This window comes from Vipera ursinii, assembly GCF_947247035.1.
Source record: "Vipera ursinii genome assembly, chromosome: 1".
Classification (NCBI taxonomy): domain Eukaryota; kingdom Metazoa; phylum Chordata; class Lepidosauria; order Squamata; family Viperidae; genus Vipera; species Vipera ursinii.
In genome coordinates, this window is record NC_139512.1 from 294,397,354 (window position 1) to 294,541,532 (window position 144,179).

General features: G+C 39.8%; 5 protein-coding genes across 14 annotated transcripts in view; 2 read left to right on the plus strand and 3 right to left on the minus strand.

Moving 5' to 3' along the window:
• Positions 1 to 3,550: 3,550 nt before the first annotated feature.
• Positions 3,551 to 66,104, plus strand: TJAP1 (tight junction associated protein 1). Of its 3 annotated transcripts, XM_083357432.1 has the most exons (10): positions 3,551 to 3,926; positions 36,194 to 36,231; positions 38,298 to 38,386; positions 47,217 to 47,375; positions 50,582 to 50,610; positions 54,737 to 54,898; positions 56,165 to 56,231; positions 59,502 to 59,609; positions 60,753 to 60,836; positions 64,411 to 66,104. In XM_083357432.1, the coding sequence occupies exons 4-10, from the start codon at positions 47,250 to 47,252 to the stop codon at positions 65,722 to 65,724; spliced, it is 1,890 nt and encodes a 629-aa protein (XP_083213558.1). In that variant the 5' UTR covers positions 3,551 to 3,926; positions 36,194 to 36,231; positions 38,298 to 38,386; positions 47,217 to 47,249; the 3' UTR covers positions 65,725 to 66,104. The 3 variants fall into 3 exon arrangements, with proteins under 3 accessions (XP_083213558.1, XP_083213559.1, XP_083213557.1); XM_083357433.1 differs by lacking the exon at positions 36,194 to 36,231; XM_083357431.1 differs by lacking the exons at positions 3,551 to 3,926; positions 36,194 to 36,231; positions 38,298 to 38,386 and adding an exon at positions 40,429 to 40,518.
• A 6,046-nt stretch (positions 66,105 to 72,150) lies between these two features.
• Positions 72,151 to 83,563, minus strand: LRRC73 (leucine rich repeat containing 73). 2 transcript variants are annotated; one of them, XM_083350119.1, is made up of 6 exons: positions 82,700 to 83,563; positions 80,458 to 80,618; positions 79,468 to 79,590; positions 77,033 to 77,133; positions 75,827 to 76,010; positions 72,151 to 72,774 (listed from the first exon to the last, which is right to left on the minus strand). In XM_083350119.1, the coding sequence occupies exons 1-6, from the start codon at positions 82,969 to 82,971 to the stop codon at positions 72,704 to 72,706; spliced, it is 912 nt and encodes a 303-aa protein (XP_083206245.1). In that variant the 5' UTR covers positions 82,972 to 83,563; the 3' UTR covers positions 72,151 to 72,703. The 2 variants fall into 2 exon arrangements, with proteins under 2 accessions (XP_083206245.1, XP_083206246.1); XM_083350120.1 differs by lacking the exon at positions 72,151 to 72,774 and adding an exon at positions 75,193 to 75,340.
• A 14,069-nt stretch (positions 83,564 to 97,632) lies between these two features.
• Positions 97,633 to 112,086, minus strand: YIPF3 (Yip1 domain family member 3). Of its 2 annotated transcripts, none has more exons than XM_083350118.1 (9): positions 111,623 to 112,086; positions 107,031 to 107,231; positions 106,266 to 106,372; positions 105,369 to 105,414; positions 104,622 to 104,711; positions 104,256 to 104,387; positions 102,180 to 102,293; positions 100,946 to 101,069; positions 97,633 to 98,082 (listed from the first exon to the last, which is right to left on the minus strand). In XM_083350118.1, exons 1-9 carry the CDS (start codon positions 111,716 to 111,718, stop codon positions 97,958 to 97,960), a joined length of 1,035 nt encoding a protein of 344 aa, XP_083206244.1. In that variant the 5' UTR covers positions 111,719 to 112,086; the 3' UTR covers positions 97,633 to 97,957. The 2 variants fall into 2 exon arrangements, with proteins under 2 accessions (XP_083206244.1, XP_083206243.1); XM_083350117.1 differs by having other exon boundaries at positions 104,622 to 104,714; positions 111,623 to 112,080.
• Positions 112,087 to 112,221: 135 nt separating this feature from the next.
• POLR1C (RNA polymerase I and III subunit C) lies at positions 112,222 to 119,336 on the plus strand. 2 transcript variants are annotated; one of them, XM_083349616.1, is made up of 9 exons: positions 112,222 to 112,344; positions 112,944 to 113,015; positions 113,617 to 113,724; positions 114,451 to 114,583; positions 114,689 to 114,805; positions 115,128 to 115,277; positions 116,084 to 116,233; positions 116,782 to 116,898; positions 118,757 to 119,336. In XM_083349616.1, exons 1-9 carry the CDS (start codon positions 112,276 to 112,278, stop codon positions 118,873 to 118,875), a joined length of 1,035 nt encoding a protein of 344 aa, XP_083205742.1. In that variant the 5' UTR covers positions 112,222 to 112,275; the 3' UTR covers positions 118,876 to 119,336. The 2 variants fall into 2 exon arrangements, with proteins under 2 accessions (XP_083205742.1, XP_083205743.1); XM_083349617.1 differs by having other exon boundaries at positions 114,692 to 114,805.
• A 171-nt stretch (positions 119,337 to 119,507) lies between these two features.
• The window catches only part of XPO5 (exportin 5), a 47,551-nt gene continuing 22,879 nt past the window's right edge, over positions 119,508 to 144,179 (minus strand). For 3 of the 5 annotated variants that reach the window (XM_083349108.1, XM_083349110.1, XM_083349107.1), the window contains 14 exons: positions 143,701 to 143,800; positions 142,454 to 142,635; positions 135,590 to 135,690; positions 134,432 to 134,528; positions 133,667 to 133,803; positions 132,347 to 132,444; positions 130,912 to 130,958; positions 129,949 to 130,043; positions 129,063 to 129,125; positions 128,453 to 128,535; positions 123,113 to 123,220; positions 122,829 to 122,969; positions 122,459 to 122,623; positions 119,508 to 121,942 (listed from right to left, as the gene is read on the minus strand). In XM_083349108.1, coding sequence (XP_083205234.1) covers positions 121,802 to 121,942; positions 122,459 to 122,623; positions 122,829 to 122,969; positions 123,113 to 123,220; positions 128,453 to 128,535; positions 129,063 to 129,125; positions 129,949 to 130,043; positions 130,912 to 130,958; positions 132,347 to 132,444; positions 133,667 to 133,803; positions 134,432 to 134,528; positions 135,590 to 135,690; positions 142,454 to 142,635; positions 143,701 to 143,800 — 1,558 coding nt within the window. In that variant the 3' untranslated portion in view covers positions 119,508 to 121,801. Of the gene's footprint in view, positions 121,943 to 122,458; positions 122,624 to 122,828; positions 122,970 to 123,112; positions 123,221 to 128,452; positions 128,536 to 129,058; positions 129,126 to 129,948; positions 130,044 to 130,911; positions 130,959 to 132,346; positions 132,445 to 133,666; positions 133,804 to 134,431; positions 134,529 to 135,589; positions 135,691 to 142,453; positions 142,636 to 143,700; positions 143,801 to 144,179 lie in introns of those variants that run through there. The other 2 variants (XM_083349109.1, XR_014490779.1) reach the window with 2 other exon arrangements.

Genomic DNA, 144,179 nt, shown 5'->3' on the forward strand with positions numbered 1-144,179 from the left:
TCCTTCTTTTCTCTAGACTAGCCATATCCAATTCCTGCAAGAGTTCTTCATATACTTTAGTCTCCAGGTCATTTTAGTTGCTCTTCTCTGCACATTTTCCAAAGTTTTAACATATTTTTTGTAATGTGTTAACCAAAATTGGATGCAGTATTCCAGGTGTGGTCTTACTAAGGTTTTATAAGGAGCTTCTTGGAGTTTGAGTTAAGACATCCCCCAAGCTGACACAACTTGTTTCTAATAATTCTGCTAATGATTCCTAATTGGCTAGACGAATTCATGATGTCCACATCCTGGTTTTTTAGAAAAATATGTATCTGGAAATTAGTCTCTTTAATTTTAATGAAAAATGCACCTGCCTTTTATGAACATTTTCTTAAAGCTTGTACCATTTTTGTACACTTTGCTTAACCAGGGTTTATTAACTAAGCCACAATTGAATAAACTCACACAACAGAACGACTATACACCCTTCATTATATAGGATAGACCTTTATTTTAGAAAGCTTTATTTTCTATTTTAGAAAGCTAAATCTTTTAGGGGTTCTTTAAGTTTTACCATAAAAATGGTATAATACATTCTTTTGTATTCCTATGAAAAAATATGGCAGTTGAATTGTTTTTTTTAAATAAATTTACATATACTTTTTAATTTTATATAATTATATCAGAATATGCATTTTTGCAATTTTCTTATTTGTAAAGCAAAAGCATAAATTTCTGGACTGGGAGGCTTGTTCAGGATCACTCACTCATTTATTTATTTATTTATTTTAATTCCATTTATATCCCGCCCTTCTCCGAAGACTCAGGGCGGCTTACAAACTTAGCAGTAGCCTTCATTCTATGTATATGCCTGCTTATTAGGGCTTTCACACAACCCCCAAGCGGCATTATTACAAAGTCAGCTTAATTGCCCCCAACAATCTGGGTCCTCATTTTACCCACCTCGGAAGGATGGAAGGCTGAGTCAACCTTGAGCCTGGTGGGATGCAAACCTGCACTAATTGCAGGCAGCTGGTGTTACTTAAGGAGGCATTAGCCCACTGCTCCACTCATGCCTTGGTCACTTCCAGTTTGGACTACTCCAACACCCCCTACATGGGACTACCTTGAAGACTGCCCAAAATTATAACTGGTCCAGAATGTAATGGCATGCACAGTGATGGGTGCTCCTATATTTACCCACATTACACCTAGTTGTGCAAGCTGTACTGGCTCCCAGTTTCCTTCTGGGTGAAATTCAAGGTGCTGGATATTATTTTTAAAGTCCTATATGGCACTGGACCAGACTATCTGTGGAATCATATCTCCCTAAGCACATTTGCTGGTCCTACCAGTTCAGATAGGGTGGGCACACTCCTTGTCCCTCCCCTTAAACATTGTCATCTTATGGGAATTAGGAAGTGTTCTTTTTCCATGGCAGCCCCCCTACCTTTTTAGCTTTCTGAAAAAACACTTGACATGGCTTTCTCCCCCAAGCCCTGGGATAAGGTGAAATTGATAGAGGACTTAGTGGTGAACTGTATTTGAAAATTTAATGATTGTGCCAGGTTAATATTTGATTTTAATATTTTTATTGTTTAATCTTTGGTTGTAAGCCAACCAGAGTTTGCTACAGTATGTGCAACACCATAAGCCAAACAAAAAACATTATAGCTTTGAGCAGAGGTCAAACTCCTCCAAATAACTATCTTTGGGTCACAACAATACTTGGTAAGTGCTGAAGTTGCTTCCTATGAAACTAGGGCACTGTTCACCATGACAAAAAGGTTGGGCCACAGGAGGTATTCCAGAGGAATGGTACGGCTGCAGTGTTACCTGACAAATTCAGGGCCTCTTTAGTTGGATCAGGCATTTAATATCTCAATGCCTTTCACACTGAACCATACACCTATCCAACCTTGCATGTAGTGGTAGGGGTTGCTGCTGAGGCAGTGCTGGTTTTGTAGGCAAAGGAAATGTGTGGCTTGGCTAGAGGAAACAGGTTGGGCCTACTTGAGGAAAGGAAGATGGCCAAAGAGGAAGACTGTCTGAATGCTGCTCTGCTGGGTAAAAGAGGGATGAACTTTGCAGGGAAGGGGACAGAAGGGGAAATGACTCAGAAAAAGCCAAAAGAGATCTTTCTGTTCAGCAAGGAGAGAGCAGAAAGCAAGATTTGGCCAGCTAGCTCTTAATAATACAGGCCTGCTATCTCATACCAACCTAGATACAGTATGATATTGAAGAAATATTACTATGAACCCAGTGATAAAACCAAATATTGTTCCTTTTGTTATTAACAAAGGAAATGGGGTGTTCTGTAGTTCTGTTTTGGAACTCTGTAGTTCTGTTTGGAACTCTGTTTCACATTACATTACAATATTTTAATGTAATACACTATGTTTAATAGCATACTTGGGTAATCCAGGTTTTTGACTTACTATGATATTTTGCATCAAGATATGCAAAGATTTCTGTGTTGGGTGAACTACTCTTGACAATTTCAATTTGAAATCTCTGGCCTATGAATACAGTCCTGAGATATTTGTTCCTAACCAGAACAAAGCCAAAAAGATAGCATGTTATCTCCCTACCAATTCCATCCTTTTGTATTTGTATCAACTTGTTCATAAGTCCAAAAGGGCAATAGATTGCACTATAATGGTACAATGCATCTTTCATCATCTCTCCCCACCCCAACACGATTTTGCCTTTATAAGGGTCTGGATGTGTATTTTGCCAAATGGTAATATTTTATACACTTTTGAACATTGGTGTTAGGGAAAGTCCACCAAGAATACAATAATAAAGCCGATTATTTAACAAATCAGTCCAGAGTTCTCAGTTAAAGCATAAATGAGCAGGTTCAAATTTTGGGGACATTATGCAAAGGCTGTTTTCTGGATAAATCTGTATTGCTGGAAAAGGTAAAGTAAAGCAAAGTAAAGTAAACAAGATAAGCAGCGAAAAGTGGATGGATTCAGTTAATAAAGCCACTGGGTGATAGATTTGAAGTGCCATTTTGGGACAGGTTATCCTTGGGATAATATGCAATTGCTAAAAGCTGACCTCAGTTTGATGGCACATAATCAATGCTTTATCCATGTGAAAAAGTGGGCTTCAGTATGGTTATCTTTTAAAGTCACCAGGCCTCCCCCCCCTCCAGCAACACACCCACCACTAAGTTTGTCGCCTTCTGCGGAAAACTCACTTCCTTCGGCAACGAGTGCCTGCGGGTTTGAGAAACTCACTACTTTAAAACGTTTTAATAGTGCATCCCAGATAGGCCACGTTTTATTGCAAACGGAGTACAAGGGGTTGCAGTTTCTGGCTCCAGCCCTCCTCGCGTTCCAAAGGAAGCCCCTTTCCATCCCTCGAGACTTTCCTTCGGGATGAAGACCACGCGGCAGAAGGGCAGCCCAGACACCGCAGAGACGCCTAAGGACCACCTCGCGTCCCTCACACCTCCCCCCCCCGCCCTCCGGTTTTCCAAAATGCCATGGCAACCCTCCCGACGCCAGAGCAGCCTCCTCCTCCTCCCTCTCGCTTTCTCCGGCTCTTTTTGGTGATGATGCAACCACGCCGCTACGTGGGGATTCCGCCGGATTATCCGGCGTGCCCCGCGGCAAAATGGCGGCCTGAGCTGAGCGGGAGGGTCCGGGCCGAGAGGGGCAGCGGGCGGTGGGGTGGGAGGGGGGAAAAAAAAGCAAAAGTTTGCCGGAGATTTGAAATGCTACGGCTCGAGCCGGAGCGACGAAGCGGGAATCCGGTCCTCCAGCTCGACTGGGAGCGGGCAGGAGCCTCCCCGTCGCCCAGAGGACGAGCGAGCGAGTGAGCGAGCAACAAACTCCTGAGAGTTAGACGAACTGCGTGGGTCTTCGCTGCTCGTCGCCCAGAGCTTGCTCGGAGGCTGCTCACCCTCGCCTCGGGAGCCTGATCCCGTGGAGGTAATAGTCATCTCTACCCCTCGGAGCTGCCTGCTAATGAACCGCCCGGGTGGGAGTGGAAAGGGGCGGGAACTAGCGCTGTCTCGCCTTCGCCTCCCGGTCCCGGAGACGGTCTGGCTTTGTGGCTGTAACCGCAGGCTGCAGCTGAAGTTCGCCCTCCCAGGCAAGGTACCATCCCGAAGCAGCCTGTGCTCAAATATAGCCCACACGGGGATCGGGGTGGGTGGGTGGGAGGGAACTTACGTAGCCCAATCTCTGGGGTGGACTTCGTGCAATTCCGCCCACCCGTTCAGACTTGGCGCCAGCGCCTGCCTTTGCTCCCGTGTCTTCCTGCGAGCGAGTGGCGGGGCGGGTGGTTTCTGCGGGAATTGGTTGGCTTTGTGAATCGCGAGGGCAGTTGGGGTCAGGTACGATAAGGAGAACGGTATTCTCTTCCGCCGAGAACGAGCGGTGCATTGCGATGCAGGTTCAATATGGAGAAGGCTGTTTAGAGAAGGGGTAATTGGTAGAGAAAGGAGCAAGGGTCCTGCCACGGTGATGTTTTAATTTGGCTGGAAATCCTCGCTTGGTTATCTTTAACGCCGATATGTCGAAGTGTAGAGGATGTTTTTACAAATTGCGTTTACGTTCTGTCAAACTTCCAAGACGCTTAAAATCGCATGCCTCCTTTTCTCCATTATTTATTTGTAGCAGTCCTCAAGGTAGATTGGGCGAGAAGGAGCAACTGATACAAAATCTTTCAGTGAATTTTGTAGCTTAGATTAATTTGAGCTATAATTTCCCAGGATTAAGCTAGTAATTGAACTGTGTGTTGTGTAGAAATACTGTGTACGTGCATACCCTTAGCAAACTTGAAACATCTGAGTCAATATATTGATTCAATATTTTCATCTCTGGATCCTTTGGATTCTCTCCAGTGCCAGTGTAGTTGTGTTATGCAAGAATATGATTTGTTATATTGCAGCTTAGTGTGCTGTGCAAACTCAAGAACTGGAGTAACTTTTCTGGTTCAGTTTATGAACTGATCATATGAACCCATGTAATTGGGTTTATTCAATGAAAACTGATTCATTTAAACATGGATTCTGAATATAGATTTTGTCTCACCAAAAATAAAATCGTTTATTCCCTTTTGTGAAGGGAATAAAGACATAGAATAAAAGCTGCATTTGCCCAACACGTCTATTCATGGGTTACAGTGTTTATATATATATATATATATATATATATATATATATATATATATATATATATATATATATATATATATATTATTAAAAAGTTTTAGCATACAATTTTTCTTTAAAAATCCCCCCTCCCCCTCCCTTCTCCCTCCCCCCCTACCTCTCCCCCCTCCCCCCCTCCCCCCCCCACTTCCCAGAGCTAAATACAAGGTATATATAAAAAAAACAATCATAAACAACCATATACTAACAACTATAAACTCTAAAATCCATCACTCTCTAGCTTATATAGGATAAAACAAACCTTAGTAATATTAAATATATATAAAGAAACTAAAATAGAAAAAGAAAAAAAAGAAAGAAGACTTATTCAAATGCTACATGAAACTTCCAAAACACGCAATAGAAAATATACATGCTGGTTTCAAACATGATGTGACTACGTACAAGGAGATCCTAAGCTTGGAAAGAAATGTCTGGTGTTTGAAATCATATAGCCTCTTGCGAGAAGAGGAGGTTGTTCAAAATTGGTTTCAATATACTCAGTTACGGGCCAGGTGGAAAGAAGACCAGAAAAATGGTTTTACAATGACTGATGAAAATTTGATAAAGCAAATTAGAAATCAGGGACCAGCACATATTAAACGGATATATCTTGCATTGATAGAGATTGATTCAGAAACAGAACTTGTTAAGGATTGTATGATAAAATGGGCCCAAAACATTCAGGAAGTTATCACAATGGACACGTGGGAAAAGATTTGGGTGAGGAACGTAAAATTTACACAAGCTCAAAATCTAAGAGAGAATTTTTACAAAATGTTTTATAGATGGCATTTAGATCCTAAAAAGCTTGCAAGTATGTATCCGAATTATCAGCCTAAATGTTGGAGGTGCGGTGATGAAGACGCAACATATTTTCACATATGGTGGACTTGTAAAAAGGTTAAGGCTTTTTGGATAAAAGTCTGGTGGAACATGCAGAAGATTTTTAAACAGAGGATAAAGTTTTGTCCGCAACTTTTTTTGTTGGGAATAATTACAGATGTTACAGTTGTGGACACCAAGTTGATGTTGAATTTAATTACGGCAGCAAGACTTTTGATAGGTCAGTATTGGAAGAAAGAGGAACTGCCGACCATAGAAGAGTGGACTTTAAAGGTTTCCGACCTGGCAGAGATGGCGAAGATTTCGGCCTATTTGAAAGATCACTCGCAAGAACGCTATATTATGGAATGGAGAAAATGGATTGAGTTTATCCAGAACAAGTATAGGGTTACAGTGTTTATATTATCTAGGTTTACACTATGGACTGAAACCAGATAGCTACATTTTAGTCTAGTGTGTCCAATTTGGTAGTTTATATTCAGAGTGTCATGTTGACGCACATGATTCAATAAACCAGTGTTTACTTTATTAACATGAGTTAGCATAGCAATAGTGATAGCACATATATTGCTTCATAGTGCTTTACAACACTCTAAGTGGTTTACAGTGTCAGCATATTGTCTCCAACAATATGGAAGGATGGAAGGCTGAATCAACTTTCAGTCAGTCAGGATCGAACTCCTGGCAGTAGGCAGAATTACCCTGAATTACTGTATTCTAACCACTGCACCACTATGGCTCCATATTGTGCAACTATGCCAAACACATGTATTGTCGAAATAAATAAGCCTCGCAATAAAATTGAATCAAAAATAGTGTGGAATGTGGTGTGAAGTAAAATGATGCTATAACTGGATATGGGAATATGCTTCTGAATTAACTGAAAAACCAACTCCTTTTAATTCAGAAAATAATTTATCTGCCAACATGCTGGAAATAGCCTATTCCTCTAAATGCACTCCTTTGTTTATAATTTGAAATTTAGATTCAACTTTTCTATTTATCTGCACATTATTTATCATATTTAGTTTGTCATGCATGATTTATTATTTTGCAGGATGGTTTTCTGTATATTAATGGAAAGTTAAGACTTAGGAAACTTTGATCCTGTTATTCTCACTGGCTTGCTATTTTTAAAAATATATTTTTGAATGAATTATGGAACACAAAGTTAAGAAAATGTTTTGCCTCAGTTATAAGTGATACATTATTTAAATTGCTTGTTTAAAGAAAAACTTAATATGTATAACTAATTTATACATACCCTTAGAATCTGAATTCACACAGCATATCAAAAGATGTTTGGTGTGCTATGCTGTGAGTATATTCAGACATGGATATCATATTTGAACAAACAATGGCTTACTATGCTTACGGGGCCTAGAGAGCTGCTGGAGGTCCAGCCGATCCGAATCCGACCGGTTGCAGTTAAGAACCTATATTAGGTCTTATCTCGCAGCGATGAGGGCAGCGAGGTGCAATTACTTCTCTGCCCTCATCGCGTCCGCAGATAATCGCCCGGCCGCCCTGTTTAGGGTGACTCGCTCCCTCCTTAATCAGGAGGTGAGGGAGGATCCCTTGCAGGGTCGTGCCGAGGAGTTTGGTCAACATCTGTCGGATAAAATCGCTCGGATTCGGACCGGTTTGGACTCCAGCTGGGCAGAGTCTGACGATCAGGACACGGGCGGTCTTGTCAATGTTATCTGGGAGGAGTTTGATTCTGTGACCCCTGATGAAGTGGACAGGATTATGGGGAGGTTGAGCTCCACCACATGTTTATTGGATCTGTGCCCTTCCTGGCTGGTTTATGCAGCTAGGGAGAGGACCCGAGGCTGGTTCCAGGCGGTGATATCTGCTTCTTTGAGTGAGGGTAATTTCCCCACCGTCTTGAAGGAGGCGGTGGTGAGACCTCTCCTCAAGAAGCCTGCCTTGGACCCAGCTGTCTTGAACAACTTTCGTCCAGTCTCCAACCTTCGCTTTCTTGCGAAGGTTGTTGAGAGTGTGGTGGCGCATCAGCTCCCTCTGGTCCTGAATGAAGCGGATTATCTGGACCCGTACCAATCGGGTTTCAGGCCCGGGTACAGCACGGAGACGGCATTGGTCGCTCTGGTGAATGATCTCTGGAGGGCCCGGGATAGGGGATATTCCTCTGTCCTAGTCCTATTAGACCTCTCAGCGGCTTTCGATACCATCGACCATGGTATCCTGCTGCGGCGTCTCAGGGGATTGGGAGTGGGAGGCACAGTTCTTCGGTGGTTCTCCTCCTATCTCCTGGGACGTTCGCAGTCGGTGTTGGCAGGGGGGCAGAGATCGGCCCCTAGTTCTCTCGTTTGTGGAGTTCCTCAGGGTTCGGTTCTCTCGCCTCTCCTGTTCAACATCTACATGAAACTGCTGGGTGAGATCATTCATGGTTTTGGAGTTGGGTATCATCAATATGCTGATGATACCCAACTTTTCATTTCGACCCCAAATCACCCCAGTGATGCCCTCGCTGTGATGTCCCGTTGCCTGGAGGCGGTTCGGGTCTGGATGGGGAGGAACAGACTTCAACTCAACCCTGACAAGACTGAGTGGCTGTACATTCCGGCATCCCGGGACATTCAAAATGTTCCATCACTTTCTATGGGGGGGTGAGTCTTTACCCCCCGTAGATAGGGCTCGCAACTTGGGAGTCCTCCTAGATGCACGGCTTACCTTAGAAGATCATGTAGTAGCCGTGACTAGGGGGGCTTTCGCACAGGTTCGCCTGGTGCGGCAGTTGCGGCCCTATCTAGACCGGGATGCCCTGTGTACGGTCACTCATGTGCTCGTGACCTCTCGTCTTGACTATTGCAATGCTCTCTACATGGGGCTTCCCTTGAAGACCACTCGGAGGCTCCAACTGGTACAGAATGCGGCCGCGAGAGTTGTCTTGGGAGTTTCCCGGTACTCCCATGTTACACCTTTGCTCCGCGAGCTGCATTGGTTACCAGTTGTCTTCCGGGTGAGGTTCAAGGTCTTAGTGATGGTTTTTAAGTCCTTACATGGCATGGGTCCGGAATACCTCGGGGACCACCTGCTGGCGGCGTCGACTCCCCTCCGCCCCGTGCGTTCCCACAGAGAGGGCCTCCTCAGGGTGCCTCCAGTCAGAGAATGTTGGCTGGTGGCCCCCAGGGGGAGGGCCTTCTCTATGGGCGCTCCGGCTTTGTGGAATCAGCTGCCGGTTGAGCTCCGGATGGCACCGGATCTCCGCTCCTTCCGGCGCGGGTTAAAGACCCATTTATTTGAACAAGCTGGCCTGGCCTGATGGGGAATTACTTAGGGTTTTAATACTTATATATATTTTTTATTGTTTTTATTGTGGGCAATAATTTAATTCTTTTTTAACTTTTGTATTTTTGTAGTTTTAAGATATGCCCTGTTCACTGCCCTGAGTCCTTCGGGAGAAGGGCGGTATAAAAATTTAATTAAATAAATAAATAAATAAATATTATTACATAGGAAATAGATTTCTTTCCACAAATAATTAATACTATACTACACAAATACTGTACTATATAAACATTCAGAAAGGAGCTTTATATAAAACTTATGTTACTTTTATTTTAATTATTTGATATTGTACTTTTTCTTGTGATAAACATGCAAAGAGAATTTAATATCCTTTCTATTTTCTAAGAAATGCCATTCTTAATGAGCAAAGCGTCACTTGGAACGGTTTGAAAAGGTAGGAGTTAACATAGTCCGAATAATCTGAAGAGGGATTAGATCAGAACCAGTCTATCTTTTGCCAAGATTAAAAAGCACCAATAGTTGGGGATGTCTACTTTCAGCCAAGATGGAAAGGCCACATAGAGGCAGCAGTAGATATGGTTGTCCAAGTCTAGAACAGATGCATCTAAATTGTAGAAAATGAGAAAGTGCCTTTCTGCTTTTTGTTTGTTTGTGCAGAAGCAATTCCATGCTTATAAATTGCATAGTATTTGGAGATGAACTGCATTGCAACTGCAGTGGGTTGAGAATACGAATAAGGGATTTGTGAACATGGGGCATAGATTTATTTCTGAGGCAGAATTAAGGGATCAGTTCCTTAAACAGATATAATCTATTTCCAAAGACCAGCATCAGGAATTTAATCTTGATGTTGATGGATTGAAAAACAATGATGCTTTACATAGTTTCAGCTGAAAATCACAGTATGAGTTAAAAATTAATTGTAGCTTTGTTGGCCACCAGAAACTAAATCTACAGAGGTCAATTTATTTTAGGCCAAATGAAATGTTACAAAACTATTGCTACTTTGCAAGTTTCCCCATTGAACAAAATGGTTAGGAAGAAAGAGGGGAACAGGAGAGGGAAAAATGTAATCAGTATAAGAGCCATATCTATACTAGATTACATTGTCCCATGAAATCATTTTATCCCTTTTCCTTCCCTTTGTTTCCCCAACTATTTGTTTTCATAAAGAGATATAGCAACTCAGAATCTTGCATCAACTTTGTAAAATTCAGCTGGCTTTATGAACTGTGAATTGCTACATTTTAGCATCTATTAATTATAAATTATACTATGGTTGGTTGGAATGAGGAGATGCTTGATTCTTCATGTATCAGATACTATGAATGATACTTAGCTTAGAAATATATAGCAGTAATTATGAATATAATTATTTGGAATTAATGTAATCCAAATAAAAAGATGAAATTGTGAATGCTGTCTTAACCAATATGTTGTGAATAAAATAGCTGGCAAGGGAAGTTGTTGATTGAAGATATGAAAGGGGAAAAAGTCATATGAGGTTTAACTGATAGGCAAAAAAATAAATAAATCTTGGTTTCATTACTGAGAGGAAATGAGAAAAGCTTATTTAGAGTTGTGGTTTTCAATATTGCATATTTATCTTTTGAGAGAGATAAATTGTTATACAGATAATACCGGCACATGAAAGATGCACCTTTCGTGGTAGTAAAGTAATCTTAGATGTGGTGATTGAGATGTTCATGTTCAGTTGAATGTTATTTCTGCTTTGCTTGAAAACAGCCCATGTAATGCAGATAATTTCTTAATCTGAATATTTTATATGGTTCTGTTGTGAGAGCCAGTTTGGTGTAAGGCATCAGGCCAGAAACTTAGAGACTGAGTTCCAGTCCCACCTTAGCTGGTTGACTTTGTACCAGTCCTTGTCTCTCAGCCCTAGGAAATAGGCAATGACAACAACCTGCCAAGAAAACTGTAGGAACTTCCATAGGTAGTGGAGTACTTGGTGTTCTCTGAACTTGGTTATGAATGTTGTGTTACCAGAGTGCTTCTAGCACATCTTCAGTGCTAAAAGAGGTAGGATTTGCTCTCTATTTGTATAAAGTAGTTTACTTGTTATACAAGAAAAGGGGTTTTTCCCCTTGGTAGTTCTTTGATTAGGGTATTGTTTATTGCATCTTTTGTCTGGTGTAAATCTTGGTGTTAATCCCTGCTTATCTGGGTGTTGATTGTTGGTGAGGAGGTGTTCATTTTGTTTCCTTTTTAACTTTTTAAGGCTTCTTTTGGATGGTGTGTAAATGTTCTTTATCTCTATGTGCTTGTTGCTGGTTCATTTGTTGGAATGCCAAGCTTACAGGAATTCCCTAGTGTTCTTGGATTTTACTTGCTCTAGATCAGGGGTGTCAAACTGGCGGCCCGCAGGCTGGATGCGTCATGCACAGGCCATGCCCACCCCAGCTCTGCAAAGGCAAAAAATGTTACGACACATCACATGATGCAGTTGAGTTTGACACCCGTGCTCTAGATGCTCAGTGTCCCAGTTGAAACTGTGGTTGAGTCTGTCTGTGTGTTGTGAGATTAAGAGGTGTTTTATTATGTTTTCTGACTACTAGTTGGTGTTCATAGTGGCGTTCTGCTAGTCTTCTACCTGTTTGGCCTACATGGTAGCTGTTACAGCCTTTTTACGCTATATGTTGTAAATTATTCCTGATTTTGGTTTTTTGTTTTTTTGGCTCCTGGGACTTCTGGTTTATTTAAGATGTTTTGGAGGGCTTTGGTTATGTTTTAATAAACTGATATTATGTATTCAAATGAACAGAATATTGAAAAAAGAATCATTGGAATCCTTTCCCTATGTCCTTTAATGTGACCCAATAAACAAACACTGTAAATTATATTTTGTTATTTATTATTTTCTATATTCATAATTTTCTCCAAGCCTTTTGTATTCAATTTGAGATCACAATTTTTGACCATGGCAATTGGTATTTGAGAGTATTTCTTTTGGATCTGGGAAAAAAATCACATTTTTCTATCACTTTTTTGTTATGTTTTATTTTAAAAAAATATTATAATCCATTGCATAAAAAATTCTAAATTTTACCTTTTATTGGAGTGGCCAAGTTTCACAATACAGGATATGGATATTGGCACAATATCGCTTATTCCCTCATTTTACAGACTGTTGTATGCCGTTGATATGCTAGTCCTTTTGTTTCACGCTTTGTATTTCTGTAGGAATTTGTCATACAAATTCAGAGCCTAAATTTGCCTCTTCTCTTTAAGCAGAACTTGGCATTACTTTATCTCCATAGTTAACAAAAGTAAGCTATTGCAATGACAGTTTTCTAGAAAGGTCATTTTCATAGAGGCTGAAGTGGTCTCCTAATAAAGTAACTCAAATAAGAAATCTCTATAGAGCATAGGTCTATTTTTGCCTTTTTTCCTTTCTTCTTCTGGGAAGGTAGTACAGTGCTCTCTATTTTAACTTTACTTTACTAAGGATTGTTTTCCATCACAGAAAAATTGAGAATACTTGTACAATTGACCTACAAACAGGTCCTCTATAGAGAAATTAACTGTAGAAATGTATTGCAACTTGCCCAGTAAGAGGTAATATATCTTGCAAAATAATGCTTTCAAGCAGCTTTCTTTTAACCTCTTTAATGATGAATGGTACTATAAAAAAATCTGTCTTCCATTATAATGCCATCTATGTATTACCGGTATATATATGTTTCTCTCACTATTCATATGCTCTCTTATTTATGTTCCCTTTTGGCTTGTATTATTTGTCACCACCTATTCTTTCCACCTGCTCTTTTTTAAGACTCAAACCATTTTTGTTCTGTGCCTGTTCAGATAATCTATTCTATGGCTGGTTTGCATATGATACTCTGAAAATATTTTACATGCAAAGAAGAGGACAGCTTTGAGTGAATATAATTGTTTAATGGTGTGTAGATATTAAAAGATAAGCTGCTTGGTTGACAGAAAATTCTGTTAATTGCCAAGGTGTTATTTCAAGGTGTTGAGAAATAGGGAGCAGCAGATGCCCCAAGAGCCTCTTGTTTAATGTGTTTCCTCAACCTTGGTTTAGATGGGTTGATTAGGAAGTCTCATAAACCTCAGATTTTTCCTGACTGAAATGAATTTTGCTGTCATATTGTTCATTCTGATCAATATTGCTTTCTCCAAACCAAATGAATACTGTAAAACATAAAAAAATTGCTTTATGATTTGTTATCCACTTCTGGTGAGGGGAGTTTTTGCAGAGGTAAAATAAGATTACAATTTAATTTTCACATAAAAGGCCACCAGATTTACTTTCAGCTTGAGATATTTAATGCTGTTGTTGCATTTGAACATTTTCTTTTCTGTATGTGCGGTGCTTGATAAGATTCAAGAGCTCAGATAGTCACAGCTTGCTGAGGTTCCACTGTTGCTGAATGAAGAGACAAAAATCACCACTTGAAAGGATTTGTGGGTTGATTTGTCAAAGTTTACTTTTTGAGTTAAGTCTGCCACTGTCAAAAAGTTGTGGGGATGGGTCTCCATGAGGTGGTAAATTCACTCTTCAGAGGTGAAGTAATTTTACCTGTGTTGAGTAAAGCAAACATGTTCCCCATCTTTAAGAAGCCATCAAGCCCATTTCTCTACTTGGAGGCTGTCCAGGTTCAAGCAGTAAGGAAATTCTTTTACTTACTCCCAAAGCACAGAAGCATGTGGAATTTGATCTTTCCATCCATCACTCCACGTTGCAGGCTTGAGTGAACTTTAGTTGGCATTTATCTTGAAACTGTGCTGTCTTGGGGGCTGAGAAAGTCAGAAGTGTGTACTAGTTTGATATAATTCTTCTTTGTCTAATTTATACTAAAATAAATGCCCTAATTATGATTTAAAGGCCGTTACATTTCTACTGTGGAAAGGTAGCGGGGGTGTTGGGACAAAAGAAGATAACAAAGAAGGAACTCTGGTAAGTATGTAATTGAATAAAATAAGCATTATAGCAGAAGGAAAAAATGAAGCTGGCAGTGAAACAGCTATCCCCTTAATTACTATTTTGAATCAGAAAATGTCCAGTGTTTGTTCAAAGGTTGCAACCATTTTGTTGCATGTCTAGTTTAAGGACCTGAAGGATGTATATTCTTGCTCTTAGACTTTATAGCAAATGCATGATTTTTTTAATGTATTCTTTTACTGCTTTTTAAAATAATGACCAAAACCATGAAAAAACATCAAAACATATAAAAAGCATGAAAGTTTTATATGTATGTGTATTAGAAACTTATAGGTACTTGAATAATAATGCAATTAGATAATTATAAATAGAATTGTAACTATTCATTTTGAAATAATATACCTTTCTTTTTTGTGGTATTTTTTATTTTTACTTTTTTATTTTCTTGTTTTATTTCATCAAGGTTATGGACATTTCAGGACATATTTATGCAGTGAGTTCAGGGTACCTAAAGTTCTTGAAATCACAACTTGAAGCAGGGATAGGGAAGGTGCTTTATCATTTTTCTGCAGCCACCAAAACGTTGATGGCAAACATGGGAAATTGAGCTACAAAAATATGGTTTAGGCTTTTTTTAAAAATCATTCTGAAATTCTTGGATTTTGAAGGGAGCTAGAGGGGAGCTGATTATGAATATGGAAAGGTACTGAATTTGTAGGAAGTTACTTGGCCATGCATTTGCTTACCTGGGTCAAAGGGAAACAATTAATGGGTCGTTCAGTAACCCAATAACCTACATGGAATACTGCATCCAGTTTTGGTCACCAGGATATAAAAAAGATGTTGAGACTCTAGAACAGTGGCCCCCAACCTTTTGGGCATCAGGGAACAGTTCCATGGAGCGAGGTTTTTCCATGGGTTGTCTGCATCCTGTGAATGGGGCTTTGCTTCTTTGTGTGGCCCAGTTTCTGGCATGCTGGGGGTTGGACCAGGGGTTGGGGACTTCTGCTTTAGAAGGAATACAGAGTACAGAGAAGAGCAACAAAGATGATTATAGGAATGGAGACCAAAACATATGATGAACGGTGGCAGGAATTGAGTATGTCTAATTTTATTTATTTATTTATTTTTTATTTTAATCCCATTTATATCCCGCCCTTCTCCGAAGACTCAGGGCGGCTTACAAGCTTAGCAGTAGCCTTCATTCTATATATATGCCTGCTTATTAGGGCTTTCATACACCCCCCAAGCGGCATTATTACAAAGTCAGCTTATTGCCCCCAACAATCTGGGTCCTCATTTTACCTACCTCAGAAGGATGGAAGGCTGAGTCAACCTTGAGCCTGGTGGGACTCGAACCTGCACTAATTGCAGGCAGCTGGTGTTACTTAAGGAGGCATTAGCCTACTGCTCCACCAAGGGAAAGAAGAACTAGGGGTGACATGATAGCAGTGTTCTAATATCCCAGAGGCTGCCATGAAGAAGAGGGAGTCCAGCTATTCTCCAAAGCACCTGAAGGCAGGACAAGAAGCAACGGATGGAAACTAATCAAGGAGAGAAGCAACCTAGAACTAAGGAGAAACTTCCTGACAGTTAGAACAATTAATCAGTGGAACGACTTGCCTCCAGAAATTTGGATGCTCCAACACTGGAGGTTTTTAAGAAGAGGTTGGGCACCATTTGTCTGAAATGGTATAGGGTTTTCTGCCTGAGCAGGGGGTTGGACTAGAAGACTTCCAAGATCCCTGTTAGCTCTGTTATTCTAGTATTCTGCCATTGTATTCATTCTAATGAACGTTTCCTTATTTCTTGTTTTCTGTAAAAAAAATATCTTTTTCTACCTTTCATTTTACATTTTATGTTTATTTGGGTTTTTTGTGTAAAAATCAACTGAAGTTTTACTCTTAAAGGCTTAGAAAGTTAAGTCCTTCATATCTAGTCCAGAATGAGAATTTGTATTTTTTGTTAATGTTAATACAAAGATTATATATTGTGCACACACAGACGTGTTTGCAATCACTTATTTTCCTGGACATATATTTGGGATATGTAATCTCCTAAGTATATATTACACATGGTTCTTTAAATTAGACTGAAGAAGAATGACCAGAGAGTAGGAAGATGTTTAACAATTGAAGATTTGTTGGTTTTAGTTTAATCTAGTTTTACCATTTAAAAATGAGCAAGGACTTGGGAAAACAAAATTAAAAAGAACTTTGTTAGGAATTGTTTATATACCAAAACAGAGTTATTCCTTTTCTGTAGAATATGAAAATTTGTACAAGTACCTAATTTTCAGGCTTCATCAAGTGCCTTTTAGGTGGAAAGGTGGGATAAATATTTGCAATAAATACATTTGCCTGAATTGGTTTAAGTAGGTGACATCAAAGAGAAGTTTGTTGAAAGGGTACAGAAGCAGTCATTGTCTTGGGGTATGACCTATAACTACAGTATTTCATTTAGTTATTAGATTACAAGTTTTTTTTATTTGACTGAGATGGTAAGTTAAGACACTGTTAATTATTACTTTAAAAATGTGATTGATAGTCATAATTTTACCTCTAGCAAAGACAATATTGTACTCTTATAATATACTAAATAGGATTTACCAGTATTTGCTCCTGAAATTGCACTGAACATACTTGGTTTGTATGTTTCTCCAGTTGTTGCTTTAACATCCTTCAGTTAGCAATAGCATTAAAACATAACGTATCATTGAATGTTACTATAACTAAATTGATGTTTCCAATAGAAGAAAATATATGTTGCTCCAGGTTGAACTGTGTGCTCTCTAGCTTGATTATTTGCTTGCAGATGTTTCATTACCCAACTAGGTAACATCAGTGCTAGTGAGTGTGAGGTTTGCTTTCTGTTTATGTACAGCAGCTTGCCCCATGTGCTTTAAAGTGTTCCTGTAAATGAACACTTAATTACTTTCCCTGATCATATTTATTTTAACACTTTATGCTAAATGTTATCAATTTGAGATCACAAATTTTTGATTATGGCAATTGATAATTTGAGAATATTTTGGAGGGGACTAGAATAAATCACACGCATAACCTCTCTATTGTTCTATTTCTTTTTTTGTTGTTTTTATTTTTTTAAAAAAACTTTAAAATATTGTTCATAACATACTAAATTTCCCCTTTTGTTGAAAAAGGGGGATAAGCATGCTTTCTTATAAGTGTGTTAGTTATTTATTTATATTTATTTGAACAAGCCGGCCTGGTCTGATGGGTTTAGGGTATTTTAACATTTTGTATTAATCTATTTAAATGGGCTATTGTATTTAATATTTCTTTTAATTTTTATATATTGCATTTTATTGTATTGCCCTGTACACCGCCCTGAGTCCTTCGGGAGAAGGGCGGTATAAAAATTAAATTATTATTATTATTATTATTATTATTATTATTATTATTATTATTATTATTATTATTATTATTATGGGAGTTTAAAGTAAGATATTGTGACTGTCTCAATTTCTTTGAATCTCTACTGTCTTGACTTATAAATTGTCCTGCGTTCAAAATACCGTAAACTACTGAACTTACTATTTAATCTCTGTCTTAGTTTGCAGTGCCTTATTTTCAAGTGATTTCAATTTGGTTTATCTTAGGACATGCATCATCAAGTCATTCTGGGAAAATGGCTTGATGGGTTTTGAAAGTGAATCCTCTGAGACTTTCTTGACATAAGATGCCAGTGAAACATTTTTATTTTGCAGCAAGACCAGTACTGGCACTCCTGAAAATTTACTTTTGGAAACCATGAGACATCTTGGAACAGTATGGTTGGAAGAATTTTTGGCTTGATCCAGCTGGAAACAGAATGTTCTGAAATTATTCAGAACAGTTTGTTCCTGGATTGATGAATTTTGCATATCCCTAAATAAATCTAATACTTCATATATAAACTTGTGTCTTAATTACTGAGATTCTGAAACATTTCTCTTTGGCTTTAGCAGTTTTTCAGCAGTTGTAACTGCCCCTCTATAATCATACCTGAACAAAGATTAGGAATGACCCTTGGTTTCATATAACCTTTCGCTCAGTGCAAAGAGAAAAGATTAAATGCTTTCATTTGTTCATTTTATCTCACAAACAAGTACAGACAAAAAGTGGATGTCAATAAATTCTTAGCATTAGTTAAAGGTACAACCTTATGTTAGATAACTCTTTTAAATATCTTGGAATAAGTATCCAAACAAAAAAGAATTTGGTAATGTAAATATTTAAACAGTTTGCCTCAGGTTATTATTGATAGAAATAGATGGTAAGTTTATTAGGGAAAAATAAATATATTCATAATGAATTCCCATGTTAATACCTTAGAGATATTTCAAGCAGGTTAAGAAATTGTTAAGAAGGTTATCTGAAGGGCAATGCTGCAGGTTTTATTTTATCTAAATGATAGTTATCCAAAACGATGGGTGTTTTAATTTTCCTCACTTTCATTTTTAACATGGAGCATATATATTGACTTCTGTCTTTCTATGGGATTCATGTAATAAAGTCTAAAAACCTAAGGGCACATCATCATCATTAGACCTGTCTTACCTTACAGCAAGGGCTTGGTTCTTGTTTTGTCAAAATTCTACTTCATTTCAAGCATTCTACTTCATTTCAAGCATCGACTTCCCTCCGCCCTGTGCGTTCCCACAGAGAGGGCCTCCTCAGGGTGCCACCGGTCAGAGAATGTCGACTGGTGGCCCCCAGGGGGAGATCCTTCTCTGTGGGCGCCCCGGAGCTATGGAACCAGCTACCGGTTGAGCTCCGGACGGCGCCCGACCTTCGCTCCTTTCGCCGCGAGCTAAAAACATACTTTTTTGAACAAGCTGGCCTGGCCTGATGAGGGGATTGGGGGGGGGTTGCTATTGTTATTTTATTAGGTTTTAAAGATGTATTTTAGTATGTGGGCATTTATTTAATCTTGTTTTAACTTTTGTAATTTGTATTTTTATTCTTGCCCTGTTCACCGCCCTGAGTCCTTCGGGAGAAGGGCGGTATAGAAATAGTATTAAATAAATAAATAAATAAATTAACCTCTGTGGTGCTTATTTGGAAATTATTGGGACAGAAGTGTAATTTGACCCTTTTATGATCAACTAGGTTAATCCCAGTCTGTGAATTGCAGGTAAAAATAATTAATAGGGTAATAGGAATGTCAATATTTTAGATAAACTAACTGCAGATTTTAAAATCATTTTAATTACTATGAGAAGAATTTGGAATGTTTAAAACCAAGGAATCTTCATATATTTAATTAAAATATCTTTTGATTTCACAAAGTTTGGCTTACATTTAGTCATTTTCCAAGGTTTGATCACCAGTTTCATTGTTCATGTATTTATTAAACAATTTATTGTAGAAATATCAATAGTGGTGGGGCTCATGCACCTGGTGAGAACTTGCCCTCCTATTGTTCTCTTTTGGTTTAATAACCATAATTAATGGTTATTTTGGAAAGTTATGTTCCCAATAATTTTGGAAAGAGTAAGGCAGTTTAAAAATGTGAACATGATTTTGAACTGTATATGAAAAAATGGAATTTATCATGTATGATTTTTATGGAATTTATAAATGTTATGAATCTGTGGGTTTATCAAGCAATAACTACATGTTCAAAACTTTGTTAATAGTTTTAAAAGACTTGCAGGTTTAATTGATCAACAGTGTAATCTAAATATTTCCCCCCCACCAATATTAGTTACTGTTGAAAAAGTTCTGATATGATTGATTGCAGTCATAGGGCCCCAGCTGATACAGTGAGTATTTTGCATCTAGTATTTACAGCTTGATTGACAACCTGTAATATAAACATTAGTCCAGACATGATCTTAAAGTGAAACTACACCCATGCGAGAAGCCAGCAGTCCTTCTGCCACGCGCCATAAATCGTTTACAGTTTGCTCATGCCAGTGCATTTGAGAAACAGCTGCACCCTGGGATTAGCAGTTTGTAGAAGGCCTCGGATGAGCTAAATAACGGCCTTCTGCTCTGGTTCTAAATGCTGGTAATGGAGAGAGTACAATGACAGAAGTATTTTCTCTGCACCAAAAAGCAGTTTAGGCAATGAGTTAGGGAATTTGCATAATATAGGATAGTAATATTGTTCCATGCTATGAGAGTAGCTTATGATCATGTTGCTTATTCTTGAATTGAGTTGGTAATCAGTATTTTACCTATGGAAGCCAGTATTCGAGTAAATGTTACATTCTAATAAATTGGGTATTAGGTGACATTTATTTAGTGATGTTTAGTATTCGTGAGCAGTGAATATATTGTCATGTGCTCCAGATATTGGGGAGGAGACTTTTATCTCATGTCTCATCTCATCAAGATTTTATCCTCAGTTTGTTAATATTTAATATTTAAATATGTCTAATTTGTTCCTTGGTGACATGCAGGGAATTGAGAACATATCGTGCCAACTGAAATATTGTAAAGAAAGATAAAACTTATATTGTGCTTGACTACCTATTTAAATTTGTGCTTGAGCAGAGATTGAATGAACTTAAAACCTACATGAGCACATTGCACAACAAGTAAAACTACTGCACGTGGTGAGATAATTTATATGGCTTATATTAAGTTTGGCTAACTGACTTACCTGCTACTGAAAAGGTATTTCACTTTTAATTATTGTGAGTGGGTGTCAGTATACTGTATGCATCCTCCAGTCAGTAGGAGGTAGACAATAGCATGTTGGCTGTCAATATAGTCTTTACATCAGGAATCATAACTTGTATAGAATAGTGTGAGCATGCTTGGGGTTACACTTTAGTTCCACACATTGAATACTGGTGAAAAAGTACTTAAGCTAAATGGTACTGTCCTTACCATTAATAGGGAATGCTGCATAAGGGATGACTGTGATTAGCTTAGTTTGCATCTAACTTACTAAAACATTTTTATTTATCAGGATTGATTGAGCAAAGCCTTGATGTGCAGTGAGGGTAAATATATATGGATCCATCTGGAGATAATCAGAGTATTTGGAGGGATTTGGCTTGCAATGTTAGAGAAGTCTAAGACCATTAATAAATGGATGAAAATGGAGAAATAGCTAAGTTACATATCTGTTAGATGAAGAGAAAGAAAAGATGTAATAGATGAGATGGCCTGCTGTTCTTGAGTGGAGTTGATGAATTCATGTGGGAATGTATATTACATTTTGAATGAAAGTGCTAAAAAGTATGTCAGAAAGCATGAATTGGGTTCATTAAGATTGATTGTGAACACATTAGGAAATAAAGAATTCAGAAACTGGCAACTGATGCCTGTAATGCTTCACTATATCACAGGCATACTAATGAAAGAACCAAAGATGAGTTTTGGGAAAAAAAATTGTACAACATTCAAAGGAAAAATTATTCTTGCGCGGGTGGATGGGTGAAACACAAGTGTACAGTTTGCTGATGTGTACAGAAAAAGTGATTGACACATTCAGAAGAAACGAAAGAATAGATTTCTTTTAGGCATAATGTTTGAATTATTATATTTTGGCTTTGGCTCCCCTTTTCTTCATGGCAATTTAAGCGGTTTGTTCTGGCTTCCAGTTTGCTTTCTTCTCTTTCTTCAGTTTTGGCCGTGTCTTTTCTGATTGATTTTTAACAACCTCACTGAATTCATCCCTTAATTCCTCAGGTTCTCTACCAGTGAGGTTCAGGACTTCAAAGTGATTCCTGATGTTCTCTTTGAAAATGCAGGTGATGTCCATGTATAGAGGTGTCATTTTGATTGTTTAAAGACAGTATTAGCTATGAACAAAATCTTTGCAGTGGCAGTAATTGATAAATTTTATTTCCATTTCCTAACCCGTACAATCCAGCTATATTTTCCTCCTTAATATCAGTATATCCTGTTTGCATTTTCCATCAATTTCAAATTGAAGTTACCGGTAATCATAAAACTCATCCATCTCTTCTTCTACATTGGTATTTGAAACATAAGCTTCAATTACCGTCATATTAAAGGGTTGTCCACGAAATCTGATTGATATTATTTGGTCATTGATTGTAGCCACGTACTGTTCTTGTTACACCATTTTAAACTATAGAAGTGACTCCATTTCTTTATTTTCATGTCCTCAGTTATAAATATGGTGATTTTCTGACTGAAAGTTTCTGATCTTAATGCATCTTAGTTTGCTGATGCTAAAATGTCAATTTTCAGTAATTTCATTTAATCTTTTGTTGTGTTGAATGTTCCTGTGGTCATGCTTCTTATCTTCCATGTTTTTTACTGTAATTAACTTTGCTTCTACAGTTTATTCCCTTTCTGGATATCCCAATGGCTTTAATTTAGCCACATCATAAAGACTTTAGTACCCTAGAGGATCCTCAATAGCGTGTTGAGTGTCATTTGACTTGTGCTGCCCATCATCAGGCATTATATTGTTAGTCATTTTATCTTTTCTACTCATGTGGTTTTCTTGGTAAAAAAAACCTGAAGTGGTTTACCATTGCCTTCTCCTAAGCAGCATGAATAGCTTTGCCATTGTCATTAAAATGATTGCCTCCAGCATTTTTCTGTATTGGTGCTGCCCAATATAGATGCCTGCTGGTTTAGCTGTGCAGCTGGGATGACCTTCATATCTTCGGTGACCCTGCTGGGAATATATAGTACTGTACTATATATACTGTTGGCATACAGTCCCAATTTTCTTTGTTCATCACTCTAGGAACACACACATATTCTGCCACAATAAGGCAGCAAAGCACAGAAATAGGTGAAAGGGGTTAGAGAAGACGTGTGCAGCAGTATGAATGGAATTAAAAGTCGTTAAAATATTTTGGGATGAAACTGAAGTGAGGAAACTCACTTCAGTGAAGTTCAATATTGAAGAGAGCAAGAGAGGTGTGCACAATGACACCTTTGTTGTTTCTTGAACTTGCAAATGAATGTATAAGGAATATTTGATTACATTTTAGGTATGTTGGCTTGGGGCATTAATTTGCTTGTGTTTTTACATTCTTTGTAACATTTCTGAGAAAGTAGTTGGTATCCAGGCGCAAAGGGCTCTGAATAAGAGAGATTATGCGGGGTCCTTTTAGTTGGGTTTTAAGCCTAGGCCTGGTATGGAGACGACATTGATGTTCTTGTAGATGATGTGTAGAGGGACCTGAAGATAGAAGGGCACTCTTCTTATCTTTTTAAATCTCTCAGAAGCATTCATAATCTTTTAGTAGAATATGTGAAGGTTGGAAATTGGGGATACCATTCTGGAGTGATTCTACGCTTTCCTGAGTGGCCGGTGCCATTTTGTGTTATTGGGAAAGTAGAAATGAAGTCATTAGGGATACTGGTGTGGACTGCATCAGGGAGAATTATTTCTCATCCTGTTTAACGTCTACTTGAAATGACTAGGCCTTTTAAAAAAACTTCTTTTAAGAAAGCATGGTTGTTAGATAATTTCTTAATGTAAATGTCAGTATCATTTGTGTTTTCATGTTATAGCTGTTTTTAGATTGTACATTGTAAGGTGCCTCAAGCTGTCGAGTTAGATGCCATACAAATGCCGTAAAATATGTCACATATTAAATAGTGACTTATTAAATCAAATACTGAAAATGATTTGGGTACATTGGCAGGATATTTATTAGACAGAGGAATATGAATGGAGAAAGTTTAAGGCATGCAAGCAAGTACTGGTAGAAGAAAAATGGGCAGTTTGTGATCTATTGTGAGGGATGAATATTTGTTGAAAGAGGTGCAAATGATTTTATAAAACCATATTTTTGCCTGCTTTGTTATACTGGAGTGCGAGCTGGGTATGTCAGGGGAAACAAAAGCAAGTTGGCCAGGCTTGGAATGGATGGTTAATAAGTACGCATAATAAAAGAAGAAGAAAATATAGATTGCATGAAGAAAGAAGTTCATTGAGATGGTTTGGTTATGTAGAAAGAATAAGTGAGGATCAAGAAGTAAAACGGATATATGAAGGAACCGTGGATGACTGAGAAAGTAATTGGTAGATGGAGTTGATGAGATTTTGAAAAAGAAAAAGGTACTTCCAAAAATAAAAGTCAACATATGAGATTTAGTAAATGCTGTTGATGATATATATATATCACTCACACACACACACACACACACACACACACACACACACACACACATATATATATATATATATATATATATATATATATATATATATATATCCCCTTCATGGATTACTGCCTTGTCGTGGTGAAGGGGCTTGCGTAATTCAATGAAGCTATGAGCTATGCCGTGCAGGGCCACCCAAGACGGACAGGTCATAGCAGAGAGTTCTGACAAAACGTGATCCACTGGAGAAGGAAATGGCAACCCACTCCAGTATCTTTGCCATGAAAACCCTATGGACAGTACCAAAAGGCAAAACGATATGACGCTGGAAGATGAGCCCCTCAGGTCGGAAGGCGTCCAATATGCTACTGGGGAAGAGCAGAGGGCTAGTACTAGTAGCGCCAGAAAGAATGAAGCGACTGGGCCAAAGCCGAAAGGACCCTCAGCTGTGGATGTGTCTGGTGGTGAAAGGAAAGTCCGATGCTGTAAATATTTTTTCTCCATAGGAACCTGGAATGTAAGATCCATGAATCAAGGAAAGCTGGACGTGGTCAAACAAGAGATGACAAGACTGAACATTGACATCTTAGGTATCAGCGAACTAAAATGGACAGGAATGGGTGAATTTAATTCAGATGACCATCAGGTATACTACTGTGGGCAAGAATCCTTCAGAAGAAATGGAGTAGCCTTCATAATCAATAAAAGAGTAGGAAAAGCAATACTGGGATACAATCCTCAAAATGACAGAATGATCTCAGTTCGAATCCAAGGCCAACCATTCAATATCACAGTAGTCCAAGTCTATGCCCCAACCACCAGTGCTGAAGAGGATGAAATTGACCAGTTCTATGAAGCACTACAGCACCTTATAGAACTAACACCAAAAAATGATGTTCTTATCATCATGGGGGATTGGAATGCTAAAGTAGGAAGCCAAAAGATAACTGGAATAACAGGCAAGTTTGGCCTTGGAGTGCAAAATGAAGCAGGGCACAGGCTGATAGAATTCTGTCAAGAGAATGCGATGGTCATAGCAAACACTCTTTTCCAACAACCCAAGAGACGGCTCTACACATGGACATCACCAGATGGTCAACACAGAAATCAGATTGACTATATGCTCTGCAGCCAAAGATGGAGAAGCTCTATACAGTCAGTAAAAACAAGACCAGGAGCTGACTGTGGCTCAGACCATGAGCTTCTCCGTGCAAAGTTTAGGCTTAAACTGAAGAAAGTAGGGAAAAGCACTAGGCCACTCAGGTATGAATTAAATCATATCCCTGTTGAATATACAGTAGAGGTGACAAATAGATTTAAGGAATTAGATCTGATAGACAGAGTGCCTGAAGAACTATGGACAGAGGTTCGCGACATTGTACAAGAGGTAGCAACCAAAACCATCCCAAAGAAAAAGAAATGCAAGAAAGCAAAATGGCTGTCTGAGGAAGCTTTGCAAATAGCTGAGGAAAGGAGGGAAGCAAAAGGCAAGGGAGAAAAAGAAAGATAAGCCCAATTGAATGCAGAATTCCAGAGAATAGCTAGAAGAGATAAGAATGCCTTCTTAAATGAACAGTGCAAAGAAATAGAAGAAAACAATAGAATAGGGAGGACCAGAGATCTTTTCAAGAAAATTGGAGAAATGAAGGGAACGTTTAATGCAAAAATGGGCATGATAAAGGACCAAAATGGCAGGGACCTAACAGAGGCAGAAGAGATTAAGAAGAGGTGGCAAAATTACACAGAAGAACTATACAAGAATGAGCTTAACGTCCCTGATAATCACAATGAGGTGGTCACTGACTTCGAGCCAGACATCCTAGAATGTGAAGTGAAGTGGGCCTTAGAAAAGCTGAGCAACAACAAAGCTAGTGGAAGTGACAGTATTCCAGCTGAGCTATTCAAAATCTTAAAAGACAATGCAGTAAAAGTGCTACACTCAATTTGCCAGCAAATTTGGAAAACTCAACAGTGGCCACAGGATTGGAAAAGATCAGTTTACATTCCAATTCCAAAGAAAGGCAGTGCCAAAGAATGTTCAAACTATCGCACCATTGCACTCATTTCTCATGCTAGTAAAGTCATGCTTAAAATCCTACAAGCTAGACTTCAGCAGTATGTGGATCGAGAACTACCAGAAGTACAGGCAGGATTTCGAAGAGGCAGAGGAACTAGAGATCAAATTGCCAACATACGCTGGATCATGGAGAAAGCTAGGGAGTTCCAGAAAAACATCTACTTCTGCTTCATTGACTATGCTAAAGCCTTTGATTGTGTGGATCATAACAAACTGTGGCAAGTTCTTAAAGAGATGGGAGTACCAGACCATCTTATTTGTCTCTTGAGAAACCTATATGCGGGTCAAGAAGCAACAGTGAGAACTGGACATGGAACCACTGATTGGTTCAAAATTGGGAAAGGAGTCCGGCAAGGCTGTATACTGTCGCCCTGCCTATTTAACTTATATGCAGAGCACATCATGAGAAAGGCAGGGCTAGATGAATCAAAAGTTGGAATTAAGATTGCCGGAAGAAATATCAACAACCTAAGATACGCAGATGATACCACTCTAATGGCAGAAAGTGAAGAAGAACTAAAGAGCCTCTTGTTGCAGGTGAAGAAGGAGAGTGCAAAACTTGGGTTGAAACTTAACATTAAGAAAACCAAGATCATGGCATCTGGCCCTCTCAATTCCTGGCAAATAGATGGGGAAGAAATGGAGGTAGTGACAGATTTTATTTTCCTGGGCTCCAAGATCACTGCAGATGGGGACTGTAGCCAAGAAATTAAAAGACGCTTGCTCCTGGGGAGGAAAGCCATGGCAAATCTAGACAGCACACTAAAAAGCAGAGACATCACCCTGTCAACAAAAGTGCGTATAGTCAAGGCTATGGTCTTCCCAGTTGCAATGTATGGCAGTGAAAGTTGGACCATAAGAAAGGCTGAGCGCCAAAGAATTGAGGCCTTTGAACTGTGGTGCTGGAGAAGATTCCTGCGAGTCCCTTGGACTGCAAGGCGATCAAACCGGTCAGTCCTAGAGGAGATCGATCCTGACTGCTCTTTAGAAGGCCAGATTCTGAAGCTAAAACTCAAGTACTTTGGCCACCTAATGAGAAGGAAGGACTCACTGGAGAAGAGCCTAATGCTGGGAAAGATCGAGGGCAATAGAAGAAGGGGACGACAGAGAATGAGGTGGCTGGATGGAGTCACTGAAGCAGTAGGCGTGAGCTTAAATGGACTCCAGAAGATGGTAGAGGACAGGAAGGCCTGGAGGAATGTTGTCCATAGGGTCGCGATGGGTCGGACACGACTTCGCAGCTAACAACAACAAATATATATATATATATATATATATATATATATATATATATATATATATATATATATATATATATATATATAAAGGTAAAGGTAAAGGTTCCCCCGCACATGCGTTTCCAACTCTAAGGGCCGGTGCTCATCTCCGTTTCAAAGCCGAAGAGGAGGACGTCTCCGTGGACATGTGGCCGGCATGACTAGACGCCAAAGGCACACGGAACGCTGTTACCTTCCCACCATAGTGGTCCCTATTTTTCTACTTGCATTTTTACGTGCTTTCGAACTGCTAGGTTGGCAGAAGCTGGGACGAGTAACAGGCGCTCACTCTGTTACGCGGCACTTGGGATTTGACCCACCAAACTGCCGACCTTCAGATCGACAAGCTCAGCGTCCTAACCCACTGAGCCACCACGTCCCTATATATCGCTGTGATCTATCCTCATTCTAATTTCAAGCAAGACAGAAACAATAAAGTTTTCTCCTCAATGCAACTTCACGCCCATTGAGAACAAGGCTGGGATGTAATAGTGTTCTGAAAAATGGGTCCAGCTGTTTAAAAACATAAGCATCACAGATTAGTAAACAAACCCAGAAAGCCTGTAATTAAACAAAAACCACCAAATTAAACTAATTAAAATGGAGAAAACCCAAACAATCCAATACATTTCTCTGAGCGATTAGAAAAAGAAATTTTCAAAGGCGTTTGCAGCATATACAGTAGTAAATTTGCAGTCTCCAAATAGCAAGCCCTTTCAGAGCTGTGGTGTCATTGTACAAAATATCCTGTTGTGTGTCAGTTAAATTTGCAGTTTTTACGATGGCAAGTGAGAAATGCCTCTTTACTGATCTGAATGAGTAGTTATCATGGCGTATGTTATTGTACTAATACTAATCACTTAATGTTTTCAAGTTTACATTATATAAATTATTGATTTTTAAAGTTTCTGTTTACTCTTTAGTGAAACACCGATGAGGACTAGTAACTTTTATAATAAGTGGGAAAAAGCTACATTATGCCCTGAAATGTAACAAGAATCTACATGCCGTTTGCTACCTGCCCCCAGGTTAACCTAATGACTCAGACAAGCCTTACTCTATTTGTTTAGCAGGCAAGGCATGGCTTACATGAAATAGATTTCTAACACACTCTTTCCTGCTTCTGCGTGTTTGCTGCTGTTGAAAGTGATGACATCCCGCCATATTAAAATATAGTTTGAATGTTGCATCATCTTGGTTATCTATCTGAATTAAATTAATCATATATTAGCTGAAGACTGTGATCTCCTGTTTTAATTAACAATATTTCATACGTCAGTAGCAGCATCTCTGGTTTTTTTTGTTTTAATGGGAGACAATGCTTTATCAAGCACAGCCTTTCTTAGTCTCATCGCTGCCTATTTCTTCTTGAAAAACATTCGGAGGCACTGTAAGCAATGAAGAAAGATGTGGGTGGTTTAGGAGGAAAGAAAGAAATAGCGGGCATACAATTGAATTTCGTTCTTCTTCTCTTACTTACTCTTTGCCCAGCTGTATATAGTAAGTTAGTAGTACGTGTCTCTTCTTATTCCTATGAAAGTAGACTTTGTTCTCTGGAGACTGCTAATCATGCCCCATGGGGGTGTAATCAGTTATAAGGTATTTAATATGTGCAGGTAGGAACAGGCTGCCTGGCCAGGCTGTAAGATTGCAACACTACAATTATAAAGGGCCCCTTTCCCTAGCTCTGCCCGCCCACCAGTGGCAGGATGAGGGCCATGCCCTGAGATGTTGTAAAACATACAAAGAATACATGTGGGTGGGAGCAGGTGAGCTGCAGAAACACCTCCTCTGGGTCTATTACTTTCCTGATCATCTGAATTGTGGGTGAATTGCAGCCTTCACAGTCCAGGCAGCTGAGGCTTATGAATCAGGAAGTGGATTACTGGTGGAAGGGCTTATTTATTTATTTATTTTATTTTATTAAATTTATATACCGCCCTTCTCCCGAAGGACCTTCTCCCTTTTCTTCTGGCTTGTGCTTGTAATTCGGGAGAAGCATGTTGGTATGATATGTTGCTTCTGGGTCACTTGGGAAGTGAATGTGACCATCCTACGAACTTCTTGTTCCCTGCCTTAATACAAGCACAACACTATGGTGGTGCCATAGTGTTCATGTTCTGAACCTCTTTCCCTGATAGTCCTCAAATTTTGGGGGGAAACGTGTTTTCCAGAGTGATTGCTGAAGAGTGTGAAGTAGTTGTCTTGGAATACCCAAAGTCATGAACTGATGGTGTTTACCTTGTCAGTGTGTTCCAGCCTGCTCCTACTCTTTAGGCCAGGGGTCGGCAACCTCGGCTCTTTTATGACTCGTGGACTTCAACTCCCAGAATTCCTGAGCATAGCTGGCTCAGGAATTCTGGGAGTTGAAGTCCACGAGTCATAAAAGAGCCGAGGTTGCCGACCCCTGCTTTAGGCCATTCCAGTTTAAGTTTCCACCCTGTGAAAGTAGTTGTGTCATTAATTTCCTACAGGGTCATTTCAAGTCAGTCCTGTCTTAAGTACAGGGTCTTTGATGAAAAAACAATAACCCACAATCAGTATTTCAAATCCACATGCTTAAAAATAGAACGTGTATGAGGAAAATGGTGTGTGTGTGTGTGTGTGTGTGTTTGCTGGTCAGCTTTATCTAGAGTTTGTCAGAGAGATAGGTAGTAGCTCTTTCTCAAATAAAGTTTCCTGTTTCAGTAATGCTCTTTTATTGTGTATTATTAGTGCAGCCAACATTACTCTGTGTATTGTGGACAGCTGTCTGTACTTGAAAAAATGGTAACCATTCATTTATAATGGAGTTATATGCTATTATTATATGAGGGCACTCGTGTCAAACTAATACAGTTGATTTTTTAGCCGTGCTAGTTGTCCTCCTGAAAAATAATGAAGAATATCAAAGTATTCATTTTTATAACTAGGCAAAGGACAAGGGTATTTGTGGGGACACTACTGAGACTGCCTGCCTGCTACACTAGACTAGGTAGGGTAGGCACTTTCCTGGTCTTGTCCTTTAAATGTTGCCATGTTGCCAAGGAATTGTGCTTTTTCTGTATTAGCCCTTGATTATCGAGCTCCCTTTTCCCTGGGATTCAGCCCTTTTAGCCTTCCGGAAAGCTGCAAAGGGCTGGCTTCTCCCCCAAGGCATGGGGATAAGGTAAGGTTGGAGCTCAAGAATCGTATGGATTGATGGTGTATCAGGCAGCTCATTTTCTTGTTTTTTGTTTTCTGATTTTTGGTTTTATTACCACGAGTTGCCCAGAGGCATATTTTAAAATATGGGCTATCCTATGAGTCAAATCAATCAAAGTCTGAGACACAGTAGCGCCTCACAAAAAGCTTTATAATTCAACTAGAATTTGTAACTTACATTTAGAATAATTTTATATAGAAGGGCAATGGTGATGATTCCCAGAATTAAGAGACTTCTCTTGAAAACTGTCTTGGTAAGGAATACACATGAATCAAATATTTATTGTTGTGGGCCAGGATAAGGAGAATGGGATACAGACAATTAATAAAAAAAACCTAAAGGTTATAAAAAGTATGTATGATAACAAATACACCATCATAAGGAGAGTGAGGTACACAGGATTAAACAGCATAAAAGATACATCAAAGTTTAATTTTTTAAGAAAGCTACAAGATAAAGTATATGTAAAAATAAAAGTCTAAAAAAATTGAGGTGTAGGGTTAAAAAAAGTTAGCATATGGCAAACTAAATCTGTCACAAAACAAAGCACTTTTAAATCATGAACTAAATGCTTATTAAGACTAGATTATGGGCAGGGATAGGTCAACATCCGATGAATTTTAAGTACTGCTGGACAGAACCTGGCAACATTATACCTTGTAGCCAAATTAATATCTGCAGGCTTCGAGGAGGAATAGAATTGTCCTGTGCCCTGGGCTTGCTTTACTGTATTTGTCTGTTTGTTTATATCTCACCTTTATTATATTTACAAATAACTCAAGGCAGCAAACATATCCCACACATCTTCCTCCTACTTTCCCCACAGCAGCAACCTTGTGACATAGGTTGGGCTGAGAGAGAATGACTGGATCAAAGTCACCTTCTTCTCTTCCATGGTTAAGATGGAACTTGATCTTGCGGTCTCCCACTTTCGAGGCTGGTGACTTAATCTTTAGACCAAATTGACTCCCGTGTTAGTCAAAGGGGTAATTTCTCCAGGGGTAGGGAATTTCCCTTATTGGCCCTTTAAGGACAGCTGAGGGGAGGGCATGACATCATGCCAGAATAAAGGCCCTCCAGTGGTTAGGTACTTTGAGGTTAGCTAAATTTGACATGGGGGAGACAGTGTGCCTGTTGGATTCGCTGGCAATAAATGTTGGGGACCTGGCTGGATCCATCTAGCATTCTGTGTATGCTGCATACTGTTTAATGAGTGTTTTGGCTTGATCGTATCCTATGATGAATAAGAGACCTGGGATAAGATTTCAGTTGCTGCTGCCTTGTAGACTGAAAATCATCCTTCATAGTTAATGGGGCAAGGCGAAGAGGGGGCGAAAGTTAGTTTTTTAAAACGACAGTTATTAGTAATATTCAAACTAATAATTGAATATGGTCACCCACATCCTAGCCTCCACATAGCCAATACTGGTAGTCCTCGAGTTACGAGTGTAATGGAGCCTGCCCATTCCACTCGTAACTCGAAAACTCATAGAGTGAATGTCGTACCTCGAACAAGATCACTCCCTTGCTCATTAAAACACATGTGGCTCGTTAAATGAACATGACGTATCTCAGGGTGGGGAAGGCCATGGAAGGCTTAATGATGGAACAGGCCCCCAAGGCCTCCCTGACCCACTAAGATACTGCATGCTTCCCCCTCCCTGCCGCCCCGGACTCACCTTGAAAAGATCCATCTCCTCTCTGCTGCAGTTCCCGCTGCTGCCCTGATCTGAGGCCAGTGAACGCTTCTGTGCGCCCCCCCCCACGGCCCAATCGGACCTGGAAACTGCCTCTGGAGCCCAGATCAGGCCACGGGGGGCATGGAAGCATCCTTCGGCCTGGGCTGCAGCAGCCTGGAAAAGGCCTCTGGAGCCCGGATTGGGCCGTGGGGGGTGCGGAAGCATTCCCTGGCCTCAGATCTGGGCTGCAGCGGCCTGGAAAAAGCCTCCGGAACTCCAATCTAGCCTCTGGAGGCACGTGGAAGCATTCCCCAGCTTCGTTTCCATTCTCTGTTGCAGAGAGCAGAGGCCTAAAGTACCATGAGATCACGCAAGATCAGTAGCGGGAGATCTTGCCCACTGATCTTGCATGATCTTGGGTTACTTTAAGCCTTTATTCTCTGCGAACACACCGAAAGCCTGGAGTAGCCAAGAAAGCAAAGGATCTCAATCATCGCAGGGTGAGTATTGAAAGCCTGATGCCTAGGGAGGGGAGGGAGGGAATAACCAGGGTGAATGTTGCAGAGCCATTGCAGTCGCTCATAAGGGCGAACGACTGTCATGGTGCTGCAATATTTGTAATCTTGGGACTTGTTTGTAAGCACTAGGTAAAGGTAAAGGTTCCCCCGCACATGCGTGCTAGTCGTTTCCAACTCTAGGGGCCGGTGCTCATCTCCGTTTCAAAGCCGAAGAGCCAGCGCTTGTCTGAGGACGTCTCCGTGGTCATGTGGCCAGCATGACTAGACGCCAAAGGCGCACGGAACGCTGTTACCTTCCCACCGGAGTGGTCCCTATTTTTCTACTTGCATTTTTTACGTGCTTTTGAACTGCTAGGTTGGCAGAAGCTGGGACGAGTAACAGGCGCTCACTCTGTTATGCGGCACTCGGGATTTGACCCACCAAACTGCCGACCTTCTGATCAACAAGCTCAGCATCCTAACCCACTGAGCCACCACGTCCCTTATTTGTAAGCACTAGGGGGCGCTTATTGTGTAACTTCAAACAAGCGTTAAGTGAACACTTGTAACTCGGGGTTACCTGTACTCTTAACCTTCACTATGTATACATTGTAGCATATGCCTCTATCTTGTGCGGCTGGATTGATGAAGAGTATAGACTTCATACTGTATTAAATATCTGAGATATTTGACTTTGTACTTAATGTTTCTGATAGTGATGAGCTATAAGCAGAGGAGGTATTGGATTAGTCTATATTGACTTGAGGTTGTCTTTATTTAGTAGGCAGTTGAAGTAAATGGAATTAAAAAAAATAAAAATTAATTTTTTTTAAAAAAAAGTAGAAGAAAAGAGCATATATCAGACTTGGTGAAAGCACAATTCCTAAGAATAAAAAAATATATACTGATGGCTTATTGGATTTCTCTTTCTTTGTGAATTATGTCAGTAACAAAACTTGTGAACAAAACCTGTGCTTGGGTGAAGGAAGAGAACTTCCTTCATATTCCTCAAAACAAAACTGCTCTTGGCTCAAAATGTTAAACTCCTCGGTCAGGGGTAGGCAACCTTGGCTCAGACCACGAGTCATAAAAGAGCCAAGGTTGCCTACCCCTATCCTAGGTATGTTTTTTGTTTCTTCAACTTTTTTTTCCTTGTTCCTTTTAAATTCTCCTTTCATCTCCTTTCTTTATGCCAACACAGAGGTTGTTAACTACAGTGCTTTCCCCAGTTCATGACTTGAGGAAGTGGTGGACGTCTACAGCTTGTATATTTCAAGGTGGTAGGGAGGACACGTGGGCTTGGCTGCTTGTTTTTGTTCTGTGCCTTTCGTGGAATGCAATGTGTTTGCCTTTCTTGGCCTGTGGTTTAAGCCTGCATTCCTGTGTATAGAGTCAGCATGGCGGCAGGCGGCGTGCTGTTCATGCCCTACAGCTACATGGTTTCAGCTCCACATCAAAGGTGTGTTTAGTGTGCAGCTTGTGCCATTCCTGGCCACACCTGGTGGCCTGCAGGCACGCAAGTAGGAGGGTTCAGAGATGCAATTGCAGACTACAATGTTTAAGCTCAGGATTCTCCATACTTGTGAAATCAGAGGAGTTGAATTTACGCTAAACAACCAAAACAAGTCAAATTCAACAGGAAGAAACAGTCTCTCTAAAGGCCAGGCCAATGAGCAATATCACCTAACCACCTCTAGTGAAAAAGAAATAGTGTTTTCTCTCCCTAAATAGGCTAAGATCATTTGAGGAGACTTTTCTTCCGTGCACTGGCATACTATTCGTCAAGTGCCTGCAGAGGGATTATTTGCTACATTTCTCAAAGGGTACCCTGTGCAAAATGATGTTGAAATAGGATGCATTCTGACAGTAAGAATATTTTGCATATCCAGAGAATGACTTCATTCCTTGGTTCAGATGTTTGGGTCTTGTCAGGCTACATAATATAGAACAAGATCATGACAGCCCATGGAGCTGTTTGAGGAATGTGAGAGGGAGTTGTCTTTTCCTGAAATATTATTCTCAGCTCAGTTTCCTCCATTATATTTTTTTTTGTTTTAATAGATTGATATACCAAACATGATTTACTGTATTTAAAATTAAATACAACATCTAAAATCAAAACATACATTTTAACATTTTGGAAGTGCTTGCTTTCTCTGAAATAGGTGAAAAGGCAACCAATTTCTTCTCCTTGAAAAGGTCCTTCTTGTATTTGGTATATAGACCACAGAATTGTGATCAAGATTAATAACTGCATCAAGATTTACAGAGACTGTAACCTAATCTTTTCTACTGAGATCCACCAGTGTTCATTGCACCACAGGTGAATTTAAAGTGATGGAAGTTAGGATCATTGTGCAATATAAATAGCTTGTGTGGGATTATAATGTAATTTGATATAAGAAATACCCGAAAGAATGGATCCAGGGTTTTTACTGGAGTTGTAAGACTTTGGCATATCCTTGTAGACTGTCTGTGTTTTAATGCATAATTGTGTTCTCTGTTCTCCTTGACATTCTCTGTCTTGCTTGGGATGATAATAAATTATGCAGAAACTCATGAAACCATCTTTTTAGATAGATTTATTAATAATGAGCAGCTAGGGGCTTGATCTATTTAAAACTGCCTTCAGATGTATGAAGCCATGTGACAGTAGCATTGCTTTTTTTTTTGCTAGTGCTAAAGCACCCTCTCCTGGGGAAAAAATTAATATGACACATCTATTTCATTGCCAGCACAAATTGGTTAACATGGGATCAAACTACATATTATGGGCAGTTTTATCTGCTTCTGTTTCTTTTTAAAAACTGCAAAATAGCCACTGAAGCTGCTATCAGGCCATGTAGCACCCTCCAGCTCATCATAGAAAAACAACCGTCTCTTTTTTTCTGTTTACTATTTTCTGTTTTTTATTGTGTCTCAAATACCACTTTTCATTTTAAAGAATAGTTGCTGCTTGTGATTTAAGTGGATTTTCATATGTTTGGCACAGCTGGTCCTCATTAGCTAAAAAAAATAGTTATCATAATTAAAGTTCAGTGATTGTCCAGTGCTATATTGTAGTCAAGTTCTATAGCTAGTTGTAAGTATGGCACTAGAGTGTAAGTGCCATTATTGCATCTTGGCTTATAAAATATGTCCAGTATTCACAGGGCTGATTTGAACTGCTTTATGTCAACTTTGTGCCGACTTTTATAAATAATCTACATCTTTTTTCTTCTTTTAGGCTGTGAGGTCTCTGTGTGGAGACTGCTAATAAAATCAGTAAGTACAGGCCAATTTACTTACTTAACAATTTCAGTGAATCTTAAATTTATCTGGTTGTGCTTTTTGTATATTATGCAGCATTATTATTGTCGAAATTGTCTCTGAAGAAAATTTTTCAGGAGAAGAGAACCATTTACCTAGTTTGCATATAACTGTAAAGAGGGTTTGTTTTGCCAAATTGTGTGAAAACACACACATGTTTAAAGTTTTGGGGTAGATTTGGGGGTTTAGCCATTCTGGAGATTTATTACTGATAGAGCAGTGTTTCTCAATCTTGGCAACTTTACGATATGTGTATATCAACTCCTAGAATTCCCCAGCCAGCATGCAGTCAAATGAAAGAAAATGGAATTATGGATTGCCTGGTTTTTCACTTTGTAAACTCGGAATTGAACTTTTGAGGGTTCCTTGCTCTGTCCTAGTGTTTTTTTTAACCTTAGCAACTTTAAGATATGTGGACTTCAACTGATACTTGGCAACTTACTTTATAGGAATATCTTATGATTTGAAAAAACTGTATATGTTGAACTTTTGCTTCTCAAGCTGGCCGTAATTAAATTGGGTAACATCTTTTATAAACTTCTGCTATAAAGACTGCCTCTGTTTGTAGCCGGTTAGCCAGCTGTTTAACTTCCTGTTGTTGCATGTTTTTGCCCCATTAGTTCTGCAGCAACAGGATGAACCGATTTTGGAGGCACATATGTTGTTTTTGGAAACAGTGCATGTGCTTGTGCATGTGTTCATAGCATTTATAAAGGGTTTCGGGATGGAGAGTGCTTAACAAATCTTAAAACAATAATTCTTAGGGAAATAAAATGCTTCTCAGAAATGGGAGGAACCAAGTATGGGGAAACAAAAGAGCTGCCCGGAGTCTCTTTCCATGGCAAATGGGCAGCGTATAAATTTAACAAATAAATAAACATAGGCATTTCAAAAATATTTTTTTTAAAAAAAACTTCATTTGCAAGCAGCTTTGTATAGTTTCTTTTAAATGATAAATTTAGTAACTATTCAGTAAGATTTAGGAAATTGCTGTTTGTTTATTCTCTTTTTAATAGTCTCATCTCTTTAGCTAGGCTCCCCTAGGTAACTAATTATTTAGATGTTGTGTACTGATTATTAAATATTCTGAAATGTTGTCATAATTCCCAGAAAGTAATATAATGTGGGTTAAATCTAGAAGAGAGGAAAATCTATACAGTAGAACTCAGCACTATATTAATTTATCTATTTGCAGCTAAAAGCAATTAAAGTAGTTCTTAAAATTTGGTTTTTAATCTGAAGTTTAAACTATACATTGAAGTTTACATATTTTGAAAAGGCAGCCCTCTTTACAGTATTAACTGTCTTCTGTAATTTTTAGCCTGAACTAGTTCAACTATTTGTGAAGATCAGTTACGATTTTAAGCTTTATAAACTTGTTTCTGAAATCCATTCATGTGGAAAGAATTGGTAGCCCCATCCTGAAAGTCCATGCTCATTTTATTGCAAATCAAGTTGAACTGCCATGACTGTTGCCAGAATCACGAAGTAGTAAACTGATGAAAACATTTGCATAAATGTTATTTATTTATTATTATAGATGTCCCACTCTAAAAGATTCTAGGCAGCTTACAACATCCTATATATAGCTAAAATAATTAAAACATAACCCCAAATGTATAATGTCTTGGATACAAGCAGCCATTAACGGTTAAAAAAAAAAGCTCCACTAACATACCAAACCCAAGCCTGGAAACAATGATATCTGGATGTTGTTGTCCCAAGGCTAAAATTTATTCAAGGGAAACAGCCTATAAAAGGAAGCTATGATTTTTGCCTGTAGTATGGTCATCAAGTTTTAGGTTCACCTGGAATTTTTTTAAAATAATAAAAAAATTGGATGATAATTTCAGATTTCCAATACCCTGTTGAATTGTAGCTTGCGGGTTCTGTTTACCTCTCCTTAGAAAATATGAATTAAGAGTAGTTCTAATTTCTGCATGTTATTATAATTCTTTGTGTGTCGGGCTGATTAGTAACTGATTAGTAACTCATGCAGAATTTCATTTCTCAAATTTCAGGAGCCTTCAGCCAGATGCTGTTGGATGCAGTTAGGAGACTACTTTCGAAGTCATGTGGACAAACATGTTTGGACAGGACATTACTTTAGGTCTGTAAATATCTTTCTTTTATGAGAGGCCTATTCAGGGATCTTATAACGTTTTGTACAGATCTTACAATTGTGTCCCAAAAGCTTTATTTTGGATGGGGTTGGTGAAGGTAGGACTAAAGCAAAAAATTGTTTAGTATAACAATTTAAAGGGATTAATAGAAAACATTTTAAAAAGTAATGCTAATTCCTCCTTAAGTAACACCAGCTGCCTGCAATTAGTGCAGGTTCGCATCCCACCAGGCTCAAGGTTGACTCAGCCTTCCATCCTTCCGAGGCAGGTAAAATGAAGACCCAGATTGTTGGGGGCAATAAGCTGACTTTGTAATAATGCCGCTTGGGGTGTGTGTGTGAAAGCCCTAATAAGCAGGCATATACATAGAATGAAGGCTACTGCTAAGCTTGTAAGCCGCCCTGAGTCTTCGGAGAAGGGCGGGATATAAATGGAATTAAAATAAAAAAATAAAATAATAGATATTTGAGGTTGCTAGCGAATAGAGTCTTTGGAGGTTTTTATAAATTTAAATTTAAATAATAAATAAATAAATAAATAAATATTGTTGCTATTATTGTTTTAAATTCAGTAACTTCAGAATCCTTTGCCAAGTGAGAAAAAATTGGAATTACTTAGCAAGCATTTTTTCTCATTCTTAGAATTTGTATATATTATATATTTTTCTGTATGTACGTATAACTTCCAGCCTTTGCTGCTATAACATAATGTAATCCAGAAAGAAGGAAAAGGGTTATGCAGGACTGTGGAATTTTGTTTTGTTGATCGTTGGAAATAATAACATCCTTGGGCTTTTTAGGAATTCAAACTTCAACCCTTATCTTCCATAAGATTACCCTAGGCAAGGTATTGACAAGCACATTACCACTGATTTCACAGTGCAGAGAAATTCAGCAAATAAATAAATGAGGCAATAGCAACAGTGTTACAGGGAAGCACCAGCAGTAGAGAAGAGACTAACACAATTCAATGTTTTAAAGCATTTGGGAAAATAGCAAGTCATCTGCCAGGCACTGAAATGACAGATGAAACCAGAGAAGCACCAGCAGAAAGCTCTTTCTGTGATTATTCCCTCAACCCAGAAGGGGAAAGCATGCCCACAGGGCCCCCAATTAAAATATTTTAAAATGATTAATTTTATATATATGTGTGTGTGTGTGTACTTAAGGTAACAGCCAAAAAAAGAGATAAGTTATTCTACATCAACACTTCCGTGTTTCTTATGAGAACTGATGCACAGATTCTCCTTTTCTGTTCATCAAAGGTCTGCCTAAAGATACAGTATGCATTAGAAGGGGTTTTTTTTTAATTCCCCCAAAATGTTGCTTTGAGGTTGTTGAATTATATATTGACAAAAGTAGTAACTTTCTTTCCTTTAATGCTAGGCACCATATTCTCTCAGTGCAATTCCTTAGTGGAACAATTCCCCTCATATTTCCAACAGGTAGCAGTTTTTATATGCGCTGCTCTTAGCATAAAACACACTAAGTTTATACACATTATGGAACTGTTAAAACATCAAGGGGTGGCGATAATGCTGCAATTCCCTGAACATCCTGGCCTATAATGCCTAAGGTTATATTCTGTACTTGATCCCCAGATTGCTATATTTCAGGACCCTTACGCCACATATATAAATATAAATCCCCTCTTCAGTGCAGGAGAGACATGATAGAATGTATAGTGTCATAGTAGAGGCAATATCATTGATTAATATTTTGGATTGCATATTCTTCCTGTTTTTTAATTTGGATTTATAAGGGGTGTGTGTAGAAGTATGTATTTTCCCAAGGTGAATTTAAATGTGTCTGCCCTAATTTATTTCCCATATGCTTTTACATTAAATACTATTCTGTACTGTATTTCCACTTGTATATTATATATACCAGGCCTTTAGCTCCTTTTGAAAGAAAGACACAACAAATGTCAAAGATACTTGGTATTTTATGCAAAGTTTTGTTCTGAATGATGATTTTTAAGGAAAATCCATTCATATTTCTATTGAATCAATGTATTTGTTTGTAATAGATCATTCGGTTTTACCCCACTGACAAATTTGTGATACCCATTTGAGTCATCAGAAAAGAAAGCTCTACAGATGCAATCATGTATAAGTAAGGTGAACAAATATTTTGCCCATGGGCACAAAGCCTGTAGAAAAGCCTTATAAAATGGACTGTGATTTATGACCTATTTATTTGATGGAAACAAATTGTCTTTTAAGAAGCTATTCTCAAAGAAAATTAGAGATTTTGAATTCCTTAGTTTTAATAGCTTATTGTCATTTTTAGTTTTTTTTAAAAAAAATCTAGTTTTTTTATTATTGTGGCTACATTTTTATTACTTTTTTCATTTTATTCAGGGTGTTTGACAGCATTTGAAATAAGACAACAGGTGGTGATTTAGAGGACTGTCTAATCAAGAAGTAGTGACTTATTTTTTTCTAGTTTCTTAACATTTTAATTCTTTGAATTAAATGATAATATGTTTTTGCATTTCAGATTTATTTTTTAATCAATGCATCCAAAAAATTAAAAAAGTCTTAAGTTGTGTAATGGGGCAAAATTTTTAACTTTTTCCTGTTTCTCCAGCCAAGTATTTAATTTAAAATATCCTGAGTTTTTTGTTTTTTTATATAAACCTAATTACTCATGGAAGTATCCAACATCCAACAGCTGCTCAGAATTACTTGACAGCGAGATGGGTAGCATAAATTTTATAAATAAATTTTAAAAAATTTAGAGGGATTAAAAGTCTTAAATATGAAAAGCAATTTACATGTATGGTTCATCTGTTTTTGCATTGATTATTTGTTTACCTTATTTCTTTTTATTTTCACTGCTGCTTTTATTAAACTAGCTAGTGATCCAATTGGAAGGAAAAGAATCCTGTTTTTCTATTCCCCTAAACAGACTAAATTTTTTGACGTACTGTTATTTCCCTAAACAATGACTTTTGATCTGCTTATATTTGAATTAAGAACACTCATAAAGGATTTTCAGAATGTAGCTTTTTATAGCAATAACATAAGCTTAAATAATCAAAAGCTTTGAAAGAATAGAGTATTAACAAGAGTACAAACATTTTCTTTTTACTACAAAAGAAAATTGTATTTAATGTTATTTTTGCAAAAATTGTATGATGAATCCTGACATGACCTTTATATAATTTATGACTATTCTCTTTGCTTTATAAAGTCATTTCCATTGTAGTTCAACAAGACTATTTTTTCTAGTTTAAACAAGACTGTTGACATAGATAGGCATTATACCAGGGATGGCTTTTTGGTACATCTCTGCTGAGCTGTAAAATTAATTGGCAGCATTTTGATTGGCAGATATCAAGGAGTGGCTTCAATTATTGTACAAACAATAAACAAACCTTATTTAAAAAGAGAGTAAAGGTAGCTTCTCAGTGAAATAAATTTCCTGCCAATCACATACTTTAGAATATAGGCTAGCCCTCGGGTAGGCAACTTTGGCTCTTTTATGACTCGTGGACTTCAACTCCCAGAATTCCTGAGCCAGCTGGCTCAGGAATTCTGGGAGTTGAAGTCCACGAGTCATAAAAGAACCAAGGTTGCCTACCCCTGGGCTAGCACTTCATTGATCCCAGAGATTTAAATTAGCAGAATAGGAAAATGGTGCCATGTGTTGTTATTTTGCTTAGTTTAAATACTAAGAATGAAAGTATGGCACCTTGCACGATATGATGACAGAATAACCAAGATCATGATTTTTTTCTTCTAGAACCAATTTAAGGTGCTGGTTATCACCTATAAAGCCCTACATGGCCTGGGTCCGGGGTATTTGAGGGAACACCTGCTGCCGGCATCAATTGCCCTTCGCCCAGTGCGCTCCCACAGGGAGGGTCTGCTCAGGGTCCCACCGGTAAGAGATTGCCGGCGGGTGACACCCAGGGATAGGGCCTTCTCAGTGGGGGCGCCTGCCCTCTGGAACCAGCTGCCAGTGGAGCTGAGGACTGCCCCCGACCTCCGATCATTCCGCCGGGGCCTGAAGACCTGGCTCTTTGAGCTCTCGGGCCCAGGCTGAGGAGAAATTTATTTTAATTGGGGTTTTTAATTGTACAGGGTTGGTTTAATCTTTTTTAAATTGGTTTTTTAACTTTTGTATGGTTGATTTTTAATTCCCTGTAAACCGCCCTGAGTCCTCAGGGAAAGGGCGGTATATAAATGCAATAAATAATAATAATAATAATAATAATAATAATAATAATAATAAGTTCTTTAAGTAGGATTAAAATCATTGCATTAAAGTTAAAGTTAAAAGAGAAACCAAATACCATGCCAAATGCATTGATTGACCAATCTTTGTTATTTGTACAATAAAATCCATACAACTAGCCCTACTATCAACCTGTTTTGTATATATTAAAGAAACTTCAGTGGAAACTAACTTGTTTCCCTATGATAGATAGGCTGGGAAATCCACCAGCTATTAGAAGATACTCCACTGCACAGTGTAGGTAGATATAATGGTGATAAATAATATAATGGTAATGGTAATCATCTCTTGTAGCAAAGGTTTGATAATAAACTTTAACACATTGGCTTTTGCTTGGCCTTTTCTACCACTTGCATTTGCTTTGTTTCCAGACATTTCCGTAATAGATCAAGGAGTTAATAATAATCATCATAAAATGGCTTTTGACAATGTGCTCTAAGATGTGTTAATAAACAGTTAGGAATTATTTATAGTCTATTAATCTCGAGGGCTACTCACACCATGAAGTATAGAAAATCCTGGCAGATATAAACTGAGATTTAGATAAGGAATTAACCAGGATAGCTCTTATACCTGCTTTCCTCCTCATACCTAAGATAGATATCTTGTTTCATTAAAAAAAGATAATTGAGAAAGTTTTTCTTTGCTTGTATGGAATTGCAAAATATAGCAAGTCCTTTTTTGAGCTGCTTTTTCCCCAGCTGTGCTATTGTGAGATTGTTTATTCTGTACTCATTGAGACCCAAGGAAAACACTGTAGTAAGGAAAGGGGCCAAGAAACGTGTTGGGGCAAGGCCAATAGCAGGGCATCTATAAGACTTGTTTCAGCAGCTTTCTAGGGTAGTTCAAGCCTTGCTGACTTCCTGTTCCATTAATTTTGGAGCTAGTTAGTCTTTTCAGTGTCATTTGCAAATGAACTATATTTAAGTTTGGAGCAAATGTTATTGATAAATAATGTTTTTTATAATACAAAGTATGGCAGTTCTTAGCTGTTATTTGTGCAGATTGCTTTCTAGGCTTTTGGATACACAGCAAGGAAGATGGCAAGATTGTACTTCAGAACCTCAATGTTCTTTTTTTTAAAATAAGAAATGGCATCACAGGTGGTCTTTGATGGGAGACCAGCCTTTAAAACTTGATCCATATTTTATGCAATAAAATGCTTGAACACTAGCACACTGTATAATACCCCCCCAAATCCCCCCCCCAAATTTTGAAAATGAAATCTTTACTTAGGCATCTCAGAATATAATTTTCCTTTCTCTTTTTGTTGATGTAAAGGCTTATTTTCCACTCCGGTCATATTTATGACTGGATATAGTTTGGTCTCAATCACAACTTAATTTTGTAAGATATTTCCTTATCTTCCAGTTGTAGCAAACATTAAACTTTGCAAAATGAAGGAACCCTTAGAGTCTTATTTGGATCATAGAATATTTCCAGTCATGAGTAAAGTACTTTAGATCAGAGGGTGTTCTGTTACTTCAGTGTTGGGAGTGCTTTAAAATGACAGAAGTGCAGGTTCTTCAAGCTGAAACATTTGATGTAGAGGAGGTATTCAGGATAAGCTGGTTGTCTCCCCCCCCCCAACTCTTAGATCCTTGGATTGAGTGCCTTTTTCAGACTTCAAATCAGAACCCAGATTGGTAGGTATTTCAGTATATCCATTACCTAGCTGTGAGCATTGCCTATATGTCTCATATAGCCTGAGGATTACACCTCTCTACATAAGATTCCATTTCAGTTATTTCTTCAAGGAGGCTTCATGTTGTTCCTAATATGAGGGAGATGAACCAAAGAAGCTACATTATACTAGATCACAGAATTTGTTCAGCTAACTCGGAGCCCTCTTGTCTCCAGTATTGTCTATATTAAATTTCAGCTATTCCAGTACTATATTTCCTATCATGGCAGCTGATCCTTTTAACTGGTGAGTGCATCATAGACTAAAAGTATTAGTCTTATTACTAAACCAGGATCCTTCCTACTATGCGAAATATTGACATAGAGAAAGGCTTTCTCAAGACAGACTTCAGATATCAAGAGTCATCGCTTTTGTGACTCTCATAATGGAAGTCCTTGCTAGGTTTTAGAAAAATGATAGGTATAAGACATGTTTTTTTCAATTATACTTTAAAGAGTGAATTTATAACTATTTTAATTATATGAAATTTAAATTGAAACAGGGACAGAAACAATAATATGGCTTCATTCACATTTCTATTTAATTTGGAAGAGTTGGGATGCTACACTGTGAATTTTTTTTTTTTGGAGATTTTGTGTTCCTTCCTATATCCTTTTTTACCTCTTGGTCTGCTTTAACCAAACATTGCAACATGCCAGTTCTTGAGGATTGCAAAGCCCTCATGAGTACTAGATCTTATTGCATTGTTGGCTCAAGGACATAAATTCCTTGTACAGGAGGAAATAGACAAGAAACTGCTTGTTTGCAAAGGAGATAAGCTCCTTTCTGCAAAGTGTTGTCTGATTTACTATATTTCTTTTTTTTCAGCCTCTTCTGACCTAACTGATCTTTGCTATGAGCATTCCTTGTCACTTTCTTACAATGCTTTGCGTTTATTTTGCAAGATAGGTATGTCAATCTTATTAATCATATTTATGCTATTAATTTCTATCTTAGTATGAACTGAAATAAGTGAGTTCTGCTTGCAGTTGTTATCAGTAAACAATTCTGTATTGCTTCTGGATGATAGTATACAGAATAACATCCTATGTACCCTTTAAGTGTAATATAGATAGATATATTGTAGATAGAGATAGAGATGATAGAGATAGCCAACACTTCAGAACATAGGCTTAAGTTACAGGAGGATCTGGACAGACTTGAACACTGGGCGCTATCTAACAAAATGAAATTTGCTGGTGAAAAAAGTAAGGTTCTACACTTAGGCAAGAAAAACCAAATGTACAGGTATAGTATAGGGAGTACCTTGCTCAATAGTAGTAACTATGAGAGGGATCTTGGAGTCCTAGTGGACAATCACTTAAATATGAGCCAGCAGTGTGCTGCAGCTGCCAAAAAAGCGAACACAAGTGTTAGGCTGTATTAACAGAAGGATAGAATTAAGATCACATGAAGTATTAATACCACTTTACAATGCCTTGGTAAGGCCACAGTTGGAATACTGCATCCAGTTTGGGCCACCACGATATAAAAAAGATGTTGAGACTCTAGAAAGAGTGCAGAGAAGAGCAACAAAGATGATTAGGGGACTGGAGGCTAAAACATATAAGGAACGGTTGCTGGAATTGGATATGTCTAGTTTAATGAAGAGAAGGACGAGGGGGGACATGATAGCAGTGTTCCAATATCTCAGGGGCTGCCACAAAGAAGAGGGAGTCAAGTTATTATTCAGAGCACCCGAAGGCAGGACAAGAAGCAATGGATAGAATCTAGCCAAAGAGAGAAGCAACCTAGAACTAAGGAGAAACTTCCTGACAGAACAATTAACCAGTGGAACAACCTGCCTCCAGAGGTGGTGAATGCTCCAACACTGGAAGTTTTTAAGAAGAGACTGGCCAGCCATTTGTCTGAAATGGTATAGGGTTTCCTGCCTGAGCAGGGGGTTGGACTAGAAGACCTCCAAGATCCCTTCCAATTGTTGTTGTTGTTATTATTGCTGCTACTACACCCTTGAATACTCTGGGAAGATTATCATGGCCATACTGGCTTGAAGCCAGCCTGCCTGGTTTCCAAAGGGGTTTTGGGGAAGGAATGGGGGGCCTGATTTATTATTTGTAGATGAACTGTACTTCTGTATAAGTGAAGCCTATCCTGATGTATGCTTTCTGCAATTTACATGTTTGCTATACGATAGTACTTATTTTTAGTCCATTGTATGGATGCAGAGCTAATTTTATTATACTTCTTGGTCATTACTCTGATATCTATTGTATTAATAACCAAATTCTGATTTAGAACTGCCTGCCTTTTCCATTTAGGATCTGTTTTTGGCTTTGTCCTTGGCTTTTGAGGAAGAATTAACAGTGGATGTTTCTTTGGGCTCTATGTGTCCTTCTCTCATTCAAAAATAATTTGCCTTTAATTGATTCAAGCACACAATTATTCCAGCTTGTTTTATACTTAATATCTGCAGCTTATTCTCTGTTGTCATTGTTGGCTCTGACAGCATTAGATCAATAAGCTCCTGTCTAGTTTGTCACTGTTGCCTGTAACGTTTTTGGCCTTTCCTAAAGAGTCCAATCAATATTTTGCTCCAAGGTTTGTTCTTGAATGGTATATATAATCTGGACACATGCCGTGTGTGTGTGTGTGTGTGTGTGTGTGTGTGTGTGTGTATACATCACACGCAGAGAGAGGATGAACCTGCTTTTGCTCTCACTAGCTGGACTGACACCACTGTGTTTTTTCTTCTGCTCTTTCTTTATAATGCAGTTACTATTCCCATACTCTGGTCTGCTTCTTTCCTCTGTTCTTGGATTATATGGCTATTGTGAGTCAGCAGATTTTTGAATATCTCATGAAAACCTGCAATCCACCTGGCTTTCGGGGGCATCTATGACTTTTTTTTATCATTTCTGCTGTTGGCAGGTGACCTGTGGTGAAAATCAAGCAAGAAGGACAATGACAAGCACAGTACCTTCCAAGAAGCCTTACCGTAAGGCTCCACCACAACATCGTGAGATTCATCATGAGCTGCCCATACTGTGTGATGAATATGATGGTGTCATTTTGGCAAAGCAGAATCAGGTAACTGAAATCAAGGCTGTTAAGGATCTGGTGTATCTGCAGAAGGGGTTCAGCTGTATCAGGACAGATAACCTTAAACAGCAGGTGGATGGGTATGGTGAGGTTTGCAATGTTAACTTTCCTTCCTCGTCTTTGGAGTCAAGTAGTGACAAGAAAGTAGCAGGATGCCAAGCAGAACTAAACATGAAGATTTGGAATTTATCTTCTGCCGTACTTCCCAGCTGGAAAGTAGAGAAACAGAGGATGAAGTACTCTCAGTATCCTAGCCAAAGGTGGCTCAGTAAGTTCATGAGCCAGAGTGTGGAGATGTTAATGGCTTCTGGGGATGAAGGCCAACAGCCAATCTGCTCCTTGAAAAGTAGATGTTTACAACGTTCTCTTATGTTCAAAGAACCTGCTGAGGTATTGGCACCAAGGAAATTCCATATTCCAACCACTCACCTACCTCTCAAAGGCATCTTGAAGCAGACAAAGATGCTGAATGTGCAGCCTCAAAACTTGGGAATATTCAACTCAGTAGAAACCCTGACCCAAAGCCACCAATCACAACAGTATAATGACCCTCAACCTTGCCTCAAGAGGCATGATAGGCATGCATCAGAATGCCACAATATTAGCTCTTCAGAGTCTGGCCGACAAAAAGACAAAAAAAGACAGGAGAAGCTCCAGTTCTCAAAGTTCCTGGATGAGATCACCCACAGAGTATTGAGTCCTGTCTATTTGCATTCTTGGGGTGAAGATAGTGGAGAAGAAAGAATCCAGAAGTCTCTCACAGTTTCTAAATGTTCCACACAAAAAGGGCAGAAGGAAAGCCTGCTTGAGAGCACTAAGCAGATCACTAAGAAAAGCCCTTGTCTACTTAAGAGAAGAGACGAATGGAGGCGAGAGGGCCTTGAAATCGTATTCTGCCCTAGGAAGCCTCCAGAGGAGATGGACAGGACACCTAGACAAAGGAGAAAGCTTGCTCTAGTGAGGAAGGACAGCAGAGAGAAGCTTCGGTCTGTGGAGAAACAGGTGGTGGATTTGTGTCAATATCAGTTGCAGTGCCTGGTGGAATTGAGTTTGTCAACAGTAACTTTTAAGCAACAGCATCTCCCCTCATGGAAAATATCTTAGCAGGTGGGAGGGAGGGATACAAGGCAGGACCAAAATGGATACTTGCTATGTACTTGCAATCCACCTGGCCACGTGCCAGTTTGTAGTGAGTTTACCTGGAGGAGAAAAAGAGCTCTCCTCACTTGTGTTGGAAACAGGAGAATTTATTTATTTATTTATTTATTTATTTATTTATTTTATTTTATTATTTTATTTTATTTTATTATTTTATTTTATTTTATTTTATTTTATTTTATTTTATTTTATTTTATTTTATTTTATTTTATTTTATTTTATTTTATTTTATTATTTTATTTTATTTTATTTTATTTTATTTTATTTTTATACCGCCCTTCTCCCGAAGGACTCAGGGCGGTGAACAGGGCATACATGTTAAAAGACAAAATACAAAAATTAAAAGAGATTAAACAAAATGCCCACAACTCTTACAATAGGTTAAAACACATTAAAAGTAATAAAAACCCAACCCCATCCCATCCGGCCAGGCCAGCTTGTTCGAAGAGATACGTCTTTAGATCGCGCCGGAAGGAGCGCAGGTCGGGCGCCATCCGGAGCTCAACCGGATGAATGGGTATACCACTTAGAATTTCTCTTTCTTTCAGCTTAGCTATCAACAATGTAGGTGCTTAGAAAGAGGGGATAAGTAACCAGTTTTGCACTTAAACACATACTTTGTTATAGCAATAAGCATCAGAAGGGGGCTTCTCCCTCATTCCTCAGTTGAGGATTTAATATCAAACTTTTTAGCCCTATCTCTGTGGAAAGAGATAATTATGCAATAAGGAAACTCAGCCCATTTGCTTAAATGGGAACTTTCCAGCCATTCACTTAATTTATATCCCTTTACGTTCGAATTTAGATTGCTTTGGTTTGTTTTTTTCCAAGGCATTTTTTTCATACCTTTATTGCCATGGTCTGTTTAGGACACCTCTTTTGCATTAATTTGAATAGTAACACAATAAATCCTGATGCTGTAGTTTGTTATCTGATTGCAAGATTGCAAAATGGTAGCTTAAAAGACTAAATGCATCTACTGAAATTAACTCACTTGAAAGTAAGTAAGTTTACAAAGGAAGTCCATTTGCCTTTTGAAAAAGCACCTTTTGGACGACGATTACCTGGATGACTGAGAATCTCCATAGACAAAAGGAGCAATTGGAAACCATGATAGTTAAAAGTTAGGACCGTTGAGGGTTTCTGATTCAGAGCTTTCCAAATCTGGAAAGATAATTATGAAGTAAAATTAAATAGAAATACTAAGTTATGACATTTGACCAATTGAGAAATCTGGATTCAAATTCCTATCAAACCATAACAGAGAATGAATTTAGATGGTTTCATTTCTGCTGGCCTAAAATATCTTAGTTTGTTGTGAAGACTACCCTTTCTGTAAAATGGAGTTGGTAAAGAATGTTCTAGATCTTTGATGGCAATATCATTTATCTCATTTTTTTATTGATAGGGCTGCTGGAGTAACGTAGACTGATTTATGGCAAAACATAGCATTTTGCTAACTTTCTAAAACAACATAGTGATACGTTGAATGTAGAATAGCTTGTGGTGTAGAAGGGAACAAACAAATGTGTTTTGACTGAAAGAATATGTTTGCCATAAAACAATTCCTAAATACTATTTGTATAATAACCCTTGTGATTGAGAGAACTGTTCAGAATACTTTGTGTTCTTAATTCAAACTGTCCTCTTTTCATAACCCCGGTTGTGGCCTAATGTAAGCAGTTTCTCAAAAATAATTGTGGCTTCACCAGAAATCTGGTTTTCAGATTGGTCTTGTCCTCTGGCGCCTGCTTGCACAAATCCCTGCAGTTTTCTTGGCAAGATTTCAGACGTAGTTTGCCATTGTCTGCTTCCTGGGGCTAAAGAGAGTGATTGGCCCAGCTGAGTTCTTGCCTAAGGCAGGCATAGAATGCAGAGTCTCCTGGCTTCAAGACTTGATACCTTCAACCACTACACCAAACTGGCTTTTATTTTTCCCATTTAGCATTTGCATGGTTTAGTTTGATATTCTGGTAACTAGTTCATATTTTTAATTAAACCTTGATTCTGTTTCCTTTTATTTATTTATTTTGTAGGAGCCCTTGACAGATGCAGAAAGGATAAAGTAAGTATCCTGGCCCTTTTTTTTTAATTCCATAGTTGTTTGTAGTTCTTCTGTTTCAGGTTATATTATCTGTGCTTGTTTGCTGATGTTGCGGAATAGTGTTTTCCTCTGTTAACTTTTTAATATGCTTAAAAAAGAACTAAGTCTGGCAAAAGAGATTGTTGCAGAGCTGATAACGGCTGACATGAGCTTAAACAGCCAAAGCTGCTCTTCACAGAAACCCAGCTGTAGAAGTATTAAGTGAAAACTCCAGTGTTATCTTTGTCTTACTGCTGCTGTAACAGGCTAGTTTAAGAACAATATCCATTCTTAGTTTGATCATCTATTTATGTGGCTTGAAAATAATAATAATAATAATTATTATTATTATTATTATTATTATTATTATTATTATTATTATTATTATTATTTTATTTATATACCGCCCTTCTCCCGAAGGACTCAGGGCGGTGAACAGGGCAAGCATAAAAAATACAGAGTTACAAAAGTTAAAAAGGATTAAATATATGCCCACTAAAAACAGTACGTACAAATATTAAAATAACAATAAAAAACCCCGCCCATCAGGCCAGGCCGGCTTGTTCAAATAAGAATGTCTTTAGATCGCGACGGAAGGAGCGAAGATCGGGCGCCATCCGGAGCTCATCCGGTAACCGATTCCATAGCTCCGGGGCGCCCACAGAGAAGGACCTCCCCCTGGGGGCCACCAATCGACATTCTCTGATCGGTGGCACCCTGAGGAGGCCCTCTCTGTGGGAACGCACAGGGCAAAGGGAAGTTGATGCCGGCAGCAGGTGTTCCCTAAGGTACTCCGGACCCATGCCATGTAGGGCCTTAAATACCATTACTAGTACCTTGAATCTCACCCGGAAGACAACTGGCAACCAATGCAGCTCACGGAGCAGAGGTGTGACATGGGAGTATAGGGAGACTCCCAACACAACTCTCGCGGCTGCATTCTGTACCAGTTGGAGCCTCCGAGTGGTCCTCAAGGGCAGCCCCATGTAGAGCGTGTTGCAGTAGTCTAGACGAGAGGTCACGAGCGCGTGAGTGACCGTGCATAAGTCATCCCGGTCTAGATAGGGCCACAACTGGCGCACCAGGCGCACCAGGCGAATATTATTTTATGTTGTTTTTGGAAAATTCAGTGGGTAAAATATTTGCAGATGATAAGCCTATGATGAACTACACTAACAGAATTATTGAATCCTTGAGAGGATGTCTACATGGATGTAAATGTATGGATGTGGCAACATAACCCTTATGCATCAGTATTTCCAAAGCCAATATGTGAATACTGCAACATCTTCATCTAGAAATTTATTTGATGACCTAGAAATGGATAGTTTTCTTAATACGAACATTGAAGTCAAGGTAAAAATGGGATGGTGATTTTCCTCCCTGCAACATTATTTGTTTTCCCTGGAAACACATAAATTATTGAGTGAGTTTCAACTTCCAGTGGAGGATACCTGAGCTATCTAGCCCCATCTGGCTGATGTGCTTAATCTAAAAGCTGTAAAGTAAGAAGGAGCTGCTTGCATAGGTGGGTGGCCTCCTTTTTTGAATTAAACTCCCTGTCTGCAGAATAGTAGAGAAATGATCGAGCATGGAATTTTCCTTCCCTGCCCAAAGCAAGTTGCTCACATTTGCTCATATTGGTGCCCAGAAGGGCTTGCTACCGTGGGATTCTTCATTCTGTGCATTAGATTGACCTGATCTTGCATACTGTTTTTGATCCCAATTTTATCCCCAATTTTGTTCATCTTACTTTCTGGTCTGATAACATACTAGTTATTTTGAAAAACTATCTTCAGCACTACCCAAATACCAATAGCAATAGTGCTTAGCCTTATATATCACCCCGTAGTGCTTTACAGCCCTCTCTAAGCTATTTACAGAGTCAGCATGTTGCCCCCAATAATATGGCTCCTCATTTTACCAACCTCTGAAGAATGGAAGGCTGAGTCAGTTTACCCAAAGAGCTCCTGTGGCGAATAGAACCAGTCACAAAAATCTGACTAGGAAAGCAATTACTGCAAACCATATACTTCTGTATTTTACAAGTAACATTTTAGGAATTCTCTCTCTCTCTCTCTCTCTCTCTCTCTCTCTCTCTCTCTCTCTCTCTCTCTCTCCCCCTCCCCCCTCTCTCTCTCACACACACACATCTTTAACCATCACAGACATACCAATATAGTATTATTTTAAAGACAATACTGCAATTGCTAAGCCAACCTTTTTATAAAACTAGGTCATGTAAAACAGACCTCATCTCCTTTGCAAGTCAATTATTTTAGCGGTCCATGCTGTGGATATAGCCTGCCTCGATTCCAGCAAGCCTTTTTGACAAGATTCCACGTGGCATTCTCTGTGACAAGTATTAAAGTATAATTTGGGTAGCACTGCAGTAAGAGTGGTCTACCAGATGGCCATCTGTGCTCAGGCAATCAGCATGAATGGTTCTACATCAGGTTACAAAGCAGTAATTACTGAAATCTATCTTGCAGTCAGGTATTATTCTGCATTTTTATTAGAAGTCTGGATAATGAGATTGATAGGCTGCTTACTAAATTTGTGGAGGACACAAAATTGGAAGATCTGGCTAAAATCCTGGGTGACAGAATTAAGATTGCAGTATAATTTGAACAAATTAGAAGGCTGGACTGAAAAGAAGCAAGTTGTTCTTTGAAAGGGAAAAATGTAAGTTATTATATTTAGGGAGGAAAAATGCATCATATGCCTAAAAGATGAGTGTTGCTGGCTTGAAAGCACTATAAAGGAGAATGTGTGTATTCTTTTTCAACAAGCTAACATAAGTTAGTGTGAGATAGTTGTTGGAAGAGCATTATATCAAAGATGCATGAAGCCCTTATTCCCCTCTACTACACACTGGTGAATCCACATCTGCAGTAGCATGTATGATTCTGGGACCACATTTCCAGAAAGTTATTCATAATTTAGAACAGGTTCAGAGGAGAGTGACAAAGATGTCATAGAGCAGTGATGGCGAACCTTTTAGAGACCGAGTGCCCAAACTGCAACCCAAACCCCACTTATGTAGCATCGGGTGCTGGGTAGGCGTGGCCCTTTGGGTGGGCATGGCTGCTGTGGTAACAGTGGGCATGGCTGCCGTGGTAACGGCAGACTGGGTGGGACTAAAAATCCAATTCCAACTTTGCGAGATCTTTTTTTTCTCGCAAGAAGTTGAAATTGATTGATTGAACCTTTTTTTTCCCTTGCACACGGCGGCGGAGGCCTAAAGCGAAAAGGTTTTATAAAACCCAGCTGAAGGCCTAGGACTGGAGTGATGGCGCGGGTGCCCACAGAGAGGGCTCTGCGTGCCACCTTTGGCACCCATGCCATAGGTTCGCCACCACGGTTATAGAGACTAGAGTACAGACTGAAGGAATTTTGGATGTTCAATCAGAAAGAAAAAAGACTGAAGGGAGATATTAAAAGGTGCTACAGAGAAGATAATCAGGTGATATTTTCCATTGTCATAAAAATGGGAACCAAAAATAATGGTTACAGGTTTCAGCCTCTTGAAACTTGCTTAAATATAAGCATCAACTTTTGATAGTAAGATCTGACAAACAGTGGAATATTTTTCCTATGGAGATTGTGGGTTTTCTGTCACTGGTTAGATTTTTAAGAGGATGCGGCTTCTTGAGGGTAATTAATTTAATTGCTTTTCATGCATTTTGCAGACGGTTGGAGAAGATGATCATTGGACCTTCCACTTCCATGATTCTGTGATTTTTTTCCTGGCTTACCAAATGATGGATTTTCCCCCTTTGGTTTTGAGCATCCTGTGCAGGAAAATTTGAACTTGAAGCTATCAGTTTTCTATCCGCAGGACTTGTGGATATTTTGTAGAAATGACGATGGTTTGGGTGTCTTGGGTGTGGGATATAATTAGTCAGTTCTAAGCAAATTTTCAGTTTATATAGCTTATTTGTTCTAAATTAGGTGATAATTGAAGCTACGTTTTGTGTGTTTATCTTGTTTCAACTTTCCAGATTCCAGAAATGCAATTGAACTTCGCACAGATGCACATTGATATATTGGCAGCGAAGCTTCCTGCAGTTTAATTGGAAATAAGTTGCTGATTTTTGTACCTTAGGTTGTTGCAGCGTGACAATGAGGAGCTACGTCGACGTTTGGCCTATGTCACCAACAAAATGGAAGCAATGGAGAGGGAGTTGGAGTCTGGGCAAGACTATCTAGAGATGGAATTGGGCCAAAATCGAGAAGAACTAGAAAAATTTAAAGACAAATTCCGTAGGTATGTGACTTTTAGAACATCAGGTAGTGCTTAGCTCATTCTGCAACATATTTTAACACACTGCCATTTGTAGAAATACTGCAAATGAAGTCAGGGGAACCTTTGGCTTTTCCAGTTGTAGTTCAGCTACAACTCTTTAACAGCTCCTGGCTACTGTTCTTCATAGTAGTTGTTTAACAACATCTGGAAGGCCAAAGACTTCTATATTCTCTTTAGATCATTATGTACAGGGAAATAGTTCTATATGAAATGTATGTCCTGAGGCATGCAGACACCACTTATAAAGCTGGATTTTTTTTCCCTTTAGCATTTTGGCTTGCTATTGGATAGCTTAGTGTTATGTAAGACCCATAGATTTACAGAGCTATATTGTCAGACTTTTGGTCAGACTTTTTAATACCTTGAAGACAGCCATACGGAGCCAGAAACAGAGAAGGAAATGAGCTTATATTGTGAAAGACATGCGCCCAATCAAAATGTCTCCCCATGACTCCCCAAGGTGATGGCTATATTGTCTCATTTGGCATTGAATCTTGAAATCAGTAATACCTGTTGGGATATATGACATTTTATTTGCATCTGTCTAGATCACCGTATCCTAACGTTGGCAACTTGGAGATGTGTGAACTTCCAACTCCTAGAATTCCCCTGCCAGAATTCTAGGAGTTGAAGTCCACACCTCTTCAAGCTGCCATTGTTGAGAAACACTCATCTAGAGTTTTGTTACGCCTAGGAAAGTGGTTGACATAAGTGATGTCTTATAAGGGGGAAAGGGGTCCTTTCTCATTGCCTATCAATATTTATTAGGCCTGTATACAGTAGTTTAAACCAAGCTGAGAATCCAGTTCTTAGAAAACACAGGTAAGTAATGGATCACCAGCTTAGAAATTGGGGCAATGGAGACAAATGTGGAGTTACTAATATAGCATCTTCACAGATGGGGAGAAGATGAGGTGATGAAGAGAGAAACAGATAACTGTATTCTACCATACAGAATTGGGAGTTTTCTCTGAAAGCTTTATCGTAGTATGACTTTTGACCATCTTCTCTTATCAAGCTTGTTCTCTTCCACCCACCCAATTCATACACCCTCCCTTCAATTTTGTACCTCCTTTCTCAAGCTATCTGCCGATTAATGCAGAAGGAGATGAAATACCTAAGCGTGGCAAAGTTTAAGGCATGCTGTAAACACAATACCATGCCACAGTCCATTGTATCATATCTGGTGGGCCTATTCAGTAACATGAGTGCTCTTTTATATCTCAGATTGCAAAATAGTTACACAGCTTCACAAAGAACAAATCAGGATTTGGAGGAGAAGCTGCATGCCCTGGTAAGTGATTGTATGTAACGAGTAGAATGGGCAGGTCTAACTGTTTTAAAGATCCTAAAGGGTACTAGTATTGTACGGTAATATCAAAATGCAGTGAATCAAGATTCGGAGTAGAATTTCAGTCTAGATTTGATGAAAACGGGCATTGCTTCCAAGTCTTGTGTTTTGTATTTTGGGTTCTCCTGTAACACAGCTATTTGTAGTTTGTCTTGCAGCTTTTTAAAAGAGTTTTGGAGTCATTATGTGCTGCTTATTGCAGAATCTGGGTGGGATGGCTTTGTTATGAATTGTGGGGTGTCAAAAGAGTGGAGCCAACATTTGTATATTGTGTGCATTCATAACACTCATGGCTTTTTTTCTCTCCTCTCTCTCTCTCTCTCTCTCTCTCTCTCTCTCTCTCTCTGTTTCTTTCCTTCCTACGCTGCTGCTGGCACATGCTGGGTGTGCTCACCTCTCAGGCCTCTCTCAGTCAAAACTGGATTTTTGCAGTTGCGTCTTTTCGTTTGTGTGTTATTCTTTTCCTCTTCACATGTTTCAGCCTTTCCAGTTTCATTGTTGTCCATGCATTACTCAGCCCCACTTGCACTGTCTTTGATGGCATCCAGAATCTGAATCAGCCAACAAACTTGGGTTTGAATAAAATAGCTGATGTTTTCCTAGCATGACTTGCTCCATCCTATTTAATGGGATGTCATAGTTTAGGGGGGGGGGTGCCATTTGTCTTCCAAAAAAAAAAGTAATCTACAAGCTGACACGAGATATAGTACTTTTTCTTATCATTGCAGAACTAGGAGTTGGGTAGTATTGTTCTCAGAAACTTCAATCACCATAACCAAAACTAAGGATTTCTCATTCTAGTACAAAAGCATTATTAAATCATTATCATTTTAATCCAGTATCAACACTCATGCTTCACAAGACAGAATGGAATGGGGACAATACACCCACACACCCACACACCAGTATATATATTTCTGCAGGGCTATGGGAATTCTGCATTTCTGAGTGGGCTTTAGAACAATAAAGTATTACTTTAAATGCAAAATGAATACTCTGAGAGTCAATTTTCATGGAAAGCACAAGTGGACAACTTTCAGTTGTATATTTTCCTGGTCCCTGACTCCCATCCTGACCATATTCCTTTATGATGAGTGCTTTGCTGGGTGGGCTTGCCACTGAGGCAGGAAACACATCATATAGTGTGAGCGGTAAAGTAGGCCTAAAGTAGTTGACAGATCTCAACATTCATTCCTCAAACTCAAGCCAGATCTCGACCCCAATCACTTGCACCATCAGCCCGCCCACTGCCTTCATTTTGCTCCAAAGGGTGGGTCTCAGCAGTTAGAAGGTTGTTCAACCATTGAAAGAGCCTATACTTAGTATTTAAAAGCTGTTGTACACTTATTTGAAAGCAAACCCTATTAGACTGAATGAGGCACACTAGACCTGTGTGGTACTGCAGTGGCCCCCAAACTTTTGAGCACCAGGGACCAATTCTGTAGAGAAAGATTTTTTCGCGTACCTGAGGAGCGTGATTTTGCATGCTGCCTGCATCCCATGTATTCATGGATGGTCACTTACTTGAGTGACCCAGTTTCTGGCATGCCGTGGCTCAGTGCTGGTCCACGGCCCAGGGGCTGGGGATCCCTGTGGTACTGGGCTGGTTTTCTGTGGAAAAGGTAAGGTACTTTTGTAGGGTTTGAAAGTGAGTTGCAAACGTCTATTGAAGATTTCATAGCAGAATTTAATATGTAATGATGTGACACATAATTAAGAGGCTTATGTTTTGCTACTTTAGCAAAGTATCTTATTTAGAAGAACTTGGGATAAAAGGTCAGTCTTGAAGACTCAAGAAATAGTTGAGGGCTAGGATGCACAGATCAGTTTAAGTCTATTCTTTATCAATATGGCATGCATATAAACATTACTTTTTGCCCCTCAGATTACAGAATTACCTGTTGTTGTTGTTGTTGTTTTAAAAAAAAGCTACCCAGTTTTGTCTAGTGATTAAGGCACCAGGCTAGAAACCAGGATACTGTGAGTTCTAGTCCCGCCTTAGGCATGAAAGCCAGCTTGCATGACTTTGGGCTAGTCACATTCTTTCCGCTCAGTCTAGCTCACAGGGTGATTGTTGTGGGGAAAATGGGAGGAAGACAATTTTTAGGTATTATGCTTGCCACCTTGAGTTATTTATAAAAATAATAAAGATGGAATAGAAATAAATTTAAAAAAATAAATCCTCAATCATTGTTATTCATTGCACTTTATGCACCTTGCTCAAAACTATGTACTTTTATTTGAATTCATGCCAAGATGGATTTTATTTTGATAGACCACATCACTTTTATTATAAAGAATATTTGTACTAGCCTGCATTGCTAGGTAAGTGTAGGAAACTAGAATTTCAAATCTCTCGATGCAAGAACTTTTTCTTTCTAACGATAAGCCCTAGGTATTGATTTGATCTGTTTTAAAGAGTATAATATCTGCTTATTAACAAGATTTTCCTGTACCATTCTCCCACCATGTCTAGACTTAAATGATCCTCTTTTATTGAATGCAAATTGAGATTTTTGTTAATTAATGAGTATTGTGAAATTAAAGGCCATGTGTAATAGTGAGTTTCAGACAAAGCCAAATAAGTTACTATTCCTCTGCCCTGCAATTAGATGATTAATTGTTGCAGAAAACCATAGTATGTATAGAGTTGCAGAAAATCTGAGAAGAAGATATAATAAGTACACTTGCTCTGGATATTTCATGTGCTCCTATTACTGTTTTTTTAGATGAATGCACACAAACAGCTTTTCATAGTTTCCCCAAGCATAATTTCTCTCCTGCTCAAATGCGTCTATTCAAACTAAAATGACAAAATCTGACCTTGCTCACTTTCCAAGATGTTCTTGGATTTCAATTCTTATAATGCCTGACAATAGATCATGCTAGCTAGAAATTATATGAATTGGAGCACAGCAGAAGCTCAGGTTTGCCAACTCCTGAGCATTCTTCACGTTTGCACGGTGTGATTGCAAACAGGTATGAAGAAGCTAAGAAACACTAAAATATAGCTTGCTCTCCTAAGTAACGGATGCTTTCTAGGACACACAAAAAGGGATTACATGGGTTATTTAAGCCTCTTCTCCTTTGTTAAAGGAAGAAAAGGAGTTGGATTTGTAGAGTGGGGTAGGGTGTGGAAGAGAAGAGGGCAAGGATGAAGATAGCCAATTGTTGACTAATGTGACTCATCACCTGTATGTTGCTGTTCTCTAGATTAAAAAAGCTGAAATGGATCGGAAAACTCTTGATTGGGAAATTGTGGAGCTCACTAATAAGCTTCTGGATGCCAAAACAACTATCAATAAACTGGAAGAGCTTAATGTAAGCAGTCTTTTTTTCAGCACATTGATCTTGTGTAAGAAATTGGGAAATAATTAATAGGCTTATCCTTTCTCAAGTGTATTAGTGTTTAACGTTCTGTGAAGAGCAGCACATGACAGCCTGCTGAAGATCAGTAACAACCCTTCTAAGAAAAGCCTTGGCAGTGTGTAACAGCCAGTTCTTATCTGAGAAACATACTGGTGCTGAACTTTTTCAAGAAGAGGGATTGTGATAATTGGGATGCTTAATTTGTGTTTCGTTTAGAGCAGCCTTATTTTATTTTTTCTATTGGCTTTGTACACTGATGTATCAGTTTGACCTACATATGACTTTTATGTGGTCCTGTCTCTAGGCCAGACATGTCAAACACAAGGCCTTGGGGCCGGATCCGGCCCGCAAAGTGGTTTCATGTGGCCTGTGAAGCCATTCTGGAAACAGTGAGCGAATGGCCCCCACTGCCTTGGCCCTGGCCCAGAGATCCTCCTTCTAGAGACCCTCAGATCTGTCCCATTCCTGCCTAGGCCCCCATAGGCACCCTTGATGCGAATGATGTCGAGCTGGCCACGCCCACCCAGTAGGCCATACGCACTCTAGCCATGCCCACCCAGTAGGCCACGCCCACCCTGGCCATACCCACCCGGCCCCTTGAGGGCAACCGCAATGCTGATGCGGCCCTCAATGAAATTGAGTTTGACACCCCTGCTCTAGGCCCTTTCTTGGGCCTTATTTACTGACTTCTGTTTGTAAAGCTATAAAGTTACTCACAGTAGTTGTAAAGCCTGTTTTAAAAATAAATATTCTAGTTTGTGAATGAACTTGTCAAATTGCACAAGTTTTAATCAGTCACAATGGAGAATGGGCTAGAAGCTAGAACGGATAGTAGAAGATAGTAGCTGTACATTTTAATGCATTTTTATTTGTTTAAAATGTTCTTTGGGATTTGTGAGAGGAATTGATATGTTCAAGATTGGTTCTTCCCTTCGTCTTCATCTGCAGATTCTGGGCTGCCCTAGACGTGTTGCAAGTTCTCAATTATTTTGTTTTCATTGTTACGAAGCACTGTTGTATTTTTGTCTGGGACATCGCAGTGTTGTGCACCATTTCAAGCTATGTCTCTTTAATCATAATGTGTTGTCTTGACAGGAGCGGTATCGGCTAGACTGTAACTTAGCAGTGCAGCTCCTGAAGTGCAACAAATCTCATTTTCGGAACCACAAATTTGCTGATGTGAGTAAAAACCTGGAGGAGTTTGAGGACTGCTGAATCACTTTAATGGTCTGGGATGAACTGCATGACCTTATTTTTTTTGGAATTTCTATCTCCTAAAGGGGACAACAAACAGTTAATGTCAGTCATCTTGTACATGTTGTCACTCATTCTCATTGCCTCATTGGCTTTGAATTCAGGTTCCTGCAAAGCGTTTATAGAGTTGCAGTCCTCCTGCTTAATCCTAACTTTCCTCTTTTTGTTTCAGCTAATCATTTCTATATGAGTCCTCAGCACAATGAGTTGTTAAAAGAGAATTAATAATCCAGTACAAGAATCTGTTTACTACAGGGGCTTTTAACTAACTAAGGTGAGGAGACCACTGAGTAACAGGAGAGAAAATAAGGAAGCTAGTTGGACTAGGAAGTTTAAATATCCAGGAGATTTCCAGATTTTGTAAACATCACAAATCTGTTCAGTATGTTCTTGCTACTGCTTTTACTATCATGATGAGTATATAATAAAATCATATTTTATTATGATTAATATATTTTCAGGCTTGCAAAATGGCATACAAATACAATCGTGGTCAATTAGAGGTCCTAATAGCTTTTGTAAAAAAAAAAAGATGTGGTTTATTACTCTTTTCAAATCTGTTTTCAACTCAAAACCATCTATGAGTTAAAGTAACAGCAATCTTAAGCAGAAAGGTATATACAATGAGCAAAACAGATGCATAAAAAGAACTAACTGTATACTGACAGTATTTCCAACAAAGTATTGATACCATCACTGAGAAGGGTTTCTTACTTACATATCTTAATAGTGCGGCTCTAGAATTATCCTCAAGGTAGATGTTAAAAGTCTTTTGGAACTGACATATCACTTGGCTCAGCAGATAAATTTGGACCAAGATTTAATAGCAAATATAGTTGAAACATTTATGCTTAGTTTATATTAATTGCAGCTTTTTAAAATAGGAGCAACATTAATAGATGATGTTTGCATAATTTTAAAAAATATTGATAGATATGAAAATCAATACCCTTTTTTACTGGAAGGGAGAAGAGTTCATCTTCAGTTACACTATATTATTTCATAATTAAAATCAGCCCCCTCTACAATTATATGTACAAGCTACAACACATCGATATGTTAAAACTATTTTTAAATACTTGCTTTTTCCCATTTCAATATTCTAATAACACGCCTGCATGAATTTTTCTTTTTCTTTTTTTTTATTGAAAAGTTTTTTTCATCTAACCTGTCTAAACTCTGATGTCTAGAGTCAGTTGCTGCTGGCCTTCTAGCCTCCCACCCCACCTGAAGAATTTCATATTATTTTGGTTAAAAAGAGATGCTTTCAGTTCAAGCTAATGGAGACTAGACCAAGATGCTATTAATTCCTATTGATATCCAAGATGCTGTTCTTTCTTGTGATGTTATTGTGCTTCTTTGAATTTTTTATGTACCACACAGGTAGGTCTTACACTTGAACGGAATATTTTCTAAAATATTGTAGAAGTGAGCATTTGGCTCATTCCTGTGCTCGAGAGCTTATGCTCAAATGGCCTGGCTTGGAGATTTAGGCTGAATGATTTTTCTTGGGTATTCTTTTTGCATATTAATTTTCCTAAGCACAGTATTTACTTGGTAAAGTAAATGCAGTACTTTTTTTTTCTTAATGCCTCTTTGAAGCCTGAGGTTCCTTTCAGCTGCATAAGGAAATTGCTGTGTAGGGGCTTCTGTGTACTGAGACGGTGCCTTGGTGAAAGTCATCACACTCTTGCTTTAATATTCAGAGATTTCATGTGCTGTTTTCAACATTTTTTAAAAATGGATTATTTCAATTATAGACCAGGGCTTTTCAACCAGTGGTACGGGTACCACCTGTGGTACATTGGCACCTGGCAGGTGATACGCGACCATACTAGAAAAGTGGTAGCGGGGGAGGGGAATGAGCTGAACCGGTGGCAGCACCGCACAACCCTGAGCAAGAGATGGCTGGACCTGCAGGGCTGTCAGGGCTCAGCGGAAGCGCCAGGGTCAGAGTTTCTTTGGGGCTGTCAGGGCTCAGTGGAAGTGCCAGAATCAGCGCCAGGCTCCAGCTGGGGGCTCGGCACTGATCCCGGAGCTTCTGCTGAGCCCAGAAGAAGTGCCGATCAGCTGGAATGTTGCAGCATCTCCAGGGTCTTGTGATTTACATTCAGATGCTTGGCAACTGATTCATATCTATAACGGTCACAGTGTCCCAGGGTCATGTGAAGTGACCAAAACCTGCTGCAACCACCCAGCAGAGGTGGGGAAATAAAAACTAAACACTCCCACTCCCACCCCGCTGCCAATCCTCAACAGAAATATTCACAACAATAGAAACCTCGGACAGGAGGAAGAGCGCCACCGGGTGGGCAGGCAGGTGTCTTGCTCAGTTGGGGTTTGGGGGACACTTTTTTCAGTGCCATTGTAACTTCAGACAGTCCTTTTTTTGTCATCAAGTTTTTGACACCTTGCTAGGCGACTGGTGGTACTCGGATGTTGCCATATCCTAAAAGTGGTACAATGGGTGAACAAGTTGAAAAGCCCTGTTATAGACTACCAAGCTACTCGCCCGATATAGTATGTCTTGTGGGCATCCCTTTAGGATACAGAGTTGGCTGTTGCTTTTAAAAGGGTGATTTTAAAATCATTTATATTTGCAGGCCTGGTACATGTTTTCAGCTATCAGTGTTTACACATTTCTACTGATATCAGGGTTAGCACAATGCTTGTCTTTGCAATCCAAACACATCCGGCCCATCACTAGGGCATTTGGTCAGGGACAAAGACTACGAAGAAGGAGATGCTTTACCTGTGACTGGTGGTCATCTCAAGTGGCCACCTCTGCATTCACCCTGTTTTATGTCTGCCGTGGATGCTGACTTTCATGTTCCGCCATTCTGCTTTTCATGGTTTACAGGAGTTTCTGCAGCATTCATTGGGAAATGAACAAAAGCCGAGTCCTGCAGGAAGAACATCTTAAGAGAGCAGGGAAGGACCATGTTCTGCTAAAAGCTCAGCCCTAGGATGTTCTGTGCAGAATCTATTTGTGTGACTGCACGGATGAAAGCTGATGAAAATGATATACTCCTCGCTTATAATTTGCTTGACAGGGATTGCAAAGGTGGTTCCATTTCCCAAAATCGGTTGAACTAATTCTAGGGCAGCTTGCCAAGGCAAGCTGGCAGACGTAGCTTATAACAAGGGTAGGGATGAAACTGGTCATTCAGTTCAGTGTGGCAGTGAGCTCCCCTCCCCCCAAATCGATCAGCAGTACTGTGTTGGCCTAATACGAGCAAGGAGTGCAAGTTATTACAAATGTTTCTTCTAAATGCGTATTGCTTATCCGTCATGGAAAAATTATATTTTACCCTTGATTCTGGGAGAGAAATAGAAGTATTTTGAATGTAGATGTTGCATATTTGAAAAGCTCTTCAGTTACATTTAGTTAGAAAAAGCGGTTTAGATTGGACTGGCATACACCTCTGTGTATTTGTCCACCCCAATTACCCTGTTTGCTAATAAGTTATCTTAATGCAAACCTTCTCTTTCTTATTAGCTTCCATCTGAGCTGCAAGATATGGTCAACAAGCACCTGCAAAACACTCAGGATTCTCTAGGCCCTGGCCAGGAGGAACTGCACACCTTGGCTCCATCCGATGCTGTACCCACCTCAGTCATTGCTAGAGTGTTGGAGAAGCCAGAATCACTGGTGCTGAACTCAGCCAAATCCAGTAGTGGAAGTTGCTCTATGGCTGAAGACGTTTTTGTGCATGTAGATATGAGTGGCCCTCTTCCTGAAACTTGTGCGAGTTCGGGGCAAACAGAAAGCAAAGGGAAAGAAGGATCGAGAGAGCAAAATGGGAGCTGCAGATCACAGAACTGCCAGGAGAACCTGCCGAAGGAGGTGCCTACTTTTGAGAAACTAAGCCCATACCCTACCCCTACCCCACCCCACCCCGTGTATCCAGGCCGCAAAGTAATTGAGTTTTCAGAGGACAAGGTGCGGATTCCAAAGAACAGCCCACTGCCTAATTGTACTTATGCGACCCGCCAAGCTATTTCTTTGAGCTTAGTGCAGGGGGAGGATGAGAACTGTGACAGGCAGCGGCCCCTTCCCAGCAGCCCAGCCTCAGGTCAACGCTCTGCTTCCAGCTGCTCCTACCAACCTTCCCCCAAGTTGAGCCAGGTTCCTGGATCTTCTCAAAGCAGCCCCTTCAGCAGCCCCCCACAGGTTCCCAGCACGTTTGCCAGCTCCGCCAGCTCGGAGGAAGATTTACTAGCTAACTGGCAGCGGATGTTTGTGGATAAGGCTCCTCCTACCACAGAGCAGGTGCTAGTAAACCGTACCGCGTTTAGCCGTGACACGGCACAGGAGCTCCAGAAACGTTTCAGTCGCTCCATGCAAGAGTTAGGCCGGGTCGCTTCCGCCTACTCGGATGGTGAAGAATCAGTGCAGAGCTACAGCTGGACTGTAAGCAGAGACTCAAGTGTGGACATCGACAGCACAGAGTTTCAGAGTCGCCGGAACCACTTCTCTTCTGACTACAGCACAGATTTCTCCCAGGACGAAAGCTGCAAACTGCTGCAAGGGTGTGGTACCGAGGGGACAGCAGAGCTGGTCACTTCTTCACCAGAGAAGTCCAAAGATTACATAGACTACACATCTGGGAGCCCCGCTGAAGAACAGGAACTGCTACTCCAGGAAAGTAGAATGAACAGCCACGATGGGGTTTCTGAGCAGAGCAAGGATGGCAAGAATAAGCCGCCTCCTGGGCGCCCACATCGCAGCCCCAAGAGAATGGGGGTTCATCATTTACATCGGAAAGACAGCTTAACCCAGGCTCAGGAGCAAGGCAACTTACTTACTTGAGAATGGAGAAGATTGCCTTGGCTTCCCAGGTTGAGTGTTGCATTCTCTTCCGAGGCTTGCCCTTCAAGCCCGGAGACACAGGGATTGCCATCACGTTATTTTGACCAGGAATTCTAGGCAATGTTTAAGTATTTGCTGTCTTCTTAATACACAGGAAAGGGGGGGAAGACAGCTCTTCTCTAGCATCAGGATGCATTTGGGTGTACGCTGGCAACACTTTTGTGCTGATGTTGACTGCTCAAGCACTCCTCAGGTGTGGATAAGAGATAGAATTGTGCTCTCTGTGCCTGCCTTCTTCAACCTGTTCTCCTTATCTTGAACACCAAGATCTAGGAAATAGTTCAGAGTCCAATTATAATACACACACACACACACACACACACACACACACACACACAGCTCAAAAAAATAAAGGGAACACTTAAACAACACAATGTACTGTATTTAATAGTAGGATGTCTTATTTTCTGTTCCCTTTATTTTTTTGAGCAGTATACTGTGTGTGTGTGTGTGTGTGTGTGTGTGTGTGTGTATACACATATACACAGACACACACAGACACACACACAGACACACACACACACAGACACACACACACACACACACACACACATATATATATATATATATATATATATATATATATATATATATATATATATATACACCGTATATACCGTATATATTCGGAAAACCAGCACAATTTTAGATCTACACAAGCACTTTGTGTGAAATTGAATTTGGTGGTCATTACAGGACCTTCCCTCTTAAAGTAAAGAACAATGGAGCGGTTGAAACAACAGTGTGCTTTCTATCCCCCTTCCATGCGTTCTTTCTCCAAACGCTCGGTGAGGGATTCCACCTGACTTCCTTTCTTTTCTTCAAAAATTCTGCCTTCACACTTACTGATCAGTTCCAATTGATTCAAATTCAGTCCTGAGACACCTGACGCCTATATTTCTACCTTTTTGGCTTGTGGCGTGAGATAGGAATATTATAGTCCCTATTTTCTTGCCTCAGTCTCCCACCAAGCCATCAGGTGAAGAATATGAATGAAGTGAGAAGCCTTCCACGAATGAACATCCTCAGTTCTGTAAGCTTTTGGTGAATTCTGTAAAATTTTGGTGAGTTCATGTTTGTTTCTCCAAGCCTTCCTGTGGCTATGTGCTATGTGCATAGGTTAACAAGGGCAGATGAGGCACAGGAATCACCTTTACCGTTACTTTGCATGTTGCGTATGGGGAGTGGGGCCCCATCTTCTGGAACTTGGGATTTTCTGCCAAACTAGACCTCAGACTTCCTGCCATAGTCACCCAGCAAAACAAGAGCTAGATTGTTTGCCATCGTGAGCTGAGTCTGTGTAGCTGTCTTTTTAGCTATCACTTGGGTACTCTGGATCATGTCTTGGTGATAGTATACTATGTATGTTTTCCTTTGGACTAGTCTTCCTCACTCTTTTTTCTTTAGATGTGTAGGGGCTAAAATTCCCAGCAAGTGTGACTGTATAGGGCTGCGTTGTTTCCAACACTTCTTGAGGATGCCAAATTGAGGAGTGCTGCTTCAGGTCTTCAACTGTTAATATGTACTTGTCTCTCCCATTTTTGGGTGAGCAGAAAGGTGTTGTGGGATGGGGTGTTACATGCTGTGGAAGAATTTACCTCAGCTTTTTGATTTTGAATCATCTTATGTCTGGTCCATAAACTTATTTCACTAGCTGAGGAAGAAATCCAGATTAATCCAAGACTAAACCATACAGCCAGCTTGCCTCTTGACGACTCTTCTTGGCACAAAATTAGATACTTCTTGTTTGCCCCCTTGGAGACGGCTGATGCGGATGGGCACCCCAATATGGGGTCCAAATTGACACTAGTGCCTTTCCAAGGCCTTACCCAAGGTCTTTTATTCCCTTTCCCCCTTTTTGGTTTCCTACTTGTATTCAGTATTTTGTTCTTCCTTTGTGGGTATGTTTTTGTGTATTATTTGTGCATTGGAGGGGAGGGAATAATTTCATAGTGTTAAGAATATTTCATTACAGAATCAAACTTTCATATTTGATTTCATTAGCCTGCCCTGCTATTCATGCAACCAGAGAAATTTTGGTAATTTTCTGTTAGCAAATATTACAGCCTTTCTTTTCAAATACAGCAGTCTGATCATACCTGACCTTTTGGATATGGTCATGTTTAAATTCTTATTAATGGACCATTCCTTTAGTTAGGCTGCTAGCTACTGCATTGTATTAGTTGAGATGTAACTCAGTATTTTTTTGCTAATAAACTGGTGCTAAAGATACTATTCCTTTAGCTTACATAATACTTAGTGGTCTGATTTCTTCAGCTGATATTTACTTACATCCTCATTCGTTCTCTTGATTTAGCTTGTGAATTCCTTGAACTGTCTCTGCACTACATGGAAGAGGACAAAAGTTGCTATATTTTTCTGTTCCAGTCCTCCTGTATTTTTTAAATCAGGTTACTGATGGAGATAGGGCAGCTTGGTGATCTTTATTTAAACCAGTATTGGTTGAATCTTATCTAGTTGAAATGAAATAGTTGTCATGAGCTAATTGGGTCAATGGAATCGATTTGAGATCATTTTGGTTACAATATGTTACATCCAGATCCAGCTCTCCTTTCTATGTTTGACTGCATAAAACAGTCTGAAGCTGAAACAAGTATAGCTGATAACAAGATGATCTAGATATTTTTTTCCTTCTCTCTTTAGATATATTGAACTAAAGTGGAGACCCATAAAATTCAGCTCAGGGTTGCAACCATCCCTCTTTTGACCCTCACAGCTCTCCAAGTTTGTAGGATCCAAAATTTTGGACGTTTTACATTTTTTCTAAAAACGTTGGATGTGATTTAAGGGCCAAAATGGATAATTTAAAGCCTTGCAGAGGTTATTGGTACCCATTTATCCCCTTAAGCTAACCCCTTCTATAAGTGACCTTTGAAGTGCTGTTGACATGCCATCCCAGCACTCGGGTAGCCCTGTAGGTAATAACGTAATGGGCTAAAGGCTGGGGGAAGAAAGCCAGAAGAAACTAAATACGTTTTTTATTATAAATGAATAGTATAATTTATCAGGTGAATTACTGTCCTTGTGCAGTCTGGCTTCTTAGCCCTTCACCTCTGGCAGTATTTTGTTGGAGAACTTGAATTGACTCATTTAGCTGCCCCACATTTTAGAGTCCCAACTCAAGACTGTTAATCTACAACTAAAATGCTGTGGTGGTGGTGGTGTGTTTTGTTTTGGGATTGGGTTTTTTTTGAGATTTTCAAACTGATAATGTATATTTTAAAGGCAGAAATAAAACTATTTTAAAAATATGTCTCTGCAGTCAGTTGTTTATTTTGTGGCTTGAATTGGAAACAGACCATAGAAATCTTCTGCTAAAATTTGAAAGGTGCAATTACAGGCATTTTTCAGAACTTGCTAATTGATATTTTAAACAGAAATGCAATGGATCTACTCTGGAACCCCCTTAATGCAAAAGATTGCTGTATCACTGAGTGCTATATCTACCTGTAAATTACCGTAACTTTCCTTTATGACTGTATTCAGACTGATTTTTTTTCTGGAATTATCACTTAGGTGACAATTGACCTTTGGTCTTTAGCAGGCTGCTGAAGACATTAGTGTAGCATAAAGCATCCTTAGTAAAGTAGAAGCATGCATATTCTTTTTTATTTTCAGTGTTTGGGCTTTAGAGTCCCTTCATATACCAGCCTGTCCCGACCCGAGTCCTTCTAGATGTTTTGCTCTCTAATATGCACATCAACTTCAGCTTCAACCGCTTTGAAGGTCGTATTTAAAATCCAAAACATCTCTGTTGGATGTCCACTATAAACCACACAAGGGCTTACTGGAAAAAAAAATCCTATTTGGCAAATGCAGACCCTGCTGCCTCTTGGTGGGTTTCAAGGTCTTTGTATTTTTTTGCAGAGGAGATCTATAATTCCATTTCTAGAATGATGGTAATACTGTACAATATTTTTATTGTTGGACTAAAGTGAACATATATCTAGAAGTAAGGCCAATATATCAGAATTAGTAGAGATAATGAGCTGTAATCACACCTGATCTCTGAAAAATGTTTTGCAATCTTCACCCCCTACTGAAAAAATGTGATGGTCTATTATTGTAATATTATCACATTGATTCTGAATTAATTGTTCATACATTCCTGGGGAATGGAGGTTTTTAAAGTTTCCAGCCCCCCATTGATACATTTATGTGTGCTTTAATATAGCTGCTTTGGATTTTATTTTTAAAAGAAGAAAAAAGGTTGTACATTGGACTTACCATACAGACAGTGTGATATCTTCTTCCCGCTCACATCCAGGGCAGACTCAGAAGATTCTCACAATGCTTTCTGGGGGAAGATACAACTTCTCCACCAGCTTCAGTATGACAAGTCACAGGATTACCTAAAGAAAGTATGCTTCAAAAATATATTCTGTGTGTGTTTGTGTGTGTGTAGGATTAAACTATGTAAAATTAGTTGCTGAAATTGAGGTATCTATCAACACCTAGCTAACCTAAATGCCCTGTTTCCACTATAGAAAAAAGAAATTCATGAATGTCAAACGTACTGGTCCTCTAGCAAAATCAGGGTATTTATGTAGTGTGATATACCAGAGGTGTCCCTGAGAGTGAATACTTCACCCAATCATTGTAAGAGTTATGCTCACAGTGTTTTATAAAGGACACAAAGTGTGGCAGTTCTACACATGTGTCCCAAGCAATCCATAAGTGAGTCTTTAGGACTCAAACATATGAAGTTATATGGGATCTACAGGAAGGCAAATTCTGTTAGACTCCATGTATGGAAACAGTGGTTGGTGCTTAACTTCTCCCCTTTTGCCAGTGGGAGAAAATATTTCCCTGGCTAGAGCTAAGGCTAATGTGACTCATTTGGGGGGTGGGGGGTGTTTCTGTGCCTTTCCCAAGTAATTTGTGTCCCTTGTTGCTAGTTGCTGCTTTGGGTATGGTAGGGGCAGGAGGAATGGGGTAATTCAGTCTTATGTCCTGGTTCCTTTGACTTGTGTCTTTTTGTTGGTGGTGGTTAGGGATAGGGTTAGGGGTATGCTGCTTGGTTGGTTGATTTTTTCAATCTCAATAACATTTGAGGTTTTCTAAATAGATTACCATGTTTGAAAAGTCCCAATAAGAGAACTGATTTTATTACTTTGCCTTCCAGTGTTCTACCCATAGTTGTCATGGTGTCTACATTAGAAGCCATGCCTTCAACCGAAAACTGTATAATTTAGGTTAATAACTGCCATAAAGCCAGGTTGGCTATTATGATTAGGCCTCCCCCTTGGCCATGGGATCAAAAGTCTAGGGAAAAATGGAATAGGCAAGGAAGGCTCTTAGTAACAAGACTAAGGCAGTAGCTAATGGGTTCTGTTGAAACTCAAATACTTTGGCCACCTAATGAGAAGGAAGGATTCACTGGAGAAGAGCCTAATGCTGGGAAAGATTGAGGGCAACAGAAGAAGGGGACTACAGAGGTGGCTGGATGGAGTCACTGAAGCAGTAGGCGTGAGCTTAAATGGACTCCAGAAGATGGTAGAGGACAGGAAGGCCTGGAGGAATGTTGTCCATGGGGTCGCGATGGGTCGGACACGACTTCGCAGCTAACAACAAAAATGAGTGCTGTGTTCCATAATCTTCATTCTCCTATCCTCTGGATATGCTGAAAACATCTTTCTCATCTTTATATTGTTAGCTTCTGAAATCAGAGGTGTCATGGGAACAGGTCCAGGAATGCTTTTGGAAAGTTATAGAATTTGTAGGCCAAGGGAAGTGCCCCACCTCGCCATCCCTGGAATTCCCCATTCTGTCTTGAGTACTTTACAAAATTACGTACTTCAAAAAATGGAAGAAGAAAAAAAGGAGAGAACTACAGAGAAATTTTCTGACAGAACAATTAACCAGTGGAACAGCCTACCTCCAGAAGGTGTGAATGCTCCAACACTGGAAGTTTTTAAGATGAGACTGGACAGCCATTTGTCTGATATGACACAGGGTTTCCTGCCTGAGCAGGGGGTTGGACTAGATGACCTCCAAGGTCCCTTCCAATTCTGTTATTGTTACTTCCACAATAAATTATGTGGTTGCTGTAGCTTTTATTTTTAATGGCCTATTGTCATTTTGTGAAACAATGAGTATATCAAAATGGATTTGAGAAAGTGAAGATAACAAAGTACATGAGACTGAGTTCAGTGTAGGCCTTGGCTGAAAAAGTTCTGGCGACACAACTCTTATTAGCATTCTGCTTTTCATAAGACAATAAGATACGTGGAGTCAAGCAGCCAAACTGTTTTACTAACTCCATGTTCAGGTGAGCTGTTACTATTTTCAGTGTACATCTCATCCCTTCTAACTTTTTCATCGATACTTAGATCAGAACTCTGCCATGTTTTGTGAATTTTATAAAATTTTACCCAAGCATAAATACAAGCAATAAAAAGAATATCTCTTTCTTATACATATATACATCTGAAAAAAGCAGCTTCTCCCAAAGATCAGTTAAGTGTGGCAAAATATAAAAATACAGCAACTGAATCATCAAAAGCAGAGGTTAAGGACTGATTAATTAGGATCTGGTTCCAGAGTAGGGAAAAGAAAGGTGACTAGTGTATGGATCTGCAGTCACACAGTCTAGTATTTGCATACAGGTATATCAGTTTTTCTATCTTTGCTTAGTGCAGGGGTTTCAAACTGCCAGCCTGCGGGCCGGATGCGTCATGCCGAAACTGCACCCACCACATGGCCGGCAACGGAGAAAAAGTCACGATACATCTCGACACGTCACATGTCGTTGTGAGTTTGACACCCCTGGCTTAGTGCACACACAAATTTCAGAAGCACAGTAGACATTACACAAGATGTGTGAAAATACACATTTGTACCAATATATCTTTCCAAATACAGTACATGGAAATATTTTTCTCATCAGACATTCTGTTCACATCTCTGTTTCCGCTAATAGACTTTCTCCAAGGCCTGATGTTACCAAGACCATCTGGGAACTAGAATCTGAAATGGAAAAAAAAAATTCTTTAGCATTGACACTGGCAATTTTTATCTTCCTTTAAGGCCTGTAGATAGTGCTGCCAAAATCCAAAAGCAAAAGGGTTAATTTTCAGCCTGTGAATTTCTCTTTTAACTTCGTCTCAAAATCACAACAGCAAAAATCCAGCCATCTCTACCTAGTGATAACAGCAGTTTCCTGCAGGTTTCAGCGCCAAGAGAAAAGGGAAGCCATCGACAATTGCAGCAGAGCCTTTTAAGAACACCAGATTTATTAAGCCTCACTTTCTAAACACCTTTGAAGTGTAATTACTGTAAACTGCATGAAATCTTCAAAGCAACAAGTTTGTAAAACTACCTGGTGAGTTAACATTTGTTCCAATACAAAAGATAAATTAACAGTCTGCATAATTTAAAGAAATTGAGATAAACAGCAAAAAGCTTAGTAAGAACTTAAAAAGTTACAAACAAATTAAGGGATCAGACAGTTTTGGAATGTTAGGACTTTTATTAAAAGCTTTGGGAAATATTTTTTTTTAAAAAAAACCAATTAGTTATTAGAAAATAAGCAATAGAAATGTCAAATTTTGTAATTTTAAAAATAAAGCACTAGAGGGGGCTAAAGACTTCAGGCAGAAGAAAGAAAAAGTTGTATAACCTACAAATGACAACTTTATGGCATTTCAGACATTTCAAGAAATTTTGGAAGAATGGGGTTATGATCTGGTAGCTACAATGTCTGCAACATTGTTTTCCTACAGTATAGGAATGTATTACTTCCAAAAGATTTTAAAGAAGAAATGATAACTGAAAAGGAATATTTTGGAAGGCTGACAGGATGAAAGGAATAAACAAGTATTAATGCAGAAATACTGGGAAATAAATTCAGGACTATAAAAGAGATGACAGACAAAATGGAACCCCAAATGGTAAGACAGAATAATTTGGATAATTTTTATCAGATTTACAAACGTATATTAAAAAAAATGAAGAAACTTTTTGAGATGGGAGAAACGAAGGGAGATCAACTACAACAACATCAGGATGAAATAAGGACCAAGATTATCTATTTTTATCTATTCTTTTTTTTAAATTTCAGTTTATTATTTATTACTGATATTCCTCAGTTTACAACCCATTCATTCAGCTGTTGTTTGAAGTTACAATGGCACTGAACGGTGATTGTGACTGATCTTTGGAATGTATTTTTAAAATCCTTAATAAAATTATCTTAAAAAAGGAAGAAGCACCAGATTTTGGTGTTAGGTGTTTACTCTGATTGTGTTTTTATATCACTATGACAGGTATGAAGTTCTGATGACTTTTAGTATCAGCGATATACCAAGGTAAGTAAAAACATTCAGCACGTTTGAAAAATCGGCACATACATTTTCACGGAATTGTACTTTCCACTCTTTATTTATTTCATGGATAGGTATGTATAGCTCCAAATGAAGAACTAGACTTCCATTTTTATTTTCCAAGTACATGGTTTTGGGCCTATATGGAAACTAGAGTAAAGATGCAGCAAATTAGCCTCTTTCCCCCCCCCCTAAAATTGGAAAGAAAAAAGATATTCATTTGTACTATCTTATCTCCCCAAGATAATATATTGCTATATTAATTTTAGATATATTTTGAAGATGCAACCGTATCTTAATTTATGATTTTCAGTTATGGAACTGCTTCATATCAGAAAAATAAACTGGAAACCAGTCTGGTATGTGTGTATTTGTAAGCAGGCTAAGTGACTCTATTAATTCCTACTGCCACATACCACTTAAATGAATGATTCAAGAAAATCGTTTTCAGGATGAAAGCATTTATTTATTTAGTGTGTATGTGCACCTTAGTGTCACCTGGTGACTGCCTAGACAGTCCCTGCAGTTTTCTTGTCTTACTGTATTATTTTTTAAAGGAACTCAAAACAAAAGCATTCTTTATCATTAATTTCAAAATCTTTTTCCCAATTTATCTGAGCCCTTCATCTGTTCTAAAATCAAAGTTTTAATCATCCTTTTTGCTGTTTATTCTAGAAAAAATGTATTATTTATTAAGTATTTAAAACTTATTTCACAAAGGATTGAAGGAGACTCACTGGTTATTGTAAAACTTGTTAATTCAAAAGTTCCTAATAGCTGAAAAGCAGTTAACAAGCATTTTCCAAAAGCAATTAGGAAAGGAAGTATGCGAACCACGTGTCTTTTTGAGGAGCCAATTGTAGTTGGAACAAGATGGCTATTCCCTCATCTCCCAGAGCTTTAAAGCTACTGGAGATCACTGTCTTGTGGTCTCCCCGTGAGGAACAACTATCTGGAGCATTTGTGGGTGATCTCGTCCTCTCATTGTCCAGAGAGAAATTATGGAGAGGCAGTCTACTCGCTGGATCTTCATTCTGTCACGGTGAGCTTCACCTTTTGTGGTGCCATCTTCAGCTTGCCATATCTTCCCCAGAAGTCTTCCCTGCAGTTTTCTTGGAAAGATTTTGGAAGTGGCTGCCCTCTCCATGAAAGCATTAACTATTAGTTTATAGTCAAATTTAGTATCCATCAGCTTCTATTAAGATTTCATCCTGAAAGAGGAATTTCAGTTCTAGATAAACTATGCCAATTATGCCAATACAAATAAATATTGGGATGAAAGAACAATACAATTTAGAGATACAATTATCAAAACTTCAATATTACAAGAATGGGGAAATATCCGTTCTCCATCAATTGTATGGTGATCTGAAATATAGAATTCCTCTATATTTGAAAAAGCATCTCACTAGGGAGTCACAACTAGTGGGCTATTTTAAGTATCTGTTTAAACTATTCTACATGGCTAATATACTTTTCCCCCTTACAAAATCAGATAAACTGACTGAAATACAAATTAGTTTTACAGTATAATAGAAACATACTAAAGACTAAATGATCAGTGTTCTAGTAAAGAAAATTCTTATCTCCTCTTTCCAAATAAATCAAAAGATAAAAAACGCAGTATCCTAATTCCACATGCGTGTTAATCTCCCACACAGTGTCACCTCCCATTCTCAAGAGGGAACCAATCTTACTGCTTTGACAGATCCAGGAATTCTTCTCTCTGGCCATCATTTCATGGGGCACAGTCTCATCTTCTTCCTCCCCCTCTGAAAGAAGGTCTGAGATTTGCTGCTGTAGTTCAGGACTAATGTTGTTCTCTGCCAGGATCAATGTCCTCAGAGCTGTTGGATAGTTTTCCACCATGTCCAATAGGATCTGAATTGTGTCAGAACAGAACAGAGGCATCATGAGAAACAGCTGACTCTAGTCACCAGGTGACCAAGGGAAAAAAAAAGATTTAAAATGGATTACAAAGATCGTTTGGAGGTGGGAGAAACTTCTAATATAATTTACCAGATTCCCTGCATGGATTGCCCGTGACAGAATGGGAAGAAGCTAATCACCAGACTGCAAGAACAAGAACAAGCAATTAGATGAGGGGATCCAAACTCATTGCAATGAACAAGGACATGCATTCAATTTTGCAGCTACTAAGATTGTTGGATGAGCAGGGACAAAAATAGCCAGAAAAATGATTGAAGCCTGGGAAACGGGCCCATGATCAGTCAATAGGAGTGCTGATTTACTATCACCAGCTTACCAGTTACTTAGGAGCCACGTGTGTGGCAGCAGAAAGAAACAACAACTACTTAATAGCCGGCCATCGCCACCCTAATTAACAACTAAAAGCCACACACAACCAGGCGTCATAGAAATACAACTCATAGAACAGCCTAGCGCACACATTCAGAAAAGAAAGAAGTTCCCTGGAAATGGGCTTCAGCATGAACCTGAAAGCTTGGAAGAATAAATCTTTGGTCCTGATGACTAATTCAGATTGAATCCTGCAAGATCTAAACTGTATTTATTATGACATGGGATTAACAAGGGCCAATTAATTTAAAACATGGTTATATTTATTCCTATTTGCAATTATAATTGCACAGAACAAGTTCTGCTTCACTAAAGAGAATCAGTTCTTTTGTCACTAATTCACTAGTACCTGTGACTGTATCCATCTCTGTTGGTTAAAAAAAACAACCAGTCCCTTGACATCAAACCAAAATCTAAGGGGAAGTAGGTGGTCTTCCACATCATCAAGTTTTAAGTAAATGTAATTTCTTAGGTCTCTTGAAAAATACATGGGGTCGAGATTATGTGCAAGCTTTGCAGTTGGTTACGCTGACTTTTATGACTGGCAAGAGAAATAAGGGCAACAAAGAAAAATGCTTCCTTACCATAGCTGACTGGTTGGTAAGTCCTGTCCCTTCCAAGTCTAAAACTTCTAAGGTGCGGCTGGATGCCACTGAAACAGCCAGCATTGCTGCTATCTGGTCACCTACGGAACAGAAAACCAGGAGATGTGAGACAAGCACACTTCAAGAGCAGCAGAATGTAAGGGACATCTGCCATCATCTGAATGCTGAAAGTTTCTCCACTCTCCCTCAGATTATGGCTCCTAATGCTGAATTCCAGTTAATAATAAGTTGGAAGGGACCTTGGAGGTCATCTAGTCCAACCCCCTGCTCAGGCAGGAAACCCTATACCATTTCAGACAAAGGGCTGTCCAGTCTCTTCTTAAAAACCTCCAGTGTTGGAGCATTCACCGCCTCTGGAGGCAGGTTGTTCCACTGGTTAGTTGTTCTAACTGTCGGGAAGTTTCTCCTTAGTTCTAGGTTGCTTCTCTCCTTGACTAGTTTCCATCCGTTGCTTCTTGTCCTGCTTTCAGGTGCTTTGGAGAATAGCTTGACTCCCTCTTCTTTGTGGCAGCCCCTGAGATATTGGAACACTGCTATCATGTCACCCCTCGCCCTTCTCTTCGTCAAACTACACATACCCAATTCCAGCAACCGTTCCCTATATGTTATAGCCTCCAGTCCCCCAATCATCTTTGTTGCTCTTCTCTGTACTCTTGCAGCTTTATAAAGAAGATGCTGAGCTAATACTTCACCATGTGTTGATAGTGCAGGATGCTAGGCAATGGTGAGGAAATTCTCCTTTTCCTCCTGCTTTTCAACCTTTGCAAACTAGCTAGCAATGGCAAAAATAAATAAATAAATCCTCCAGCACTGAGCAAATCTCTGAGTAATCCTTGTCTCTCCTTGTCTCCGAGTAGCCCCCTAGCAGCTTATGATTGGTTAGCAGATGAAGGACATGCACCACTCCTTGGGAGCCAAGGTGTGGGAGGGGAAAGCCCGGGGGGGGGCGGCTATCCATCCTAGTGGGCAAGGTGAGGCAGGGCCTGCACAAGTATGGCCAAGATGTTCACATCTGTCTCCCCCTTTAGTGGGATGAGTAGTACAGAGCGGCCTGGCTCACCACCTGCCAAATCAGCTCAGCAATGCAGCTGGGAAGAGAAGAAGTTTCCATGGCAACTGCTGCTGGAACTCCTCTTTGCCTTGCTATTTTTTGAAGCGGCAGCTGGGAAAGGGACAACTTATGCTCACCAAGTCCAGGATGTGGGATGGAATTCAGCCAATGACCCCACAAATAAGATACTGCCACAGAGTCTGCAGGAGAAGCTCATGATCTTGGTTCCAGATGGCCCAATAGTGCTCTGCTGCTCCTTCCTTGTACAGAATTGAGCATGTGACGATGGCAGGTTTGGTTTTGCACTTTCAGCTTTCAATTAAGGAGTGATTTCTTAAGCCTTCTCCTAGTGCTTCTATTTGAAGCACGTGAGTGAAAGATTATTGCTAATAAACTGAGGCTTACAGACAAACTTAAGGGGGAAAAAAGGGGGGGATCTAGATTGGAAGAAGCCCTGACTGAAAATTTACCAAGCCCCTACCAGCCTTTGCAGATCAGGTGGGGCAGTACAGTCCCAACACATGCAGAAGACGATGGGCTATAGAAGGTTGGGACAGAAAACACCGGATGAGATGGCATACAATTGGCCTGACTTTGTAGAAAGTAGCTTCACCATCTGCCAAATCTGCCTTTTTCCCCCAAGCAACCTTCTCACAGTCCTTAGGTCCTCTTGATTAGAGGGCAGAGTAAACTGCTTTTAAATTACTACTAGTATAAGGCAAGCATATCAAACCCATGAGCCACATCAGGCCCTGGAAAAGCAAGTAATGCAGCCCTACAAGATTTTTTTTTCCAAAAAGTAAAGGAAGCTTGTTATTTATATACATTAACTACATATTTTCTATGCAGCCCAAGACAATTTCTCTTCGGTCAATGAGGCCCAGGCAAGTCAAAAAGTTGGACACCCAAGGCATAAGGCAACTTCTAACCAAGAAGACATAATGGCCTTCTAAGTAACTCTGTTAGGTATTATCTGGATGTGTTTTAAGATGTAAGCCTTAAATGATTGTGATTAATATTTATATGTGACTTATATGTAAGGGTGTAGTTCTATACATATGTTGTATACAGTATGTTTAAATGTGTGTTATGTTTGTGTACACTTTGAGAGCAAGCAACTAAATTTCATTTTTAATGTGTGCCATTGTGCCCACAGTAAAAATGACAATAAATGTCTGTCTGTCTGTCTGTCTGTTATCTATCTATCTATCTATCTATCTATCTATCTATCTATCTATCTATCTATCTATCTATCTTATGTATCTAACTATCTATCATAACCTGTATCATCTCAACAAAATCTCTAATAGCCAGAAGGACACACAAACACTGCCAAATATCCAAATCCAAACAGTCCTCTCACCCAGGGGATTGTAGTCCAAGTTCAGCACTCGCACCTGGGAACTGTGAGCCACTGCAATAGCCAGACGTCCCCATCCCTTGGAGGTGATGCCAGAATTTGCACTCAGAGTCAGTTCCTTCAATCCTAGGTATATAAAAGAAAAGCCAGGTGACCGCAAGGCAACTTTTCCAAAGCCTCTTCCATTCAGGGTTATCACCACTGAATTATTAATGCAGCTGAAACTTATCCAACCCTGATCAATTAACCTCAAAATATATTTTCAACACACTCTTGTTCAACCTAGTGCTACAATTATTTGGTAACCTATGTTAAATATGGAGAAACTAGAAGGGGAGCAAAACATTTTCAGAAGCAAAAGAAGCTCAAGTTGCTTGAGTAGCTGACAGGCAAACTGTTATCTTACCACCCCAACTGTCACAATAATGTAACAATAAGCGAAATACTTGATCATGTTCTACCTTCCCCCAACTAATGCTGTTCAGAAGCGCTGAAATGAGAGCTGAAATCCTAACCACTATGGCCCAATGCTGCAACTTGCGGTCCCACAACTATTGGAGCACAAGATTGGAGAAAGCTGTTTCAAGAATATTTCAAGTTCTGCTTGCTGACACTCCAATTCAAATAATAGCTACAGGTAGTCCTTGACTCACAACCCTTCGTTTAGTGACAGCTTGAAGTTCTATGTATTCAAGAATCCATTTTAGTTTCACATGAAAATAAGTATACTTCATTCTGTGGGTTGAAAATCATTTATTTTAAATATAATTTTATTAAATTAAAAACATTTTGCTTGAAACTCATTTATTCTTAACTCCCGTAAGACTCCTCATCTACCAGAGGATTTCCATTTGAGCCCACTGCACTAAGAAACCAAAGCCATCATTTCTTTTGGACAAGGAACTCTTGACACTCCCACAATCCCTTTTGCTTTGGTAGAGCAAAAGTCCAAAGAGAACAGCTGCAAAAGATGAGGTGTCCTCTCTTCCTTACCTGACTTGGCCCCATCAGGAGGAAGAAGGCCACAAATCAAGTTGATACCTTCATCTCCCAGCATGCAGTCCCCCAAGTCCAAGGCCACAAGGGAGGGATGGATGGATAAAGCTGGGTTGAGAATGGCCAGACCAGCATCTGTCAGAGGACTCCCATGAAGGCTGCATAAATAAAAAGGAATTATAGACTCCCTTCCCTTCGACTTGCAAACGATAATACAAATCCTAGGCCTGTGTTTCTCAGCCTCAGCAACTTTAAGATGTGTGGTTTTCAACTCCCACAAGTCTCAGCCAGTATCCACACATCTTAAAGTTGGTGAGGTTGAGAAACATTAGTTGGCATACATGCTGCATAGGCACTTCTTTTCAGAAATTAGAATGAAATCAGGCACTGGTAGAAAAACACAGGAAGGTTATAATGGAGGACAAGAAAACATGAGCCCTCTGAAAGAGGTAGAGAAATGTTCAATAAAAAGTCTTCTCTAAAAGCCCATTAATACATATTTTTGCCTGAATTTCTTGTTTGGGAGGCCATTTCTTTATTGGAAGTGATCTTGAAAAACAGGGATGGTCTAACTTTGGCTAGTCTAAAGAAAAGAAGAAACAGGGGCGACATGATAGCAGCATTCCAGTATTTGAGGGGCTGCCACAGAGAAGAGGGTGTCAAACTATTCTCCAAAGCACCAGAGGGCAGGGCAAGAAACAATGGTTAGAAACTGACCAGAGAGAGAAGCAACCTGGAATTAAGGAGAATCTTCCTGACAGTCAGGACAATTAACCAGTGGAACAGCTTGCCTTCAGAAATCATGGACGCTCCATCACTGGAGGTTTTTAAGAAGAAACTAGACAGTCACCTGTCTGATGTGGTATAGGACAGATTCTCCTGCTTGAGCAGGGGCTGGACTAGAAGACCTCCAAGGTCCCTTCCAGATTCTATTCTATTCTATTCTATTCTATTCTATTCTATTCTATTCTATTCTATTCTATTCTATTCTATTCTATTCTATTCTATTCCTAATGTACACTTCTTAAAACTTCAAATTCATAATTGACATTAGCCTTACCCATTACTTGTTGAAGCTATTCTAACTACAGTGGTACCTCTGTACCTGACTGCTTGGTACCCAGTAGCATCGAATTTGCTACTCAATGCATTTTGTTGAGAAAATTTTGTCCCAGTATTTATCATTTGTTTGGGTACTCAACAAGCAAGCTAGAACTTGTTGGTGTTGGTTGCCTTGTGACTCGCTACCCTTTCCAGCCAAAAACAATGGGTGATGCATTAGTCACACGGTAGCTCCTGCCCCCTACACATCGCCTTACAGCCTTAGTTTCTGTGGTCATTTTGTGTATTTTTGCACTTTTTTTCTCATCACTACAGGTAAAGTGAAGTTTTTACTTGATTTAATCTAAGTATTTATTAACTTTTAGGCTTACTTCTCATGTAAAGTCATGATATACAACCCCATGTTTTTTACATAGTGCCTTAAAAATTGCATTGTCTTTGGTTTGGGAATGCATTAAATTTATTTACATCATTCCTTATAAGAAAAATTTATTTGGTACTCATAATTTTTGGTACTTATCACACCTCCCAGGACCAATTAATGACAAGTACCAAGGTACCACTTGTACTTGGATCAGGTAAACAAGTCATAGAACCTGCAGTTATACAACTAAAGCAGCTTTTTTAAAAAAAAATTACAATAAATTTAAGAAGACTCTCTGACCTCTGAAAATGAACATAAGATTTGGAAGCTCATTTAACTGTTCCACCAATTTATTGCAACAAAATGGCAAAATATGGGTCTATGGCTTTCATGCTTTCTTAACCAAAGGTGGGGAAATTGCATTCCTACTAAAATCTATTGGATTTTGACTTCTTACCAGCTCCAGCTCAAATAGCAAATATTCTAATTTGTGTCATTTACTAATGACTACCTTTTATTCTGGGGAATTAAATTGTGATAATTATCAATATTTAGGATTGGATGACCTTTGGTTCTTTAAAATGCATTGAAATCCAACCTTCCAGAACAGGAAGATACGTTTCTTTGGAGCAATAACCATTTAACAATATGGAAGGGATAACTGAACTACGCTAAGGAACTCTGGAAGTCCTCATTCACGCCTGAGTACATTCCATACCCCAATGAAACCAGCACAGCATTTGCCCTGCAGGATTTGCAACACTGGAGTAGAGGCAACATTCTCGGCTGATACTAAAAGGAGGGCCTACTCACAACAAAGATTGGACAGAGCGGTTTGTCTTCAGAGCTTCAGCCAATTGCTTGACCCGATTGATATTGGAAACAATCCCCAAGTTAAGATTAAGTTGAGCCAGGGAATGAGAATCTGCTACCCCCTTGCAGATGCGACCGAAATCTCGATCAGAAAGTTGACAACCGCGGAGGGAAAGCAGTTTGATGGAGTTCTCCCGCAAGCTCTCACAAATATCCCGAATCTCCGCACTGGATAAAGTCTCCCCAGAGATCTGAATAGATCCTGGCAACATCGCTCTGAAAACTAGCAAACACCTTTAGCAGGTTTTACTACGTTAATCCGGATTGCTGTGCTCAAAAAAAATACGGGAAACCCAGATTAGCGCGCCAGGAGCGCTCTGCAATCCGGTTTAAAAAAGAAAAAAAAAAGCAGGGCGTTACATAAAGGAACGAACCGACAGTTTTATAATCCTCGGGTAAAATTGGAGGATCGGTGCAATTTTAAATGAAAGGAATGCATCGATCAAAACAATAGGCGATTCGGAAAAGTCCCGCTGGGCGTTATCGCACGAACTGGAACCGCGGAGAGACGTCAATCAAGGCGCCGGGTCGGACCGAAGTAAAAAATTCCGCGCAAAAATCCCGAGTTAAAAGCTGGGAGGCTAACAGCGCGAAATGTCTAGACAGGGGGGAAAGGGAGCGCGCTCCATTTCCAAAGATGAGTGGGAAAGCGAGCGGACCGGTAGGTGGGGCGGCAGGAAGAAGAAACGCAAATCCAAATCGGAGCCAAAGTCTTTCCAGGATTTTAAAAGCCTGGCGAAGGCGGATCGTCTGGATTCTGCAGAAGCGGGAACCAGGTGCGCGCGGGTGTTTGTCTTCCGGGTTTGCTCCCGTTTCAGAGAAACCCCCTCTCCCCACCCCCGGCGCGCTTCTTCCCATCCGCAGCGCTCGAGTCGCAAGCTTCCTCCCCGCCGCCCCACTTGCTCTGCTCCGGCCGCAGCGAAGGCCCGACTCCTCCAGCCCGGAGACTGCGGGCTCTCCCTCCCTTCCCCGGCGCTTCCTCCTCCTCCTCCTCCTCCTCCTCCTCCTGCTTTCACCGCACCCGCGGCTACCGCTGCAGCGCTTGACGCAGCTTGACCGACGCGCGGAGCGGAGCCGGGCAGCCCTGCCTCCTCCCTCCTTGTGTCCCGGGGGAAGGATCCAGCTTGATTGGGCGCTGGGCCGGTTTCTATGGCTACCCTCCGATACTGGAGCCGCCGCCGCCGCCGCCGCCTCTTGCCGAGACAACCACTCGGCGGAGCTTGCAGCCACCGCTTTTCACACTAAAATCCCTCCGCGGCCTTATCCCTCCCGGAGCCATAAGCCTCCCTCTCCTGGACTTCTTCCTCCCGTTCCCGCCCCCCCTCGGTCTGGAGAGGAAAAAAAATAAAAGTATCCAGGTGGGGCTCGATGGGAGAATTGCAATGATTTTAAAAGCAATAGCTGGATTAGATCCGAGGGGGTTGTCTTAATTTGGGATAAACTGTTTCACCTTGTGGATGCTTCTGGGTGGAAATTCCTAGGGAGAGCCTCAGACTCCCCAAAGGGTGAAGATCATGCCCTGGGAATCCCTGGGAATCCGCAGTTTACTCAAGGGATGCTCAAAGGCATTGTTTTTCCCCCCCTTCCTTAACCAGATTCAGCCCTTCCACCTCAGAAGGAAGAGCCAAGCTTCCTTTTCCATTTACAAAATCAGAGACCATCCTGCAGAATGTGAATCATAAGTCTGTTTCTTAGTTGAGGGAAAACCGTACAGGAATTAGGACAGAAACTCCTAGTTACAGGAAACTCGGTAACTTTCAGGTGGGTGGAAATCATCATCATCATCATCATCCCCCAGTGAGGCACTGCCTTGACGTGGTTATGGGGCTTGTGTACTCTGAGGAAGATGAGAGCTATGCCAGAGGTTCAACCACACTGGACAGGTCTCATCAGAGGAGCCAGACAAAGAGTGTCTCTCCCATAAAAAATATGGTGAGACGTAAATTTCAGAATGCCATACCGGCTCAGATGTCACCCAGGTTAACAAGGTCCGCGCTAGATGTTGGATTTCCTGGATATCTGGTGAAAAATGGGTTACAGGACTCAGGACTGTTGGCTGAGCAACCAGGGCCAGCAGCTGCAGAACTACTGGAAGAAAAGGTGTTTACCTGTCGTAAATACACAGTGACTGAAAACAAAGAAATAATGATCTATTATTACAGATCAAGTCCAACAAGTAGAGAATATCTAAAACGAATGCACCAGTTCTGGAAAGAACAACATACAGAATCAGAAATAACAGAACAGAGACTAGCAGATCAACGCTGATTTATGATACGAAATAAAATATTCACAGAAACAGAATTGGACAAACTGCAAAGATTTACCCAGAGCAAAGAAATCAAAGCCTTGCCAGAAGTAATTAGAATGTAGAGGCAAGCCAGGGGGAGTTGGCAGTGAAGGAATCCAGCAGAGATATACAACTGTTCTCATTTGGAAACCAGGCACCTCTTCCTCAGGAAGAACAAAGCCCTCTAAAGAAATAAAAGAATTGAAACAAAGAATAACTGAGCATCTAGAACAGCACAAGAACAACAGAATAAGGCTGCCTGCATTGAAGCTTGTTCCAAAGAAACAGCTAGCACAAGCATTAAAAGATGCAAATACTGCAATATCAAGTATAAGCACCAATTCACTGCAAGAAACAAACCAACTAATGTACAGCATAGCTGCAGTTATAACTGAATACCTGGGATGCAAAATCAACAAAGAAGAAAAACAAACAGTGTACCACAAAAATGGAAGGTTAGACTAGAAAATAAGATCAGCAAGTTAAGATCACATGCAAGCAAGCTAGAACAGATGAAAGAAAAGAAGCTGAAGAACAAGAAAACCAAAGAATACCTAATCAAGAAATACCATTTAGAAACAAGGAAGATCAAGGAAGCACTGGAAATAATAAAGCAGCAAATAACAGCTATAGCCAGGAAAATCAGTAGATACAAAGCTCGAATTGCAAATTATAGGCAGAACCTCCAATTTCAATCCAATCAGAAACGTTTCTACCAATCCATCAATGGAGAAACTGCAATGAATCAATCATACCTGACAAGGAAGAAACAGTGCAGTTCTGGAAGCAGATATGGGATAATCCAAAGAAACACAACAAGGATGCGGCTTGGTTAAAAGAGTTGGATGCAAATAAAACAAGTTGAAAGAACTAGTAATAACAACAAAAATGGTAGAAAAAAGAGCAAGGAAGATCAAAAATTGGTCAGCACCAGGTGAAGATGAACTGCATGGGTTTTGGTTGAAACATCTAACTGTTATATACCCACTCATTGCCAAGCAGTTCAACAATATACTACAAGGAGGAGAAATTGAAAAGTGGCTAACAACTGGGAAAACCAACCTAATAATGAAAAATCCAGCAAAAGGGGCAACACCAGGCAACTACAGGCCAATTACCTGCTTACCAACAACTTTCAAATTGCTAACTGGTGTGGTAGCTGATGCAGTACAACAGCATCTAGTTGAAAGCAACCTCTTTCCACCTGAGCAGAAAGGAAACCGCCCCAATAGCAGAGGAACAAAAGATCAACTCCTAATAGACGAAATGTTCTTGGAAAACTGCAAGAAAAGGAAGACCAACCTGAATGTGGCATAGATTGACTACAAAAAGGCATTTGACTCTGCCACATGACTGGATAATCAAGTGCTTAGAAATAACAGGAGTCAGTAGAAACATCAGAAAATTTGTGCAAAGGTCAATGGCACAATGGAAGACATGGTTGCAGGTCAATGGTGAAAGACTGGGAGAGGTTAATATCAAGAGAGGAATATTTCAAGGAGATTCACTACCACCACTACTATTTGTTATTGCACTGTTTCCTCTGTCAACAATACTGAGTAACTCAGGACATGGCTATCAAACATCAAAAGCATCTGCCAGACTATCCCACCTCCTTTACATGGATGATCTGAAGCTGTATGAAAAAGCATTATCTGAAATAGAATCTCTGCTGAACACTGTCCGTATATATAGCCAAGATATTGCAATGGAGTTTGGCTTGGACAAATGTGCCACACTTACTCTCAAACAAGGAAAAATAGTGAAAACTGGATGAATCAAGATGCCCCACGAAAATAACATTACAAGTCTGGATGAGGAAGATTACTACAAATACTTGGATATCCTTCAATCTGAGAACATCAAGCACACTGAAGTCAAGAAAAAGATTAGAGGTGAATACACCAAGAGAGTGAAGAAGATCCTAAAGTCCAAACTCAATGGAGGAAATACCGTGAAGGCAATCAACACCTGGGCAATTCCAGTCATTAGATACACAGCTGGAATGGTGGACTGGACTCAAGCAGAACTAAAAGCAATGGATAGGAAAACCAGAAAAATAATGACAATGAATCATGCCCTTCATCCACACAGTGACATTGACAGACTCTATCTACCAAAGCAAATAGGTGGTACATGGAATGCTGCAAGTACATCAGATGGTTGAAAAAGAGAAAATGGCTTTGGAAGAATATCTGAAGGACAATGATGAAGATGCACTGAAATTAGTATATCAGGAAGGCTTACTGACTACTGGAGAGACCAAACTGGCCTACAAGAAAGACCAAATGAAGAACAGAACAGAGGCATGGGAAGACAAAGCACTACATGGCCAGTACATTAAAAAATATCTGGGAAAGCAGATAATAACAAGACCTGGCAATGGCTAAGAGCAGGAAAGTTAAAGAAAGAGACTGAGGAACTAATTCTGGCTGCACAAGACCAAGCCTTAAGGACAAATGCATACAAAGTCAAAATTGAGAAGACAGCAACAGACAGTAAGTGCTGCCTATGTAAAGAAGCTGAAGAAACAGTGGACCACCTGGTAAGCTGCTGCAAGAAGATTGCATAGACTGACTACAAGCAGCGGCATGACAAAGTAGCAACAATGGTGCATTGGAGAGATCTGGAAGAAGTATCATTTGTCTGTGAGCAAGAACTGGTGGGATCATAAAATAGAGAAAGTCACAGAAAATGATAAAGTTAAACTGTTCTGGGACTTCAGAATTCAAACAGACAAGCACCTGCAACATAACACCCCGGACTTAACAACTGTCAATAAGAAGGACAAAAAAGTCTGGATTGTGGACGTGGCAGTGCCTGGAGACAGCAGAATAGACGAGTAAGAACTGGAGAAGATAACAAAATACAAAGACCTACAAATAGAAACAGAAAGACTGTAGTACCAAGGGTAGTACCAATAGTAATAGGTGCCTTGGGTGCAATCCCAAAACAACTGGAGCACCACTGGAACACCACTGGCATTGACAAATTCGCCATTAGTCAATTGCAAAAGGCGGCCTTACTAGGAACTGCTTCCATCCTGCAACGATATCTGTAATACCATCAAACATCCACATCTGCCTATCCCAGGTCCTTGGTAAAGACTCGATAGGTAGACAAAAATTCCAAATCCAGTCTGAACAACTGGCTGACTGTGCGATTATTATTATTATTATTATTATTATTATTATTATTATTATTATTATTATTATTATTATTGATGATGATGATGATGATGATGATGATGTTGGAAGCAACCTTGGAGGTCATCTACTCCAACCCTATACCATTTCAGACAAATGGCTGTCCAGTCTCTTCTTAAAAACTTCCAGTGTTGGAGCATTCACAGCTTCTGGAGGCAGGTTGTTTCAGCTCCCAGAATTCCCCAGTTATCAATGGTATTATCACTGAGATGGGACGCATATAAATTCAATAAATAATAATGGCTGCAATACAAATAAATAATGCAAACTCATTTCACCTTGTATTATCAGAAATAGGTCTACTTTTTTCCGCATTAATCAGTCTTCACTTTCAGTACAGGGACCAATTTTGGGAACCACAATTAAAGATGGATTGAAACAAATTTAGATATGTTCAGAAAGAAGCAGCAGGGATGATCAAGAGCCTAGAAACTGTCTCCTATAAAAAAAGATCAAGGGAACTGGAAATGTTTAATCTTGGGAAGAGAATCTTAAAAAGCTACTACCGGTAATCGGTAGTCTTCAAGCAGGGTTGTTAAGAAAATTAGGCAACAACTGGTTTTGATAATCATTGGTTGTGTTCTTGCTAATTTACTCATACTAGTGCAATCATGTCTGGAATACATATGCATGAGCAAGTGTGCATCTGGAAAGACTTTTTCTTAGTTCAGTCCCTGGCCCCAGATTTGCTACCTAATCCAGCTTTAAGGCACAAGGCCTGGCGCTCTGCTTATATGCTATGTAGGGGTGTTTCAATGGGGAAAGAGTCCATTGGATGCTGATGGGCTTAAATAATGGCCCCTCCCTCAGGACTTATTGTTGCCATTGACTGTGCTATCACAGATCATTCAGGAGGCTACAGTTGCCTGGGGTCCTATGACAGTGTGTGAAGCTTAATGTTCATACAGCACATAGGAAAAACCATTTCACGACTTAGCATGATATATAATGCAGTGGGATATCAGCAAAATGCTTGGCCTCTTTCTTGATTATCTGATCCAAGACATATAGCCTTCATACAGGGACCTCTTAAGGGCATCAGTATGACTGTTGCATTATTAGTTTTGCCTTTTACTGTCCCACACAAAGTACTCCCTTGATGTTCACACAAACCATGCACACAGGGCTGAAAAAGGCATGGTGGCAGTCCACACCAGTGCAACCACTCGTGAGAAAGATACTGCCATCTTCCTCCAACAGTGTTAAAAAAACAGTAGTACAGTAATTAGAACTTACAATGAAAAAAGTATAGGTTTACTTAATAAAACATTAATTGTATAAAGTACTTTGCAGAGACATCACCCTGCAACGATAGAACAATGGAAAATAGTCAAAAGTATGGTTCAACTAAAATTAAAGGAAAACAATCTAGGATAAAACGTCATCACCCCAAACCCCAGTTCATCAGTTTAATTTTTACACATGATAATTCCATCATCTCAGTATTTTATGCACTGTCTGGTATTGCTTCTTTGGGATTTTAGACAGGATTGGTTTGTTTTTTTCATGTGGAGATGCTGATATTGTTTCCAAACAAAACCTGGACATTGTAACTGAACAGATGTTGAGAAGGGGTGTAAATCTCAATGGGAATTATTTCTGGGGAATGATCAAAAGGAACCCGGGTGAGCTATGCCATCTATAGTGAATGTGTTGATCCATCAGGCATACAGGCTTCAGAATTTGGCTTAATAAATGCATTTTCACACACTACTTTTTCCATTCCCCTGATTCTACAAAGTGCTGATGATGATTCATTATCACACTCTTCTACTCACCTTGCTATACTGAGAAGCAAAGAGTAATTGCTCTGCCCTAAAAATCCTCTTGACACTCATTCATGTAAAAGGGAAACGAATGCCCTCCCTATCCAAGGTGAAAAGCTGTCCTGTCACTTTTCCCCTTGAAAAATCTCCAAGGACAGGTGACCCACAGGGAGGCAGCAGTTTTTGCAAATGGGGACATGGACTGCCATGGGCTCTGCAGAACTGCAGCATTTTAAAGGAAAGGATTAGGTTTATTGCTGTTTCAAAAATGCTGCTGATGAATCAGAAATGACTGGGATTAGCTCTCCAACACTGTTGACCCCACAGGATCACAGGCAAGCTGGAGCTGGTTTCAAGTTAAGTCCTCGTGTAGAATTGCTATGAGCTGCTGTCACCACTGTCACCATACAGTAATACTCTAATCTTCCTTCTTCATAAGCCGTTTTTGAAATTATACAGCTGAAGCTTATTTGCTTGCTACCTTTGGCATGCACATTCTTGGTATTGCATGAAGAGATTGCTACTGCTTGTAGAAGAAGTGAGACAGCAGAAACAGGAAAGCTAAATGGAGAACAATCCTGGCATCTAACTTCAGAGGTAGGATTCAGAAATCCTCCTCTTTCCCTCTCCTTAGAGGAGTTAATGCAGTCATATGTGGATGGTAGACAACCGATTATTCGTTTCTCACAGCAGCAGGATATCCTTGTTTCAGCAATCCTGCTCATTTTGGAAAGACAGTGTACAGTATGTGTACAATCTGTACCCAGTCCCACGTAGAATCCTTGGTGCAAAACAAAATTGATGCCTAAGGATATATTGGAACATGAGTGAGAATTAAAGATCCTTTCTTCTGGCAGAACGTTTAGAAAAAGCTAGGAAGTTATATTTATTTTAGTTCTCACATTTATATAGCTGCCCATCTCACAAAAGTGACGTAAGTGCTGTACAATAAAAATTCACTGGCAGTGGCCATTTCTTCAGTAAAACAGTCTGTTCCCTGCAAAGCTTTGCGTCTTGAGCTGATCCCCGGCCATGACTTTGTTTATCCTTATCCTAGAAAGTAGAAGCTGGTATTAAAAGAAACCTGGGAGGCACCGTTTTCATAAAGGAGTTTGGCTTACTTTAGCAATCAAACTCTGCACTGGTTGCTTGGCTGAGGTTTTGTGTGATTAATTAAATTCCAGGAATGCAGAGGAAAGGAGAATTAATTCCTGCTGTTACTTTCCTCTTGCTCAGTGGATTATTGCAGGGTAGAGAATCAGGAGGAGTCAAAGAAAAATAAATGGCAACCTGAAAATAAAAAACATGCTTAGCCCTCAGTTAAGGAAGAAAAAATATTTGTCTTAGACAAATATTAGATTAGAAAGAGCAGGATAATCAACCATTGCACTTCCATACAGGATTAATGTGCAAAAAGCACTTTGGTGACTATAAGTCAGAAGACTTCAAGAATTTCATGTTAAAAGTGAAAAAAAGAGCACATAAGAGCTGGTTGCTCAGTTTTAAAAATTGAAGATTGAATCAATAGGTGATGCCTATTCCATGCAAATAGGCAAAGAAGATGTTAAAGTAATAACAGACTTCTTTCTAAGCTCAAAGGTTTACAAGGATGGTGACTAAGTATGTAGTGTCTGGTATTTTGGAGAAAGATGTTAAGAAAGATATTAAGTACAGAGAAAATACACTGATATCATGCATGCTCATTATACACACAAATCCAAGACAAGATGCTTAAATTATTCTGGATTGGAGGTAGCACCAGTATGAGCTTATCCAACAAGCAATGGCAGCAAATTGATGATGTACTGTATTGTGAGGATTGTTTTTAAAGGACTGGGCATACCATAGCATAGCAAATAACTATACACAATGCTTTGTTGTAGCACATCTCTTCCCTAACTGCTACTCTAGGTTAACTCCATCCTCCTAGCCTTGTGAGTTAAAGTAGCCACATATTAATAAGCTTCCGATGCTCAGTCCTTAAAGCAAATAAAAGCTCAAAATCTGTAAAGTAGCATACAACTTCACAGTCTCCCACCAAAAGTTCTTGCACTTGTTGGGATTAAGGGTTGCTTCAGTATGATTGCATTTTTTTTCTGGTTGCTGCTAAGCTCCACTCTTAGGCAGGTTTGCGTTTTGAACACTCCAGCTGAGCTGCAGGAAGGTATCACACCAAGATAAGCTGTTCTCCATAACTTGCGGTCCTGGTAGTTGACTGATACTATTAACCCACTTGCCTACTGAGGTCCTAGTGGATGATCACTTGACTATGAGTAGCAGTGTGCAGGAGCAGCCAAAAAAGCTAATGCAATCCTGGGTTGCATAAACAGAGGCATGGAATCAAGATCAAGTGAAGTATTAGTATCGCTTTGTAAAACCCTAGTTAGACTGCACCTGGAATACTGCAATTACTTTTGGTCACCATACTACAAAAAAGATGTTGAAACCTTGGAAAAAGTTCAGAGAAGAGCAACTAAGATGATCCAAGGCCTGGAGACTAAAACATATGAAGAATGGCTGCAGGACTTGGGTTTGGCTAGTCTAAAGAAAAGAAGAAATAGGGGTGACATGATAGCAGCATTCCAGTATTTGAGAGGCTGCCACAAAGAAGAGGGGGTCAAATTATTCTCCAAAGCACCAGAGGGCAGGGCAAGAAACAATGGTTGGAAACTGACCAGAGAGACAAGCAACCTGGAATTAAGGAGAATCTTCCTGACAGTCAGGACAATTAACCAGTGGAACAGCTTGCCTTCAGAAATCGTGGACGCTCCATCACTGGAGGTTTTTAAGAAGAGACTGGACATTCACTTGTCTGAGATGGTATAGCTCTGCTCCTTGAGCAGGGGGCTGGACTGGAAGACCTCCAAGGTCCCTTCCAGAATTCTATTCCATTCCATTCCATTCCATTCCATTCCATTCCATTCCATTCCATTCCATTCCATTCCATTCCATTCTACTGTATTCTATTCTATTCTATTCTATTCTATTCTATTCTATTCTATTCTATTCTATTCTATTCTATTCTATTCTATTCTATTCTATTCTATTCTCAGTGGGTTAGGACGCTGAGCTTGTCAATCAGAAGGTCGGCAGTTTGGTGGGTCGAATCCTGTGTGCCGCATAACAGAGTGAGCGCTTGTTACTCGTCCCAGCTTCTGCCAACCTAGCAGTTCGAAAGCACGTAAAAATGCAAGTAGAAAAATAGGGACCACTACGGTCGGAAGGTAATAGCGTTCCGTGCGTCTTTGGCGTCTAGTCATGCCGGCCACATGACCACGGAGACGTCCTCGGACAAGCGCTGGCTCTTCGGCTTTGAAACGGAGATGAGCACTGCCCCCTAGAGTTGGAAACGACTAGCACGCATGTGCGGGGGAACCTTTACCTTTACCTTATTCTATTCTATTCCTATTCCTATTCTATTCTATTGTTGTAAATTCCCAATAGTTGTTGGCACTCCCTTTTCAACTTGCCATTTTATCTCTTTTCTCCTACACAGCTACACATTTGTAGGCTAAGGGCTTGGGTGGGGTGAAGCTGCCTGTGAACATCCTGGGTCAATTAGCCAGACACCTGGAAGGCCTATAAGGATGCTTGTGAATAAATTTAGTGACTGGTTGAATGAAGGAATGAACTCAACTCTCTCAAGTATTGGGCACTTTAAAACCTATAACCCTTTGAGAGGCAGCATAAGGGAAGTGGGATGGGTTAGGGTTTCCGCTGAGCTGCAGTTGTTTTTTCTAAGTGCAGACAGCAAACTCAGCCCATTCCCTCACAGGTACCCTTAGATCATAAAGAACTGCCACTGGACGATTATTGGCAGTTTACACATTTCCCTAGTGATAGATTAATAGTGAATGGATTAACATATTTTTGCTTTCCCCATTTAAAAGATAGCCCTGGAAGTCCTAGGAGAAGCCAACTCAGCTCTTTTTTTTTTTGGACCAGAGGACACTAATTGTCGTTCAGTAATAACAGGAATTTCAGCATGAAATTTGAAATTATTTCAAACTTTTCATCTTTGTAACACACTGAATGCCTTTGCCTTCCATCTAGTCTTCAATTTCCAAAAATAAGTAAATATCTCTTTACATATCAGAATTATGTTAAAATATTCTCTGAAACCAATGTTTTTTTAAAAAAGTAACATCTAATACTTTTTAAAAATTTTTAAAAAACCCAGCAATTTACAATTCAATCCTGAATAACCCTATTCTGAAATAAGATCTATTATCAGTGAGCTTGTCCCCACTGTGGTTTAAACTTAATGTTAGAATTTTGGGGAGAATAGTTCAATCACCCTTGATCTGAAACAAGGATTCAGTAATTGTATTCATGATACATTCTATGCCATAGATTCTTGGACATGCTTCAACAACTACAGATAGTCCTCACCTTATGACAATTGAGCCCAAAATTTTGCTAAGAGAGATAGTTACATGAGTTTTGCCCCATTTCATGACCCTTCTTGCCACATTTTTAATTGAATCACTGCAGTTGTTAAATAACATAGTTGTTAAGTGAATCTGGCTTCGCCATTGACTTTAATTGTCAAAGTTGCAAAAGGTGATCACATGACGTTGGGACATTGCAACCGGCGTAAATACAAACCAGTTGTCAAGTGTCCGAATGTTGACATGTGACTATAGGGATGCTGCAATGGTCATAAGTATGAAAAATTGTTATAAGTCACTATTAGTCCCGTTGAACTTTGGCCACTAAACAAATGGTTTTAGGTCATTTTTGAATAAGCATACCATATTCTCTATTGTTCATTAAGTGTCACTTTTTTTTTAGGCTTCTTCCAAATAGTTTTTGAAAGGCACATAGCCGTAATAATCTGTTTATCTATGGTTTGCTAAACTTCTAAAAACAAGCCAAGTTTTATGGCCAAATATCGCTTATTTGATAAATTCATTTTGGGTAGTCTCATCTTGTATGACTGAATTATTTATTTAGCTACTGACAAAATAAAAATTGAGGACCCCCTCCCCAAGTCTCCTCATTCACACCTTGTGCTCAGCTCTTTGCACTTAGTACACAACAACTATTTGTTTTCAAACTGGTTTCCTACTCTAAAATAAATTACCTTAATTATTATTGGTGGATAGAACAAGATCGGGAAAAGGACTTTAAGGGATTGGTCAGGGCCATTAAAAATTCTTTATTGTTTACTGAAAGAATTCTACATAAAAATGTCTTTTAATTTTCCCCCTATTCTTACTATCTAAAGGCTAGTAAACCTCTTTAGGCTGTTAAAAAAGTTTGTCAATTTGCTCTTTAGTAGTGGGAGAACAAAAGCAAGGAACTTGTTGCTGATGAAATAGAAATAGAAACTAAAGATGACTGCAATTGGAAACACAAATTGTTTCCGTTTTTTTCTCCTTTCTTCCATCCTCTTGCTACGGACCACTGTTCATGTTACAATCTCAGAAGTTCCGTGTCCCAGAGAAATACAAGAGTCGGCAGCATGTACCTTTTTTATGATAAACGTTAAGTGATGGTTGATAAATGAAAACAACAGAATTTATAAATCTGCTTGTAATCTACCGCATTTCTACAAGCGGGTGTAGTAATTCACAGACATTTAATCTTATGCAATAGATCTGATCAGCAATTTTATGATGTAATAAAGTTGGCTAGTCTTAAATATCAACAAATTCTTGTCTCTTTGGAAAAGAAATGTAACTATACATTACTTGCCCTTGGTGTAACAAAGTATGCTTTTCAAGGCAAACTATAGATAATCCTCAATAAGACTACAATTGGGACTGGAAATTGCACTGCTAAGCAAGGTGGTCATTAAGTGAGTCATCACCAATTTTATGACCCATTTTGCCATGGTCATTAAACAAATCACAGCAGTTAGGCATTAATAATTGTGGGGAGAACAGGAGAATGGTGTATTGAATATGTTTTCCACCTTGAGTTATTTGTAAAAACAATAAAAAGCTGGATATAAATAAATATAAATGTTAATATAAATGAACTGGTATAGGGTTTCCTGCCTGAGTAGTGGGTTGGACTGGATGACCTCCAAGTCCCTTCCAATATTATTATTGTTATTATTATTGTTATTGTTAAATATAAATTAACCGAATCCGGCTTCCCCCATTGACTTTGATTGTCAGAAGCCAGATTAGAAGATTCCAAACTTTGGAACACTGCAGCCATTGTAAACCTTTGCTGGTTGCCAAGTGCCCAAATTTTGATTATGTGACCGTGGAGACTCTGCAATGGTCAGAAGTAAAAGCAGCAGACTTTTTTCAATGGCGGTGTAACTTTGAACAGTTGCTAAATGAAGGGTTACAAATTGAGGACCACTTGTGCTAAGAGGAGAAATGCAAGACTGAAGCTAAATGGTCACTCATTCAGCATTACTCATTCAGCATTTGCAGTAGTAGTACCATAAAATTATGTATCAATGGAAAGATAATTTAATCAAGAATGTAATGCAACATAGTTTGTTCAATTATTTGTACTGTATTCTATGAAGTTATAGCCAAACAACCAGAAAAAGGAAGCACAATCTGATTGTAGCCAATGAACATGAGTGATTGTAGCCAATGAGCATGAGCCAATCAGGTGTCATCTTGTTTTGGAAATGAGCCAATCAGATCACAGTAGGATTCAGTTATTGATGTCATGTATTGAAGCTGAGAGGAGGACATTTGTCAGTGTGTTATGTGATCGCTATCAAGTTGGTTGGGTGTTTTTTTCTTTCACTTAGTGAGCTTGCAAAACCTAATAAAATTAAAGTAATTCTGCAAAGAGTTGACTGGTTGCCCAGAAAGCGATGTAAAATAGTATTATTAAGTGAACAAGGCTACAGTTATAAAGAAATTAGAAGAAAAATTGGTGGAAACTTAACCAAAGGTGGCATTTCTACTGTACACTTTTCCCAAAAGGTTTCCACAATTTTGACCACTACTGTACAAAGCACCAATACCAATATAAATCCTTGCAAAGGGAGAGAATCTACTTAAGCTTAAAATCAATATTGCCCCTTCTACCTTTGGTTGGTACCATGTCTATCCACTCCAGATATGGTCTGCAGTAATTCCTCCAACAGTTTGGGGGGAAAAAATGAAAAAAAAATAGCATAATGAAGTGATAAGAACTACGGTATACGTTGTATGTACTATTTTAAAAAGCAGAAGTTATTTTTTCCCAGTGCTTTTGATTAAATAGTAAGACAAGGAATCCATGTTGCCTTCAGGGAAGAACCCAACAGGGAAGTTGTGGAAATATATAGTACTGTATACTAGGGAAACTTCTAAAAGCAAAAATGATTGCTGACAATTAGCTAAAGCTTAAACTTGCTTTGAAAAGATAGAACATAATGGAGACTTAAGCGGGTGGGCTAAAACCTGTTGCAAATACAAATGCATGAATTACCCAACTAAAAATATTTCACTGTTGCAAATGAGACCTTCATTAAATGTGAGGGTATCATACATTAAGAAATTATTAGGCTAACCAAAGAATACCAGTCTTGACATACAAGACTCTGTAAGCAGGACGAAGCTAATTGTCAGCTTCAGAAGATGACACTTAGCTATGTACCTGATCTCAATTTATGATGAAGGTCCAACGGAAGAAACTGCTGAGAACCAATATCCATTTAATTTAATTCTTCCCTTGAGAAAGAAGGTACACATAGTCTAAAAAGACAAAAGCAAGCACAAAGAATATACGGAAGAAGATGGTGACTTATGCAATCCCAGTTAAATATACAAGGCCCATTAGGAAGGCTCTATCCAATCCACTTTGGCCAAAGTTGGACAGAGGCAACTCTTCTGAAACGTCCTTGGAGTCTTCTGACTTCACTTCCAAAAGCAAATCTGTGGATAAGCCAATTACTACTGCTGTTACTTTGTCCATTGATTGTGGTAACAGCAGCAAATGGATGACAGGGTGAGCATACCAGTCTGTAAGGCTAGATCTGTGCAGCAACCACTTTGTATGTTATATTATTCATTACAGCAGAAGAAATGGCTGGAATGTCTCTGGCAACTCTCTGAAAGGGAGGAATGTTGGGTCTTTCCAATGTGTCCAGGATGCCTACAAATGAGAAAATCAACAATCAACAGTAAATACTAGACTGTATTGTACCAACACTGATCATAGTTAATTTCATATTTTTTTAAAATCCCATTTATATCCCGCCCTTCTCCGAAGACTCAGGGCAGCTTACAATCTAAGAAGCCTTTTTTTGTCTCAGCCTAACTTCTATGTGCACATGGGTAGTTAGCTTACAATTGCAACTGAGAGCACAACTGCTGTCACTAAGCTACACAGTTGTCACCTGGCAATGACAATTCCAGCAGTCCTGGTTGCCATTGTTAACCAAGTGATAGCAACCTCTGATGTCCTACTGGTCACCGAATTGGCTTTGCTTGTGGGAGGCTAAGAGGGAACAATGGAAAGCATGATCACAGCTTGCTGAGATGTCGTAATTATGAAAATTATGAAGATGGGATTTATTCCTTTTGTAAATATCATCAGTGCAAGAAACTGACAGTTTAGATACAGTGCAAGGCAAAGCCGGATCCTCTCCAATCAGCTTTTGTGCTAATACAGGTAGTCCTCAACTTACGACCACAATTGAGCCCAAAATGTATGTTGCTAAGCGAGATAATTGAGTTTTGCTCCATTTTAACCATTGGTTGCCACATTGGTTAAGTGAATCACTGCAGTTGCTAAGCTAGTGACCTGGTTGTTAAGTGAACCTGGCTTCCCCATTGACTTTGCTTGTCAGAAGGTTGTAAAAGGCGATTACGTGACCCCAGGACACTGCAACCGTCATAAATACGAGTCAGTTAACAGGCATCTGAATTTTGATCACTTGACCATGGGGGTGCTGCAACAGTCATTAAGTGTGAAAAATGGTAATAAGTCACTTTTTTCAGTTCTGTTGTAACTTTGAATGGCCACTAAATGAATTGTAAGCCAAGGACATGTACTGCTTCTTCTTAAGTCAGAATCTGCCTCACTTGAATGAATGTATACATACTCTGGAAATAAGGGCTGCAGTATCAGAGGACTACATTAGAAGAGTCCATTTAGGTCATTCAACTGTTCTTTTCTATGGATAATTTAAATGTAAGAATTCCTGGCAGACGCTTATCTAGTCTCTGTTTGAATGCATCTGCTGAACCCACAACTTCTATAGTTGGATCCACTGTTGAATTGCTTTTACTGATACGAATTATTTTCTAAAATATATGTTCGACGTCATACTATGACAAGAATTAGGAATATAGAAAGCTTATTGTTCTAGTAGGAATGGAACATTCTAGAAAACTCTGGTCGCATTCTCTCAATCCTCATCTAGTTTATTTCAGGAGGAGCCTAATATTTTCCAGAAGTGAACCTATCAAATTAGAAGCTGCTCATGATACTCCAGAAAAGTCTTCAGGCTCAGATAATGAGAGATCTGCTGGGACAGTAAAGAGTTTTTTTTTTCTAGATTCCATTTCTGGAACAATATGTTTGGCACATACTTACCATACGCCATTCCTACAATGGAAATAAAAAGATTATACACCAGGTCTTTTGAGATGTAAAAAAAATCAAGCCTAGATAAATCACTTTAAATTTTTTCCACCTTTAATATAACATATAAGCTGTACAATTTAATTGGAAAACACATTTAAATCTTTTGGGGGGAAAATTACAATAACATGGTTGTATAAGTGTGCATATCCCCTTATATGTAGAGAATGTGGCTGTGTTCAGAATAACCAACCACATTCAAACCAATCATATACATACATTAGTAGCCAAAATTGTGGAAACCTTTTGGGAAAAGTGTACAGTAGAAATGTTACCTTTGGTTAAGTTTCCACCAATTTTTCTTCTAATTTCTTTATAACTGTAGCCTTGTTCACTTAATAATACTATTTACATCGCTTTCTGGGCAACCAGTCAACTCTTTGCAGAATTACTTTAATTTTATTATGTTTTACAAGCTCACTAAATGAAACAAAAAAAAAACCCCAACCAACTTGATAGCAAACACATAACACACCGACAAATGTCCTCTCAGCTTCAATACATGACATCAATAACTCAATCCTACTGTGATCTGATTGGCTCATTGCCAAAACAAATGACACGTGATTGGCTTTCATGCTCATTGGCTACAATCAGATGAATGAAAGCTACTTGATATCAACCTAAGCAAGTTGCGCTTCCTTTTTCTGGTTATTTGGCTATAACTTTTCATAGAATACAGTACAGATAATTGAACAAACTATGTTTCATTACATTCCTGATTAAATTATCTTTCCATTGATATATAATTTTATGGTACTACTCAAAAAAAAGTGGTGGTGTTAGCCACCAAACCTCAAAAATACACTTTTCCCAAAAGGTTTCCACAATCTTGGCCACTACTGTACATTCTGGCAGATTTGGAGTGCTTTTGCAAGGAAGAGTGGGCAAAGATTCTCCAGACAAGATGTGCCATGCTGATAGGCTTCTATTCCAAAAGACCAAATGCTGTCATAAAAACAGAAAGTGCTTCAACGAAGTATTAGTTTAAGAGTGTGCACATTTATGCAACCATGTCATTGTGAATTTTTTATTTTCCTTCTAACATTTTTTGGTTTGTATTCCAATCGAATTGTACAGCTTATATGTTATCTTAGAGGTGGAAAAAAAATTCTGAAGTAATTCATCTCGGTCTGATTTTACATCTCAAAAGCATTTTAACAGGGGTGTGTAGACTTTTTATATCCAAGGTATATGAAAGTTAGACATTTCAAAAAGCCATTATGTGTGAAATTGTCCAAAGCGGGAATGGGGTCATCCTATAAAACTAAATCACATATGGAGAACTGCTAGAGTTAGCCTTACAAGGTCAGAAACAGTGCAGAGTTCTTCCAAAGCCAAACCCAATTGCCTAAATTTGTTCTCTTACCTTCCACAACCTTATGATAAGCAAAGTGCAGGTAAAGAAGGAAGAGCATGTGCAGGGTAGCAAGTGCTCCACACAAGATGAGTCGCTGGGTATGTCCCACCGTGCGTGATACCAACACAGCAACCTAGGAAAAACAGAAATCAGATCTCATGGTTTACAAACTCCAGATATAAAATCTGAATGGCACAGGGACAACAAAACCAATAATTTCTATGGTTCATTTATTTATATTTCCTGTTTCTGAACCACTCCTCTCCCCCATTTTTCTTCAAAAGGAAGCTATTTTAGATTCTAAATAATTTGTCATTTTATAGATCTTCCTAAGTCTTACAAATATCGCTTTACTTCTGGTGACCAGAAGTAAATGTAGTATTCTAAACTTTACACAGTAGGCAGGCTGTTTGTTCACCTTTGGTTGCGACTGTACCTAGCTCTCAAGTATAGCTGCAAATAGCTGTAACATGGGCAGCAGCCACAATGGCTGATGGGCCAAGCCAGGTTAGGTTAGCCCAGGGGTAGGCAACCTCGGCTCTTTTATGACTCATGGACTTCAACTCCCAGAATTCCTGAGTCAGCATAGCTGACTCAGGAATTCTGGGAGTTGAAGTCCATGAGTCATAAAAGAGCCGAGGTTGCCTACCCCTGGGTTAGCCGATGGGTCATGGACTCTTAGTGAGCTAGAGGATTTATCTATCCCAGCATATAAAATATGTCCCTCACAGACTGAGGTCTAATAGTAAAAATTACAGGCCCAGCAAGCATTGTGGGGCTCTAAGAACACAAGACATTTAGATATCCTAGTCATCCACTGCAGCAGGAGACATCTCAGACCTAACGGTTCTCCATATCACTATTAAGGTCTCTTTTTCCTGTGCAACAGCTATTCCTCTTAAAACTCCATAATATCCAATTTTCTGTTATGCAATTAACCATCATTTACAGCTCATGTGCAGATCATCTCAGTCCAAACCTAATGTGTTGACCCTGTAGTGATGAGGGAGTGTCAAAGCAACAGGCGGGAAATGACCACTGGCAGAGTGGTCCTTGGGCCAGTGGTCATTTGTCTCATACCCAAGGTAGCAGGAAAGGTCATGTGTCTCACCTAGGTGACTGGGCATCCTCCTCTAGGATAGCACTGCCCAGCCTTGTTCAAGGCAGGGGCTTAGAAAACACTGCCTACCCCAGAAAACCTCTATGGCTTGTGCAGGGCCTCCCAATGATTCCTATTACTCACCATTCGTAGTGTAGAGAGACCACCAATTCCCAGCCAGAAAATATAAAAAAGCGAGTGAAGATGGATATTGTAGGTGACAAAGAGGGTGATGCAGTGCCCAAAAAGTCCATAACCCTAAAATGAAGGAAGAAAGCACAGCTAGTAAGAGCATAAAGGCAGGGAAAAATCTCAGACAAAAATAACATCACTGTATTCATTCTACTGTTTCTCCCGATACAGCGGAAAAAAACCCAGTAACTGATTATCAGCAATCTGCAGATTACTAAAATAATGGTCTGGCGTTTACAGCCAATTCAGTAATATCCATGCAGAGAATTGTTTAGAAGTTGATCAAAACTACTGAACTTTAGCATCATCTGCCTCCATTGTACGATCTACAGTTAATGAGTTTGTGAACCCATGAGAATCAACTATAATTCTGCAACACTGCGATCAAAGCATTAACAAATACGTTTGCTTAAACAAACAATATCCCAAACCATCTACTACATAATGTCTTTATTCAACACACCGTGCCAATATTTATTGTTCTGTTGGGAAAAAATATATGAATAAATTCTGAAAAGGGGATAAGTTGAGTCAGGTGTTCCAAGCAATGATATGACAATCAAATGAAAGTAGGAAGGATCTCTCCTGTAAAAAACATACAAACATTGGTAGCCACCATTGGAATCAACTCTTCACAGCACAGACATGATAAAATTAAAGGCTATTATTGAAACTGAACCCTGTGGACTTCATAACAAAGAATGCTGTTGCTCATGAGAAAGGGCTACAAAGCCACTGCTAAAAATGTATCTCAATCGATCCAAGGACAGGAGATAATGTACAAATGGAATTACATTACCACCATTTGACTATGCCCAGAAATGGTCATCCAACAAAAAAGTATCACTCCAATAGTCTAGGAATTCACAAAGAGTTCCAAGGTAACAGCAAAAGATGTGCAGGCTATTCTTGCATTATCTTGTAGCTGTGTTCATGAGTCCACCAGAAGAATATTGAACAAGAATGAGAGGATACCAAGAATAAAACCACTGATCTCAGAAATCATACTGCTATCTGTTTCAAGCTTGTCAAAGAGCGTCTAGATCAGGGGTGTGAAACTGCTGGCCCACGGGCCGGATGCATCATGAAGAGACCATGCTCACCCCATTGCCAGCTATGTCGAAAAAGCTCCAATACATCGTGCAACGTCACGTGACGTTGTGAGTTTGACATGTCTGATCTAGATGATCCAGTAAACAATTAGAAAAATGTCATACTGACAGATGAGACAAAAATGAATCTATTGACATGAATGGAGAAAACTGTATTAACAGAAAAACGAAGCAACGCATGGTTTGAGGCTATCTTGAACTTAGATGGCTCTCATACTCATTGTGAGAATGATGGATTATAAATTGTATCTGCCAATTTAGGGTTTCTTTTTGTGACTTGAAATTTGAAACAAACATCACACAGTACTGAATCTTAATATAGAGATAACACTATAGCAGATTTTCTGGATAAAAAATCTGATGTTTTGTAATGCCCAAATCTAACAAGAAAAGTGAATATTATAAATTCCATTGCTTTGGTTTGATTAACCAAAAATACAGCTCAACTCACATTGTAGATCACAAAATTGCAGGATTATGAATCGTTCTAGGGGCTCACAAACTTTCTTTCAATGCCGTGTAATATTAATTTATTTTACATGTTTATAGGTTGTCCTAATAAAAAGACTTGGGCAGGATTCAAAAGAGTAAAGTTATAAAAGCAATAAGAAACCAACCCAAGATGGATACCATGAACATTCAATTTGTGCTGTAGGTTCTGGGAATATAAAGACTGCGTTATTGGCTCTAGGATTAACAGAAAGTTGTTCATCTATACTTGATGTGGATATAAAAACATCAGTTTACTTAAAATGGAAATATACAGCAGTACCATTAAATCTACTATCTCTAATTCAACAGATGCCAGATGAGCTGGACTATCTTAATTATGTTGTTTTGAGATGATTCTAGATTGGGAATACTTGCTCTAGACCCCAATAGACCAGTCCTTGGTAGAAAACTGACTTTTACTTACCAGGAGTGACAACATTTGGACCATGGTGATCTGAGCATTGCATAGGTATGCCAAGAAATATATGAAGGAGGAGACACCTATCCAGTAACCAAAGCAGGTGCCAATTGCTGTGCCCATCAATGTACCTTCCCTCTGTAGAGAGAGCAAGTGAATATCAGAAAGGCATTCTAGGAAAAATGAAAACAGGGCTTCAACTAATACTTTCCATAAATATTCCATGTAGTGAAGTCTGCAGTAGGCATTAGTTGTACTCCAAACAAATCTTTCTCCAACAACAATGCATATATGACTGCAACATCAAGGAAGCTCAAAAGATACATAGAACCGAATACTTATCAAAAAGGAAAGCAATTTCCCCCTACTTACAATGATAGTATCTGATGTCTTCATTCCATGCAACAAAATAGCCACCAGCGTAAAGACTAGCATGAGAGGACCATAAAGCTCACCAGCTATCTTCTGGAAAATAATATATGGTAGCCATTTATCCATGTTCAAAGAAACGTAAGTCAGCAGGTTAAAAATATATTCAAAATACGATTCACATTTTCTTAAAATATTTGCAAAAGTAACACAACTGTTACGGGAGAACTATTATACTATTTTCATAAACGGCAAGTTATTTTATGCCATTGTTTTGGAAATGATCCTGACAGTGTTCAAATGACTTGATGTAATATGAAAACCCACGGTATACAGTTCTAGATGAAATCAATTTCATAGTTTGAGTTTATTGAGCTTGAAATTCAAATTCTATGATCAATTGTGATGCCCCAAGCATTTGTCTGTCAGGACAGTTAAGTCTGAATGGTCTGACAAGTATGGCTGCCCACTGTGCTGAAGGGCTATTCACTAAATATAAACTAAGAGATGTGATAATATAGTACTGAAGGAAGCAATGTAAGCACTGCTCCACTACATTTTAAATATGGTCATCACTCTTTAGGATTCATTGTTTACTCTCTTCTATTTCAACAGTTTGTCAGCTAGTGAAACATAAGATAGATATCACGGTATCACATTAATTTTATAGCTGAAGACAAAATGAAGTAGAATGATGATGATTTTGATGACCACCCAAAGGACAGCTCACAACATTAACAATAAGCTCACCTGGGGGAAATTGATCATCTTGACAGGTATCATGGATTCCAGCAATCTGAATTAAAACAGATTGTACAGATTAATAGCTAGAAAGAAAGCATCTGATTACTTAGACAGCCATCCCATGTACACATCTGTTGGTTTCCCTAGCTACTGCTAAGCTTGTAAGCCGCCCTGAGTCTTCGGAGAAGGGCGGGATATAAATGGAATAAAAATAAAAATAAAATAAAATAAATAAAGCAGGTTATGAAAGAAATGTAAGAATTGATATAACAGAAGCAGAATGATCTCTCCATACATAATCTTTACATAGCGATGCTCATATCAACACTAAGCCTTAGGGTGAAGCAAGGAAAAGAAGAGAAAGGTATAACTAATTCATAAAGTTGCATTTCTTGCTGTTTTGCTGTGATCAAGGCAATGGTCACAGAAGCTATGGGACCTAGAAAGGAAGCTTCTAAATTTTAATTATTAGTAAAGTAGGGACAGATTAATAGAACTTTGAATCAACCTTTACTGGATAAAACTGCTAAATCAAATACATCTGTTAAAATTAATATCCTATAGTTTTGCATGTCATTCTTTCATCTTCTGTTTTTTAAAACACTCTCTGAAAAAGGAAAACAGAGCTAAGAATAGCTTGAATACCCTCCCACTTGTGAAAAGGCTTGAAAAAGACTTGCAACAGAAAACAAAAACAAAACCATTTCTTAAGCCTGAACAATATTTATGGAATTGGAATAGCTTTTTTTCATTAGCACAAAACAATATCAATGGTGGATAAATGCTTTCATTCACAAGGACAGCTCTGCAATTAATATAATTAAACTATTAATTGAACTGTTAATAAGGAGCACCTCTATGAATGGCACTGATAGATAAGGCAGCTGATAGGCTTAGGTTTACCTGTTCCGAACTTGGTTTGGCTCAACGTCAAAGTAGGGCCTGAGGATATCAATATTAGCATAGAGGTTGAAGGCTTTTGAGGCTTGTTTCTTTCCAGCCTGCCACATCTTAAAAAAGGGAAAATATTAATTAAACACGCTCTCCTTTCTCCTTCTGAAGAATTAGAGAACATTTTTTTTAAAAAAAAACAACAACAACCCTGCAGATCAAGAGCATTTCTAATGCACCACATCAAAGCAGAATTACTCAGTACAGGAATTATAATGTAGAGAAAGATACTATAGGTCTAGATATTTTTTCCCCTTAACTCCATGAACAAGATTTACTTTGCTTCTGACATAAGGAAATAAAACCAATTTTTCATAGGTAATAAGTATTCACTATGCAATTTGGTTAATACACTCTGCTAACCCATGTTTTGATTAAACATAATTTATTGCTGAAATTGAACAGTTAAGAGTCAAATGATACCCTAACTTATAAATCACAATGACACCGTTTGTACAGTATCACAAGTATGGCATGAGTCTTATCTAATGATTCGAGATTTTGGGTGGTAAAGATGCCCCATATATTTTCTATGTAAGCCACATACTGCTGATCTAAAAAAGACAGATATAAATTTAAGATCAATATTGTATTACGAAAGAAGGATCAGAACATTGTCCCCTCGAGGGCTAGAAGCTTATTAGAAACAAGAATCTCCTGAGCTCAAACATCTTCAAATCGGAGGAACGCTGGTAAACCAATAAGATCTCCATTTACCTGATCAGCTACCTGCCGACTCAACTGCCCCTTGAAACCTTTCATCCCTAAGAACTCTCCGTCTTCTTCATCTGCAGCAGCTGCTTCTGCATCTACTTCCTCCTGTTCCTTCATGCGTTGGTGCATTTCTCCCATGTCTTCAAAACTAGAGCCAGAGGTGTCATCCATGTTTTCCATATCAATTACAGCAGAGCCCCCACCCTGAGTAATGCAAAAATAAACAAGAAGCTCAAGACAGGTACACAATCGTCCTCTCTTAACAAGAACTATGGATCAAGACACACACACACAGCCTCAAAGAAAAAGGATCCTGTTAGATCATGTCCATCAGGAAAAGGTACAGAATGTTACAAGAATAAGAATAACTCCCAGTTTCGGATTTCATATTAATTTATACAGCTAATGAAGACTGCTCAAAGAGTAGGAAAAACCCTGTTTGTCACTATTTGCTATATTCTTCCATACCTACTGAGTAAATTTAATATCAGGAAATAATTATTGTTACTGGAATTTATGAAGAAAAGCTCCATTTATAGGTGCAAGAATAAGTACTGCAAAAAGTGCTGTTTTCAACATCAATAAGTAACCTTGGAAACTCTTTTCAATATAAAAATGTAACAGCCTAGACTAGAGAAAAGTCTAAGGTCAGAGACAACATTGCTACACAGCTCAAGAAACTCCTGAACCAGACCACAAAGTATCGTACAAGGGTCTGGCTTAGAAACTGCAGGTGATATGGAACACACCTATGAGGCTATGGCCCACTGGGGATGGGATCCTAGGAATTATATCATTCCTATATTATCATCGTTACAGCATTTTATTAGGCCAGGTCTGGTCTGTTTCTTAGCTAAACTCAAAGTAGTATGCTTATTTTTAAGTCTCTATGATGGCTGGGAGTAGATATTGAAGAAATTCTGAGTTCTATCTACCTGAAAGGGAACACACATAAATTGTTATCTGCGTAGACTTGCCAGGGCCTAGAGAAAAGCCTTTTTCAGATATTCCACACATTTTGGGATCTTTTGATCGGTCTCCACTTTTGATCGTTTTTTTAAACTGTATTTCTGTTTTTCAAGGCCAGGGGTAGGCAACCTCGGCTCTTTTATGACTCGTGGACTTCAACTCCCAGAATTCCTGAGCCAGCCATGCTGGCTCAGGAATTCTGGGAGTTGAAGTCCACGAGTCATAAAAGAGCCGAGGTTGCCTACCCCTGTTCTAGGCCTTAAAAATATTTCAACTGCCTTTTCCTCAGCTGGGCCCAGTGGGCTCCCTTCAGCAAATGAGGCTCTGTCGCCCTCCAATGCTTGCCTTTATATGCTCATTCTTTTCCTGTTTTTATGTTTGATTAAACTGAAATCACACAAAGCACTCTGAAAATATGTCCCGAGAATGAAAGGTAAAACTACACGACAGAAAAATAGAGCTGTTACCTGAAAAGTTAAAAAAAGAGGCAGTAGATAGGGTTACTATATCTGGACTGCAAAAATCCAGACAATTATTAAAGGCCATCAAGGAGATGCAGAACATGCTAACTTTTTGCCTCTATCTGGCAGCTGCCCAGTTTCCTGCAGCCCAAAGCTATATATTGAACATGTATGTATCTTTAGACATAGTATTTACCTTAAGCTGAAAGAAACCCTAAATTGGTTTAGGGGTAAATTGCTCCATTTGCAAAATCAACAGTAAAATGAAAAATGCTACTCCTGTTCTACTCAGAAACGTATTCATATCTTCCCTTTTAAAAGCATGCACTGCTTTTCTGTTGATTAGTACAGTACAATGGCAGTATACTGTGAGTATACAGTTTAATCTAGTGGTTAAAGCACAAGAATAGAAGCCAACTGTTTCTAGTTTTAATTTTGCCTTAGGGATTAAAGCTGGCTGGGAGACTTTGGACTAGTCACTCCCTGTCAGCCTTACTCACCCATTGGGTTTCTTGTTGTAGGGAAAACAGGAGGGGGAAAGAGTATCAGGTGTGTTCACTACCTTGAATTATTTATAAAAAATATCTTTGAAAAAGCGCCCAAATTTTGATCACATGACAGCAGGAGTTCTTTCTTTCAGTGCTGTCATAACTTTGAGTGGTTGAACGAATGCTCATAAAACAAGGACTACTTGTAATGCATTGTATCATAGGCTGCCCTGACTTAAATATACTGCTCTTCTCGCCTACTCTCCATGTCTCTATCACAACACTGAGGCAAGTTACTACACTGTTAGCAAAGAATGCTGGGCAAGACACTTTATTACTAAATTAAATAGAGAACAAACATTAATAATTATTGCTTTGGGGAACTATAATTAAAGCTGTTGTTTTATACAGTACAGTCTGATGAACAATCTGTTAAACAGAAACATCTGTGTTTAAGCAATAGTTACCACTGAATATTAAATGCTTTCTACAACACAGCACAATAGGGAGCAATTGAATACTGTGAAAAAGCAAACTTATGCAAAATCCAGGAAAAGACAAAGAAATAGTAATCAAAGATCTAAGGGGCAAGGTAAGAAAAAAAAAACCCAACTAAAATTTAGTTTACATCAATTCCATTTACTGTTTGACCATTTCATACTTTTCTATCCTTGCAAACTTTTTTTAGCTTCTGTCCATAACCAGTGCTTGCTGCATTTTACTGTGTAATAGTGTTTCTTAATTTTTTTTTGCTCTTGTGGCCTCTTCCCACTTTTAAAAATTATGGAGAACCCCAAAAGAACTTTTGTCAGTATGTGTTATATTTATCAAGATTTACTTATTAAAAATTAAAACTGATTCATTGTAGAACATTTGTGTATTGAATCATGCACAAATAACAATATTAAACTCATTTGTTAGTAATATTTTTGATGAAAAAACTTTTTTTTAACAAAAATAGTAGTGAGTTTGTTTTAAATATTTGAAAATATCTTCAAGATCTGGCAAATAATTTTGATTTTATTTATTTATTTTATTTATTTAATTAGTTTTATATACCGCCCTATTCCCAAAGGACTCAGGGCGGTTTACAGGGCAAAAGTTAAGAGACAATATAAAAGTTGAAATAGAAATAGAATTAAAATGAATTAAATTAATTAATAGCCCAACAAATTAAAACAAAGTTTAAAAACTTAAAACCCCTCAGTCCAGGCCAGATAGATAAAAAAAACCAGGTTTTGCAGATCATTTTGCAGATCCCTCAGAGGGTCTTGAAGTTACACTTTAAGAAACACTGCTCTAATGCATTCAACATTATTTATTTTATTATTTATTATTTAGATTTATATACCGCCCTTTCCCGAAGGACTCAGGGAGGTTTACAGGATATTTAAAAGAGAATGAATACAAAAGTTAAAACAATTAAAAAAGATTAAATGAAACCCTGAGAGAAAATAAAAACCCCAGTTAAAATTAAAAATTCTCAGCCTGGGTAAATGTTTGAGTCTTGTGCAACAATGAATGTAGCAAAGGCAACAGAAATGGATGACAGAAATGTTTCAAGAGCCTGATTGGACTGGCAGAAAGGCTGATAACCAGCAGGTTGGGCTCTTCTGAAAACTGCCAAATGTTCAGTAAGTTTGGCAAACAAATGGCCTGCACAGAACAATAATGGTATGTGTATTGCTGTCTTTTATTAGTTCAATAACCAAACCAACCACAAGCTTAAATCTAATGTTGTGAATATCTTTTCAGCAGCATAGTTGTCCAATTCTACCTGGAAACCAGGAACTAAGCTTTCGCGAGGCGCTTGCAAAAAAGCTAAACAGCAACTTGACAGATTGGATATCTGTGTCTGGAATCCAGCTTCTTCCTCCACAAACCGCCTTTGGGACCTTTCCCTTGTCTTTGTTTTGCTGTGAACCGTTCACAATTTCTGCTCTTGTTCGCACAATGTGCAGGGACTCTCTTTATGGACTCCCTCACAACACACTGCTTGAATTTCAAGACAGATGTCTGGAGTGTCAGGCACTTCTCCTGCACCCCACAGACAACACAGGCACATTTCCAGCCTAGTTAGTCTTATTTAATTTTATTTCATGTTTCTTAGCTGCCCTTCTCCCTGGGGGGGGGGGGCTCTGCATGGTGTACAATATAATACAGTAGTCCTGAACTTACAACAGTTCAGTTAGCGACCGTTCAAAGTTACAGCATTGAAAAAAGTAACTTATGACCATTTATCACACCACCTTTGTAGCATCCCCATGGTCATGTGATCAAAATTTGGACACTTGGAAACTGACTCGTATTTATGACAGCTGCAGTGTGTGGGTGTGGGTGTCATGATTAGCTTTTGAGACCTTCTGACAAGCAAAGTCAATGGGGAAGCCAGATCCACTTAACAACCACATAGCTAACTTAAGAACTGCGGCGATTCGCTTAACAACTGGAGCAAGAAAGGTCGTAAAACGGGACAAAACTCACTTAACAAGTGTTTCACCCATTAATTTTCGGCTCAATTGTGATCGTAAATCGAGGACTACCTGTTCAGGTGTTCCCAAAGCAGCCCAGGAACCGGGCGACGGCAGCTCCGAGGAAGAGATCCGAATTCGAATTCGGAACATGGGATTCCAAGAAGGAATCCAAGACAAGAAAGTACCCGATCCAATCCCCTTACCTGCATGTTGTCTTCGAAGGCTCCCCATTCCGCAGTCACCGTTGTAGCCCCACTCCTCGCTCCCCCAGCGCCCGCGGTTGCCCCGGGGTCGGACATTTCCCCAGCAGCGGCTGCGGAGGCGCAGACGCCCCCGCCTCGTTAACGGATGATCCGGGGGGCCGGGGATCCGACCGAAGCGAGGCGGAAAGTGCCCGGATGGAGGAAAGCCAAAGCAAACCCCACTCGGGGGCTTAAGGAGCCGCACGGGGGACGTGGAGACTCAGGTGTTCTCGCGAGGTTTCTTAGGAGCTGGCCTGACTAAGGTGCCATCTTTGTAGTTCCAGACACACCAGACGAAATAGGAGCGCTTGAAGGGACGGATAACGACGGACAAGCAAAAAAAAAAAACACGGGAAAAATCCCCAAGACCTCTCATACACGCGGTCGAAATGTCATCTTTGCACGTAACTCTAAAGCACGCCGCCACAAAAGCGTATCTTAGAAAACGCCACACCTAACATGGCGGCACACCGCCACCAACTTCCGTTCTGTGGGAAAAGACGCACAACCGGAATTCGACTATCACGTGAGATGGGAGGTTGTCCTGCTCGATGGTAACACATTATTGCTCTTGCGCATTGGGCTTGCCTGCGCGGGAGCGCGTTTGCTGAAGGATGGCGGCACCCGGCAGCGTGGAAGAGATGCGGACTCGCGTGGTTCTGGGCGAATTCGGTGTTCGCAATGTAAGCGAAAGAAAGCAGCGGGACGGGTGGAGCGATAGTGCTGTCTGGCCACGAAGCAGGTTTTGTTAATGATTTCAGTGGATGTTTCCTGGACAGAAGCGTGAGTTATATAAAACAATATAAATCTAGTGCAGCTAAATCAGGGGTCTTCAAACTTGGCCCTTTTATGACTTGTGGACTTCAACTCCCAGAATTCCTCAGCCAGTGTGCCTGGCTGAGGAATTCTGGGAGTTGAAGTCCACAAGTCATAAAAGGGCCAAGTTTGAAGACCCTTGTAAATGAATGAAGAAACGCTACTTCGAGCACTGTCCCTACAGAGGAAGGGATTTGCGAATTTTGTCTGGGATATTTAACTGTGATTTGACAGTTTCCCCAGATAAGTGCGGTTGTTGCTTGAATATGCACAGAACTCCACCAGTTGTCCTGATAATTGTGTAAAGCGATTTTTTAGTAGTCATCTTGCTTTTGAATATGGAAACTACCACGGTGCTGAAATAAGTTAGTTTATTGAACACATACCCATGTAGAAAACACAGGTTGACAGCACAATCTGCATTTTCTATCAAAGAGTTACCCCCGAGTCTTTCTTTACTCTCCAGATCCACACAACAGATTTTCCTGGGAATTATTCAGGATACAACGATGCTTGGGATCAGCAAAGATTTGAAAAGGTGAGAAAGAAGTGATTCTGTTGAGCAGTTTTATAAAGTCAAAAGTTGCTTCTTTCCTCGGAACTGTGGTGTTTCTAACTTTACTTGATAACAAATCAATGCAAAACACTATTTTTGACTCTTATTAGCTTTTCTGTAGTTTGGTCCAAGCTGTAGTGTATTTTCAAATGCAGGTATTGCTTGTGTGGGGGAAAACTTAGTTCAGTTTCTTGCTGTTTATGAAAGATGTGCACAAGCCATTTTCTGTGCTCATCTGACTGGAAAAACTAGGAAGAAATGTGAATTGAATAAATCAATATTTATAAAATATTTGTAAAATACCTGAATATTCAGGATTGATAATGACATGAACATTTAATTGTATGGTAAGACTTCTTCCTCAGCCTGGTGACCTCCAGATGTATCATACTTTATTAATTACATCTTACACAGCCAATAGATGATATTCAGTGTACGTAGTAGGGTTCAATTTAAAGAAGCTAAAATTTGAATAGATTTGTTTATAAGAATAATTGTTGTCTCATACTGTTTGTCAGCAAAACCTTTTTTTAACCAAGAGAGGATGCCTATAGATGCCTGTTTTCAAACTTTGTTTCCACAGAACTTCAGAGTAGATATGATCCATATGGATGAAAGTACTTTGGAATTTGACATGGTGGGGATTGATGCAGCCATTGCTAATGCTTTCCGGCGGATCTTGCTTGCTGAGGTATTGGTTTCTTTTCCACAGAAATAAAAGTAATGCCAGCATAGTCATATTAGTATTTTAATGCATAGGCATATTCTTAAAAGTATCACAATATTCGCATTGAGAAAGATTGTTCAAAGACATTGTTGTGAAAGACAAATTGTAATACAAAGTCTTCAGAACAGTTTTTTAAATGAGGCAGTTTTACTAGACAATAAACACTGTAGAAGTTTAAAATAATATTGTGTTGTAGAAAAATAGCAAATATTACTATAGATAAGGACACTTGTCTGAAATGGCAAGCTCAGTGCTATCTATCTACACCTTCCTCCTCCTATTTTCCCCACAATAATAGCCCTGTGAGGTGGGCTGAAAGTGAGTGACTGGGCCAAAGTCATCCAGCTTGTGTCTGATTTCTAACCTGGTGGCTTAACTATTAGGCCAAACTGGCAGTACTATATTACATGCATAGTAGATATAAGGACATGGAGTGGGTATCTGTAGGATCTCATTTATTATTAAAATTGCCTGTTCCTCCTATTGGAGCTTGAAATAACCTTTTCAGAAATAAAGTTGTAGCTACTGGGTTGTGAATAAGTAATGCAACAACATTGGGGAGTCTACAAAGGCTTTTTTAAAAATTTCTATCTTAAGACTTGATGGATTTGTTAGATCAGTATGTTAGACCACCAGAATCCAGAACTTCATAGATACTGAGAACGTGTGCTTTGACAAATTGCTGCCTAGGTGCCAACCATGGCTGTGGAGAAAGTCTTTGTATACAACAACACCTCCATTGTGCAGGATGAAATCCTGGCTCACCGTTTGGGACTAATTCCTATTTGTGCAGATCCTCGTCTCTTTGAATACAAGAGTGAAGGTAAGATAATGTTGGAGGTATTTGTCAGGGGCTGAAACTGGCTGTTACTTAGTAGAACTTAAAGCAGCGTGTGTGCATCTTGCTTTATTTTGTTCTTTTTTTCAGAAGATGAATGTGATGAAATTAACACACTGCAGTTTCGGTTGAAAATAAAATGCAGCAGGAATCCTCAGGCGGCTAGAGAATCATCTGATCCTAATGAGCTTTATATCAACCATAAAGGTAAAATTCTTGCTACTGTTCTATGTTTCTAATGCAAATATTCTTTTGACATAATCTCATATTCAAGCCTTCTCAGTCTATCAAATCTTTGTTCTTCTTTAACATTGGAATAAAAAACTCAGGGCCTGCAAAGGTTTTTTTGTGCGTCTGTGGTTTTTCCTTCCTGCCTCCCCACTTTGAATAGAATTGTTAGCTATTCCCTGTTGATTAAGAAGATTCCCTGCTGAATTGGAGCAGCATATAAGGCCCTGCAACTAAATGAATAATGCCATAGTTGTGTAGTTGTAAGCACAACCTTTTTTAAAATATAGTCTTCTTATAGTTTACAGCAAACACATGGAGTGGGTACCACTAGGATCTCAAGCTGACAACATGAATGCAAATTTCCGACCTGTCCATGATGATATCCTCATTGCTCAGTTGCGTCCTGGCCAAGAGATCGATGTACTTATGCACTGTGTAAAGGGCATTGGTGAGACAGCTAAAGTTTTGACATAAATTTGGCAATTTCTTTTTTTTTTGGGGGGGGGGGGAGAATACTCATTTTGTACATGTGGCTGATATTTTCTCAATAGATGCTAGATCTCAGTGATAGGATCCTTTTTAGAGAGGGTAAGGCGTAGTTGATCCACCACGGGGATTATTCTGGCTTGTTTAATAAGTTGAGGTTTTTTTTTGTTTATGGGATAGCACAACTGATCCACAGTACTTTGTAATTCCTGTCTTTGTATTGTAAAGGGTGTGCTCGAGTTTTGGGTTGCATAAAGTCAATAATGTGAATTGTAGCATTCCTGTTGCTATTTGTATTATTGCTTGTGTGCTTCACTGAATCTTTTCAGTCAACAATTCATTTTTGTGAAGCAGCAAGTTGTAAAGGTTGGTAGTAGTAGTAGTAGTAGTAGTAGTAGTAGTAAAGGTTGGGTGGTAAGGGCTGAGGTGAATAGGGTTCTGATAAGCTAATTGGCAATGAATTAGTGGGGAAGACTGTTATGGACTAGGTAGAGTCCTGGCAATCTGAAGACATAGTCTAAGAATCCCTGCCACGTGCGTTCTCTGTCTGTGCTCAGCTTTTGTGTACCAGCATTATTGACAGATGTTATGAAAGATTAATTACCTATCTAGAAGAGTGTAACTGATTTTTATTACCTAGAGGGTTGGACAGATGTGCAGCACAAGTCCTACCGTATTTGCTGCCAGCTTTCTCTCTCTGCCTCCACTTCATCCCACTGATGCCTGATTGCATTCATTTGCTTTTAAAAAGAAACTCTTTCTCTTTAGGCAAAGATCATGCCAAATTTTCTCCAGTTGCCACAGCCAGTTACCGTTTGTTGCCAGAAATCACTTTATTGCAACCTGTTGAAGGGGAAGCAGCTGAGCGGCTGAAAAAGTGTTTTTCTTCTGGGGTTATTGAGATTGAGGAAATCAGAGGTAATTTCTTCATTCTTTAAACTGAACAAAATCACGAACTGTTTTATTGACCAATTTCTCCCTATGACAGAACTTTAGAACCTCTGTTTGATAAAGCACATGTTTGCCTTTCTTACAGTCTAATTTTTGATCTATAACGTCTTCCAACCAGCACTTGGGGGCTGTTACAAAAATGGCAACATAGCTACAACAAAAATGGGTCTATGAGTGGACTCCACTTTTTTTCTATTTGCTATGCAGAGACTAAGGTTTTTCCCCTCCACTATCAAAAAATCAAGTCAGTGCCTGATGTTGGGTTCTGAACAATGAAGACTGATTACAACCCTGGAAAAGTCTACATAGAATCAGACTGCAGGGGTGGTTTTTTTTTTTTTGTCCAGGCTTCCAAACTATTTACCAGCAACTTAGGTGGGTGAGATATTATTTGGAATCTGTTTTGTAGTTGGGTTGAAGCAGACATGAATAAACCTAATCCAGCAGTATGTAGAATTGAAGATATGTTAATTTTTCTTGGAATTTAGGTATTGGTTCTTTGTTTTTCCCCCTAGGAAAGAAAGTAGCAAGAGTAGCTAATGCTCGATTGGATACATTCAGCAGAGAAATTTTTCGTCATGACGACTTGAAAAACCTTGTACGTTTGGCTCGGGTACGAGATCATTACATCTGTGAGTAATTTACATGTTCTTTTGTTATTGATCTTTATGGATTGTGTAACGCAGGGGTCCCCAACCTTGGCAACTTTTAAGACTTGTGGACTTCAACCCACCTGGTTGGGAAATTCTGGGAGTTGAAGTCCACAGGTCTTAAAAGTTGCCAAGGTTGAGGACCCCTGGTGTAATGGATACAGTTTTCTTGTATCATGAGCGATATTCCTTTTCCTGATTGGTTGCAGGAGGCATTAACTAGCAGATGTTTTTTGACATTAGAATGGGGTGAATGTTTCACCCTGGTTTTTTTTTTTTTTTAAGTGTAAAGGAGTCTCATGTCTGGTATTTTTTTAAAAAAATATCCCCAAACTCTTCACTTATCAAATTTGATGTGTGATGGAGGACTATTTTGGAGGCTGAAATAATGGAAATGAGTGCTGGAAATGGCTCAGCATTAATTTTTAGATTTTGTTTTTAAAATTGTACCACCAAAAGCCAGTCTTTTGATGCCAGTTTATAATAGGACAGCGTTGGAGAAAGCCTGCACTTTTGGGTTGTCTAATATTGTTGCATAGTAGCTAACCAGTAGCTTGGCAATGTCAAATGTCAAAGCACCTTGTGTAATTTTCCTTGCTTTTCATTCCACAGTTCTCTATTTTTTCTTAGTCTTAGTTTTTGCATCAAAACGGTGTAGAACCAAATAACCTCAGCAGTCATTTTAATGTCATTATATAATTCTGTCTCTAGATCACTTTGAGCCACTCTCTTATTCAGTGCTTAGAAATCTGAAAACATTTATGCAAGTGAGGTCTTAAAGCTTATTTTGGGAACATGACATATTTGAAAAACACAAAAAGTAGATCAGACATGTCAAACACAAGGCCCGGGGGCCGGATCCGGCCCGCGAAGTGGTTTCATGTGGCCCGCGAAGCCATCCTGGAAACAGTGAGGGAATGGCCCCCACTGCCTTGGCCCTGGCCCAGAGACCCTCCTTCTGCCAGAGACCCTGTCCCACTCCTGCCCAGGCCCCCATAGGCACCCTTGATGCGAATGCTGTAGAGCTGGCCACGCCCACCCAGTAGGCCATACGCACTCTAGCCACGCCCACCCAGTAGGCCATGCCCACCCTGGCCATACCCACCCGGCCCCGAGGGCAACTGCAGTGCTGATGTGGCCCTCAATGAAATTGAGTTTGACACCCCTGAAGTAGATTATTCTCTCAGCTCTGTGGAAGGTCATAACTCGTATTCATATTATCGGTGGATTGTGATGTATTAAACAAACCACAGATGTCATAGTTTATTAAAAATAATCTGACACATATGTAACTTATTTCCAAGGCTGCTTGCTCCAAAGTGAATTTGCCCTATATGATATGAGAAAGAAGCCTTTCTTGGGTTCCCATCACCAAAGTAACTTTATCTATAGTTTGCTAGATGGAAATTTCTGGAAGTTGAAAAACATAAGTTTTACACTCATCCAGATTGGGAAACACTGATCTACAGAAGACTCTTCTCAGGGATGGTGGTGCTCCTGTAGAACACCTTGTTTTTACAAATAAGAATTGCTCCTCACTGAGTTTCAAGAAAGAAGTGACAATATGGCTCTGGAATAAAGCATTTGGGTTTTTGATTCACATTGGGTTCGCTTTATCTAGTTTTAGAACATGTATGGACAACAGACTATCTTGGGTCATATTTATGCAGAAATACTGCAAATTCAAAGGGTTCACAGACTTTTAAGCACAGCTGTAGTTTGGTGCCTAGTAACGAATCATACTGTTCAACAGTAAGTTATATGCTACTTAACTGTTTAATAAGATATCTTGTGTTTATGCTTCATGATAATTCAAACTGAGACCCTTTTCCCCCTTCAGTCTCTGTAGAATCCACAGGCATCTTGCCTCCAGATGTGCTGGTGAGTGAAGCAATCAAGGTACTAATGGGAAAATGCCAGCGCTTCTTAGAGGAGCTCAAATCCATCCAGAAGAAATAAGCTTGGGATCACAAAGACTCTTGTGGGGAAAATACCATTATCAAAATCCCTACGTCTGATTGGAAGAGGAACAATTTTAAACAAGATTGCATCCGTCTCTTAAGAAAATGACCCTTCTGAGATGTCAAAGAACAATGGTTGCTGTACCGTTGCTATTATTTACATATCATGGACACAACTGAAAATTCACGGTAACACAGTGCCCTGTGTACTATTTGCAGTCCAGCGATGGTGCATATCATCCTTTGATAAGATTTTGCAACCACGTGCACATGGAGACTTCTAGAGTGAACTGTGCAATTTCCTGTGTTAGTCCTTAGTTTTCATTACAACAGTGGTGTAGAAATCTTACCTCTGTGTAGTGGATCATCTATTATATAGTACCTTTTTGCTGATCTGGTACTAAGTACTACTGACAGTTTCACAGTCTATAGGTTCCTACCAGTCAGCAAACAAACAAACCCCCCCACCAAGTCAGTAGGTCTGTGTCTGAGCTATACAATTCTCTGCTTCAATATCCATGAAAATACCCCTTGATTCTTTTATGAGTTTAAATCCTGCTGTCATTATTTAGTACATTTATGTATATATATATATATATATATATATATATATATATATATATATATATATATATATATATATATATATGTGCTGGTTTCCTAACGTTCTGTCAATACATTTATTTGTTACTTTTTTATTACTGGGATACATGCCTCTCTTTAAAGTAGGGAAAAGATCTCCTGAATATTCCTCCCACCCTGAGTATTCTCTTGGGATTCCAACTGTTTTCAGAGTTAAGGTGGAACGTTTTAGCTACTTTCTGGTAAATATCCTTCCTGTTTAATCCATTTATTCATTGATAGAGCATTTCTAAATTGAAACAGGAGAGAAGATGCCTATTGATAAAATACTTGAATTAGAAAAATTAAGCTGCAAGGAATCTTAACATAGGAATACTGTATATAACTCTGAAGTATGTGAGCTTTTGTAGCATATACTATGAAAAGAGTAGAAAGCATAGGACACTAATTGCTTTAGTTCCTTCTGCTACTTTTATCAGAAAATTTATTTTTAATTTATTGAACAATCCTAATAGCAAGCCTTGAAAAAATGGAGTTGCCCAACTGACAAGAATGCCTAATTTTTACCCCAAACTTAATTTGACTATATATATATATATATATTTAATCCCATTTATATCCCGCCCTTCTCCGAAGACTCAGGGCGGCTTACAATCTAAAGCACAAATCAATGTGCTTAGCAATAGCCTATTCAGCAAAGCAAGACAAAGCATTTACACAAAAGCTTGAAACATTAACGCATCTGCAAGCTTTGTATTGCTGCTTTGAAATCTATGCTTACTTACTGTATGTGTAAAGTTTACTAAAGGTTTCTGTGAAAATATTTATGCATGCACAATCAGGTACACCTTTTGGAGTAGTTGAGTGGGCCTTCCAAAGGATGCAGCTGATTTAATGTGTTGGGACAGGAGTGATTCAGTGAGGATAGCATGTTTTGTATTAAGTATGCAATTCTCATTATGCAGTCTTTGACCCAGAAAGCAATTGGTGGTGATGTTCAAAAAAGGGTGTGGAAAGCGTTAATGCAAAGGAAGAGCAATGTTTGTATAAAATGAAGATACTTTTACTGACATTGATTTGAAGACATCCTCAGATACAACATCCCTACAAAAAAACCCTCATTTGTTTTAAATGCGTCTATTACGGGCACAGTAAGTTAAAATGTAATTAAGACACAATAAATACAGTTAGGCTAGTTTCCAAAGCTATTTAGCAGGGGAATTTCATTTAAATAAATGTTACACTGAGATTAGGATTACAAACAAGTCAGAGTGGAGTCTGGCTAGTAGTCAGGATCCAAATATTAACATTAAGACCTGTATTCTGTCGTGTAACCAGATGTGTGTACTACTAAGTGTTCAATTGAAAAAAAAACATTCTGTTGTACCTGTAGCCCATCTATTACAGCAGTCACCAAGGAAAGATCTATTTGATACTAATTCTTCAGACTGAAAATTAAAATCTGGCAAATTTACGCCCACATTCTATCTCTCGGACAAACCAACATTTAAGACCTGGCCTGGAGGCATTCTGTATCATCAGATACCAAACAAAATAATCCAGAACTGTACTGCTCTACATTCAAGGGCACATTTCAGCATGTTATTTTAGACCAGTATAAAATAATTTTGAATTCCTTTTGTTTAGAGAATTCTGACTTTTGACAGCTGAGGACTGATTGCAGCTGGAACACCTATTTCAACCATGTTTCTAGGGCAAAGAAGAGGATGTATATGTAACTTGAGGCTTCCTGAGGCTTGGTTGAATTGAAAAAATGTTTTCACTCTGTTTCTCATTGGTGCTTGGTTTGGTGGAACATATGGCCAAGTGCTACTTCTCAAAAATAACAAAATTTTGAGTTAGCGTAAATTAGTGATTCTTCGATACCCAATATGCACATCTGCGTTTCTTCATCCCAAGCTGTGTCTTTCCAAAAGGGAAGCAGGAGTCTCCTATTAGTGTCATGTTGAGGCAGCAACCATACAGGTGTCCTGAAGGAGAAGTGGCAGAGAGAATGAGAGGCTGCAGAATCTTCTCCCTTCCCTATCAAGTACTGTATGCATATATGAAGGTTTGTTTCTAAAGAACTGGCCAAAGGACAGTTGGACTGGAATGCCCCAGCAACTGCCATCCAACAGTAAAAAGAGAAAGTTATATTGTAAAGTTGCAAGTGGGGCTAGAAAACCTTCCCCATTCTCCCCCCCCCCCCAAAAAAAAGGAGAATGAGGCCAGTAAGAATTGTGTCAAGGCTCAGGAAAGGAGGAAACAATGGAAATATGGCTACTAGGGAACAACACAGAGTATAAAGGAGGAAAAGGGGAGTGGAATTGTCTTCAGCTTATTTATGGCTCAAAGAGGGCAATGAGGATTTCATCTTCATTGTTCTCAAAAACGTCTTGTCCTAGCGGTGCTTTCACCTTCTTGAAAAGAGATGGAAGGTTTCTGATGTGGACTTCTTTCCTGAATTGTTCTCCTAGGGGCTTCTGTAAGGAAACAAAACAAGAATAGGCAAACTATGCATAGAAATACTCCAAAAAGAATAGCCTCTGCTAAAATTGTAGAATTTCCACACACACACACACCCACCCATTTGTTATGACCCACTCATAATTGTGGGCGCTGCGTCTTGTTCCTGTATCCTGGGTTGTTCAGCATGTGATCACATTCAGGTCAAAGCCAGAAACAAAGCTATCAAATGCTCTATATATTTTGCAGCAATTAGGCAGTAGGTAATCAGCCATGGATGGCCCAGGAAGGATAAAATGTGCAAGGTTCAGGAGGGTATATTGAATCATATAGAATAGCAAAGGCTACGTGGTTAGATCTCTGCAATGTTTCAACCATCACCATTTAGGATTTGTGTAACATGTCACAACTAATGGGCTGAAAAGGTAAGTCCTGAGATTGCCAGCAGAGGGGGAAAGAAAAAACAAAACAAAATCTGTTTATCCTTTTGAGAGATGAGATCGTTTTCTCTGTTGCTTGACATCGTGTCTTACCCCTATGCAGCCTGCAATTAGGCGTTTGAAATGGTCCTTCCGCCGTTTGTCTGCCACCTTCTGAAGCGTTACGTTGAGTAGTTTGGAATCAAACTGCTCCAGGGAATATGTCTGGATTTCTGGAACTTGTTCCATCACTGTTTTCAACTCGGCATAGCGTGGACGCTTCAAATAACAAAGAGAAGAATCAGCAGGGATCTTTACCAGAAGAGAAATGGCTATTTCCAAAGAGGAAATTGACTACTACTGATATGTTCAGAAATTTACCTCCCACCGAAATGGGCCTTGGATTTGGAGTGGGCACTACACCACAAAGATGGCAACAGATCTGGGAATGGATTGCCTCCCCTCACTCACACACACTCCTTACCAAAGCTTCGTAGATCTGGAAAGCCAAGTTGACAAGTGCTGCCATACAGCCATCATGTTGTCCGTGAACCTGTAAGCCTTTCAGTACGCTTGTGAAAAACCAGGTCACTGCTTCAGGGATCATCAAATTCTTTGTCAGCACCTATGGCAGAGAGATTGAAGCGAAAGAAGATGGGGAGAAGGGGCTGTTTTCCAAACTTCTGATATTTACCCCTATGTCATTTAGTGTACTACTCTTTTATTACATTCATCGGAATGTACCCTGCTAAACCCAGTATCAAGTACCTGCTTGAGCAATGGCCAGCAGAGTTGGGTGGTAGTTCTTTGACAGGACAAGGTATCCTTCCAGGAAAGGGATGTGAAGGCCGTGATTAGCAGAGCAGTACAGACATTCTTGGGGAAAAATAAAAAGAAAGTTAGGCCGGTTACAGCCTTGCAGGATTTTTGTCTTATAGGTCAAGAACTCTTAGTTATAGGGAAGCATTAAATGGTACATAAGAATTTGAGATGTTTCATAAAGCACAGAAAATGTTTATCAGATTTCTCAAGTAGAAAAAGGTAGATCACCCTATTTCCCCACAGAGCTAACATCTGGCCACAATATTTCCATATTATTGTAAAAAGACATTCATGATAAAAGATTTTCACAAAAAGCAATAGCTTTTAAGAGCGTATTTGCTTGTTTAAAACGCAGATCTGTACTAACTATTCTGTGTATAATTTCTAAGTTTACAGACAATTTTTTTTTCCTACAGAGAAATCTTCCCAATCTCTAGGGCTGCTGGAATATAACTGGTAATGTTTATTTATTTTATTTATTTGTTTGTTTTTATAAACCGCCCTTCTCCCGAGGGACTCGGGGCAGTGTACAGAATAAGGTAGGCATACAGAATGAACAATAGTGAAAACAAACAATAGTAAAATACAAACTGGGACCCCAATTAGAGCTATCAGGCCAGGCCGGACTGCTGGAACAGGTAAGTTTTTAATTCGCGCCGGAAGGTGCGGAGGTCGGGGGCCATCCGGATTTCGGTTGGTAAGCTGTTCCAGAGGGCTGGCGCACCCACTGAGAATGCCCTCCCCCTGGGGGCCACCAGCCGACATTCCTTGAGCGGTGGCACCCTGAGGAGGCCCTCTCTGTGGGAGCGCACAGGACGGTGGGGTGCTGACATTGGCAGAAGGTGCTCCCGTAGGTTGTCCGGACCCATGCCATGTAGGGCTTTGTATGTCATTGTTAGCACCTTGAACTTCACACGGAAGGCAACTGGAAGCCAGTGCAGCGCACGGAGGAGAGGTGTGATATGGGAGTATCGGGAGGCTCCCAAGAGTGTCCGTGCCGCTGCACTTTGCACCAGTTGAAGCTTCCGAGTGGATCTCAAGGGCAGCCCCAAGTAGAGAGCGTTACAGTAGTCTAGGCGAGAGGTCACAAGAGCATGGGTGACTGTACGTAAGGCATCCAGGTCCAGATAAGGCCGTAATTGGCGAACTAGTCGAACCCGGGAGAAGGCCCCCTTGGTCACAGCTCCTATGTGATCTTCCAGGGAGAGCTGCGAGTCAAGGAGGACACCCAGGTTGCGGGCCCTATCAACAGGGGGTAGTAACTTGTCCCCGATGTTAAGGGATGGGATGTTCTGAGTATCCTGGCTTGCCGGTACGTACAGCCATTCAGTCTTGTCCGGGTTCAGTTGAAGCCTGTTCCTCCCCATCCATTCCCGGACCGCTTTCAGGCAGCGGGACATCACGTCGAGGGCATCACTGATGTTGTTTGGAGTTGAGATGAAAAGCTGGGTGTCATCAGCATACTGATGGTACCCTACTCCAAAGCTGCGAATGATCTCGCCCAGCGGTTTCATGTAGATGTTGAACAGGAGAGGCGAGAGGACCGACCCCTGAGGGACTCCGCAAGCGAGAGGCCTCGGGGTCGACCTCTGTCCCCCTGCCAACACCGACTGCGAGCGACCCTGGAGAAAGGAGGAGAACCAACGCAGAACCGTGCCTCCCACTCCCAGTCCCCTGAGGCGTCGCAGCAAGATACCATGGTCGATGGTATCGAAAGCCGCCGAGAGGTCTAATAAGACTAGGACAGAGGAATGGCCCCTGTCCCGGGCTCTCCAGAGATCATTTATCAGAGCGACCAATGCCGTCTCCGTGCTGTAGCCCGGCCTGAAGCCCGATTGGTACGGGTCTAGATAAACCGCTTCATCCAGGATCTGAAGGAGTTGGTGCGCCACCACGCTCTCAACAACCTTCGCAAGGAAGCGAAGATTGGAGACTGGACGAAAGTTATTCAATGAGGATGGGTCCAAGGTGGGCTTCTTGAGGAGAGGTCTCACCACCGCCTCCTTCAAGGCGGTGGGGAAGTGACCCTCACTCAGAGAAGCGGAGATGACCGCCAGGAACCAGCCTCGTGTCCCCTCTCGAGCTGCATATGCCAGCCAGGAAGGGCACGGGTCCAGTAAGCATGTGGAGGAGCTCAACCTCCTCATAATCCTGTCCACTTCCTTAGGAGTCACAGGATCAAATTCCTCCCAGATGACGTCGACAAGACTGTCCATGTCTTGTTCTTCCAACTCAGCCCAGTTGGAGTCCAGGCCGTTTCGGATCCGAGCAATTTTATCCAGCAGATATTGACCGAATTCCTCGGCTCGACCCTGCAAGGGTTCCTCCCTCACCTCTTGGTTCAGTAGGGAGCGAGTCACCCTGAACAAGGCAGCCGGGCGATTATCTGCGGACGCGATGAGGGTGGAAAAGTAGTTGGATTTTGCCACCCTTATCGCAGCGAGATAAGACCTGGTGAGGATTCTTAATCGCAATCGGTCGGATTCGGATCGACTGGATCTCCAACGGCTCTCTAGGCCCCGTCTCCGACGCTTCATTTCCCGGAGCTCCGCGGTGAACCATGGGGCTCGCTGGGATCTGCGCCGCGTCAGAGGCCGCAAGGGTACAACTCGGTCCAGAGCCTCCGTGGCTGCCTTCTCCCAGGCTTCCACTAAGGCATCCGCCGAGCTGTGAGCAGGGAGTGCATGTGCGTCCCCAAGCGCTGCCTGGAACCTATCAGGGTCCATTAGGCGCCTAGGGCGGTACCATCTGGTTGGCACCGCGCACCCACGGCGGGGGGTGGCAAAGGGGAAGTCTAGCCGCACGAGGTGATGATCGGTCCATGACAGGGGCATAACAGTCGTGGCACCCCCACCGATATCATCGCGCCACCGTCCAGACAAGAACACCAAGTCTGGGGTGTGGCCTCTCTCATGAGTCGGTCCAGAAATTATTTGTGACAGGTCCATGGCCGCCATGGAAGCCATGAACTCCCGAGCCAGGTCGGACGATCCTCCCAGGGACGGTAGGTTAAAGTCACCCAAGACCATGAGTCTTGGGAATTCAACCACCAACCCTGAGAGGACATCGAGTAGCTCGGGCAGGGCTGCCGCTGCACGATTAGGTGGTAGGTATGCCAGCAGCAGGCCCAACTGCGCCCCCGGGCCGTATCTCAGTAGGAGAGACTCACACCCGACCATCTGAGGGACGGTGATCTCTCGCGGGCTAAGGGATTCCCTGATGATAACTGCCACTCCCCCGCCCCTCCCATGGGTCCGAGGCTGGTGCAGCACCTGGAAACCTGGCGGGCAGAGGTCAACCAGAGGGACACCACCCTCTTGGCCCAGCCAGGTTTCCGTGATGCAAGCCAGGTCCGCGTGCTCGCTCTCCACTAGGTCACGAACAAGGTGTGCCTTGTTAGCTACGGACCTGGCATTCAGGTAGACCAGCCTTAGCATAGGAGGCTGCACACCTTCGCTCCCGGGTCCTCCGGGGAAGTACAGAGGGTCGGAGCGTCTCACCGCTTGTACAGAGCGGAGATGACACTCCCGGTGACGATACGGCCCTCTGTTTGTGCACCTTCTGCCGTTCCCCACCATCCTGGGAATAGGATGTTCGTCAGTACGCCATCGGTTATTGTCGGCGACTGGTCCTCGTTTCTCACCATCGCGAATGGTCGTAAGCCTGGCCTGCGTTATGGCACCCGGAAGGTCTGCCTTCCCCGAGCAGCCATACTCTTTTCCCGCCCCCCTCCCTAACCCGACAAAAAACTTAACAAGAAACTTAACCAGGGGCCTCTTGTTGGTCTTGTGATGGAGGCCCCTGACCCTGCCTGGCCATCTCTCAGAGGCCCAATGGTCGGGCCCGTCATCGAGGTTTGATGTATTGAAGGCAGGACGAACCCAGGAGAGGGGGGAACTCCTGAGGGCGAGTAGATCTATGCAAGAATATTGAAGACGCATAGGGAGCATTGGGGAGCATTGGGAAGGCGGTCCCCTGGGTGGAGCATTAGGAGGGTCTAGTCGGGTAGGTGGGTATCTGGACCGTCACCCAGCCACTGCCACTTGGTTGGGTGAACCCCAGAAGCAGGCCACTCCCCATCCTCTCACGATGGGTTGTGATTCTGCTTCTGGGGGTGGTCCAGGACCCACTCTGGGTGAAGCATACCCCATAGAGCTCTCACCTCTATGGGGCTGCAGGTGTAGGACAGGCCACTCTGCCACCGTGGCTTGCACCCAGGCCCATCATGTCCTGTGGGGCGAGGGAGGGCAGGGGGGTTCGGAGCTGGAGGAGGCCAGATGTTGATGGCCTCGGTGGTCTAGCCGCCGTCATCTCCAACGGTCAGCTGCATCCTGGCGTCTTTAGGGGTGTTGATCGGCACGGAGATACCGTCGGCACCTAGGGTGCGGGCCGTGGACGCCACGCCGCATCTAGTGGTGCTGCCGTCGAGGGGTTTTCGGTGAGATTGGGTGACCGGGGCCTGGAGAAGTTTAGTGCCGCTGTCAAAGGCCCCTCGGTGGTGGTCGATCGGGTCCGCATAGCCGGTCTGCGGCATCTCCTTGATCCCAGGGAGATGCCGCCGTTGTTCAGGAGCAGGCCAGGAGGTCGAAGCAGGGCAACGACTCCGGTCCCGCTCAGGGCGGTTGCTGCGGCTGTCTCTTCCGCCGCCTAGCTGATCCATTTGATCCGCGGGGTCTTTCCTGATCATCCCTGGCGTCGCTGTTGGCCAGGGAGGCATAATAGGCATAATGTTATGATTGTTAGAATGTTTTTTTTTCTTCTTTTCTTCAAAAACAGAAGAAAGGATTTGCTGAATCAGGAAAAGAGCCTACAATGGCGTGGGACAAGACTGCTAAAGGCTGCTGCCAAGGAGTGCTGCTCGCAAGCACCACAGCAACTCCTTGGTCTGTAGCTCCCATCCAATACTGTGCTTGCCAGGGTCTCCTGACTGTTGTTACAATGGAGTCATGTGAGGTCCTCACTCAATGGCTTCCATGGTCCTGGGGTTATGATGGCAATTGGGACGGCTATGATTTCCACTGCTAAGGGATATCAAACAATATGACTTTATGACTTCATTTATATATCCATCCATCCATCTATCCATGATTGCCTATTTTGAAAAAAGATATTCAGAATTGCTCGCCACCTGAATTTTTTCTAAAAAAAAAATAGGGGGCTAAAAAACAAATTCCCCCAAAGAATGAGAAGTAGGAAGAAATTACTATCAGACTTTAGAGTTTTAAGAGTGAATCCTTCAATTCTCACAAATAATATAAAGACACTATTGAACCAGTGTTTCCTTACCTCTTGTTTCATTAAGCATTTGCCCAATTCAGTAAGCTCGGAGCTGGTTGATGGAGTCACCTCTGTGGACATCATTTCCTCATCTATCAGGAAAAATAATGTGAACGTGAGTCATTACAAATCAATCAAATTACTAACCATATTTCAATCAGAATGTCTGTTCCTTGAACAAGACACAGATGCATCAAAAGTGCTGGCTGGACACACACAGAAATGTATTTCCTCACTAACATTCCATTTATCTTGAAGTCACAGCACCAGAAAGTGTTAAGAGGAGGCAAATGATTTATAGAACAGCAAACCACAATATGGATTTTTGGGGACAATCAATCTGAACAAAGACTGCAGAATACTGTTCTTAGAGCCAAAGATAATTAAGATTCTTATGTCCATTTTTAGGCTGGAATATTGTGTCAATGATTCCTGAAGTGTGGCTCTGATTCCTTGCTAACAACTAAACTACTGAAGTGGTTAGCAATTCCAAAGGAATGTATAGAACAAGAATAATAACCTTATTTTTTAAACTAAGTCAGCCATAAGATTTTGATACATGCAGGACCAATTCAATTCAAATCTCAAGGGCAGCAGAGTGAACAAGACATTTACCTACCGTCTCCATCTGCACAAACTGTATTATTCTGCTCAGCACCTTTTTTTGACACACAGCAAACAGCTACAAATACATCAAAAGAAGATAAATATCAGTCAATGAGACATGACACCTTCCCTTTAAGAATTCCCTTCAATTATCATTTAATTCTTCCTTTGTAAAACTTCGAAATGTAACTTACACTGGAAAGTCTCAGTACATTAAAAAAAGGAATGCAGCCATTTTTTATATTGTGAATAAAATAACATGTGATTTGGAGCATTATTTCCTCTAAGTCTTTTCTGATATCAGCATGGAAAGAGCAAGGAATTTCAAACGTTCAGGTGATTTACACATGTCAAATTGCTAAGCACATTGATTTGTGCTTTAGATTGGAAGCCGCCCTGAGTCTTCGGAGAAGGGCGGGATATAAATGGGCTTAAAAAAAATGGTAAATCAAATGATCAAATGATAAAAGCCAAGAATGAAGGAATATGGCCAGACTCTACATGAATGTGTATTCTGAGAAATTCCTTATTAAACTAATCACACATTGCAGGACATATTCTCAAACAATTTTAGCATTTAGCAACTAAGAATATGCTGGAGAAAATGGCTGATTTTTTTTCCTTGCTGCTTATTTGTCATTATCTTTTTGTCCTAGAGATCAACATGCAAGAACAATAGTTGAAAATAGTTAGGCCTAGCTTATTAACCTACTGCTGATAAAGGAACATCTTGATAAGCTGAACAAGAGCATTTTTGAAAAAAAGAAGAGAAAGAGAGAGAATACTGGGTAATCCAGTAGTAGCTGTCAAGTACTGTAATATCTAAATCCCTCTAAAAAAAACTAGTAGTATTCCTTCTGCTTAGGGTGATGTGTCCATGTATTACTCATTTCACCCACCAATTAGATCCATAACTTCTCGAGTGAGCAGTCGAACCAGCTGCTCTTCCAACATCTCTTGAGATTCCGGGTTGTCATCTACTGTATCTTCATCACTGTTGAATAATAAAGAAAACGGATTTTAGGATGGCAACAGAAATCTGAGAGGCACAACAGACGCTAAACATAAATCATATCACCAAGACTAAAATATTAATGAAAGATGGTTCACTGATGCCCAGCCTGTTCTAAATGACTGCGACAGGATCAAAATCATAGCTTGGGGATATCATACCAGCAGCATCTGTGGCATGAAATATTTTCACCAACTTATATTTGCATTCAGCTGCAAATCCTCTAGGACAGAGAAGACTGCTTGTTGTTATTAGCACTTTCACAACATTCCTAATAAATTATAAATGTATTACATACATGCATACACTGATGTTTCTTTTTTCTTTTTTCTTTTTTTTAAAAATCAAACTGTCCACATTTATCTGATAGGCTACCGTCTAGGAGTAGCCACCAAGTGAAACAAACCTTTCCATTGCTAAAAAAATAGTTTCAATGCTGGTCTGTTTTTAAGTCAGTTGAGAGGGCTGGTTCAAACCTTTAAAAACTCTGAATAGTTTGGCTGTGAGGTAACCAAACATCTTCCAAACAATCTTCAGGTAAGATAAGAGTGTTGATAATCTTCTTCTGGGGCTCCACAATCAGAGGTTAGACAATTAGGGAAAAGCTTCTGCATTATGCCACCTTAGTCTGGAGTACTCTGTGCAAGAACATCTATCCAGTGCCAAAAGTACATAGATTTTTAGTTTATCTACTTTACTCTACATTGTTCTTGTTTTAGAAAACCTGTATGGCCATAGCTGTCCCTTTCAGAAAAGATGACTTCAGGCACAAAATGCAAAAGGAAAGAGTAAAATATAAGTTTCAAAGAGCAGTTGTCTCCCCTTGTTTAAGCCTTAGAGTTAGACTTACCAAATCAAACTCCGCTGATTGATAACTTGCCATTTCTGAGACAGCCTCTGGAAAAAAAGGCAACACGGCATAAAGGACTTCAATGATATACTGTATACTCAGAGCTTTGTATGTTATACATCAAACCACTTCAAACTAAGTGACAGAACAAACAGAATCCAGTAACCTGTTCATAGTGTGCAAATCACCAAAGTTGCCTAATTTACTGCCCCAAGGATGCTTTTTCAAGAGGCAACTTGCCGTTCTTGTTTTTCTTTGAAGACATTTCGTTTCTCATCCAAGAAGCTTCTTCAGCTCTGACTGGATGGTGGGGAACGGAAGGATTTATGTTCTTTGAAGACAGCTGGCCATTTGCATTCTTTTAGAGAGCTGTTGAGACCACTTGGAGGTTTATCTGTGTCCTCAAGGTCACCTGACACAGATAAACCTCCAAGTGGCCTCAATGACTCTCTAAAAGAATGCAAATGACCAGCAGTCTGCAAGGAATATAAATCCTTTCATTCCCCACCATCCAGTCAGAGCTGAAGAAGATTCTTGGATAAGAAACGAAATGTCTTCAAAGAAAAACAAGAAAGTCCAGTTGCCTCTTGAAAAAGTATGTTTGGGACAACCATGACTTGGATGACTGAGAGTCTCCAATGGACATTTACCTAATTTATTCTCCTTCAGTTAGGCTCTGCTTTTTACAAGAGCTATAAAAAGAACTGAGACCTTTCTTTGCGAAATAACTTTCTCAGCTGCATTTTTTAGAGTTTTAAGTATTTTAGAGCTTAGGTTTACATAGCTATGAATTTCACTGGATACTTCAGTGGCTGACATTTCTCAATTTAGTCTGCTTTATAGGTCATAAAAATGACATCGCATTCTACATAAAACTTATCCAGAAATTTAAGGCCAGAGAGAGAATACCAAATGCTATTAGTGACATCTCCAGGATAGAGTCTAGTCTTATTACCTGTTATGAAACAACAATACAACACTGTTTTCAATACGGTTCTGGGTAGTCAACAACTCTCAAGTATACTATACGGAGGTAACAACAGCTAAAGTAGGATTAATACGGAATGCATCCCAAATTAAGTTTTGGATCATCTTAAAACCTTACCAAGATCTGCTAAAGTTTGAGCTAGTAACTAGTAACTATTAACATGATAGAAAGAAGTGGGAAGTATGCATTCTGTGATTGGGTTTGGGTCATTCCTAATCGTATGCAAAAATATCTCTAGGAATTTTGCCACAACCTCACACCTAGCAAAATTCTTTCCTTAAGGAAAAGATGCTTTCAAGCATAATAGTTCCATGACAAGTACAAGGAAACTGAGAACAGATGTGATCTTGGTTTTTTTCTAACTAATTAATCCAGTATTTTCAAAAATTCACCACACAAAACTCACACTCTCTTTCAGTATTTTCAGACACAGTATTTTGTCCTTACCATATGTAGGTAGGTGAACAGTGGTCCAAGTATAGGGCAGATCAAAGATTCGTAGTGTTCAGGTGGGCAGGAGATAACCAAAGGTTTCACAAAAACACCTGCATGAAACTAGTTAAAGAAGCAGAGCAGCACAAATACACATCTATATTTCCTCCATGGAAAACCATTAGATTGATCCAGTCATGGCAATTTATGCTCTTTAACTGGCGTGAATGACAAAAGCCATTTTGCTCCCAGATATCTCAAAACAGGCAGTTGCACTTATCTCTAATTTTTTCATAAATCTATTTTTTTCCAACAAACCTACCCCCAAAAGACATTTAGTTAATTCTATGTATGTATGTATGTTCTATGTATGTTAATTCTGTTTTCTCCTTGAGGAGAAAATCTAAATCAGGATTTCACAATGCACTGATATGCCCATAGTCCACTAGAGGCATCATGTAACAAATTTTAGTACATTATTTTAAATGTAGGATGAAACAGTACGTAGCTGGTAAGGCAGTGCTTGCCTTAGTAGACTACAAATTCTACAAGCCTGAACTAAATGGGATCCCTCTTTCCTTCTGGACAGAAGTGAAAAACAAGTAGCATCATTGTTCTGATACTGCTGATCATCTGCACCCACTGAAATCACAGACTCTAACTGTATCCAGTTAGAATCATAGAAATGTCTGCCTTCATTCTGAGCTATTCAAACTGTTTAAATACGTTGGGAGGCATACACCTTTATGTTCTATTCTGATACAGATGGTCCTCGACTTATCAAAGTTCATTTAGTGACCATTCAGAATTACAATGGCATTGAAAAAAGTGACTTATGACTATTTTTCACACTTACAACCATTGCAGCATCCCCATGGTCATGTGATCAAAATTCGGATGTTTGGCAACGGACTCATATTTGTGACAGTTCCAGTGTCCCAGGGTCATGTGATCACCTTTTACAATCTTCTGACAAGCAAAGTCAATGGGGAAGCCAGATTAATTTAACAATCATGATACTAACTTAACAACTGGAGTGATTCATTTAACAACCATGGCAAAAAAAGGTCGTGAAATGGGACAAAATTCACTGAACAACTGTCTCACTTAGAAATTATTGGCTCAACTGCAGTCGTAAGTTGAGGATTACCTGTACTATCTATGCTGCTTTTAGGTTGTTTTTTTTTTACTAATTAGATCTACACTCTATAATGGTTCTGGTCATTTGCAGAAGAAAGGGTCCTACTTAAGAACAGGACTCAAGCTGGGACATTATATGGAAATCTCGACAAATTTTGGAATGAGAACTATAAATAAAAAGCAGACAAAGGATACGGAGAATAGGGCGGAGTCTGTAGTCAGGAATATTGTCCAGATTGATGAAGACTGAGTTAAGTAGTTCAGCTGCCAGACCCTCAACAACATAGAAATCTTGCTGCATGGATGAGCCAGCACTACCCAGAATGTGAAAACTGCAATTCAAAAGGCACAGTCTAGAACTGAGTAAGTTACACCTCTGGCAGAAGAGCCAAAAGGTTCACTGCTTTGAAAAGTTTACTTGCACTTTTTTTTATCTGTGCAAAATGTCAGTTTCGGTCAGGCCAGTTTTCCAACTAGCCCATCTGCTTTCCTTTCTTTTTAGAGCTGTTAAATCACAATCGGTTACAAGAGCATATTTTTTATTTATTTTATTTTAATTCCATTTATATCCCGCCCTTCTCCGAAGACTCAGGGCGGCTTACAAGCTTAGCAGTAGCCTTCATTCTATGTATATGCCTGCTTATTAGGGCTTTCACACACACCCCAAGCGGCATTATTACAAAGTCAACTTAATTGCCCCCAACAATCTGGGTCCTCATTTTACCTACCTCGGAAGGATGGAAGGCTGAGTCAACCTTGAGCCTGGTGGGACGCGAACCTGCACTAATTGCAGGCAGCTGGTGTTACTTAAGGAGGCATTAGCCCACTGCTCCACCAAGGCAGGTGGAATATAAATCTAGCTGGGTCAAATAACGATTTTCCTTTTCCCAGAGTGGAAAAGCAGTAGAAAGTCCACATGCGAAGTAACATAGTGTTAGGGAAAATCTATGCATTTCTTACCAGTTGTCATATAGTGTACAGAAGAACCCCTGCATCCTTTCCAAGACTGTTTTGTAAACAGGAGGGTCATAAAGTTCCATCAAAGGCTGGGGGAGACCTAACAAAAGAGGGATCGTATCAGTGGGGAGATTCCTCTACTCAGGCCAGTGACCCGAGCAGCTCTGGCTACCAAAAGCACAAATTTAGTTGTGGATATCTGGAATAGGTCAACTTGGGAGTCTGGATGCTTTTAATTTAAAAGTCGAGAGAAATGGCAGTAAAAATGCGTTGCTTTCAGAGCCGTTCGAAACAAAACAATACTTTTTCATGATTTTTACAAAACTAATTATAATCGTGCTCACGCAGACTTCTACCTGCTTGAAAACTAATGTAATCCAGGATGCACTGAAATCCAAATACATTTAGAGCAGAAGTGTTCTTCAGACGTAATATTTGTGTAATGTAAATAAATCTTTCCAGGCTTATTCACATTATAAACTTTATGTAATAAAAAAGTATATTTGTAAAACAAGTAATTCCATATGCGTAGCACATATGCAATTAACTTGTCTGATAGAATTTGATGGGTGTACCATAAATATTTTGGAAGAACGCTCTGCACGTTGAGGGTTTTTGAAGACTGATCAATTCAAATTATTTAGCAGTTTCCACCTCATTTGTTAAAACTGATGGGGAGCTGGGACCGAATAAACGCGATTATAATTTTAACCATCCTTCAGATTAGGAATAAGCAAGTTGTAAAGCAATTAAATGAAAGGTTATAAAAGAAAGGTTATAAAATGGGGCAAAGCTCACTTAACTGTCTGTCTTAGGAACAGAAATTTGGGGCTCAGATATTTAGTATTTAGTATTTATTATATTTGTATACCGCCCTTCGCCCGAAGGACTCAGGGCGGTGAACAGGGCACATATGAAAATACAGAATACAAAAATTAAAAAAGAATTAAATAGGATCCCGAGCTAAAACAATAGATGGTAATAAAAAAATCCACAATAAAAACCCCAACACATCCCCCATCAGGCCAGGCTGGCTTGTTCAAATAGATAGGTCTTCAGACCGCGTCGGAAGGAGCGAAGGTCAGGTGATGGTAATTCGAGGACTACCGGTACTAAGTCACATTTCTGCTCTAGGCTTCCCACTAAGAAGTAGCCACTTACCAAGAATGGTATTCTTCTCCACTTCCAGCATGTCAAAAGCCTTTGCAAAGGTAACTCCCAATTTAGCCATCATCTCTGGCATATACAAATTGTTGTGGGTCCTGGAAGAAAATGTGATATTTTATAATCACAAGTTGAATCTAACCGTTACCTGACAGTGGAAGTCCGCCTTCAGCTTGTAAACAGCTCCTGTATCTGGTGAGAAGGAAGGTGAGACCAAGCACTTGTGCATGGGATCCCCCTTCCTTACCAATGAAAACATTCCTGCCTTGGGCACATGGAGAAATCTCCAGTTTGTGTAGAGGATTCAGTTATTCCACACAACGTTTTGCTCCAATTTGTCTGGACTTGGCCCTCTGAAGTGCTGGCTGCAAGGACCCACGCAGGACACACTGCGTCCCTAAGGATGGGTCACGGTGCCTAGAATGGCAGGTGGCTCTGACAGAATGCAGCAGCTTAGGAATTTGCTCACACGCCATAAGCAACTTTGTGGCAGAAAGATGCCCCCCCTGAAAGGCAGGACAACTCTGCATTAACCACACCATGCTGCCAGGGAAGAACCTCCATTCAGCCTAGGGTGACTTCTTTCTTGCCATCCAGGCTAAAGAGGGACCCTCAGCAGCTGGATGGACCATCTGAGTGGGGAGGAAGGGTCCCTGTCTCACCTACCTCTCTCCATTGAGACCTCAGACCTCCACTCGGGGCTTCGGTAACTGCACACAGCACAAATTCTGCAGCCAAAGGGCCCAACAGCCTTCGCCAAAACTGCCTCTGTGCCTGCTGCTAGAGGCGATCAAGGGTAACTCAGACTGTCCCCCTAGAGCAGCAATCCCCCAAAGTAAGAGGGTGCAGGGAAAGAAAGGACTAGGTCGCTGGGTGGCAGGGGCAGGCCTCTCAATTGCTCTCCAGAGTCTCAGCTGTCATTTTTAGAAGTCTCTAAAAGAAGTCTCTATACTTGTGAAGAAAACCTTCAAGAACGGGACCAAAGTGAAACCAATGCAGCGATGTCTGCCTGAGCTTGCAGAGGGCCTGGAACAATAGTTCTGAGGTGTGAACTGCCCATTCATTTCAAAGAGTGCTAACAGAGGCTGCAAGAAAGGAGAAGCATCACATTATGAAGAGAGAGTGACTATTTGTTTTGGTTAAGCCTTTTAAGCACCAGAGCAGGGGCTTAAAATTATATTGCAATAGGTAAAACGGCTTTTAAGCCAAGACTCTTTTTAAAATAGAATTAAGATTTCCAAACTTGTGGAACTGACCAACGTTAGACTGGGCATCACTGTACAGCATTCGTAAAGTGCGAGTACCACTTCCTGCATTTGCATAAGACGATACATCCTGCTCAAAGCTTACTGGTAAAGCTATCCTCACAAGATTATTGCTCTAGGGAAAAATTGGAGAAGGGAGATTTTTTTATTATTTTTTATTGGAAAGCCATTAGCGCCTTCCAGGTTGGCGGTAGGAGATACTTCTCTGCTATGGATTTGGATATAGTGGCCTTGGACCACTATTCCTTGGACCACTTTTGCTTTCTCAGCTTTGTGATATCATTTATTTGAATGTTATATGGTATTGCTTTTTGCTGTAAACTGCTTAGAGCTTTACTGGATTGAATAGCATGTACTGTTGCAAATAAATATGTAAGCCATCTTAAGTTCCTAGAAGACAGGAGGGATGTAAACCTGATAAATCAATCAATAAGATACATAAGAATATGTCAAACGTTAAATGTGTCAAGCTCACATGAATCTCTGTTACATCTGGAGTTGAAGAATGCCAGGGAGCTGAAAACATATTGGCTATGTTCTCTCAATGGGACTGACCACAACTTAGTGCAGTCAATATTTCCAAACATACACTGGAATCAAAATGGCATGAGTGTGTGTGTGTGTGTGCGTGGGTGAGTGATATTTTAAATATTTTAGGTATCAAAAACTGATACTGAACAAGATTTGATATTTGGAAGTAACGGTGAAAGTTGATACATTAGCTCCAGGGGAAAGCAAAACTCAGGAATGGACACTGAAAGATGCCTTTTAATTACCAGAAAATTCTTTTCCCATACTAGCTGCCACTCAACAGAGTAACAATTAAATTTGTAGCATGGCAGTGAACATTTTGGCAATAGCAATAGCGCTTAGACTTCTATACCGCTTCACAGTGCTTTACAGCCCTCTTTAAGCGGTTTGCAGAGACAGCGTATTGCCCCCAACAATCTGGGTCCTCATTTTACCGACCTCGGAAGGATGAAAGGCTGAGTCAACTTTGAGCCGGTCAGGATCGAACTCCTGGCAGTGAGCAGCGAGTGAGCCTGCAGTACTGCATTCTAACCACTGCGCCACCAGGGCTCATCAATGCAGCATTTGCTTGATGTGTTCATATGTGCTCACACTGTGCAGGAAATTATGACACTCAGGACCACTTTGGATGTTTATCAAGATCACACATACAATGCCATTTTAAAATGTATAATTTTGCTTGGAAGCCATTTCCTCATCCTTATCATAATAGCCTGACCCAGCTGCACAACCTTGCTGACCCTTTAAAATACCCTCTCCTGTTCCTCATCCAGTCTCCTCGGCTGCCCTCTTCCCTTTTGTTCCTGCATCTTCACAATATCAGAATGGTGGCTGCAGGAAGGAAAATCAGGGTAAAAGAGTTAGATTGCCTCTGCAGGTTACTGAAAGAATAGTTTGCACGGTGACCACAGAACAATTCTGCATCTGCATGCAAGTGATTTGATTTTCCTGGCGGGCTAATAAAAGTCAGGCCTGGGGGGGGGGCTTAGGGGGGGATGGTTGCCATGTAGGTTTCTATGAGTTCTGTGTAATAGGTCCAAGTAACGGATAATTCGGCCAAGAAAGTTCTAACTAAAAGGTAGGGCACTCAGATCTGAAGCCAGCAGATGTGCTTCGGATCTGCCATGAGTGTCTTTGCTATGCAGGTAGCCCTCGCTTGTTCCGTGACCAAAGTTATGAAAACGCTGAATGAGGGGGTCTTATGACCAGTCCTCAAAATTGCAGTTGTTGCAGCGTCCCATAGTCATGGGAGCACTCTTTGCAAACTTCACTGCTGGCTTCCCACAAGCCAAATCAATGGGGGAACTGGCAGGAAGTCACAGGTTGTGGCCAAGTGACATCACACTTAAGGACCAATCACAAACTGGGATTGTAGGTGGTTGTAGTCAGGTATCTTTTCAATTTACAACCATCTTGCTTGGTGATTGGCATTCTGCTCCCAACTGTTGTCATTAAGTGAGGACTATCTGTACTTTTTGGTAGCTCTGTAAAGGAGCTGCAGCCTTTCCCTGGCTCACCCATAGCTATGTAGGCTCACAAACATGCGAGCAACAGAAAGAGGAATCAACCATGTGTTTCTGCCTCCTTAATTCAGCTGTGTATTTTCTTGAGCCATGAAGAGGTGTGGCCCCTTTATGAGTTGTTAACATGTATAGGAAGGGTTCTGCTCTGGAATGGAAGCATTTCTTCTTGCTTCAAGTCCAAACAGTGCGTTATCTCTAGTTCTAGCAAAACAGAGCATGCAATAAGACAGCAGTAACAAAACTACAAATGTTGTTGGAAATAATGAATTACTAATGATACATTAAGGGATGCGGTGGCTTAGTGGCTTATGACGCTGAGCTTGTCGATCAGAAGGTTGGCAGTTTGGCGGGTCGAATCCCGAGTGCCACATAGCAGAGTGAGCACCTGTTACTCGTCCCAGCTTCTGCCAACCTAGCAGTTCGAAAGCACGTAAAAATGCAAGTAGAAAAATAGGGACCACTACGGTGGGAAGGTAACAGCGTTCCGTGCGCCTTTGGCGCCTAGTCATGCTGGCCACATGGCCACGGAAGACATCCTCAGACAAGCGCTGGCTCTTCGGCTTTGAAACGGAGATGAGCACCGCCCCCTAGAGTTGGAAACGACTAGCACGTGTGTGCGGGGGAACCTTTACCTTTTACCTTAATGATACATTTCCTTCAGGCAACAGAAAAGGAAAAGACCCGAGAAACACCCAACAAGATGTGAGTTAAGCAGCCAAGACAACAGTTCGACTAAAAGCAATGTTTACTACATCGCAAGAGATTCCCAAAATGAAAAAGCCTTTGTTAGTGCAGTTTTGTGACATGTATACAGTTATATTATTCTCTATCCATTGACACAACTTGGTAAGTTTTATACTCCCCTTTCTGCAAATGGTTAGCTGTATTCACAGCTTCCTTGGTCATGCGGAACACAAATTTCCATGTGAGAAACCCAAAGAGCCATTTTGTCATTCAAGCTGGAGTGATTTACGCTGAGAACAAGTTGTGAACAAACATAGTTTACCTCCACCAAAGCCACCAAGACACAGATACGGGGCATTTAAATGAAAGAGGATATATGCCTCTGTAGCTTAATTATATGTCAACAGAAAAAAAAATAGCTGACAAAATGAGACTGCAATGCTTCTAAATAGGGATAAAAACAAAAATGATACAAAATTTGTAGCATGAAATGGTCTATCCCAGGGGTCTTCAAACCTGGCCCTTTTGTCACTTGTGGACTTCAACTTCTAGAATTCCTCAGCCAGGCACGCTGGCTGAGGAATTCTGGAAGTTGGAAGTCCACAAGTCATAAAAGGGCCAAGTTTGAAGACCCCTGGTCTATCTTATCATCTTGGAAGTTTCCCAACTTAACATGATTAAGACACAATTTTTTTACAAACATACAGGCACCCACGTTGCTTGTTTTCTGCAAACTGAGGCAGTCATAAATACTGAATTTTGTTATGATGTTGTACCCTACAGTAGTAAAATGTGCATAGTGGATTATGCATCCTAGTTAGTGGGATGTAGGCAACAGTATGTTGATTACTTGCATAGAGGAGTATAAATATGTTTGGGATAAACACTGAGCTTTGACTGCGCTCGTGAAAGAATGGCCAAAATGTATAAAACCTGACCACTATTTCTAATGTACGCTTGTTTTATCTTACTGATTGATTCATTACGCTAGTACTACTATGGGCAGAAACACCCAATCTTCCGGTTTACGTCTGTGGACAAGATGTAGATGATTACAACTTGGAATGTACAAGATATTCATGGGAAAGGATGAGTACGTGTTAAGGAAAAAAGGGTATGTCCCATTTTTGTGATCCAAGGCAAAGGTTTAAATTTAATTATGAATAAAAGAACTAAAGTGTATGTCAAATAATCTGAACTAGTGTCATCTAGATCAGCGTTTCCCAACCTTAGGAACTTGAAGATGCGTGGACTTCAACTCCCAGAATTCCCCAGCCAGCTATGCTGGCTGGGGAATTCTGGGAGTTGAAGTCCACGCATCTTCAAGTTCCTAAGGTTGGGAAACGCTGATCTAGATTGTTTGTTATGTATGGAAATAGGAATTCAAAGAAAAGTGAAAATGCATGCTATGTTATAGAAGAACCAGGGCTGAGCTTTAAGAAAAATTGTGCAAGATTTTGAATAAATGCTAACCGAAATAAGATCTAACCCCCAAAATTGTTCTGCTACAATGAAGGAATGGGAACAAGTACTGGAAATATGATTAGATCATTTGGACACCCAATAAAGGTGATTATTTGGCGAGTATCTGCTTAAAAAAAACACTGCTATTCTATTCTTATATACAAAGGAATATAAAGCACATTTTATTTTATTGCTTATAAGAAAAGATTAAAATAATTAGGAATTATAGGACCTAAAAGAAGAATAGATCTTTTTTTTACTATCAACAGTGGAACTCAGGGGAAAAATGGACATGGAAAAATGAATAAATTGAAAGGAAGTAGAGAAACTAGAGCAAAATCATAATTACGTTATAGTTTGCTTACATTAGTGGCTTATCCTAATGTTATCATAGGGAAAAAAACTCTCATCTGACATACTTTAAAAGAAAGGGAAAGTGGTTTTACAAAATATCTTGCATTAGAAAGTGTAAATAAAAAACCCTCAATCCAATTGGAGAAAGATTGACTAATTTCAGCCATATCTTTTCAGATGCTATCATGCTGAACTTGCTTCTGAATAAGAGTACAGAGCAGGCTGCTTTGATCCTCAAGCTGTGACAAGCATGTATGCTAAACTGACGCCATCAGGAACCACCATTTCAAGATCAGTTCTCAAAAACTCTATTTATCCTTCACTTTATAAAGGCTGTGCCTGATGCAACAGCTCCCCTTTCACTCCAATACTGGCAAAAAAGGAAGTACATCAGCTAATATTATTAGAAGTGCAGGAACCTGTTCTCTTTGCAACCGGTAGCTAACTGCAGACAAGTAAACATGTTCCTCAGAATTAGATTGGAATGATACTGTCCACTCCAAAATTCTGGAAGACAATCCATTTTATATGAGATTATACTATCAGATCAGTATTGAAGTTTCATTTGATTATTTCTCTCTCCCTCAAGATAAATAAACACACAAAGATATATTCCCAACAGAGAGGCTGCTCAAATATAGAGAGCCATAAGACATCTATCGATAGTGTCACTGACAAGTTCCTTACCCCCTCAAAATAAACTTACAGGCTTAATATATAAAATCCTTCAACAAGAATAGATACACGAGAAGCAAAGAGATATTGTATAAAACCGAAGATGTGACTTGACCGACAGGGTTCAAAATATATGAAGACTACTAAGAAAAGCTGGTCTTAATCTTACGTTATGGGAAATTGGAAGACTCCCACAAAACACACAGTCCAGATGGGCAGAATAAAGCCAAGAGTTTCTTCCTTCTACTCTACTTTTTATATGTTTTGCTACAAAATATTTCAACAGATGCCATCCTTCACGTTAAGTGAAGTGGAAGTATGGAGCATATTGACTATGAAATGAGGACCACGCCACCTTAACTCACCTTATCAGAGCAAGCAAGTTGTCAAAAAGTTTCAGGATCTGCACTGAGCAGGGGTTACGGTAGATTGGATTGCCATTAGGTGTATATCCCACCACAAATCCTCCAGCTTTTGCCTCTTCCAAGGAAGTGGGCCAACGAGCTCGTTTTATAACTCCCAGAATTGTGTATACACAAAAGCTTATCTATACAGAAAGTAAAAGACACAGAAGTTACTTGAAAAATCAGTCTAAGAGAATTGAAGACTTGAAATGTCTCAAGATGATGGTTTTAGATATGACTATGTCTAATTGCAAAAAGACACTTAACTATATATACACACAATCACGTGATGAATGCACACATATTACTTCATGTATATTTGAAATGAATGGAACTGTGAATACTTTTTTAAAAAAATCTGTATAAAACTATTATTGTGCATAAATTATCCATAAACTCACTTTTTCCCTATCTTATTCTAGAGATTTCTCTATTCATCTCACTTTTTATCATGACATTCTAGGATCTTCTCTCAAAGCATAACTGTATATCAGGGGTGTCAAATTCTCAATGTCACGTGATGTGTCGTGACATATCGTGACTTCCCCCCCCCCTTTGCCGGCAATGGGGTGGGGGCAGAGTTACAGCATGACGCATCCGGCCCGCAGGCTGGCAGTTTGACACCCCTGCTGTATATAAATCAGTCATTTAAAACCCAAATTAATTGAGAAGATCTGAGCATATTTAGTTGATACAAAAAGATAATTACTCCTAAGGAAAACTGAGAGTCTTTCAATGAAGCTCATATCTCAGCTCTGTAAAGATCTTGTGGAACAACAAATTGACTGATGCAATTTTAAAATTCCATAACAAAGAGTGTGACAAAAAGGAAGTAGCAAATCTAAGAGTTTCAGATTAATGAGCTGAGTTCTATTATGACCCACCTTGAAAAAAGCCAACTATTACTATGCAATAGGAAAGATTTTAATATTTTAGGACAATCCCCTTCCAGGTAGCAACTAGATAAGGCAAATAACTTACTTGGACCCACTTAAAATTATGCAGAAAGAAAGACAACAGAAAACTCTATTGTGATTTCTTCTTCCTCAAAAGCATATGTAGATCCCAACGTATTTGTGTTTAAATCACATGTCACATGCTTAGTGTTATTTCCAAAGACTATCCACTACTTACTAAGGATAAATTTTCAGTGATATGGCCAAATCTCCTTTTCTGAATTCCATATTTTCTTATAATCGAATACTCACTCTGGAACGATTCAAACCACAGGGATCTTCCATGATGGGATCTATAATCCTATTATCAGCACCAACGTATCGGATAAAATCTTCAGGATTCATAAGAACTCTGTGCGTGGCAGCAGAAAATACATTTTATTCCAAGAAATCAATTCAATCTAATGAGTTACGGAAGCTAGTTGTCATGAAACACTATTATTAAGTCAGATCCAGGAATATTTGTGTTGTTACTTAAATCTACAGTGACAGATTAGAGCAAACTAAAATAAAAAAAAATTATAAGTTGAAATCCAAAAAAGCACCTTGTTGAACTCAACAGGATTTTTGAATATGTATGCATAAGATAATGCTATTAAACATTACCATATGTACAATCTGATCTCAATCTGGGTTATAAATGACTTTGCTATAGTATCTCACTTAGTGGACTTTCTACATGCTTCTCCTGCAGTTTTCTCTGAAGATGATTTTAAAGTTGAAAAAGGTGA

What these genes read in the sequence shown, in the direction of transcription:
- YIPF3 (XM_083350117.1), bottom strand. Translation starts at nt 111,718, where the DNA reads ATGTCCGACCCCGGGGCAACCGCGGGCGCTGGGGGAGCGAGGAGTGGG. An exon ending in TCCAAATGTTGTCACTCCTG is followed by an intron (nt 102,294 to 104,255) that starts GTAAGTAAAAGT and finishes CCTTCATTTTAG; the next exon opens with GGTTATGGACTTTTTGGGCA. An exon ending in GTCTCTCTACACTACGAATG is followed by an intron (nt 101,070 to 102,179) that starts GTGAGTAATAGG and finishes TGTTTTTCCTAG; the next exon opens with GTTGCTGTGTTGGTATCACG.
- POLR1C (XM_083349616.1), top strand. Translation starts at nt 112,276, where the DNA reads ATGGCGGCACCCGGCAGCGTGGAAGAGATGCGGACTCGCGTGGTTCTG. An exon ending in GGCGGATCTTGCTTGCTGAG is followed by an intron (nt 113,725 to 114,450) that starts GTATTGGTTTCT and finishes ATTGCTGCCTAG; the next exon opens with GTGCCAACCATGGCTGTGGA. An exon ending in CTTTGAATACAAGAGTGAAG is followed by an intron (nt 114,584 to 114,688) that starts GTAAGATAATGT and finishes TCTTTTTTTCAG; the next exon opens with AAGATGAATGTGATGAAATT.
- LRRC73 (XM_083350119.1), bottom strand. Translation starts at nt 82,971, where the DNA reads ATGTTGCCAGGATCTATTCAGATCTCTGGGGAGACTTTATCCAGTGCG. An exon ending in CGCTCTGTCCAATCTTTGTT is followed by an intron (nt 80,619 to 82,699) that starts GTGAGTAGGCCC and finishes TTATTTATGCAG; the next exon opens with CCTTCATGGGAGTCCTCTGA. An exon ending in TTACCAACCAGTCAGCTATG is followed by an intron (nt 76,011 to 77,032) that starts GTAAGGAAGCAT and finishes GACACAATTCAG; the next exon opens with ATCCTATTGGACATGGTGGA.
- TJAP1 (XM_083357431.1), top strand. Translation starts at nt 40,498, where the DNA reads ATGCAATCATGTATAAGTAAG. An exon ending in TTTTGGCAAAGCAGAATCAG is followed by an intron (nt 47,376 to 50,581) that starts GTAACTGAAATC and finishes TTTATTTTGTAG; the next exon opens with GAGCCCTTGACAGATGCAGA. An exon ending in TTTAAAGACAAATTCCGTAG is followed by an intron (nt 54,899 to 56,164) that starts GTATGTGACTTT and finishes TTTATATCTCAG; the next exon opens with ATTGCAAAATAGTTACACAG.